At 35.9% G+C, this 144,179-nt stretch overlaps 8 protein-coding genes, 1 long non-coding RNA gene and 3 pseudogenes across 12 annotated transcripts; 4 read left to right on the top strand and 8 right to left on the bottom strand.

The window, feature by feature from the left end:
• Positions 1 to 9,866: 9,866 nt before the first annotated feature.
• On the bottom strand, positions 9,867 to 11,752 carry LOC132294176 (probable xyloglucan endotransglucosylase/hydrolase protein 10). Its single transcript, XM_059791937.1, has 4 exons — positions 11,517 to 11,752; positions 11,303 to 11,403; positions 11,026 to 11,219; positions 9,867 to 10,528 (listed from the first exon to the last, which is right to left on the bottom strand). Exons 1-4 carry the CDS (start codon positions 11,701 to 11,703, stop codon positions 10,126 to 10,128), a joined length of 885 nt encoding a protein of 294 aa, XP_059647920.1. The 5' UTR covers positions 11,704 to 11,752; the 3' UTR covers positions 9,867 to 10,125.
• A 6,342-nt stretch (positions 11,753 to 18,094) lies between these two features.
• Positions 18,095 to 22,038, top strand: LOC132294175 (uncharacterized). Of its 4 annotated transcripts, none has more exons than XM_059791936.1 (3): positions 18,095 to 18,199; positions 18,898 to 18,921; positions 20,242 to 22,038. In XM_059791936.1, the coding sequence occupies exon 3, from the start codon at positions 20,286 to 20,288 to the stop codon at positions 21,780 to 21,782; it is 1,497 nt and encodes a 498-aa protein (XP_059647919.1). In that variant the 5' UTR covers positions 18,095 to 18,199; positions 18,898 to 18,921; positions 20,242 to 20,285; the 3' UTR covers positions 21,783 to 22,038. The 4 variants fall into 4 exon arrangements, with proteins under 4 accessions (XP_059647919.1, XP_059647918.1, XP_059647917.1 ...); XM_059791935.1 differs by having other exon boundaries at positions 20,238 to 22,038; XM_059791934.1 differs by having other exon boundaries at positions 18,095 to 18,344.
• A 1,202-nt stretch (positions 22,039 to 23,240) lies between these two features.
• LOC132294174 (ergosterol biosynthetic protein 28) lies at positions 23,241 to 27,978 on the bottom strand. Its single transcript, XM_059791932.1, has 3 exons — positions 27,603 to 27,978; positions 25,097 to 25,303; positions 23,241 to 23,498 (listed from the first exon to the last, which is right to left on the bottom strand). Exons 1-3 carry the CDS (start codon positions 27,715 to 27,717, stop codon positions 23,428 to 23,430), a joined length of 393 nt encoding a protein of 130 aa, XP_059647915.1. The 5' UTR covers positions 27,718 to 27,978; the 3' UTR covers positions 23,241 to 23,427.
• Positions 27,979 to 28,573: 595 nt separating this feature from the next.
• On the bottom strand, positions 28,574 to 29,239 carry LOC132295799 (agamous-like MADS-box protein AGL62). The gene has a single exon (XM_059794079.1). The coding sequence runs from the start codon at positions 29,237 to 29,239 to the stop codon at positions 28,574 to 28,576; it is 666 nt and encodes a 221-aa protein (XP_059650062.1).
• A 17,253-nt stretch (positions 29,240 to 46,492) lies between these two features.
• LOC132295798 (agamous-like MADS-box protein AGL62) lies at positions 46,493 to 47,194 on the bottom strand. Its single transcript, XM_059794078.1, has one exon. The coding sequence runs from the start codon at positions 47,192 to 47,194 to the stop codon at positions 46,493 to 46,495; it is 702 nt and encodes a 233-aa protein (XP_059650061.1).
• Positions 47,195 to 62,947: 15,753 nt separating this feature from the next.
• On the bottom strand, positions 62,948 to 63,595 carry LOC132295797 (agamous-like MADS-box protein AGL62). Its single transcript, XM_059794077.1, has one exon. It carries the CDS (start codon positions 63,593 to 63,595, stop codon positions 62,948 to 62,950), a length of 648 nt encoding a protein of 215 aa, XP_059650060.1.
• A 2,748-nt stretch (positions 63,596 to 66,343) lies between these two features.
• LOC132294173 (uncharacterized) lies at positions 66,344 to 69,637 on the top strand. Its single transcript, XM_059791931.1, has 3 exons — positions 66,344 to 66,763; positions 66,902 to 69,114; positions 69,227 to 69,637. The coding sequence occupies exons 1-3, from the start codon at positions 66,586 to 66,588 to the stop codon at positions 69,299 to 69,301; spliced, it is 2,466 nt and encodes an 821-aa protein (XP_059647914.1). The 5' UTR covers positions 66,344 to 66,585; the 3' UTR covers positions 69,302 to 69,637.
• Positions 69,638 to 72,740: 3,103 nt separating this feature from the next.
• On the top strand, positions 72,741 to 82,437 carry LOC132294172 (uncharacterized). The gene is made up of 4 exons (XM_059791929.1): positions 72,741 to 73,109; positions 74,327 to 74,553; positions 79,928 to 80,035; positions 82,102 to 82,437. Exons 1-4 carry the CDS (start codon positions 72,890 to 72,892, stop codon positions 82,222 to 82,224), a joined length of 678 nt encoding a protein of 225 aa, XP_059647912.1. The 5' UTR covers positions 72,741 to 72,889; the 3' UTR covers positions 82,225 to 82,437.
• A 1,110-nt stretch (positions 82,438 to 83,547) lies between these two features.
• Positions 83,548 to 87,007, bottom strand: LOC132294171 (tubulin alpha-3 chain-like; annotated as a pseudogene).
• Positions 87,008 to 94,671: 7,664 nt separating this feature from the next.
• On the top strand, positions 94,672 to 97,756 carry LOC132295796 (nuclear pore complex protein NUP98B-like; annotated as a pseudogene).
• A 16-nt stretch (positions 97,757 to 97,772) lies between these two features.
• LOC132294170 (uncharacterized) lies at positions 97,773 to 103,486 on the bottom strand. The gene is made up of 5 exons (XR_009477992.1): positions 103,089 to 103,486; positions 101,915 to 101,980; positions 101,699 to 101,758; positions 98,751 to 98,861; positions 97,773 to 98,513 (listed from the first exon to the last, which is right to left on the bottom strand). It is a non-coding gene; the product is annotated as an uncharacterized LOC132294170 (long non-coding RNA).
• Positions 103,487 to 112,667: 9,181 nt separating this feature from the next.
• LOC132295795 (tubulin alpha chain-like) lies at positions 112,668 to 140,811 on the bottom strand (annotated as a pseudogene).
• Between the last annotated feature and the right edge of the window lie 3,368 nt (positions 140,812 to 144,179).

Genomic DNA, 144,179 nt, shown 5'->3' with positions numbered 1-144,179 from the left:
ATCAGGACGAGAACAATCAGTCAGCTCACCACCGTGATGAAATGATGATGGACAATTTGCCGCCAAATGTTCGTCGAGTTGAAGATCACGAAGGATCGACTCACGTTGATCCGCAGCGGGAAAGGTTTGACCGAGAGGAAGTGATGGAGGTTGATCGCCGTCGAGTAGCGTCGCCTTGGCAAAGAGAGTTCATAGAGGAACGGTCGTTCGATCCGTCTTACCGGCCCTCCATGGTTACTGTCACTCATCACGGTTCGGAGGGCAGAACCGTAACTCACAGAGCTACCGCTGGACTCCAGAGAGAGAATGAAGCTCTCCGATCCGCGGCTCGGACGGTGGATTCACCATTCACCGACGAGATCTTGAATGCGCCGCATCCAAGGAAGTTTGCTATGCCAGTCTTTATTCTGTTTGACGGAACGACCGATCCGATCGATCATGTGTATCATATCCAGTTGAAAATGGCCCTGAATACGGAAAACGACTCTTTAATGTGCAAATGTTTCCCTACAAGCCTGGCCGGACCGGCGCTCAGCTGGTTCAAAAACTTGCCTAGGAGCTCCATTGGCAGTTTCAGAGACCTGTGCGATCGGTTCATAAGTCAGTACTATGGGAACAAACGCCCGCCGAAGGATATCTCGAGCCTCTTCACGATGCGGCAGCACAAGGATGAACGTCTCCAGGCCTTTCTTACCAGGTTTAATCTCACTAAGAGTATGGTGATCGAATGCCACCCTTTTACGGCAGTTCAAGCCTTCAAGTTAGCCATGACACGCGGAACTCCCTTTCACACCAGTCTGGTAGTGAACACGCCGGCTACCATGGATGAACTCAATGAGAGAGCCGATGGCTTTGTGCGCCTCGAAGAAGAGGAGGCAGCTAATGCTCGGACAATGTCGCTTGTGTCGACCGAGGAGAAGTCCAAGGCAAAGATCAGGCAGAAGCAGGCTCAGCCACAACGTCAGACCACTTGGAAGGCCGAAAAAAGGTCCAGGGAGGAAGAGTTGATTACTCCGCTGAAGGTCACTCTGGCAAGGCTGTATCAGGAGAACAAGGACAAGTTTCATCCACCACTGCCAATTAGACAACCCCTCGAGCAGAGGGATCAAACTAAACATTGTGCTTTTCATTCTGATTTCGGACATCAGACTAACGAATGCAGGAACCTGAGGAGGCAAGTGGAGATGTTGATAGCTAGAGGGGAGTTTGCGAGTTATGTTCAAGGCTCGGCGATGGAGCAGAATCGACCAGTGGAACAAATAAAAAGGAGTCATAAACAAAGCTCCCACAATTCGCAACCAGTTCGTATAATCAATGTTATCCATGGTCGACCCGAGCCTAGTGAAGAGTCAGATGAGCTGCTACGGGTGCGCCTGCGGCAGGCGCAGATGAAGAAAAGGGTCGGCAATGTGTCCACTCTACACCAGCAGAGCCCGTCAATGCAGATAAAGTTCGACTGGACAGACCTGCAGCGTGTTCAACTGCCTCATGACGACCCGTTGGTAGTCAGTTTGACAGTGGCAGATTGCTTGGTGCGCAGAGTTCTGATCGATCCTGGGAGCAGTGCGAATGTTATGCCGAGGGACACATTTGACAGGCTCGACATTAAACCAGAGAGGCTCAAGCCCACCGAAAATCCCTTATTAGGGTTCGATGGGAAGAGGGTGGAACCCGTCGGGATGGTGGAAGTAGAAGTTCAAGCTGCAGAACGAGCTCTTATGGAAACTTTTGTGGTTGTGGAAATTCACCCCTCGTATAATCTCCTGATGGGAAGAGGATGGATTCACAGAGTCCGGGGTGTACCCTCAACTCTGCATCAGGTCATGAGGTGCCTCGGGCCCGATGGGGATAGAGTAATAGACATTCGGGGGGATCAGGTCGCAGCCAAAGAGTGTTATTCCGTCACACTAAAGCATGCTGGGAAAGGAAAGGCGCCCGTCCGTTCGACAAGCCCCAGATAGCAATTACAGAAACCTCCGCCCGAGCAGAATAGGGTGGAGGAGTCAGTCGACTTGACCGAGGAGCCCCTTCTGGATGTGCAGATCGATCAGTCCAGGCCAGAACGAACTACCAGAGTAGGTATAAGACTGACCAGAGAAGAGCAGCAAGAGCTAGTGGATTTTTTGTCCCACAATGTCGACGTATTCGCATGGAGTCACCTAGACATGCCTGGAATTAGTCCTTCCGTATCCTGTCATTCCCTGAATGTCAATCCCAGTTTCAAACCAGTGAAACAGAAGCAGCGAAGATTTGCTCCAGAACGTAATCAGATCATAGCGGAAGAAGTCGACAGGCTGCTTGATGCGGGATTTATCAGAGAGGTGCACTACCCTGAGTGGTTGTCCAACGTCGTTGTAGTGCAGAAGAAAAATGGGAAATGGCGAGTATGCATTGATTTCACCAATTTGAACAAAGCCTGCCCGAAGGACAGCTTCCCGCTGCCTAAGATTGATCAAATGGTGGATGCCACCACTGGGTATGAGCGTTTGACCTTTCTGGACGCATATTCAGGTTATAATCAGATTCCTATGGACCCCGCAGATGAAGAAAAAACTTCTTTTGTCACCGAGCGAGGTACATACTGCTACAAAGTTATGCCTTTCGGGCTAAAGAATGCGGGAGCAACTTATCAACGACTTGTTAGCAAAGTTTTTAAGAATCAAATGGGTAAGATTGTCGAAGCCTATATTGATGATATGGTGGTAAAGAGTAGGAAAAAGGATGATCATCTGAAGCATCTGCAAGATGTATTCGATGTACTAAGGCGATATGGAATGAGGCTCAATCCGACCAAGTGCTCGTTCGGTGTGAGTTCCGGGCAGTTTCTGGGACACGTGGTCAACCGCAGGGGCATCGAAGTTAGCCCCGCTCAAGCAGAGGCTTTGATTAAGAATGCCGAGCCAAAGACGATCAGAGAGGTGCAAGCCCTAACAGGACGAATAGCTGCGTTAAGTCGATTTATTTCAAAGTTGTCAGACCACTGCAAACCATTCTTTGACACGATTCGGAGCCATGGAAGGCAGGTCTGGGGGGATGAGCAACGACAGGCATTGACTCATTTGAAGCAATATATGCAGAATCCTCCAGTCCTGTCAGCCCCAGAACCGGAAGAAAAGTTATTTCTATATCTTGGAGTATCTGGTGTCGCGACGAGTGCCGTTCTGATTCGTTGCAAGGAAGGGGTGCAATACCCGGTATTTTATGTAAGCAAAACACTGATGGAGGCAGAAAAAAGATACTCAAAGGCCGAACGGGTGGTACTTGCACTTGTAAATGCAAAAAGAAAGTTAAGGCATTATTTTGAATCCCACCCCATAGCTGTTCTAACAACTTTCCCAATCAGAACGCTCATGCACAAGCCAGAGCTCTCGGGCAGAATGACAAAGTGGGCCATAGAGTTGAGTTCATTTGACATAACGTACGAGCCGAGAACAGCTATTAAAGGGCAAGCGGTGGCCGATTTCCTACTAGAATGTGATGCCGAAGATACGGAAGAGGACCTTAGAAGCGGCTCTTGGAAACTTTTTGTGGATGGCTCCTCTAACCAGATGGGGGCTGGGATTGGGATCAAACTGCAAACCCCAGAGGGTACTTCCTTGAGCCAAGCACTCAGACTTGAGTTCCGAGCCACCAATAATGAAGCGGAATACGAGGCGTTGCTAAATGGATTAAAGTTGGCCAGAGAGCTACAGATCAAAAGTTTGACAGTGTATAGTGACTCGCAGCTGATTGTTCGGCAGGTAAATGGTGAGTACGCAACCAAGGATGACATGATGGGGGCATATCGTTCTGCCGTTCTGCGTAGAGCCAAGGACTTTGCAAAGATTGAATTCATACAGTTGCCGAGGGAACAGAATGCAGATGCAGACCGTTTAGCATGCAGTGCTTCGAGTTGCGGTGAAACATTGGCGAGGGTGATTCCAGTGGGAATAGTGACCCAGCCGTCCATTTTCGAAGAACCGATGGACTCGGACCCTTGGCAAGTCAACGTCATACCGTATGAACCGAGTTGGATTGACCCAATCATTACCTATATTCGAGATGGCGTTTTGCCTATGCAAAGAGATGAAGCTAGGAAACTCAAAAAGAATGCTGCCAAGTACGCCATCGTGTGGAACCAGCTGTACAGAAGGTCCTATTCTGGCCCGTACTTGAAATGTGTCACCCCCGCGGAGTCGCAGCAGGTATTGCGAGCTATTCATGAGGGTGTGTGTGGCAATCATTCTGGGGGAAGATCGTTAGCGCATAAAGCAATGACACAAGGGTATTTCTGGCCAAACATGTCAAGAGATGCGGAGGAGTTCTCTCGAAGGTGCGATAAGTGCCAACGATATGGACCAATGATCCACCAACCACCTGAGGAATTGCACGTAATGGCCTCGCCGTGGCCTTTCGCGCAATGGGGGATGGATGTGGTCGGTCCTCTGCCAACTGCAAGAGCTCAGAACAAGTATGTGTTACTGGCCACGGATTATTTCACTAAATGGGTGGAGGCAGAACCGTATCCTAGCGTGACTCAGACTCAGGTGAGACGATTTATCTGGAACAACATTATCTGCCGCTTCGGTGTTCCCAGAACAATAGTCATGGACAATGGCACAAACCTCGACAGCAGGCAAGTAAGAAAGCTGCTGGAGGAGTATGGAATCAACCAGAAGTTGGCTGCAGTAAGTCATCCTCAGGCTAACGGACAAGCAGAAATCACAAACAGAACCATTTTCGCCTGCATTAAGAAGAAGCTGGAAGACCATAAGGGGAAGTGGTTGGATGAACTCCCGAACGTTCTATGGGCTTACAGAACCACCCCAAGGCGGCCGACTGGGGAGAGCCCGTTCGCAATGGCGTATGGTACCGAAGCAGTTATACCGGTTGAGCATTTAGTCCCCACTATCAGAAGCTTAGCATGGAGTCGAGATCAGAACGACAAGATGTTAAGACTGAACCTCGATATGATAGACGAAAGGAGGGACGCAGCGGCTATAAGGCTAGCATCGTATCAGCAAGTGCTGGCGAATAGTCACAATAAGAGAGTAAAACACAGGGATTTTGCCCCGGGCGATCTGGTTCTGAAAAGAAAGGTGGGGATGGTCAAAAAAATGATGCCACCCTGGGAAGGCCCATACAGAATTGCAGAAGTCATTGGCAAAGGGGCATATACGTTGGAAACCATGGCGGGAAAGTTGGTCAGCAAGCCCTGGAACGCCACGTCTCTGAAGAGGTACTACCAATAGAAGCTAAGTTCTGGCTTTAATTGGATGTTATTTGTTGTCAATCAAATACGTATGAATGAGCAAGTTACTGGAATTTACAAAAAAAGAATTTTATTTTCCAATGGTCTACTATAAAAATTCAAAGCTAAGTGGCAAGTGGCATTCTAGCCGAGCGCCAGGCACTTAAGCAAGACAAGTGGCAGCTGGCACTATAAGCCGAACGCCAGACACTTGCTAAAAATTTAAAGCCAAGTGGCAAGTGGCATTCTAGCCGAGCGCCAGGCACTTAAGCAAGATAAGTGGCAGCTGGCACTATAAGCCGAACGCCAGACACTTGCTAAAAATTTAAAGCCAAGTGGCAAGTGGCATTCTAGCCGAGCGCCAGGCACTTAAGCAAGATAAGTGGCAGCTGGCACAATAAGCCGAATGCCAGACACTTGCTAAAAATTTAAAGCCAAGTGGCAAGTGGCATTCTAGCCGAGCGCCAGGCACTTAAGCAAGATAAGTGGCAGCTGGCACTATAAGCCGAACGCCAGACACTTGCTAAAAATTTAAAGCCAAGTGGCAAGTGGCATTCTAGCCGAGCGCCAGGCACTTAAGCAAGACAAGTGGCAGCTGGCACTATAAGCCGAATGCCAGACACTTGCTAAAAATTTAAAGCCAAGTGGCAAGTGGCATTCTAGCCGAGCGCCAGGCACTTAAGCAAGATAAGTGGCAGCTGGCACTATAAGCCGAACGCCAGACACTTGCTAAAAATTTAAAGCCAAGTGGCAAGTGGCATTCTAGCCGAGCGCCAGGCACTTAAGCAAGACAAGTGGCAGCTGGCACTATAAGCCGAATGCCAGACACTTGCTAAAAATTTAAAGCCAAGTGGCAAGTGGCATTCTAGCCGAGCGCCAGGCACTTAAGCAAGATAAGTGGCAGCTGGCACTATAAGCCGAACGCCAGACACTTGCTAAAAATTTAAAGCCAAGTGGCAAGTGGCATTCTAGCCGAGCGCCAGGCACTTGCCGTACAAACACACGGCGAAGCTAATATAAAAAGAAAAAGAGAGAAAAGATATGTATGTACTGAAGATAAGTTGAATAAAGCACAACACATAGGGAAAAAGGGTTCTGTCATTTCATTAATATTGAACATTGAGTTTACAAAAGAGAGATGTCCATCATTACAAGAAGATATGAACTAGAAGAATTCGAAGGAGCCCTAGCTAGACGCCTCAGTACCAACAGCATCCTGGTCTTGCCGACTCGCCTCCTCGGCCCCATCAGCCGCCTCACCCTCGTGAGGTGGGGAATCCAGGTGAATGACTGAATCGTTCGGCTGGGGTTCAGCGTCAGCAGAGGCTATAGAAGGAGCCACGGTTGACGATTGGGGAGCAGTCAGTGGCAGAGCAGTAGGAGGAGCGGTGATGATCCTTGAGGATGCGATGTCCTGGCACTCATCAAATATACGTTCAGCTTCGGTGGGTTCTGGGTCGACATAGACCCCCAGAGGCTCGATCCCCAGATCCTTGTCTACCTCATCCGGAGTGGAGCTGGTCTGTCCCTCATCCGGAACCCGGTCGGCGAAACCTTCCCGGAATCCTTGAGCATACCGAAGAGCACCGACCCTGGAGAACCGAGCGTGAAGGGCCAGCATCCCACCACCCACTCTGCTGATCGCGTCGATCAGAGCGGTACGCTCGTCGAGAGCTCTTTTTTCAAAGGCCATCCGAGCAGACTGTTCATCAGCTAGAAGGCGCTGGAGTTCTGCCTTCTCTTCTCTGATTGATTCCCGCTCAGTCTGCCAGACGCTCTTCTCAAGCTGGAGGGCGTCCTTCTCATCCTGAAGGGAATCATTCTCCTTCTTCAGGACATCTCTCTCTTGCTCGGCTTTGTCAAGCCGAACCAGCGCCTCGGTATTCTTCATGGCAAGGAGGTCGTTTTCTTTGTTAGCCACCTCCAGGCTGTCAGAATACTTTCGGGCCCTGGCATTCCCCATCTCCACCTGCTTCTGCATGGCCATCATTCCGAACAATGTCTGCATAGGTGCACAATAAAAACGGTTAAACCAATAGTCAGAACGGGCGAAGGCAAGACCAAGTAATATAAGAGAATCCATGAGTTAGAAAATAAAAGTCACCTCCATAGCAGATTGGGGAAAGCGACTGAACACGTCCTTCTGGGAAAGACCCTTTGCCGCTTCAAGGTCCTTCGGAGTCCACATGCTCCTGTAGTAGGCCACAGCGGTCTGGCCATCCTTCAGCATGGTCTCGTTCGGTTTCACGAACGTCCCATCCGTTCGGGTGTATCGAGGGGCCCATGGCGGTAGGCTGGGGATAGAAGGTGGGCCCGAAGCAGAAGCAGAGCCACCAGCTGCGGGAGGCCCAGAGGGAGAAGGAGCTCTGATCGCTCGGTGCAAGAGAGTACCCGGCCCAGAGACCCGGGTCCTTCTAATGAGAGGCTCCTCCTCCGGATCGATTTCACTGTCAGGATGAGGCCTTTTGCCTCGCTCTTTGTCCCGACCGCCCCCCGCAGCAGCAGGAGCTATGGTAGCTGGGGAGGGCGCGTTCTGGTTGGCAGCAGGGGCGCTGGCAACAGGGTTAGTAGCCACTGCGCTCGGGACAGTGTCAGATATGGTGGCTGAAGAAGAAGCCGACGCTGGAGAGGAGGTCGCCCCAGCAGCAGGAGTGGCTGGGGGAGTATTTTTCCTCCTGCCAAAAGAGGGAATCTGCAGTCTGCTCATATTGTAGCCAAGTGATGAGAGCGCAAAGAGGTTGTCTGAAGTGAGGAGATCTGAGCAGGAAGGAATATCGTTCAGAACGTATCTCTTCAAGTAGTTACTCCTATCCCTGCAAACACTATAGCTCAAGTCATCACAAGGTATTCCCAAGGAGCGGCATAAGTAAGTGCAAAAACGAGGAACGCATGTTTCACAGGGGCAGTCATGTTTATGGGATTTGAATTTTTTATAGGAGGAGACAGAGCAGACACCAAAGGCGCTCGGGATTGGGTAATCCTCTGCAGCCGGCGAAGACCAAGCCCCACTAATGCCCACTATGCTATCCCTCCAACCCTTTTCAGATTTTATTGTGTCAGTGCATATGGACATCTTCTCGAACGGGTAGAGGTGGTAGAAGGGCTCGTTAGTACGGATCTTACTGACCTTATAGCACAGAAGGAGGTCTATGAGGTCAAGGTCCAAATTTCTGTCACGCATCAATAAGAGCATAACAGATATGATCCTAAAGAAGTTGGGGTTGACCTGCAGAGGGGATATCCCCAATCTATTGAAGACATAACTAAAGAAAGGGTGCAGAGGGAACCTAACAACATTCAATTGAAGGTTCGTGAATAAGACTTCGCCGGGCAGGAGGCCGGCGCCGGTCGTAATATTAACGTCTTGGGGGCAAACCCTAACTTCGATGTTGTCAGGAAGTCTAAGTCTCATACGAAGAACACCCAGATCTACAACCATGGTGGAAGTGCTAGAAGAATCTAAAAGAGGGAAAATGGAAGCCTGCCGAAAGTAAAAAGAACGAAACTAACCTCGGAGGACTGCAAGATCGCTGGGAGAATGACTCTCGAAGGATTTCACCGGAAAAGGCTTAGCACAGTTCTAGAAAGAGGGAGACTTGGCTGATGATGGAGACGGTAAAGGGAAATGAAGTGGAATTCTAGAGCATTATAAAGGCAAGGGGGCCCGAGGGCCGAAGCGTCGGGAAGGCAAGAAATCCCTCGAGCCCCGGAACATTGATTCTGGATCTGACCGTTCGCTCCCCCACGTGGTTATCTCGAGCCGTCAGCGTCATGATGAGACGCCATCAATAATTACCCCTTATTAAATAAGGGGCAATTATGGGGGCAGTTGAGGAGGCCCCGGATGACATGGGCCAGGTCCGACTCGCAAAACACAACCTTCAGTCCGAACAGCTGGGTCAGCCCATAGAAAGACACTGCCATATGGGCCGAGCAGGAGTAAGCCCATCAAGGGTGACCAGGGCTTACAGAGGAATAGGCCCAGGTCCAGCAATTAGTAAATATCTTGTAAATATCTTGTAAGTATCTATAAATAGGAGTTGGAATGAAGAGGAGAGGGATCTTTCCGGGTTGAGGTGTAAGAATTCTAGAGAGAGAAAGAATAGAAGGAGATTCTTGCATCTTCACAACCCGAATACGATTCAAACTCATAAAATTCAATTGAATTTATGAATACAATTGTATTCAATTGTATAAACCCGAATAGAAGGAGACAATTCAATTTGACTGATTTTTTTAAAATTTTAATCTTCTGTTATTTGTATTATTAGACTGGAGAGAGATTGATAATATGGGTAGATTTAATGTAATTGTAATTGCACCACCATCACAATGTAAAATTTCAATAATTAATTTATTTTGTTTGGCTTTATTTGTTGTATTTATTTAGGGTCAATTGGTATCTATTTTCATTTTTTGTTGGTGGGGTGTGTTTAATATTGATCGGAAGTATGTGGGGTAAAATAAAATTTGTTGCTTGAAAACAAAATAAGGAAAATATGTTTTTGTTTGTTTGTTATTTTTGTTTTTATTTATTTTTAATAGAAGACATGTTTGTTAAAAAACTGTGTTGAGAAACAAACTGAATCCTTTGAAAAGGTCACCTAGTGTTCTATTTTTTTTGCCCTCCCTGCAACTGTGTTAAAACATTAGAAAACACCATTATTATTAATTCCCTGTAGAAAAAGAAAAAAAAAATTAACGGTTTTCTTCTTAAAAAAAAAAATGAAAAAAGAAAAGAAAAGAACTAAAATTACTTTGCTTCTAAGAATGGAGATACTTTGATCAAATGCCAATTTAAAACTTTTTAAAATTATTATTAATTTAGCCACCATCAGAACAACAAATGAAAGTAATTACTAAAGAAAAGAATTGAAAATTTTCCTTTCTGATCATCAATACTTTGGCAGAGAGCACTCCTTTGGAAGGTTGTTGTGGAATCTATTGTTATCTTGGCAATAGTCATATATGAGGTGGTACTTCCTAACCCATTTGAACAATCTTCTCTGTGTCCTTGTAAGAGAGCTGTACCTTTCCTTGTTCCACCAATTGGTAGGGCTATCTGCCCTACAGAACCTTGCATTCCCTTTCCACACACAAGCATCAATCTTGTAGTTCCTGAATGAGGCTATGAAGGGACCCTTTGACCAGTCAATCTTGTCTTTTCCCCCTCGTGTCGCCCAGCTGTCACCGTTCCATAGGCTGATTTTGAGGCTCATTGGCTGCCACCTAGGATATGCCACTCCCTTGTCTGCATGGTTTCTGTACGTTCTGATTGGAACCCAATCCACCATGAATCTACAAGAAGAAGAAACAACTACATATTAACAAAATAAAGGAACATATTCTTTATCTTACAATGGTTATGTTTTACTATGAAGTGGTGGGTCTCACACACTCTCCTATCTCACAATCGTTGTGACGGTGTCGGGAATTGTAGCATTGCTTCTAAAATAATTGTCAAACAACTTTTGCAACTTTTTCCTCTGACTAAATTGATCATACTTTTGTTAAAAGTAATCGCTTGCAAGTAAAAATTAAGATGTAAAATTGAAAAATGAGGGATATTGGCTACTCTGCAGTCTTTATTTTAGTGATTATGTATACATATATACCATATTCGCATAATTATGTTTAGGTGTATTTATATAAATTCTGTTCTGTTGGTTATTTCTAAGGCTGTCCTCTTAACTCTTACCTAAAAATGTTGGGTACATGTTTTGACGGGATAGCTCAAATGAATAGAATTTTCAAAAGTAATATATCAAATTAGTTTGAAGATAGAGATGGCTTACACTATTTGGTGAAGGTTCCATAGTATAGAATAGGTATGGAAGTCCTTTGTTGGATCAAACCACAGATTAATTCTCTGTTCTCTGTTACCAAATCCATCCGCGAAAACATTTGTTTGAAGAATATATGGCTTCCCAGCCACATTGCCAAGGAATTCAAAATCTATCTCATCTCGATTTGGTTGATCAGATGTGAGCTGCATTCACAAAACAGATCAGTGGTGGTGAGCAATTATGTGAAAGAATAACATACTAAAGAATGAGAAGTGTTTTTGCTTACATAAAAGGCCACAACTGTGCCTGCAGAGTGACCTGGTACCAATTTTATTTGCATGTCTATCTCACCGAACAAGAACATGTCATTTGAAGCAAAACCAGAACCTAGAGAAAGTTCAATGAGCAAAAAATGCATAAGAGAATGAAAATTCAGAGTGACAACTACTTGTTTTTCGCATTTTTGTGAAAAAAAAAAAAAAAAAAAAAAAAAAAAAAACCTGATTCTTGGTCGAGTTTCAAGCTTCTTGCTCGGCCATCAGCAGAAGTGTTCACATGGCTAGGAGACCACGTTACAAAGAAATCCTTGTTGAAATCCCCTGTAGAAACTAGAGAGGCTAACGAAGTATCGATCACATTCATAGCAAAAATCCCAGTAAAGACAATGAGTCTGAAAAACTTGTTCATCGTTTCTTTGAATGGTTTGTTACGGTGGAGTATAGGAGGATGGAGGACAGACTATATATATATATATAGGTATTGTACCTTAGGGTGGTGAAGATGTGAAAAGAACCAATGCAGGTTTTGTTTTAAGCAAGAATATCTTTAGAAGGAAGCAAAGGAATGTTTGGCTGTTGGTATCTTATAATATGATTAAAGTTTTTAAGAGTGAATTAGTGTCTCATTTGCATATGATTACAAATGTAAATATTGATATATATAACAAAAATTGCAGTTTAGCTAATTTATTTACAGCTTCTAAGTCTCTGGTGTTGATTTGACTCAACCAATTGCATAAAGTTTGTGTGTACTATTCAATTTTATCATGTGAAGGAGCAATTTATTCCAAGCTTTACCCTTTGGCTTTTATCGGCAAGGGGCTTTAGCAGAAAGTTTATGAAAGTCCTTTCACTTGTGCTTTTCTTTTCAAGATAACTTCAAGCTTTCAAGCTTCTATTATTATTCTTTGAAAAACTTCAGTTCATTCCTTTCCTCTAATTTGCTCCTTGTACAATAGTGGCTCAATTATTTGAATCTAAAGTAGTTTTGGATAAAGCAGTTTGTTGTAGTGACTTAGTACTAATCATTGTGACACTTGAATAACTTCATAAGCAAGCAGATTTCATAGTTAAGCATAATTTAATGTGGAAAACTTGAGTTTGATCTAATCTTTGTCAAAGATAGCTTTTGGCATCATTAGTCTCGGAAGATTTATTTCCTTGAAAGAAAAGAACAAAGCAGAGGGACGACCATTCTTACCCACTTAAGCCAACCCGTTGACACGAATCTTTACAACAGAGAGGTTAAAAGAGTACTTCAACTTCTATTAAAAATAAAAAATTCTTATACAAGTCTAATGTGGAACTTTTGGCAGTTGCATACTAGCAATTGATGGCACCCTGAACCTGAATGCAAGCAGGTATATACGAAACTTTGATCCTGCAAGTCAATAATGGTTAGAAAATGCATCCTAAATAGTAAATACTAGTGCGAAGTTCTACAAGTTGATATTAACAAGTCTTAATGACTTGTGTTGAATAATGACACCGAAAGCACAATCATTTATGGAACTCAATAAACAACAAATTTTAGGGGAAACAGTTGAAATGAAGCCTCAAACAGGCAAATGGAGGTAGCATCGTACTCAAGCAATGTAGATTACAAGTACTCTGACTAAAAAGATAAAAAGATTTATTTAAGGTAGTAACTTGCCCGAACTGAATGCATGAAAGTATCAAACAGGCAGAAATAAATGATGTAGCATAAAACTGATGAACCTAACGATTAAATCATTCAAATGAAGCACAGGCAACACCATTTATTATTATTTTTCTAACAATACAAAGTACAAAACTTCATATGCCCAAATTTTAGAAACCTCTCTCTTAGGCTACCTTTGTATTTCAAAATGATTAGAGACAGAAAGAGCCAGAAATTAAGTTCAGGGGCATAATGTAATAAAATTTATAGAATTAAACATACAAAAATGAATTTTTAAAAGTTAATGGGGGCAGAAATTAATTCCTTTTAAAAATATACATACAAAAATAAAATTTTGTAAAGTTGAGTGGGGGTGGAAATTAAATTTTTAAAGAAATGTACATGCAAAAATGAAAATTTTAAAGTTGAGGGGGACAAATTTTAAATTTTTAAAAATTATACATATAAAAATGCAATTTTTAAAAAGTTGAGGGGAGCCCATGCCCCCAACCCAAGCTTGAACTGGCTCCATCCATGATTAGAGAAAGGAAAGGAATGAAAAGTTCAAAGATAAATTATACAAATTTTTCTTATAATTTATTATAGTTACAGAGATCTTCTTTGTGGTTTGAAAAATTATTCGGACTTTCTTTAAAAATAAAACTATCTTACACAACCGTCAAAATGACTAATAAACTTATTTAATCTATTGAAATACCCTCAAATTATTATAATAAATAACTAACTATCCATAAAATTTTATATATATACTAGTATATATATAATGAATCACTTTGTCTGTCTCTCTTTCCACCTACCCCCAAATCTGCAAAATGGCCATCCCACCATGGCGTTTAACCAATTCATGAACAAACACCACCACCGACCACCCATAACCAACTACAATCGTCTTTGTTTTTTTGCCTCCCTTTCTCCTCTGTAATGAACAATGTCACCAACGACCACCCACCACCGAGAAGTTTTTTTTTTTTTTTTTGGCTTTCTATCTCCTCTCTCTATGAACAGCCACTAACCACCACCATCCTCACCCGGTCACCTCCAAACCACCGGCACAATCTCCACCCTGACAACCACCACTAACAGGACCCATTACCCACAATCAAAATCCAAAAAATAATAATAATAAAAATTCCGCCATTGAATGTGATAGAAGGGGACTGTAGGATAGTTTCATTTTTAAGAGAGGTTCAAATAATTTCAAAAATGAAAGGTTCATGTTAAACATGTGGCTCAATTTGAGGCTTGCATCACCCATGATATTATCAAGATTCTTGGCCTCTAAGAATGTGTGCCCAGCAAGTCTTTTGAGTGGTCACCAAGTAGCCTCATTTTAGTGTCCCATTTTGGCTATAAATAGCCTTGCCCTCCATGGTGTTGAAGTATCCAAGATCATCAATGAGTATTTTGTAATATCAGTTAGAGTGAGAGATTTTGGGTATAATTGGATTTTGGGTGTGAGCCACTTAACCTTGTATCTCTTTATTTCTATAGTGAAATATTATTCTGTCTTCTTCCCGTGGACGTATGTATAACCGAACCACATAAATCCTTGTCTCGTTTGTATGTGTGCCATTTTATTTTCTTCTCATTTATTTTTCTTTTGTTCTCATAAACTCCTATTCGATCCTTTTTTCATAACAAACTGGTATCAGAGCTCGGGTTCGTGTATATTGTGTACAAATACTGTTCACACGTACAATATTGTTCACATATACTATTCGGGTACTATTCACAAATTCGGTATTTTTCACCGAGTAATTTTTTGGGGAGTTTTTTGAGATGTCGATTGGATATGAGATTGAGAAATTTGATGGCAAGATTAGCTTCAGTCTTTGGCGCATTAAGATGCAGGCCCTACTGACTCAGCAAGGTCTAAAGAAGGTGTTGTTCGGAAAGGACAAGTTGCCAACAGTTGTGTCTAATGAAGACAAGGATGAGGTCGATGAAAAGGCGCGCAGTGCGATTATTTTGAATCTAGTTGATGAGTTGCTGCGTGAAGTTATTGATGAAGACACGACGGCAAAGTTGTGGCTGAAATTGGAGAATCTGCATATGACGAAATCCCTCACTAACAGACTTTACCTAAAACAAAGACTCTACACCCTTCGTATAAAGGAAGGTATGCCTCTTAAGGAGCATATTGATAATTTCAATTCTATTAATATGGATTTGAAAAATACTGATATTAAAATTGATAACGAGAATCAAGCCCTTATTTTGTTGTATTCTTTGCCTTCTTCATATGAGTATTTTGTTACCGCACTGCTCTATGGAAAAGACACCATTAGTATGGAGGATATTAAATCCTCATTGAACTCTCAGAAGTTGAGGAAAAAGGTGTTTGAGAATATTGGAGATGAACAGGCTGAAGGTCTATTTGTAAGAGGCAAATGTGGGACAAAGGGTTTTGCTAGTAAGGGCAAATCTATATCTCATAAAAATGTGGAATGTTACTACTGTCACGAGATAGGGCACATCATCAAGCACTGTCCCAAACTAAAGGCAAAGAATGAGAATGGCAAAGAAAAGGTTCAAAAAGCAGCTTCTTTGGCAACTGCTACAACGAGTGATTCGGAAAATGACGATTATGTTCTCATGACAACCTTGTGTTCAGGCATGTCATTTAATGACAGTTGGATTCTTGATTCTGGTTGCTCCGTTCATATGTGTCCCAGTAGGGATTCTTTCTCTTCTTATAAAGTAGTGAAAGGTGATTCGATTTTGACGGCGAACATGAAAGCTTTCAAAATATTGGGAATTGGAACAGTTAAGATCAAGACGCATAATGGGTTGGTGAGAACATTGTCAGATGTGCGACATGTACTGGATCTGAAGATGAATCTTATTTCAGTAGGTATGCTAGACTCCGTTACAAGGTTGTAACAGAAGGTAGAGCAATAATGGTCGTGATGGATTCTCTTGTGGTGCTACAGGGCATCAAAGTGAAAAATTCGTATTTTCTTCAAGGGAATACAGTAACAGGTGGAGCTTCTATAGGGTCTTCTACAGTTAGCAGAAATCTGCGTTCAGGTGTTGGCAAAAGAAAAACTAGAGAGATAAGTGACGATCCTAGTTCTCAAAAGGGTTGTGAGGGGACTACACAATATGGAGGGAGAATGAAATCTGTTTTCAGATGGCAACCGAAATTGCAGCAGTCCTTACAGGGAGGCAGACCTATGAGAACAGGTGTGATATTGGCTTGTAATAATCTTAGTGGCAATGAGATAGTCCATTTGAGTGCCATTAAGATGTGTAGAAGGCAAGTAATTAGTCACAATAAAGATGCGAGGAAAAGTCAAGGACGTCCTATTCTCCACAAGGGTGAAAAGATGACTTTTCATTACCAACCGGTGGTTAGTGGGCGGTTGCTGAAGGTTGCTGAAGGAGATGTCAAACTTGGAATTTCTGAGGTTGCTTTTGGTAAGCATTTAAAGTTTGACACAAATACTGGAAGTATACTTGTGACTGCGCAAGACATGTATGGGTTGAAGAATGAGAGTCCGAGGGTTAAGTTTGAGGATGACTCAAACTTAACTCAAATTCTTAATTAATTTGTTTTGTGGAGAAGACAGTTTGTTTAGCAGAGATACAGTGGCTTATTTGAATTTTCGCCAAGGTGAAAATTTGTTAAACATGTGGCTCAAATTGAGGCTTGCATCACCCATGATGTCATCAAGATTCTTGGCCTCCAAGAATGTGTGCCCAGCAAGTCTTTTGAGTGGTCACCAAGTAGCCTCATTTTGGTATCCCATTTTGGCTATAAATAGCCTTGCCCTCCATGGTGTCAAAGTATCCAAGATCATCAATGAACATTTTGTAATATCAGTTAGAGTGAGAGATTTTGGGTGTAATTGGGTTTTGGGTGTGAACCACTTAGCCTTGTATTTCTTTATTTCTCTAGTGAAATATTATTCTGTCTTCTCCCCGTAGACGTAGGTATAGTCGAACCACGTAAATCCTTGTCTCGTTTGTGTGTGTACCATTTTATTTTCTTGTCATTTATTTTTCTTTTGTTCTTATAAACTCCTATTCGATCTTTTTTTCATAACAGTTCAAATAATTTTCAAATTATAAGAAAATCCTTGTAATTATAAAAAATTATAAAAGAGATCCGTATAATTTATCTAAAGTTTAAATAACTACCAAAAATAGGCCAATCCGAGTTTTTCCTTTCCCCAACCTAAAATAGTTGTTAAATTAATAAAAATGACGAGAGATCTATTTTGTCAAACAATTGTATCATTTCGTTTATTAAGAAATCAAGTGAGTTTGAAAATATTTTTTTTAGAGTAATAAAATATTCCAACCCAATTTATACCAATGTATAAACTCTCAATTTCAAAAGTTACATGAGACCGTGTCCAACTAGCTTACTTGTATGTATAGTTGATAAAGTAAAATAATTGCACCACAGACTATCCATTATCAACTTTCTTTAATGGTTGATAAGGTTGTTTATGGGTGACATTAATGATCATGACTCGTGAGTCCCCAGCCCAATTAAACTTCAAAAAAGGGCCGTTAGCAAAATCGTGATACTCCTGCACCTTTTGATTAAGTCACAATTGCTGCAAGTAGCCCAAAGTTGTTGAAATTTTAATAGGTGGGGGAATGGGTTAGGGGAGAGAAGTGACCCGTTTGAGTTGGGTCGAATAAAGAACATGTTATGAGCTATTGTGATAAAGAGGGTTTCAGGCTTACAAGAGCGTGTAGACATCACTATCCAACAATTCAAATTTTTAATTCGAATGGCAAGGATCCGACCTATCACAAATTGTACGAGAGCTAACTCATTCTTTAACTTCTGTGTCACACCAAACATCCAAATAGAAGACTGGGTGAGTCATTATTGGATCTTCTTGCTGAGAGTGATTTATAAAGACGAGTAGACAACACTATCTAATAACTTATCCTATTAAATTGAATACCAAACGTCTCATAAGCACTTTGAAATTTTAAATGGATCAAGTGTGGAGAAAGGCAGCCCTCCTCCATACCCAATCCATTACCATCCTTATAACAGGGTGGGTCACAAGACACGATCATTAAACATGAACAAATCCGAAAACCCGACCCATCTGTAGATGCCCAACTCCCAAGTCTATGTATGTACCGTATGTGGAGTATTTTATTGCAAGTAGCCTTGTTTTTGGATCCAAGCATCCAATAGGTAAAGACAGAGAATCGTAGAGGAGCTGTCCAGTCCCAGTACAAATCCAAACCATAACGCAAATCTTTTTCGGTAAGAATTCATTAGCACAAATAGTACTGAAAGAGAAGAGAGACCTCTTTGACTACATACATACATACATACAAGTTAAACCATAACCGGGTCTTTTTTGTCGCTTCTATACAAATTTCTCTTTCTTGCTTCTTAGCTCCTCCAGGTATCATCAATTCTTTCTTCTTCAATTCATGGGATACATATATGTGTGTGCGCGTTTGTGTGTTAATTTTAGATAATATTAGAAATACAGTGATTATTTATTGGATTATTTTTTAAATTGATTTTGTTGATGCTAACCAATTGTAGTGAAATGAGGTTTTGGGTTGTTATGTGGAAGAAATTTTGTTTTGATTCAAGTTTTTGGTTTTTGAAGTTGGCATTATTGCTCAAGGGGTTTTAGGGTTTGTTTATTTGTGGGTTTTTGATGTTTCTCGTTGGGGTTTTGCATAGATTTATAACTTTACCTTGTGTTGTTTGTGCAAGTCTGCTATAATGGTTTTTATTTATTTTTGGGGAAAGATGGAATAGTCTCTTTTGGGAAGAAATTGGAGTTTGTAACTTAGTAATTTGTGTGTGATTATAATAGAGCTGAAATTTGGTAGAACTAAGATTACTTTGAAAGTGTACCCCCTCTCTCTCTATCACACACACAAACAACAAATTCACTCTTCAATGAACACTTTGTTGAAATGATTTTTCTTCCTTTTTTGCAGGTTAAAGGATCTTTCTCGTTTCAGGTATTCTCGGTTTTTTTTATTTTTTTTATGACCTTAAAGAAGCACAAAATACTAATTTCTTTTTTCGTCTTTCTTTTCTCACTATTGTATTTCCTTTCTGTGTGTGTGCAAAATTTGATTTATAAAATTGTGGAACTTAAACTCCTTAAAATTTTAGGTGGGGTGAACTGGAGTATCTTCTAAGAGTTCAACTTTGTTGAGCAGGTTATCTAATAAAGTGTGCCCTGATTTGAACTTTGAGTTGGATTTAACACCTTTGCTCTTGTTTTACCTGAAAATTTGAGGTTCAACTTCGATTCCTACTTATGAAATTCAAAATAGAAAAAGAAAACTTTGGTTGTTACAGAAGTAGAATCATTTTATAAATTCAAAACCATGAATAGGCTTGTTGCGACAATCTTCGTCTTCTAGAGTGAATTATTCTAAATGTATTGGGATAAAAACTCACATACACATTATGGTTTCCTCTAATGCGTTTCATTCACATCTTAAATCTAGGCATCTGCCACAAAAGAGCTGAATGAAACCAAACTTTTGTGTTCGGTTTTTTTTTTTTTTTTTGATAAGTAAGATATCATTAAAGACGCTCAAGAAGGGGAGCAAACCCAAAAGAAAACAAAGGCCGCCTAAGGCGACACTAAAGATTCAAACTATCCACAAACTCCAAAAGATTCCCCATAGATATACAATTATGCCCGAAAACCCAAAAGAATAAAGAAGAGTGTATGTTGTATTTGATAGACCAAATTGTAGATTCTTCTCCATCAAAATATCTTATATTCCTCTCGCGCCACAATCCCCACCATAAACAAAGGGGAGTGGCCCTCCAAGCATCTCTGACTTGGTTCTCCACTATACACCCTCTCCAAGTCTCAAGCATCTCCACTGTGGATTCGGAAAAAACCCACGTCCTGCCAAATGCAACCATTAATAACTGCTACCTGCAACAATTGATTTATATAAGAATGTTACACTTTGCATATTGATTAGAGTAATATGTAAATTAAGTAAAAGTAATGCATCATTAAACTCAATATACAATTTCCAAAATTCTTTCAAAAATATTCCTTTTTTTTCTTTCTTTCACACACAGAGTAAAACTACGGAAAATTAAAGCAGACTGAAGCATCCATTGTCTAATGGATAGGACACAGATCATGTGATTGTTCTGCCCCTTTCTTAAGCTTAAGCAGTGGAATTATCTCGTTCAACACTTTAGAAACTTAAACCATGAATGACATGTTTCAGATTGGTGGTTTATTGTTTTCTGCCTCTGATAAACTCTTGTTGAGATTTGATACATATTGGGTTTCTAGGCAGGTTCCTCGCTTTTTTTAAATAGTGAGAATATTGGGGATTCCATCATGTTCAAGCCTTCTAGTAGAAACCAGAGGTCCAAAGGCGTCAAGATCAAGCGTGTCCTGCAAGTCTGTTTGCTGCTGGCTGTTTGCTCTTGGTTAATTTACCAAGTAAAGCATTCCCATGATAAGAAGAAAGAATTTGATGAAAACAACTTGAAGATTGCTCTTAAAACACTAAGTGGTGATGAAATTTTAAAATTGGGAAGGAAAGATCTCCATCCTCGAGTGGAAGAAACCACTGCAGAAAATGAGAAGCATGATGAAGAAGAAGCAGTAGAAGAAGAAACTGGAGGAGAAGAACAGAACAAGCATGAAGAAGAAGTAGAAGAGCAAGAAGATGATATCAAGATTGAAGAGAAAGAAGATGAGAGAGGGGGTGGAGATGATGAGATAGATGTACATGACATAACGAAAGCTTTTGATGATGATCATGAAGACGAACTCGCTGATGAAGAGGAGAGAGAAGAGGGCGACAAGAAGGAAAGTGAGGAGAAAGATGCTGAAGATAAAGATGGTCAAATTGAGAATGAAAGTTCTTTGGACCAGGATCATGATGGTGGAAGCAATGCTCACGAGGCACGAGAGGAACATTATAAGGCAGATGATGCTTCAAGTGCAGTGACCCATGATACCCAAACTATAAGCATTGAAACTGAGAAAGGAAGCTCAGAGAACTCAGATGAGAATACTGAAATGACTAATCTAGAACAGGAAAATGAAGTTAATAACACTGAGGAAATTGATGATGGACAGAATAGGACAGGATTAATGCTGGGAGATGGTGAAATGGCTGAAAATGGCACTCGTCTAAATGAAACAGCCAATGAAGAAAAGGGTTTTGAGATTGTTTTGCCAAAATCCGAGGATAGCGCACTTTCAAATTCTACAATACAAGTAGAGTCCAACAATCTACTAGAAGTTAGCATCAACTCTACAGAAGTGAGTACGGAAAATCGTGATTTATCCTTGCCGAATGGAACAGAGACCACATCAGACTCAACCCCAGCCCAAAATGCCACAGTAGAATTCTCAACATCCGGCGACGTCTCCAACTTGCAAACCATTTCTCTAGAGCAGGCCAATAACCATATCGTTGCTTTTGATAACAATCAATCTGATTTTAATTCAACACTTTCCACGAAGTCTGAAACTACAGAACCTGTAACCACAGGTGAATTCTCAAATTCCTCTGCTAATTCAGAGTCTGCTATATTGGGAGAGGTCATAAGGTCCAATGCGTCTACTGAAACAGAGAACAGCTCTGGGTCTTCGACAGCAGAGAACATTGATGCAACTCAGAATGAGAAGTCTGACACCAGTGATGAAATGAATGAAACAAATGAAAGCTCCAAAACTGAGAATGAAGTTGAAGTTCAAACCGATGACATTGTTTCGTCCGATTCTTCAATCCTTTTAGAGGAGAAAGAGATTCGGACGGATCCGGATACTTTGCCAGATATTAGAACTGAAGGAAGTAACAGTGAATATGCTGAAGAATGAGAATTCTTGCGCGTGCTCTGTCTATGAATATGCTGCTGAAGAATGATAATTCTTGCACGTTCTGTGTCTATTGTCAAAGGTTTTATTTCTTCTTTGTTATGCTTAACAGACATGTCAGGTCATAAGGGTATTTCTGCTTGATTGTGTGAAAATTGTATCAATATCTAGAGCAGACAGTTTCAACTTCGCAGGCAAAAGGAAGTAGATATTCTTTAAACTTTTAGTGTCTTTTATCTAAATCCCGATCCTTGCAACATGATTTGTTCATTTGTGACGAAATTATCAGCATAGACTGTGATATTGTAAGGTGCTGAAGTAATGTTTTTGAAAGATATCTAGAATGCTTTTGAAGGATATCCCACAATGCTCTTGAGAGACACGAACCCCCTCCCTTTCACTTTGAAAGAAGAGGAGATACCACTATGGCAACATGCCTTGGTGGTGGCTAAATTTCATATTACAGTGGGAACTTTTTAGAAATTCTATTTTCTCCCTCTGGGTGGTCAAACTTGGAAATTTATTACTACTTTTTAGCATGAATGCTCCTATTAGTCATCCAACAACCTGAGATAAGAGGGCAACAACACTTCCTGCATACTGTTTTTTTTTTTTTTTTTTTTGGGAAAGTTAAAGCAATTATGCACACACCCTACCTCCACCGAGGTTTGAACCCCCGATCTCCCCTTTGGGGGAGAAGGGTTGATACCGCTGAGCCATTTGGTCCTTTGGTTACTTTGCGTACTTGTTTAGAAACAAAACTGTTGACTTGAAGCGTTGAAGGTTTTTGAGGAAAATGGTATAGGGCTTAAAATGAGTTCAGATAAATTCTATTGGACTCTTTTCTCAAGGAAAATGATGTTTTTCAAGAATTCTGTTGGTGATTTATGCCAAGTACTTTCATCCAATTGCAAATTTGCAATAGCTTATGATTACAAATCATTACTCAAGGCAGATGATTGTCAATATATTCTTGTCATGGTTGCACTGTTCCATATCAAAAGCCGATTACAATTGTCCATTTATCACCTGATGGGCTAGGTAGGCAAACAATTACCAAACAAGAAAGCTTGAAGAGAGATTCAAGCATTAATAAATCATTCTTCTGAAGACAGTGTTGTAAATATATCAACATCTTGAAGTATTAGTACCAAAATGTTTAAATATCAATCACCTGTTAAGATAGTTGCTAGGATGTGTATGAGATTAGTCATTGTGAGAAAAATAGTGACCGAAGTTAAGCTTGCATTCAATCTTCTCTACTGAGCACTTGCGTTGGCAGAACCAACGTCAAGATTATCGTTTATCGAGATGGAATCTGCAACAAAAATCTCAAACGGGTCTAAGGTGATGCTAAACAAAATTACAAGCTTTGGAAGGCAAATTAGTTCTCTATATGGGAGCAATAAGGGTATACTAGATCATTGTGGTCTCCCTTTTGCTATATACCATGCAGACATGGAACAAGAACGGCTAGTTATGGGATTAAATTGAGTTGGAAGTGTAAAATGTTACATAATCGAATAGTGAATCTCTGGACAAAGCAAGACACAAAAACATACAACTGCAAATGAGATAATGAAGCAGGGTACAGAGACCAAATTCCTCCCTTCATCAGCAAAAATATTGAGCAATTCTGTCTAAAATTTTATTCCCCTTTCACTGAAGGTTGAGGTTGATGGGCATTCCACTGCAACAACATCCATATGATCGATGTGCCTAATCAGAATCATGAGAATTTATTAGTGCTAAGAGAAGGAATTTATAAATTGTGACTGCTTACTGAGGTGTATCCTCGTATGTGTATATACACATACACACTGTGTGTGAGACTGTGTGTGCCCGCGCGCGCAAGAGAGAGAGAGAGAGAGGGTAAAACTATAATAATTCAATAGCAGAAAAGTTAATTCGAAAAACGTCAGAGCAACACATATTTGTATTACCAGTTACTGGATTTTGAAAGATTGTCATATTAGCACTTAAGGAAATAAAATAAAAATAAAAATAAAAGAGGAACAGCATATTAGCTTCATGGTAGACTATTGGTAGTAAAGAATCTGTGTTTCGTTCTTTATCATTTTTGTCAAGCAACAAAACAGGCTCATGAACCATAGAAGAAATAAACTTGTTCAGCAGTACGAGTTAATGAAGAATTTGGCCATATAAAGTGCTCAATGGCAAAGAATTGAAGCCAACCCAAGTATGTACAATTAAAGGTTTTCAAACTAAGCATGTGTGTACCTCAACATTTTTCATTAGAACTATCATTAGCTAAGTGATGGTTCAAAATTGTTTGAATTTAACTTTGCTTTCATGAATTTTCTTCCTATAATAGTGTCCAAAGAATTTGAATCACAACCATATATACACCGGGTCTGTTGGGTGCCAGAGCTCTCCTTTTTCAGGAGAACAATTTTCCAAGTAGGTTGACAATAAACAACTGAACAAGCAATAAAGACAAATATAAAAACAAAAACTAACATAATTAAACAAATCCAATAAACTTAGAAATTATCCAGTTTCGGCAACCCTCTACTCTTTACAAGGCTTCATCTTATAATTTTAGTATCAAGTAATAAATAAAAAAATAATCAGCCTTTCCAGGAAACAATGCCAGATTTCATCTTAATGTGGAAAATCACTATCAGTCAGTGGATGGATGCAACAATGATATAATTAATTTCCATGGAAGCTTATTTTTGTAATAGCGAGTGAAGAAGATAATCAACAGAATCTCCTGTATTGCTTTACTCAGATGATATTAAGCCAAGGATATAATTAATGTCGATGGAAGCTTATTTTTGTAATAGCAAGTGAAGAAGATAATCAACAGAATCTCTTGTATTGCTTTACTCAGCCAAAGTTCCCAAAACGTACTGATTTTTTTTTCCATATAAGTTTACCATTAAAATACACATCAGGAAAAGTTTAAACAGATATGAAATTTAATAATGTAAAGAGATGAAAAATAAATATTGCATTTTGAGAGTTAAAATTCCCACTCTATTATGATAACAGTACTTGCACAACTGTCACCAATCTCAATTTTGTGAAATCAGACAAACAAAATAAGGCTCTACTTTAAAGACAATGAAAGTGGTGCACATTTGGTCATAGCAATGAGTGACTCTAAAATGTAACCACTGGGCTATTAGCCCAACTAGTATAACCTCTCCTCCCTCAAATGAGAAGTGAGGAGTTCAAGCCCCATAGTGGGCATTTGTGGGAGTGTGTGAGTATTTACCTAACCAAAAAAACATGAGAGACTAAATATAATAATGAAAAAATGATGAAAGTAACATTAGGAAAATCAATACCTGCAAAGAAGCTAACAGTCGAGAGATTTCCAATGGCCATTGTCTGGTATATTAGGTATTCACTCAAGAAATGACCAAATGCGTAGATGAATGACAGAAAGGTTGCTATATAGAGTTGCTTGTTTTCAAGATTAAATGCACAGAGAAAGCAGAGAGTGCAAGTAAGTAGAGTCCAGACCCCAAATGTCCTTCCATGAACTTCAGTCACTATAGAGAAAAAAAAAAAAAAAAATGTGAGAGAGAGAAAGAGAGATAAAAGATTGCTCACTGGAAAATCAACCTCATAAAGCATACTGTAATAGTCGCACAAGGAAACAAAAGATATAAACTTTTACAGGCAAAAGGTCATCCAAAGCAGTATATGAACCACAATGAAAATGACATCACTTATAGAATAACTGGTTTTTACAGTTTAGTTTGGCCATGGTGTTTTTAGCAACCAATACAACATATATGGGCAATATGAGTTGATATATACTAGGCGAAAAAAATTTAGATAATCATCTAAAGACAATAAAATTACCAGAAACACAAACTAGAATAATATCGAGTAAAGTGTACATTTTTTTATGGTTGACATGGTCCAAAGATCAGCAAAACTGATTAATTATACTTCAAACGTGCTATTGATATTTAATAGTCATTACTCTCCTTAAAAGTTCCTAATTGGTATAGTCTTCTCCTTATCCTTAGCACCATAAGTTTCTTTTGCAAACTATTTATACTACTCGCTAATATAGATTTCCAATAGAAGACAAGGAGATTTCAGATCCCACATTAATCAAGTTTTTACTTATATTTTTTTCTACTAATAGAATGTCAGTGTTGTATAGGTACCACCTGATTTTTTTTTATGGCAATACATGTTAATAATGCATCAACAACATATACCTAATATCGTCCACAATATATCTTGTTCAAAATTTGCTTTTTGTGTAATGTGAAATGTAAATAAGATTACAGAACCAAATGTAACCCCACAACTACCTATATGTATAACGTATCATACAACAGATCTTGTTAAGCATAAATTCAGGAAGTCCATCCAATATATTAATGAAGAAACAATGTCCACAAGTGTGCATGCATAATTGCACATTAACTTGTCTGCTTTTGGGGGGTGTGTGTTTTTGCACCACGTTATCACCAGAATAGACTATAGAGCAAGGGGGATTATATAGTCAAGGAAATGAAGAAGCGTGTTGAAGACCACAGCATGGAAAAAAGTTTACATTTAACTGGTAGCAGGTATTAAAAATTTATGCTGCATCTTTCCACGGGCAATAATTACTTTAGTGATGAAAAGTTTCTGAACTTGTGTCATGAAGGATTCAAAACTGACACTGCAAGTGTTGTACAGAGACAACACATTGGGACACAGTTATATCAATTACTTCATTATGTTGGCAAATAAGTGAATATGTTCAGCAAGTTGGAGAACATTTAGCATTCTTAACCAATAAGTAACAGAAATTAAAAGACAGCAACGTGTGAGACTGTGAGTATCTTCTCTGAGCATCACACTCTCATCTCTACAAGTGGAGTTTCTGCTAAAATGGTCCATTTATATAATGGATGGATTCAAAATCAAAGGGAATTGAGTTCGCATAAAATGTTGGTGATTTAAGTTGGATTTCAAAGTTCAAGATGACATTAGATTAGATGTATAGGAGAAATATTTCATTATAATAATTGTGCAACTTGAATCCTTGTCGGCATGGATTTAAATTACTCCTTGTCCCTTGTTATTTGAAATTCACATATATAAATCTTTCAAATATATTCATTTGAAATCCATTTAAATCTATCAATTTATATTTATTACATAAGTGAACTTAAATCTACTCATTTGAAATCATTCATTCCAATTGGACCCTTAGAGTCTTATATAGCTAAAAGTTACTACCTACCTTCTCGAAGGGTTTCGAATGTGCATAAACACCATTCAGCCATTCTTTTAGCTTAACTTAAGAGCATAAATAGTGATCAACTAACCAAAACTGGCACCCAAAATTCAAAATTAAATCATCCTCTATCTAATAAGATGTAATTAAAATAACTCATAAGAGAATTGACTAGTTTTGAGTGGAACACATGGTAGCATGTTTTAGGCTCAATTTCAGTAACTCTCGGTGCTTCATCTAAGAATGGGGAGGATTCAATATTCGGGTGTAAACCAACATTACCCCTCTGGCTACAAAGAGAACAGATGAAAAGGAAAGCAGATCTTTCAAAGTCTTAGGTCTGTTTGGTTCAAATTTCTGTGAACAGTTCAAAAAACTGAAAATCAAAGAACTGTTTTTTTTTTTTTTTTAAATGTAAGAATTGATTTCAACAGTAAGAGTCAGTAAACTTTCCTACATATTGTCAACAACCAAACAGAACTCGGATCCAAAGAATCAAGATAAATCCCATTTCATTTCATATATCAACAATCAATTCAAAAGATTGTGCCTGTGTGCACATATGTGTGTGTAGAGAGAGAAGGAAAAGAAGAAAGACTGACTGGGAGATTTTGAGAAGACGGCGAGACGTAGAGCCCAAATGTCGAAGAAACCGAACCAAACGGAAGCGAGTCTGAGTGAACCCACCAACATCAACCACCATCCTAACGCTTTCATTTTCTTCCTTCTCTGTCTTCTGATTGTCGTCAAGAAATATGGATCTTTGTAATCGTTTTAATAACTTTCATCAGATTAAATTAAACGCCCTTCAATTGGAATATTCGGAACACTTGTTTGTCTCCATATTATATAATATTATACATACATAGATATATACACATGTATGTATATATATATATATATCAGCCGCTTTGCCTCGCTACTCTGCCACTCTCCCGCTAGTGAGACTGAAAAGTGAAAACTATCCAAATCTTCATTTAGGTCTCAAATTACAGAGAGAATAATAATAATAATAAATAAATAAATAACAATAATAAAATACGGAGTAATATCATGGCATAAAATTTCTCAAAATCAGCAAGCCCGCAGAGCAATCAAAGCCCAATAGACTCGGGCCTAGGTTTCCAAATTTGCAGGCCGAATTGGCCCGTTATGGCCCTTATATATGAAAATGGAACATTTGAATCTTTCATATTTTAAACGAGTGTGTTCACGAATAAACAAATCTTAAAGATTTGCATCCCTTGAAACACACACATATCACAGATTCTAAATGTTGGTGTTGAATGATCATTACATTTAAAATCCAAAACATGAATCATCATACCCTTCAGTTATAAACAAATTTTGGGACTTAAATCATCAGAATTTATTGGGTCATAAATCAATATCAGAGGGTGATTGGTTGTGCATCACAAAACAAAACAATAAAGATCATTTCATTATTGCATCAATGAACCTTAGATAGGTGAAAATCCTTCACCATTCATGTACAACCATAACTGCAAAATAGAAATTAAAGTCTAGTGAGGTACTAGCCTGACACAGCCACCAATTATGAACAATACACCTTTCAGAAAAACCCATGACCACCATATCCAAAACTCTGGATTGTTTGATTAGTACTACTACTTGAACCGGCATATCTCAGATCATTAGGTTTTCTCTCGAAAGGAAGAACAATTCCAGTACCATTTGTTGCAAAAAATGGCGAACCATTTGTGGTCTCGACTAACAATTTGTTAGTTTGATTTGCTACATTCTTCTTAAGCTCCTCCATGGAGTCCTTAAGTTGTTCAAGCTCCTGCAATCCGAGCTTGTCAATAGGGGCCTCCCACCAGCACCGGCATTGGCTAGCTTTCCTCATCCGATCAAGGGCTTCGCCTGTTTTTCTCCCGGCTTCCAACTCGTTGAGGAGTTGAGTGAGGTGTGAGTTGAGTGCACGAATGCTGGCATCGCGATGAGCCTCAACGAGATGGAGGGCATTGGAGTTTGGTGCAGTGTTCCGAGTGATGAAACGATCCACCATGGCCTCAACATTGGGGTGTCCGAAAGAGAACACCTTCCCTGCAGGGGAGAATACTACAATTGCAGCCTCTACACCACACAGAGTGCAGAGCTCACTTGCCTTCTTGAAAAGGCCTGATCGACGTTTCGAGAATGTGACTTGCAAGTGATTTTTGATCTCTATTTTCGCCATTTTGATCTTTTGTCGACCCATGCTTGGCTTCTTTGCCATGCCTTAAACTGTAAGAAAAATAGAGAGGACAAGATTTTGCTGAATTTTCAAGGTTTGATATATGCAATTTAAAGAGGATTGGAATTGAATATCAGATGGTGTTTGGGAGTTTCAGTTTCAATTCCCATTCTCTTATTGTGTGTGATTAATCCATTGATTTGGGAGTTGAAAATCTTATCCTCTAAATGCATATATATTGTGAAATCAATTTTCTCTTAGTTGGCATAATACAGAAACTACTTGACTTTGGATTTCAATGTCAACTTTCTTTGTTGGTGATATTATTTGTGAGAATCTTATCCTCTTAAATTACACAAATCATGAAATCAATTTTCTCTTTAGTTGGCATTAATATATGAAAAATTACTAGACTTGCATGTCTAAGTCATTGTAGTGAGAACTAATTTGGAAATTTTTGGCATATATTAATTAGTGGGTGCAAGTTCAAGAACAGAAATTCAAGAGTTAATTGGAAAGGTAATGAGTGTCTCGGAAATTATTGGGAAAAATATCAAATATGAATTTCTTGGAGCAAAAGCAGTGCATGTTGGGGAAGAAGGGGAAAGAAAAAATACATTAATGTTTATTCAATAATAAATATTTACAGAGCATAATTCCAGAAATGCACATATACACAAGGTAAAATATGGGGTAATTTTTTTTTTTTTTAAATATTATCTGGAAAATTAATACTAATACATTGTTGAGGGAAGTTATGCATAAAATTAGCAAGTAATTACTACTTAAACTTTATTATCATTATAACTATTAGTTAAAGGATATATATATAGGTGTAAAGGGCATGGTGTTGCCAGCCACACAAGACCTTAAAGGCTCATTTAGCAGCAACGTACGTACATAGGCTTTAGAGAAGAATGTCAAAGCTTAATACCACAAAAACACACGCACACAAAACAAAAGCTATGAATAATTCATGCATTAGAAATACCATATCCAAACCATCAAATACTACTTTCCCACAACTTTCTCCGAACAGTTTCATGCTAATCAAATGAACACTAAAAATGTTAGAATTTAAAATCAGGGGAGAATTGTTGAAATTAAGTGCCAAATAGATGTTTGTCCCTAATGAATTTAAAATATCACAGCGACATTAACAACCAAGTATGAATTTTATGTTTTCATTCCCTGTCTTGTCCAAAATGCACATTTGGGCCTATTGGTAATGTTTTCTGTTTACCGACTCTTTTCGCGTCTTTTGGGCCCAAAGAGCCCAGGTCTATTTTGTAATTTCCAACACTCCACATACTCATTCTGTATATCTGTCATACATTATAACATCCAAGAAAATGCTCAAATGTTGAACACCTCAGCTCCAGACTACGAAATATAAATTAAATATATAATTATTTATTTGGATAAAATCTTGATCATAGTTTAGAATCAATATTAACCGAACAAAAACAGGTGATCATTTTTTAAATATTCAACATTATCCCCTAGATATGATTTCTTATTAATAGACATATTATAAATATATGTAATTTACAGCTCACTTGAAAAATCACAAAATATGCACGACCCATGATTATATAAATATGTATATCGTTTTTCTTAATATTAGTGATGATGCGACCATAAATACTTGTTTCTAAACGTGCAAACGTTTTGCAAAGATATGCTGCTACATCATAATTTTTGGGGCTTCCTATATGGTCCCTTAAATCAAAGAGTTGAGCCCTAGCTTATTGATAATGCAAGATGGAGTGATGATGCAACAATATCTTGCCTAGTTAGACATGATCAATGGAGAATTCATCAATTTTTTCGACCTTTGGTTCCAACCATTGATGGTATTGACCTACTTCCACACATTCATGGTGATTGTGATGACAGAGTCATTTGAACTTTACCTCACTCGGGTGTGATTAATCTTAAGCATACATACAATGCATGCCTTGATCCAGCTCCTCTTTCCCCCTGGATTACAAACGTTTGGTTCCCTAATTTTGTTCCAAGACATGCTTTCATCACTTGGTTTGTTAAGATCAAACCACCACATAATATTCCTCCATTATTGATTTCCTAATATATATTATACCAAGGGAATTCACTGTTAATCCCTCGGATCAAGGGATATGATGTTGTATATATATGTTCATTGCACATAATAGAATATACAGAATTCTTCTCACATTATATTTTTCTCATGGTATCAGAGCGACAACACTCTTGGTAATCTACATCGTTTGCTCATTTCAGCAAACCCCTACTGATTCCGTTGCTCTTTTGTCTATTCCGACAAAAGAATCAACAAGTCATAACAGAATCATCCAGGCAATGAAGGAGAATACATCGATTGGATCTAAGCATGAAGATCCAAATAATCTTTTGTATCTCCATCACTCTGACCATCCAGGAGTAGTCTTAGTAACTTAACCCTTAACCGAAGGCAATTATAGTACATGGAGGCGTGCTATGGTTATGGCTTGGAGTGCACCAACGCATAAAGATGTGCAAAAGATAGTGAATGTGCAATGTAGCCAAGTTTTACATTTATAAATGCCACTACTACCATTAACTAAAAATATAGCAAGGATGACTAGGGATTGTCCCAAGTGATTGAAGGGCTACTAGTAATGGAATAATGCTTAGGGTTAGTGGGTCGAGTGATCAAAGGTAGGTTGTTTGGTTGATTAAACTACAATTAAGATTAAACAAAATCAATATAAAACAAGTAATTAAAGGATAGAGAAAACAAAAGAGAGAGATCTTGGGACTTAGAGATCACCATTAAGCATCACCTTTCTATACACTCAATTCACAATTAATGAGGGGGAAAACATATGTTGCAACAATAATAAGTGTGTGTGGTTGTTTTTACAAGCATTGATGACCAATTAAGTATATATTGTCTAAACAATACAATGAATAACACAATACATAAAACTTGTCATTAATCATTCTTTAAGCTCACAATCCAAACACATCACATAATTAGAGAAATATACTACTTGCATTCATAAGTATGAAACATCAAACAACAAGTATGGATTGTCCTCCCATTTAACAACTAAGATAGCTACACTACATCTAAGCTAATGCCATGGAAATTAAACTAATCAGATTAAGAGAGAGGCACAATCTATCAAGAAATGAGTATGAACCATCAAATAAATCATAAGAGCATTCTATTAAGCACTATGTCTTAACAATCTCTAGATCTATAGCATCAACACACGTAGACATGCATCAACAACACAAGAGATAGAGATAAATACATGAACATCTATCCTAGCATACATAAACATATGGATAGAATGAAATGATCAATTGGAAGAATTAAACCACACATATCATTGAATAAACAAGATCTATGTATATAAATATGTCAAAACATGTATTACAATACAAATCCCCTCAAAAATACATAAATTAAGGAAAAGAAAGCATGCTTAGGTTTAACTCTAGGCATAAGAAGATGTCTAGCCACTTATGAATGGTGTCCTCCAACCCTCAAGGGCTATCTCCATGGTAGAAGTGCTCTTCTTCTTGAGGAAGATGGACAACCTCTCAAGAATGTCTTTAGCCTCCTCTTCTCTTTTCTTCCTCTCTAAGAATTGTATCTAAGACTATCAAAAACTATATGTAAAAGTGGCTCATATTCCTTATATAGGTAGCTCAAATGTCACACCCAATGGATTAGGCTCGTACACAAGGGCTCCTCCAACGATTGCACAATGAGACAACTTTTAATGAGCTGGAGATATATTTTTTTCGGATTTGAGAGGGTTCGATCGATCGAACCTGTGCTGTGATCGATCAAACATGGCTGAGATCTATCAAACTTTGGCTGGATCAATCCTCCCATGGCGGCGCCTTTTTGGATAAGGACAAATCTGAGATATTTTGGGGAATGAGACAAAAGTGGTAGGTAGGGTGGTACAACAGGATAAGATGGAATCTTTTCGATCGATTTGAGAATTGTTGGATCAATCGAACTTTATAGGATCTTTGGATAAGGACAAAAGAGCTTGGATCTATCTTGGAGAGTCTAAATCGATGAACTTTCGATCGATCGGAGTGTTCTTGAGATCGATCGAACCTGCTGAATTTCCACACTTTGCTTCAATCTGCTTCCACTTTGCTCCTTTCTTCCATCCAACTTGAGTTAGCTTCTTTTAAGCTCTTATTTGGTAGAATTGGCTTATTTTGGGGATAAGCACCTAAAAAGGGTGATAACACGAAATTAGTCTAAAACGGGAAAGTAAGATAGATAAAGGTCCTAGAATACCTAAGCTTAAGGGGTTTAAATGCGCACTTTTCAGCGCTCATCACACCCCCAAACTTAAATATTGCTAGTCCCCTAATAATGAACTACAAAGTAAAGAAATGAAATGAACAACTATACAAATATGAATCTAGAAAGTAATAAATGGATAACGCCACTTTCGTAGGGAACACGATTGCATTTAGCGTATGCAACAAGCCTTTTAGACCCCTAGGTTACCCCTAGTGGACAAGTGAAGTCTCGTGAGGGTTTTCAGAAATGATACCCATAAACATTAAGCTCGTTCTCACAAAAGAGGTACCAATATTACAAACAAGTATTGGGAGAAAACTACCTCAAGTATACAAATTTTCAACCATTTTCAAGCAATCTCCCAAAATTTCAATATCAAATAAGGAAATATGGTCCTCCACACATCAAGAAAATGATCATGCAAATCAAAACAACACTAGAATCCTTTTTGAGTGGACCGACATCAAATACATTGCTATCTTAGCCAACTAGAAAAATGACCACATCCTTACCCTCAAACTAGTACACAAATCTAGTACCGATCATCAAGACAAAGAGTAGACATTTTATTAAAGCTTCATTGTTCTAGGTACGCTTATTCTTTCACTCGATTTTTTTTTTTTTTTTAATTCTAAGGATCAAAGATGGAAGCATAGTGCAATATGTTGATCTATTAAGCTTTCTAACGATCCATGAGGTCGAGCGTTAGGTCAATGATTCCCAAACCAGACAGCTTTAGGGCACTAGGTGTTCAAACACCTCTAAGGACTTACAAGCTCAAATCAACTAGGCTTTAAATAAAAAATAAAAACCTCCATCTAATCATTTCCTACTTCTCACCTTTTGGGAGAAGTCCTCACTTTTTTATTTACTTTTGCAACTTTCTTTTTTTCTTTTTTTTTTCATTTTTTTTTTTTTTTTTTTTTTTTTCAAGTTCAATTATTAACCTAGAGTTTGGGCCCTCCACCTTTCGGCGCGAGAAATTCAGTGTTTGATGGGGCTAGAATCCCAGCTACTCAATAAAAAGAGTTTGTTATCCACTTTTATCAAAATGAAAGCTTTCAATGCACTACTAGCCCAATTAGGATATAACTAATTCAATAATCAACAAAGCATGTACCCTACAAATGAATACTAGTGTGCACATGTGCTAGTGTAGAATCCTAGAGTGAATCTCAAAACAATCACAAAATCAGGATGATGTGGACCACAAGTGTAAGCAAGATATAAATCTTTCGAAAAATTTACTCCTAAATGGCATCCAAAAGGCATACAAGGAGTATTGAACTCTCAAGTCAAGCAATTTTTAAATTTTAAGTAATATAGTTCTCAAAAGATCAAAATCATTACTAAAATGGATCTCCAATCTCAATTATGCATTTAAAGTTTAACTTAAGTAGAATGCAACAAAGACACCTTACCCCCAAACTTAAACCGCACATTATCCTCAATGTGCAATGAAAACAATGGAAAAGATGGAAAGAGTATACCGTGGTGGCAAAAATATGAAGCCCGGTAATGATCCAATTCGAAAGACGTATCCCACAAACTTGGAATCAATAACCTAAACTCACATCAAATATCATATGGGATAAGAATAATCAAATCATGCATTTTAAGGCAATACAACACAAGATGAAAGAGAGAGATGAGATCAAGCCCAATAGAAAATATGAAAGTAATATGACTACACATAAGGGCACAATGGTGAAATATTATATAATTTTTTTTTTTTTTAAAACAAGATTAAATAATATGTAAGAAAATATGAACAATGATTGCTAAGTTTAACGTCTCTAGCTAGATAGAATGCTACTTTAAAAGATTTGAAAAATATATATATATTGGAAAGCTCAGATCGATCGAACTTAGATCAATCTAATTTTCGATCGATCGAAATGATGAAATCCTACAGAAAAGTTCACACGATGCACAGAGAGGTGAAATATGCATGGATTTAAAAAATTTCTAAGTATGGAACTGAGATTGATCGAAGAGAATGTTCGATCGATCTTGAATCACTCAGATCGATCTAGGATGAAATTCGATTGATACACACAGAGAGCTGATTTATGCAGGAAATTTCAAATCGATGGAACAGAGCAATGATTGGATGCAGGGATGGATGTTCGATCGATCGAACCTCATTTGAGATCGATCAAACATGCAAGAATATACAGAAAATTGAGCTGTCTCCTGAGACCAATGAATGTATCACTATATCTCTTCATAGACCGGATCTACCAAAAGGGTAGCTTCCATATGTCTTTGAAAAACTTATCCTTCAATATAGGGTTTCAACCTTTGCCCATCGAGTATTAATTATTTATTTATTAGTTTTACATTTTCTTATCGTAAGATTGGATATGCTTCCAAATATGGTAATTATGCATCATTTATGGGATTTAACGAGAAAACGTCAAACATCATCCATTTGATAAGGTGCCACCATTATGGGAACCACCACATTGAGTAAATAAGATCTAATAGTCAGAACGACTTCAATAGCAATTAGATACTTAAAATTTTAAATTAAAACTATGTTTTTTTTTTTTTATTAGTTTGTGATATTCATCCGACTTGAAATTTGAATTTTGTCCTATTCAGAGGGATCCTGTCCTGTATGGCTCCGATGAAATTAGATACTTAATATTTAAATTAGTATTGTGTATTTTTTTCAGCTTATGATAGTGGCCCGATTCATCGGACATTGAAATTTTATTCTATCATATTTGGAGGGATATATCATGTCCCGATCACCAAATAACGGGTATTAATTAATCATTTATTAGTTTTACACTTTTTCTTGATCATAAGATTAAATTTGCTTCCAAATATGGTAATTATGCATCATTTATAGGATTTGATGAAAATATGTTGAATATCATCCATTTGATAAGGTGTCACTATTATAGGACCCACCTCATTGAGTAAATAAGATCGGATAGACAGAACTATCCGTAGTACGACTCAAATGACAATTAGATACTTAATGATTTACGTTACTTCTATGTATTTTATTAGCTCATGATGTGGTCATCGTACATGGTAATTGGATTATGTCCTGTTTGGAGGGATCCTATCATGCACGGCTCAGATGACAATTAGATACCTAATGTTTTAAGTTAGTACTGTGTATTTTATCAGCTCATAATAATGGATTCATAATACATGGAAATTGGATTCTAAACTATTTGGAGGGATCCTGTCCTGCACACCATATGACATCATTTTAGTAAATAGGCACAGAGCCTAACGCAGGAGGCTTCATGATGTACACCAAAACCACGTATTGGTGCACAATACCATGCATAGGTGTTAAAGTTATTGTACTTGAGTAACAAGTTTTTCTTAATATGACTGATTGAGTGTTACCATATTTTTCTTTTGACTTTCTTTGAAGTATTTCCTTTATAATCATATTCTTGTAAAGTAAGAATACTTGTAAAGCAAGTATTTACTATTCTTTGTTTACGACTCTTTTCTAACTTACCTACAAATAGAGGTGTGTATTTATAAAAACGATTAAGACAATTCATAATAAAAAGTGATGTAGCCCTTTGAGCTTTGTATGTCATGGATATAAGCCCTAGTGGTTAAACAACATTATATTCACGTGTTATTTTATCTTATTCCTCTCTTCAACTTTTTATATATTTTAACATGGTATCAGAGCAGGTTTGTTGTACCCTACTCTAGATCATTTTTCCGTACAATTCATCTTGATTGATTTTCTCTCCATTATCAAATTGTTAGGCAAAAAAATTATTGATTTTTTGCCATCATTTTGCACATTGCATCATTCATGCATTTTTTCTTCATGTCAACTGAATAATGACATCTTCAAAGGAGTCTCTCCCTGACGATATCATCAGGGGAAGCCTCTACACCAAATATCATTATATATTTTCATCTTATTATCACTGCAGAGTTATTTTTGTATGCTTAAATGTATATTGTTGGCTATATGCCGAATTTATGATGAAGTGCTCAGAATCATGTTTTTTACTCTTGCAGACCCTATGTTCACTTGTGTATATCTTCACCAAATCGTTGGAAAAATATCTGTTTTATGATTTGATATGCAAGTTGGACATTATTTTTATACACGTTCCACATTGAGGGGGAGTTTTAAAGTTACTATACTTGAATAACAAGTTTTTTCTAATAGGATTGATTGATTGTTACCATATTTGTATTTTGACTTTCTTTGAAGTCTTTCATTTATAATCATATTCTTGTAAAGTAAGAATACTTGTAAAGCAAGTCTTTACTATTCTTTGTTTACGACTCTTGTCTAAGTAACCTATAAATAGAGGTGTGTATTTGTAAACACGATTAAGAAAGTTCATAATAAAAAGTGATGCAATCCTTTGGGCTTTGTGTGTCGTGGATGTAAGCCCTAGTGTTTGAACCACATTATATTCACTTGTTGTTCTATCGTATTCCTCTTTTTAACTTTTTATATATTTTAACAATAGGATCCCTTTGAACTAATAGGAGGAATACTAGTATTTTTTTTTTTTTTTTTTTCATCCTTAGGCCTAGCTGGTTGTAGAAATAAAAAGTATATGCAAGATATATAAATCTTATTATTATTATTGTTAAAATACAATATTAATTCTTTGTGATAGTCGACAACCATGAGACAATGTTTGTGCTTCATAGTCGGGTTGAATTTTTTCGCAATTGCATAATATTACTCTTAGAAAAATGACAAGTAGTTGAATTTTTTCGCATTGAATAACATTACTCTTAGAAAAATGATAAGTAGTGTGAGAGTCAGACACATCCGTCATTTAATGTGAGTGGGGGATAATGATGTCCCACTCACATAAATGTTATTAATATTGTTAGGGGAGAAATGTTATTAATATTGTTAAGGGAGAAGTCGAGCCTATATATTTGTTTTTTTTTTTTTTTTTTTAATCAAAAAATTTATATAAAATATCATAAACTATCCATAGTTGTTAGCATACACTTGCGCACAAGTATATACTTATATAAAATATTATAAGCTATCCATAGTTGTTAGCATACACTTGCGCGCAAACATATTCTTGCATCCTATATTAATCGTCCACTTTTGCTACTAAAACTTTTTAAGAGGATAAATAATTAATGCATTGTCTCATTTTAAAATTACAAGTTTTGAAATTTTTAAAAATTTATAGAAAAATAGTATTATGGGATAATTCCAAAACAATTGTGTTTTGGTGGTCAAATGCCAAAAAGGTGGAGTCAAAACTCAAGTTTTTCAAATTAATGGAGTTTTATCAAATGCTGACTTGGACATGAAAATTTATTGTAGATTTTCTTTGGATTCCCAAATTGCCCATCCTATTATTGTTGTGAAATTATACAACTACCCCTTACCAACTTTACTAATTAAATTCACAATTATATATCTATATCTGGCCATTACATATCACCCTTTCTCTTTGATTTTTATTACTTTTGTTTATATTTTTTTTCCCTGAATGTGTGATTTTTATTCAACAAATAAAACAAATAAACTACATGAAAAAAAACCTTAGAAATAGGACCAAATGAACATAAATAGGAAGAATTAAAAAAATGTAATAAAATTAGTAATATAAACTATAATGAAATCATCAAATAATCAGAACATAGACACACAATAGTAATGAATTTTCATCATAAAAAAGGACAGCTGACAATTAAAATTAATAGGACAATTTTTTTTTTTTTTTTTTTATTACAACTAATAGGGCAGTTTGAAACAAGCAATTAGGCATTCCCAAAAATCTAATTGGACAAATAGCTCGCCAATGTTGAATCAGCTCATGAATGGCGTGCCTGATGAATAGTTGTTCCCCTACCAAATTCGTACTTCTAGTCAATTTTTCACTTATAATATATATATATATATATACACTCCCATCAATTTCTCATTGAAATTTCAATTCCTTTTTAGTATATAGTTGCAGTTACATATATATATATATATATTTAGTCTTATAATATTGTCATACTTTTACCTATTATTTTGATATATTTGTGATATGTAGAACTTTTTTCCAAAGAATCCTCTAGGGAATCAAGAACAATTTGTATATGATTTGCCAATCTAAGAGAGATGAAGAGAGAGAGAGAGAGGGTAATCAATTGAATGGGTGGTTGGGTTATTTTGCAATCCGCAGTTTAGGAATTAAAAGAAGATTTACAGGAAATTTTCATGTCCATGTTAGCATTTCATAATTCTCCATTAATTTGAAAAACTTGAATTTGACTTCATTTTTTTAATATTAGACTACTAAAATACCATTTTTTTTAAATTATATTTTGACTTTTTAAATAGGACAATTAATATGAAACATCCCTAAATAGAAAAACTGACTACTAAAAAAAAATATTTTTTTTTTTGAGTCAAACCAATATCTCTCATCATGCTTTAAATATGTTCTGTACTTGGACTTATTGGATAATATGGGTTATTTTTGTCATATAGGAGTAGAGCGAGTAATTACAATTCTGGCCCGAGCGGGAATAGAATCCTCTATTAAGAATTGAGCATTATTGTAATTAATTAAATAAATCATTATACCATATGTTTAACCAGATATTTTAATATGTTCTGTACTTGGACTTGTTGGATAATTGGGGTTATTTTTGTCATATAGAAGTAAAGCGAGTAATTACAATTCTGGCCCGAGCGGGAATAGAATCCTCTATTAAGAATTGAGCATTATTGTAATTAATTAAATAAATCATTATACCGTATGTTTAACCAGATATTTACGTCTAACGACTATGTGTAAGTAACAAGTGTGAGTACGTCTGCAAGTTTGACAGCAATTAATTTCCGTAGAAAAGAAAAAGAAAATAAAATTGAGAGCAATTAGTACCAAAATTTAAAATTTTGATTTGAAACCCTGTGCAGTAGTAGTAGTAGGTTAGGTGAGTAGTACAGTTCTAGGTGAGTGCCAGTACAAGAAATGATAAAGTATAATATATGTATAATATAAATAATATATATATGTATTAACAATGAAAAATATCTTGCGTGTGTTTGCAAGTTCTTGTTGTGGAACTTATGGTCCATCAGTTTAATTTTGTGGGAAATAATTCTTAGAAAAAAAAAATCAGTGATAAGGATGCTAAATCCTTGATCTGTGAGGATAGACTATTAAAAGTGTGCACAATAAGATTTTGAAAACCAAACTAAAAAAATTTAAAGCACTTATGATGAAAATGCTTGTTTTAACCTTCATACTTTATAGGATAATGATCCGGAACTTTCATTAATTTATGTGAATGAATTATTAAGTCATTAATATTCTTGATATAATGATGACATTAGTCCTTAGTTACATACTTAAAAATTATTCCGACATAATTAATATTAATAGTTTTATTTTGCTTGGAAAGTCACGATTAAGGTAACAACTTTTTTGTTTTTTTTTTGTTTGAAATATATTCAGTCATACATTTATGATTGGAATAGAGATTATATATCATATTGGTGAGTAGAAAATATTCTTTTTTCTATAAAAATATATAAAAGAAAATATATTTTGTTATTGAGACTGATGTAGGGCAAAAAAAAACATATGTATTTTCATCTCTAGTCATGCATATTGATTTGCTTAATTAATTGGCTTTCCGTACTCAATAGTTGCTTAGTTGCATTAGTTTCCAATTTCCTCAATGTAGTTTTTCTTCCTTTCAAAAAAATTGTAGTTTATGAAAAAAAAATTAATAATATCAAAAGCATATTATAAATATATATATAATAGTGTATATCTATCTGTGGATTGACTTGTGGTTTCAACTTATGTCCCTTGGATTCTTATTGGTGGTATACCATCACAGGATTCAGGGCAAGAATACTAGAAGAAATTTTACTTTCAACCGTGGTGGAGAAATCATTTTGAGACGGCAATCAGTTGTGTTGAGCTGTATCCGTCATAAAAAATATACAATACCTTTTACGAAGGGCTATGTCTCTGGTAGAAAGTGAACTTTGTATAATGAGAATGCAGCTAACCTTTAATATATTAACTCAAATTGGTGAATTTCTCAACCCAAAAAATGGTGAATTAATTTTTTTTCTCTAAATTAATTAATTTTTTTTCTCTAAATTAATTTTTTTTCTCTGAATTAATGGTGAAAATGAAGAAAGATATATACCATAAAATTGACAAGACCAATACAAAATTAATGCAACACTGTAAGAAAATAGACAAGACAAAATTTTGCTTAATTTTCAAGGTTTAGCATGGAGAATCATACAGGAGAAACATGGGCAATTGAAAGGGGCTTGGAAAAATTTTGAGAAAACACCTTCCGGGATTTTTTTTTTTTTTTTTTGAGAAAATATAACTTTTATCATAATAGAATTGATATTCTGATTCGTCATAATAGAAATAATATATACAGAGTCCTGCTCTGTTTTGTAATAAAAATACAGCAACCTCACGTATGCTTCCAAAATGTACAACAATAACTTCTTTGTCTGAACTTGTTGGATGGCATTAACGAAAACAGTGACGAGTCTAGTGACGCTGGAATTTTTATGTTATTTTTATTTTATATTAAAAAAATAATAATTATAAAATTACCCCAGTTTAACTCCTAAAAAATTCACAAAAGACTTAAAGAAATACTTTCAAATTTCAGAAAGGTCCCATAATTACAAAATTAGAGAGAACAATATTAGGGGTTGATGGAGATTAGGGGTTTGTGTGATTAGTTTAGAAAGAAGCACTAAGGTTTGTTGCGAAGCTATATTTTTCGAATTCATGCATGTCAACTTTTTGGGAACGTCTCATTGATCAAAATTTAGAATCGAGTATTAATTAATCATTGATTAGTGTTACACTTTTTCTGATCTTAATTTCCGATATACTTCTAAATATAGTAATTATGTGTTATTTATGGAATTTGACGAAAAAATGTCGAACATTATCCATTTAATAAGCCGCCACCGTTATGGGACCCACCTCATTAAGTAAATAAGATCTAATAGTCAAAATTGTCCGTACTACGGCTCCGATGACAATGAAATATTTAATAATTTAAGTCAGTACTGTGTATCTTCAGCTCATCGTAGTGGCCGGATTCATGGTACATGAAAAGTGAATTCAGTCTTGTTTGGAGGGGTCCTTTCCTACATACCAACTAACGTCGTTTTGATGCACGTACAGACACAAAGCCTAAAGTGAGTTCAGTGTTAGGGCTCCATGCATATTGTGCACCAAAACCACGTTCTTTTGATGGACAACACCATATATAGGATCCCTCCAAATAGGAGAGAACATGTTTGGTTTGTAACTATGGAAATATTTTTCTATTGAGAACAGAAAATTGTACAAAAAACCCTGCTTGTGAAAACTGTTTTCTAAAAACTTAGTTATAAAAATGTATGTTTTCAGATAACTATAAATAATTGTTCTCTGATAACAGTTTTTAATTTTTTGAATTTTTAAATAATTATTTTCAGAATTACAAACCAATTAAGTTGACCCTGGTCTTTTTGTTTTTAATTTCTACTTTTTTTTTATTTTTTTATTTTTTATTTTTATCATTATTTAAGCCTAAGGTGTTATATAAATAAAGCATATATGCAAGACAAATCCACCATGTGCCAGAGGTCGATTCCACACCCATTGTGTTATAAGGGGGTTTTATTTTTTCTCAATGAATAACATTTCTCTTATTATTGTTATGGGATAAGTCAAGTCTTACACACATGCATATTATTATTATTGCATATAGAATTATCATAAACTATAGGGTTAAATGCAAAAAAAACCCCTGAACTATTGCCATTTAAGCAACAAACCCCCCTGAATTATAAAAAAAATGCAACTAACCCCCTAAACTATGCAATTTTGTTGCAGATGACCCCATTCGGCAAATCTCCGACAAGTCTTGACCGTAACAGTGAATAAGTTGAAAATAAATGACCATAGTGCCCTTATACATGAAATGACAAAAAAAAAAAAAAAAACCCTTAATTGTTAAGGTTACAACCAAATAAGTAATTAATAGGTTATAATGACAGCCAAACACCCCTCAACGGTACGACTTCCGGTCTCGGCACTTTTTTCTATTCAGGTCCCTCTCTCTGAAGATTGCCTATCGTCCCAATAATTTGCTCAATCCCTTTGGTCTCGTATTCAAAATCGAAACCGGTCACTTCAAGTCACCGATTTCGAGCTTCATGACTATGAGTGCTGAGTTCAATCTGATTGGCAACCAAAACCCTAGCTTCTTCATTCACTTCAAGCCTCAGTTCGGCGACTTCTCGATTAAGAAGTCATAATCGTCAGATTTTGTGAAGAACATTAAAGCAAAACCAAACGGCGGAGGTAATCGATATGCCGCTTGTGAAAAGTGGGTACTTGACGGAGAACGGACTGTTCTCCGGCAATAAAATTACGATTTCGCCCTTGAAATCTCAGATGGCGAGTATGACTGGAGTAGGGATGACAACGGGGCGGGTTTGGAGCGGGTTTCCCTAAATCCCACCCCGCCCTTTTTAATTTTTGTCAAGTCCATGCCCGCCCCAAGACCCTCGATGGGTTGAATTTTCATGTCCAGCCCCGCCCCGTTGGGAAATATTGTGCCCCCGTGCTCGCCCCGCTAACAAATTTTTTTCTCCCACTTTTTGAAACTTAAGCTCCTGCTATTTGAATGTGGAAAGCCTGGAAATGGCACAACATAAATGAAATTATGTATCCTAACAAAAAAAAAATAATAACATACACATAACATAATTCAGATAACATAATAAATAAAAATAAAAGTTTAATACAACTAAATCACAAGAAGTTCTAAGCTCCAACTTCCACCATAATCAAAACAAAAGCAAATTTAATACCAAGTTTACGTTTTTATATATATATATATATATATATATATATATATATATAATATTGTTATATGCTTAGCGGGGCGGGGTGGGGCCCCTAGGATATGTATATTGAACCCTTACCTGCCCCGTGATCTGCGACGGGTACAAAATTTGTATTCATGCCCGCCCCAACGGTATAAAAAGTGTTCTCATATCTGTTATTAACGGGGCGGGACGGGGCGGGGCCCCAGCGGGGCAGTAAAATTGACATCCCTAGACTGGAGCTTTATTAAACGGTATGGAGGTGAGTGCGAGGACCGTCTTACCGGTGAGAAAAAGCGTCGTAGCCGTCACCGTAACTGTAGCACCATCACCTTCATACACGTCGCCGTCGCCGCCGCCACAACAGCACCATCACCTCTATACACGAATTCCCCCCAATAGATTTCAGATATATACCTTGTATATATATATGTGTGTGTATGTGATTATATATATATATATATATATATATATATATATATATATATATCTTAGCCGCCGCAAGTCAGCCCATCTCTCCACCACCGTAACCACCGTTTCCTCGCGAACTCTTCTCTCTGCCGTCACTCCATAACGGCCACCATCATCCAAACTAGCCAAGCTCACCGCCGTTCCTCTGTTGCTGTAGATGATGGCAAACACTTCCTCGTTGAAGAAAAACGAATCAACAGTTATTAGGATATCTATTTTCCGTTACCCTTATTTGATCAAACCCTAAACCATGTTCGGCGACCTTCTCCCGTGTACGGCAAAATCTTAATTCCTTAAATTCAATTAACTTTTGGCAAAATCATATTTCCATGGCTGATAATCCTTCTTCCACATTGAGATCTCAATTTTGTGATCACAAAAAAAAAACTGATTCCGGACGGTGACATCGGTTTTGATTCTTCGTCTCTGTCCAGTGATGTCGACGTAACTTCAAGTTCTTCAATCTTTATACCGCAATCAGGTGGATTTGGCCGTCGAACATGGTGGGCAAGGAGAATGTCGCCGCAGATGTAATGCAAATGGGTTTTACAACCTATTAAATTTTTTATCATTTTTGTTATTTATTTTTAATTTTGGCTGACTTTGTTTCTCTTTTTTGTTGGTTTTTAAATTACTAGTTGCCATGTCACCAAAGCTTCAGTTGGTAATCCTCAAAGCTACGTACTTTTAATTGAGGGTAAATGTGTCTTTTCATTTTTCCAACCAAGTTACTTGCCAAAAAGGATTGAAATGCAACAAATTAATAGGTCAGGGGAATTTTTTGTAATTCAAGGAGGTTTGTTGCAATATGACAATAATTCAGAAAATTTTTTTGCATTTAACCCTAAACTATATATATATACATATATATTAAACTGCGGTCCGCACTTTTTTAATACACGCGCGCGCGCAAAGACAAATTTAAAAAATTACTTTTCTTATTAATTTGAAAGAAGCCAGAACAAGACCAGTTTTTAGAGTCAAACGAAAACCCCGTATCATGCTTTAAATATGTTTTGTACTTAAACTCATTAAATTTTTGACTTTAATGTCGAAGAGAGAAGTCACTCGGTGCATTTCTCTCTCTCTCTCTCTCTCTCTCTCTCTCTCTCTCTCCTTCCATTCCTCCCCCAATAGATTTCAACAATCTATGTAAAATAATAATAAAAAAATTAACAATCTTGATGCAAACCTTACAAAGTTTAATTAATGTATAAAGAATATATATATATAGAAGTATAATATTAGTTTTATCATAGTTTATATCTTGTAAAATTGTTTGCATCATTATATATATATATATATATATATATATATATATATATAATTATTCTCTGATTTATTCTCAAAAATAATAGAACTTGTCAGATAAAAAAGTCTACAATTTATAAATCCATTAAAAATGATACTGCAACATGATTAACATTAAAGAAACAGCTATGATATAGCTAATACTGCCATTACAACCAAAGCATATACATGCATGAGAACAACATCAACAACAAGAGATGTGACCAACTTAAATGACTGCAAACAACAACAAAAAGAGAAGAAAAAAAAAATGTGACTAAAAATTACTACAAACAACAACAAAAGAAAAGATATGTCTAGGTTTAACAACACTTTATTCCATCAAATGAAGAAGCTAGCTCGATCAATAGAACCCTGAACCAGAGCCATAGTTGAATCCATAGGGCACCATAGCACCGCCGGACCCCGACGCCTCGCCATCAAACGGTGCAACACTTCCGCCAAAAGAACCTGGCATGGCTGCAAATGGCGATGCAGGCACCGGATGTATGGCTGCAAGTGGCGTTGCAGGCACCGGAGGGTTCAGCGCCCTATTCATTTGCTGTTCAGCCATCCAATTTACAGTCCCCCGAGCGTTCTGCATTGACCCCTCCAAGATCTCAAGCTGTTGCAAGTTAAGATGAATGGGTGGATCAGTCCCCAACCACTGGCTGTGAACATCTTGTTTCACAAGCTGGTTGACAGCCTCACCATGCTGCTTCTCGGATTCGAGTCTATTTTCAGCATTGGTAAGGTTCGTGTTGAGCTCACGGGCGTTGACACCGCGCTGAGCCTCAACAATTTGATTCATGACGTCGCCTGTTGGTGGAGGGTGCCGAGAAAGGTACCTGTCCACCACAGATTCGACGCTAGGGTTTCCGAAAGAGTAGACCTTCTCCCCTGGGGAGAAGACTATTGTGGCCACTTCAGCGCCACAGAGAGTAGAAAGCTCACTGGCCTTCTTGAAGAGACCGGACCGGCGTTTGGAGAAGGTCACTTGGAGCTTACTCTCATTCTCTATCTTCGCCATTTCGATTTTTTGGCGACCCTTACTCCTCCTATCCATGGCTAAGCTAGACTAGAAATGTCTAACCAGACAGAAGAAGAAACCCTAGATTTCTCTATAGTTTTGCTCTAACGCATACCAGGCTTTTATAGAGGATTCTTCGCGTCTTTTGGATGTCAAATTTCCATTATACCCTTTTATTTATCATTACGCGGAGAACTCGTGAGCATTCATTCGTTCTATAGGGGTAAGTGGATATTCCATTAAAATTGTCTCTGAAGATAAGTCTTATGGATCGACATCTCATTTAAGTGCCTACCAAAGATAAAATAATAATAATAATAATTAATTATTATTTATCAATATTAATGGAGATTTTGTTATTCAGAATTTAATTATGAAAAATAATATGTCTTCGGACCTAATTGTCGATTTCTCCTCCTCCGAATACAACGCGATTGGATCCCGTTGGAATTCTTAAAAAAAATTCCGTAAACATCTCTTCGACTCATTCCCAACCACATTGTATTTGGAGGAAGAATCGTTAATTTAAGTTGAAAGACCTATCATTTTTCTTTAATTATTACAAGGGAGTTTTATTCACGCTCCATAATTATACTGCATTCCATTTTATATGTTTATAAATAAAATGACAAAGTTAACCTTGAATTATTTTATGCAATTTTTATAAAAATTTTAAAAATTCACCCTAATTAAACTAACAAGAAGTAAAAAATATTACAAATCAACCTCTCAACTATACAAATGATTACAAATAAACCCCTCAACTATACAAAAAGTTCAAATGGATCTATCTACCTACATATTTTTTTCTCTCATCTCTCTCCCTTCGACTCTTTTCATCTTTTCTTTTCTTTTTTCTTTTTATTTATTTATTTTTTATTTTTTATAATCTAACGTACTAAAAGCTACAATGACAAATCTCTTTTATTTTCTTTTTTTTCCTTCACTCCGGTCTTCCTCTATTCTCTTCTACTCCTTTCTTCCTCTATTCTCTTCTTCTTTTCGTGCGGCTCTCTCTCTCCTCCTACCATCTTCCCTCTTTCACTAGCATCTATATCATCCTGAAATATCAAATGCAAATTACTGAAAACCTATATGAACTTAAAATAAAGAAAAGAGATTAAACCCTTTATACATATTTTCATTGTAAAATGTTTTCTTTCTTTTTATAAAATTTGACAGGAATGACTAAGATGCGGTTTGATTACTCAATTCTACTCTTAATTCTTAACAAATTAATCGTTTATTTAATTAAATGTATTCAAGAATATAATTTGAATATCATTGAAAACGCTAAGCGCTACAACTTAAAAACTTCTTCGCTTAAAATTTAGCAATTAAAATTTTAGTACTTAATTTTCAATTTTATCAAGCAGCACCTCGATAGACTTTTTATACAATATTAGTTAAGAATAGTAATTAATTATACACCAGTAATTAAAAAAAAAAAAAATGGGAGAGACAGAGTTTGCTGGAATTATTTATATCTTCTTCTGACCCTTTATACATATTCTCATTCTTCTCTCTCTTTTTTTTTTTTTTGGAAATTCATATTCTCATTCATTATTGTACACAAAAAAAACAATTAATATTGGTAAATAGGTATTTCATATTTGTAAATGGTACAGTAAAATGAGTAGGAATGAGTTAGTGACAAAGAAGATAGGGAAGAGGGAGTGAGTTGAGAGAGAGAGCCGTCCATCAAATAGGAGAGAAATGCAAGAGAGATGGGGGGGGGGGGGGGGGGGGATTTGCGATGGTTTAAGATTTTTTTAATCATTTTATTTATAAAAATATAGAAGGGAAGGGCGTGAATGCAATTCGGTGAGTGCCAATAGTATTCCTCATTAAAAATTGAGTATTGTAATTAATGAAATATATCATTATCTGGATTGTGATAATTTAATATTAAAATTATTAAAAAAATTAAGAATTGAACTTTTTTTTTTTTTTTTTTTTTTATTGGCACCAGGAACTCACCTAGGCAGGCCCCTTCGCGATCCACCCTAGACTACAAACCTAGGAATGCTATGACGAAGAATTAAACATTGTAATTAGTAAGAGGGGTGCTAATCACAGTCGCCCCCGACTGTGGAATCTCATTCGCTAGTTTAGCGGTTGACACGTGTATTTCTTTTCCCATAATTTAATTAATTACTATTTTTTTTGCTAACTTCCGTTTGGGTCTCTCATTATATATAATTACTATACTAGCCTCATAACTGATAAACCATGAGCATAAATTCTCTCTTCAGAAACTTTCACGGTTCCTTCTCACTTTAAAATTTTATTTGTTACAAAATTCCATATCTAAATGTTTAAAGTTCCAACACTAAAATTTTTTTTTTACAAAAGTCCATATCTAAATGTTTGAAGTTCAAATCTGAATTTTTTCAGATCTGTATTCTTTGTATTCGAAGTATTGCTCTAATTTTTCAGATTAAAAAAGTAAAAAAAATTTATCATAAAATAAAAAGAAAAAAGTAGTATAAAATTTTTTTAGATTATACTTTTTTTTCATCTCATTTTATTTAAAAAATAACAGAATACTTCGAAACAACGAATAATTTTGGGTTCTCTCTCTAAAATTATATGATTTTTTCAGATCCATATTCTCTGTTTCGAAGTATTCTGTTGTTTTTCAAATAAAAAAAATAAAATCAGATGAAAAAAAAAAGTATAATCTAAAAAAATTTTATAGTACTTTTTTCTTTTTATTTTATGATATATTTTTTTTACTTTTTTAATCTGAAAAATTAGAGCAATACTTCAAATACAAAGAATACATCTGAAAAAATTTAAATTTGAACTTCAAACATTTAGATATGGACTTTTGTAAAAAAGAAAATTTTATCAGTTAGGAGGCTAGTATAGTAATTATATATAATGAGAGACCCAAAGGGAAGTTAGTAAAAAAATAGTAATTAATTATGAGGAAAGAAAATACATGCGTCAATAGCTAAACTAGCGATTAAGATTCCACAGTCGCGAGGCACTGTGATTAGCACCCCTCTTATAATTAATGAAATACATCGTTATCTTGGTTTTGCTCATTTAATAATTAATGAATTGTCTTTTTTCACTTTTATTTAAAATTATTTTTTATCATTTCATTTTTCCTTAGCAATGTTCCTTGAATAAATTTTTGGACAACATAATGTTTCTTTTGTAAAATGCCAACACTGTACATACTCAATAGGTCATTCTGTGGCCAATTTGTCATACATCAACACAATGTTCCAATTACTATACTCCCAACACAGTGGAAAAATGAGAGGCAGTGGGTTTGATTGGAAAATGAGATATAAATTATATAATTAATTATTTCTTTGGATAAAGTTTTGGTCCTAGTTATAATCAATATCAACCAAAGATGTATATTGATTTTTTAAATATTATTGATGAATCACTATAAAAACTTGTTTCTAACCGTTGGACATTTGGGGGGAAAAAAAAAAAAAAGCCGTTGCACATTTTGCAAATATATGCTGCTTCATCATAATAGAGCTGTCATATGTCTCAAAAAATTAAAATTTCACTGGCATAAAAAATATTTCATCCAATCATCCATGCAAAAAAATATATTTGTAAATTACGCAGATGTCCTTGATTTTTAAAAAAACATATTGCAACTTCCCATATGCTTAGGATAGTGATTTCTCTGTCAAAACCCTTTTTTTTTTCTTTTTTGTTGAAAGTTTAATTTTTAATTTATAAATATATATGAACAAAAATACAAGCCCAATAAGGCAGCAGCCCAAAGGCATCAAATACATGACCAAGTGGAACAAGCCCAATACTCATTGACACCCAGCCCATGAACAACCTTTAAAATGCTCAGCCGTTATGGTCCTCCATTCAATCCGGTGAACGTGGGAATCATTCCCCTGCTGCAAGCCTCAAGCTTCGGTTCCTTTGATCAGGTGGTTTCGCCGGCAGTCTTACGGCGCTATCAGGAAGCTCCCATTCTACTGTAACTTTACTAACATTGTGAGTATCAGTAATTGTTGAGTTTAGAAGCTTGAAACGAATGGATTCCAGTGTGAGATGAATTGCAAGAATCAGTGATTCTCTGTCAAAACTTGTCGATGGATGGCACTAACGGAAATAGTTGCAAAGTCACATTGAATTGAGTGAGGGCATGGTTCACAGTCGCAATAACGGTTGCAGTATTGTCCGCGGATGTGGTGTAGCGAACTCGGACGAATATTAATGTAAATCGGTCATACTGGCCGATTCATGGAAATATATAACGATATATAAGACCCTTAAAAAATGATGAATGGATGGATTAGGCCCCAACCATTGGCTGTGAACATCTTGATTCACAAGCTGTTTGACAGCCTCACCATTCTGCTTCAAGAAAGTAAAAAATACTGTAAATCAATCCCTCAACTATATAAAAGGTTACAGATAAACCCCTCAACTATACAAAAAGTTCATATGGATCTATATACCTACATTTTTTTCTCTCATCTCCTCTTCCTTCTCTTCTTTGACTCTTTTCATTATCTTTTATTTATTTATTTTAATCTAACGTACGTAAAAGCTACAACGACAAATCTCCTTTATTTTCTTATTTTCCTTCTCTCCTTTCTTCCTCTATTCTCTTCTTCATCTCGTGCGGCTCTCTCTCTCCTCCTTACCATCTTCCCTCTTCCACTAGCATCTATATCATCCTGAAATATCAAATGCAAACTACTGAAAACCTATATGAACTTAAAATAAAGAAAAGAAATTAAACCCTTTATACATATTTTCATTGTAAAATGTTTTCTTTCTTTTTATAAAATTTGACTGGAATGACTAAGATGCAGTTTGACAATAATTTTGCTCTTACTTCTTAACAGATTAATCTTATATTCAATTAAATATGTTCAAGAATGCAATTTGAATATCATTAAAAATGCTAAGTGCCACCTAAAATAGGATAAAATTTTAAGCCAATGATAAGGGCATCACTTATCTATTTTTTAGTTATCACTTAAAAACTTCTGTTTAAAATTTAGCAATTAAAATTTTCAATACTTAATTTTCAATTTTATCAAGCAACACCTCAATGGACGGACTTTTTATACAATATTAGTTAAGAATAGTAATTAATTATACACCAATAATTAACAAAGTGGGAGTGACAGAGTTTGCTGGAATTATTTATATCTTCATATTCTCATTCTTTTTTTTTTTAGGTATTTCATATTTGTAAATGGTACAGTAAAATGAGTAGGGATGAGTTAGTGACAAAGAAGGTAGGGAAGTGAGAGTGAGTTGAGAGAGAGCCGTCCATCAAATAGGGGAGAGATGAAAAAGAGAGAGAGAGAGAGAGAATGTGCCATAGTTCAAGATTATTTTTATCATTTTATTTATAAAAAAAAAAGAAGGGAAGGGCGTGAGTGCAATTCTGATGAGTACAAATAGCATTTCCCATTAAGAATTGAGTATTTTTAATAATAATGATGTAATTAATACATCATTATTATTTACCCAAAAAAAAAATTCATCATTATCTGGATTGTGATAATTTAATATTAAAATCATTAAAAAATTAAGAATTGAGCATTGTAATTAATGAAATACATCGTTATCTTGGTTGTGCTCATTTAATAATTAATAAATTATCTTTTTTCACTTTTATTTAAAATTATTTTTTATCATTTCATTTTTCCTAAGCAATGTTCCTTGAATAAATTTTTGGACGACATAATGTTTCTTTTGTAAAATGCCAACACTGTACATACTCATACGGTCATTCTGTGGCCAATTTGTCATGCATCGTGTTCCAATTACTTTACAATATCAACCAAAGATGTATATTGATTTTTTAAATATTATTGATGAATCACTATAAAAACTTGTTTCTAACCGTTGGACAATTGGAGAAAAATAAAAAAAAAAAGCCGTTGCACATTTTGCAAATATATGCTGCTCCATCATAATAGAGCTGTCATATGTCTCAAAAAATTAAAACTTCACTGGCATAAAAAATATTCCATCCAATCATCCATGCTAAAAAATATATTGGTAAATTACGCCGATGTCCTTGATTTAAAAAAAAAAACATATAGCAACTTCCCATATGCTTAGGATAGTGATTTCTCTGTCAATTTTTTTTTTTTTTTTTTTTTTTTTGAAAGTTTAATTTTCAATTTACAGATATATATAAACAAGCCAAGGCAGCAGCCCAAAGGCATCAAATACATGAGCAAGTGCAGAAGGCCAAATACCCCATGAACAACATTTAAATGCTCAGCAGAAGTCCTAATGGTCCTCCATTCAATCCGGTGAACGTGGGAATCATTCCCCTGCTGCAAGCCTCAAGCTTCGGTTCCTCTGATGAGGTGGTTTCGTCGGCGGTCTTACGACTCTATCAAGAAGCTCCCATTGCAACTCTACTAACATTGTGAGTATCAGTGATTGTTGAGTTTAGAAGCTTGGAATGAATGGATTCCAATGTGAGATGAAGGACTGAATTGTATCAGTGATTCTCTGTCAAAACTTGTCGATGGATGGCACTAACTGAAATAGTTACGAAGTCACATTGAGCCGAGTGAGGGCATGGTTCGTAGTCGTGATAACGATTGCAGTATTGTTCACGAACGTGATTTGGTGGACTCGAGCGAATATCGATATAAATCGGTCAAAACGGTCGGTTCATGGAGGTATATAACAGTATAAAATTCTTAAAAAGGAGTTATGAAATGGATGATACTTCGCATATACGACAAACCATGATTGAAGACAATTGCCACCACCAGAATTTTTTATTATTTTTACTTTATATATGGAAATTTTAATAATTATAAAATTGCCCCTTGCAAACCTCCTAAAAAATTCACAAAAAACTTCGAAGAAAACATCCAAAATTCAACCCCTATAATTACAAAACTACCCCTATGAACCACAAAAAATTCACAAAAGGCCTTTAAAAAACTTTCAGATTTCAAAAAGACCCTCAGTTTCTAACTCATTGGTCCAACATAATTTTCAAAATTCACAAAAGACTCACATATTTTCTCCTCCATTGTAGAATTTTTAAAAATTAAAATTCATAAAAGACTCATAATTTACTGTTTTTTATTTTGTTTCAATATTTCTTATAATATTATTGATAATGGTTGTCACCTTTTAAGCAAATTTCTGACTCTTCCACCGAATGCAATAACTGTTAGCCCTCAATTCAAATATGATTTTATATGTTGCCTGATCTCTTTTGCTCTGTTGTTGTCTTCTATGGAGTTTTCTTTAGGAGTTGAAAAAACATTATTAGAGAGAATAGAATAAAGTTCGCTAGAGATTAGGATTTATGTGATTAGTTTAGATATAATCACTATGATTGTAAGATCGAATATGCTTCTAAATATAGTATTTATGCGTTAGTTATGGGATTTGATGTAAAAATGTCGAACATTAAGGTGCCATCGTTATGGGACCCACCTCATTGAGTAAATAAGATATGATAGTCAAAAGTATACTGACTCTTACAACAATTAGATACTTAATGATTTAAGTTAGTATTGTATTTTTTATTAACTCATAATAGGGGATTCACCGTACATGAAAATTAGATTTTGTTCTATTTGGAGGGATCATGTTATGGGCACCAAATGACGTTGTTTTGATGCATAGGCATAAAATCCAATGCGAGTTTAGAGTTAGGGATCCCTAATGTATACAAAAACCAAGTTATTTTGATGCACAACACAACATATTTAAGAACCCTCAAATTAATAGGAGGAAATCATGGTTTTCTTCTCTTCCCTTTGGATTTTTTTTTTTTCATCCTTAAGTTAGTCTAGCTAGTCATAGAAATAAAAAGTATCTGTAAGACAAATCTTTGCTTATTATTATTATTGTTAGAAAAATAATATTATTTGTGATAGCCGACATTCGAATGTAAGACAGACTCACAGTCAAGTTGGATTTTTTGCAATGAATAACATTACAAAATTCAAAAAGGCCCCCATAATTACAAAACTACCCCTTTGAACCTCTAAAATGTTCACAAAAGACCTTAAAAAAAAACTTTCAAATTTCAAAATGATCCCTCATTTTCTAACTCATTGGCTCAACATAATTTTCAAAATTCAAAAAAGACCTATGTCGTTTCTCCTCCATTGAATTTGACAAAAAAAATTTTCTTAATTTGGTACTCACACATCCATGGCTTCACTGAGACTTGAACCCCAGCCCTAACCTCCATTTGAGAAGTAGGGATTTGGTACCGCTAAGCTATTGACTCATTGCTAGTCTAACAAAATTTTTAAGAATTAAAATTCATAAAAGACTCATCCTTTATTATTTTGTTTCAATATTTCTTATAATGTTATTGATAATGCTTCAATCCCTATTAAACAAATTTCCCGCTCCACCACTAAACCAAATAACTATTAGCCCTCAATTCAAATTTGACTTTTTAATGTTGTCTGTTCTTTTTTACGTAATTGTTAACATCGAGGAATATTCTGTAGTGTTTTCTTGTGGAGTTGGAAAGACATTATTAGAGAGAAAACAATAGCGTTTGATGGAGATTAGGGGTTGTGTGATTAGTTTATAGAGAAACACTACGGTTTGATACGGAGCTATATTTTTTGAGCCCACGCACATATACTTTTTTGGTAATGTCTCGTCCATAATTTTTAATCAAAATTTAGAATCAAGTATTAATTAATCATTTATTAGTTTTCTAATGGTAAAATAAAAAATGCTTCCAAGTATGGTAATTATGCATCATTTATTGGATTTATTTGACGGAAAAATAGCGAACATCATCCATTAAATATGGTGCCGCCGTTATGGGACCCACCTCACTGAGTAAATAAGATCTGATAATTAAAAATATCCGTAGTACGGCTTTGATGACGATTAGATACTTAATGATTTAAGTCCGTACTGTTTATTTTATCAACTCATAACAGTGGATTCACCGTACATGGAAATTGGATTTTGTCCTATTTGGTGGGATCCTGTCCCGGGAACCAAATGACGTTGTTTTGATGCATAGACACAAAACCCAACACGAGTTCAAAGTTAGGGTTTCATAACCAAAACCATGTTAATTATTTTGATGCACAACACCATGCATAGGATCCTCCAAATTAATAGGAGGAAATCCTGGTCCTTTTTTTTTTTTTTTGAATCCTTAATTACGCGGCTAATTAGTTGTAGAAGAAAAAAATTATGGATGTGCAAGACAAATCTTAACTCATTACTCCGTATTATTATTGTTAGAAAAATAATATTCTTTGTGATAGTTGATTTTCGAATGTGAGAGAGTGGTTGTGGCCCCACCATGTATGTAGTAATGGTGGGTTCCGCAACCATTCTTTGCCCGTCAAGTTGGATTTTTCATAGTGAATATCATTGCTTTTAGGGTCAGTTTGGTTAGAAAGAAATGGGAGCAAAATAAAAGAAAGGAAATGGAGGGATATGGAGTTTTGTATTTGGTATAAACTTTTGAAAGGAAAAGAGATAAAATGGAAAGGATTTGGAGGGATATGTTTAAAGCTTGAATAGTTATTTTGTTATCCCTTAAAAAATGGGAGGAAATGGAAAGAAATAGGGGGAAACTGTAGCAATTTTAATGAAATTTTTATAATGCCAAATTTGCCCTTATTTTCATAAAAAACAAAAATCATGGAAAAGGTTATAGTGGTAAATTCATTAAAATAGTTTTGTTTCATTTCTTTTTTCAAATATGATTATTATCATTTCCTTTCTTTTCTTTCGTTAGTTAACCAAACACGATAAGTAGTTCACACTATCTTCTCATTTCCTTTCCTTTATTTTCTCTCGTAACTTTCTTTTCTTTTCCACTGTACCAAACATAACTTTAGAAAATCGATAAATAGTTTGAGAGTCGGATACATTGGACTTTTTCAAAAAATGACATCATCAATAATGTAATGATGATGTCATTCCTAACTCGGTTATATAAATGTAATAGGATGTGTATGACTTTCACTCTCTATCACAACTCTTGGGGAGAAGTCAATTTATATATGTATATATGCTCTTAATTTCTTCAAAATTTGCAAATAGAATTATCATAAACTCATTAATTTTTTAACACGCGCGCCCAAACACATTAGAAAATTATAATTTTCTTATTCAAAGGAAACGGAACAAGGCCAATTTTTAGAGTGAAACGAAAACTTTAAATATGTTTTGTACTTAAACTCCTAATATTTTGTCTTTAATGTCGAAGGGAGAAGTCATTCTGTGCACTTAGTCCATTTCTTTTCTTTTTCTTTTTCTTTTTTCCATTTCTTCCTCCGTAAATAGATTTTAACTATCTACTTAAAATAAAAAACAACAATCTTAACGCAAACCTTAATTAAATTTTTTTAATATTAATTTATAGAATAATATATATATATATATATATATTTCAAAGTTATATATATAAATATATATTAGTTTTTTTTTTAATCATAGTTGCTATCTTGTAAAATTGTTTGCATCATTGAAAATAAATTTCTCCTCGAATTTATTCATTAAAAATAATAGAACATAACAGATAAATAAATTCTACTATTTATAAATCCATTACCAATGATACTGCAACATAATTAACATTAATAAAGAAACAGCAATGATATAGCTAACACTTCGCCATTACAACCAAAGCATACATGAGACCAACAACAACAACAAGAGCTGTGACTAAAATTAAATGACTACAAACAATTAAAAAGAAAAAGAAAAGATGTGTCTAAAAATGACTACAAACAACAACAACAACAACAAAAGAAAAGATGTGTCTAGCAGCAACAACACTTTATTCCATCAAACGAAGAAGCTCAATAGAACCCTGGACGAGGGCCATAGTTGAATCCATAGGGTACCATAGAACCACCGGACCCCGAAAAATTGCCATCAAAGGGTACTGCACCACCTCCTCCAAAAGAACTTGGCATGGCAGCAAATGGCGCTGCAGGGACTGGAGGTATGGCCGAAAATGGCACTGCAGGCACCGGTGGCATGGCTGCAAATGGCGCTGCAGGGACCGGAGGGTTCAACGCCTCAATCATCTGCTCATCAGCCATCTTGGTTACTCTCTCCCTAGTCCTCTTCATTCTCCCCAGCAAGATCTCAAACTGCTGCAAGTTAAGCTGATTAGATGGATCATTCCACAACCACTGCCTGTGAGCAGCTTGGTTCACCATCTGGTTGATGGTGTCACCGTGTTTCCTCGCGGATTCTAGCATGTCTTCAGCAGAAGTGAGGTTCGTGTTCAGCCCACGGGCGTTGACATTGCGCTGAGCCTCAACAAGTTGATCCATGATGTTGCCTGACAGAGGGTTCCGAGAAAGGTACCTGTCCACCACAGATTCCACACTAGGGTTTCCGAAAGAGTAGACCTTCTCCCCTGGGGAGAAGACTATTGTGGCCACTTCAGCGCCACAGAGAGTAGAAAGCTCACTGGCCTTCTTGAATAGACCGGACCGGCGTTTGGAGAAGGTCACTTGGAGGTTACTCTCATTCTCTATCTTCGCCATGTCTATCTTTTGGCGACCCTTACTCCTCCTATCCATGGCTAAGACTAGAAATGTCTAAGCAACACTGAAGAAAGAAGCCCTAGATTTCTGTATAGTTTGTTGTAAAACATACTGGAGTTTTATAGTGGATTCTTCAATGTCTTTTGGATGTCAAATTTCCATTATACCCTTTTATATATCATTACGTGGATAACTCATGTTCATTCATTCGTTCTGTAGGGGTAAGTGGATACTCCATTAAAATTGTCACTGAAGATAACTCTTATAAATTAACATCTCATTTAATTACATACCAAAGATAAATAAATAAATAATAAATAATAATATAATTACTTGTCAATCTTAATGGAGATTTTGGATGTTATCTTAGAATTAATTATAGAAAGGGAACTCTATTCACGCTCCATAATTATACTTGCGCTCCACTTTTATATATTAATAAATAAAATAACTCCGAATTATCCAATACTGTCTTCTTTTTTTCTCTCTCCCTTTATGATTGGGGACTCTCGACTCTTCCATCTCTTCTTCGGTTCCAAACAACAAATCTCTCCTTTTTTCTTTTTTCTTCTCTCTCTCTCTCTCTCTCTCTCTCCTCTTTATACAATAGTAATTAATTATGTTACAGTAATTAACAAAACGGGAGAGAGAGTGTGTTGGAATTATATTCACTATTGTACACAAAGCAAATAAAATTGGTAATTAATTAAATACATCATTATCTTGGTACGTTGTACTCATTTAATATTAAAATCATTAAACATGTACAACGAATTTATATTTTTCGATTTAGGAGATATGTTGAGACAGATAATTGACATCAAACTCACTAGTTCCAATTTCAAACGAGATTTGAATAAATGCATGGCCTGTGAGCGTGTGAGAATGAGAGAATCACATGCATATAGAGTTTCCCATAATATGAATGTTGAAAATGAGAATTAATGTATATTAAATGGATGTCATACAACACTAAAAAGAGGCCTATATACATGAACGAAACTTTGTCGGGTTAGGGGAGTAGTACAGGGTCAAACATTAATGGTATGTGAGAGTAGTACAAATATAAGAAATACTTACTGTATTATAATGTGAATAATATATATTAACAATAAAAATATATATTTTATGTCTAGTTTGCAATTTTTTATTATTATTATTATTTTTTATTTGTGACAATGATAATTATTAAAAAAATAATTCTTGATAGGGTCGAATCTGTTTAATTTTGTGGGATATAATTATTAAAAAAATAATTCAGTGACAAGGATGCTAATTAATCCTTATCATGATCTGTAAGTATAGTACTGTTAAAAGTGTGCACTGTAGGATTGGGATTTGAAAATCAACGAAGCTTGTGATGGAAATGCTTATTTTAATTGGCCTCCATTTAATATCAGTACTCTATACCTTTAAATAATAATAATAAATAAATAAGATCAGCACTCTTGTGTTTTGGGTTTTTTTTTTTTTTGGTAGATAAATGTGTATTTCTATAAAAATAAAGGAATGCTGTTTTGTTATTGATATTGAATTATTTATGTGGGCCAAAACATAATTATTTTCATCACTACTCTCTCTTTCGTTTTTTTTGCTTTTTTTTTTTTTTTTTTGAAAAGTAAATTTCAAATAATATTAATATGGACAAAATTACACTGGGCCAACACATTCAGTTAGCAAAAGGCTAAACACACATGAGGCCCAAAGAAAGGCCCAGCAGGACCAAACAAGAGACAACACATCCCCACAGAAACATTGAAACAATGAAGCTTGGCCGTTACGGACCACGATTGATGCATTCCGGTTGTCATGGAGCCTATTTCTCCAACCTTCATTATCGTGATTGTATCCGGCGGTTCTGGAGGAGGACGAAGTATTGCTTCAAGCAGGTCCTATTCAGCTGCAATTCTTCGAGAGTTCAAAGTGGGAGGGATTGTTGAAGTGAGGAGTTTTCATCACTACTCTCTTGCATATTGATTTGCTTAATTAAATTCCTTCCGAACCCATTAGTTGCATTAGTGTCTAATTCCCTCGTTATAGTTTTTCTTACTTTCAAAAAAGTATAGATTACCAAAAAATAATATCAAAAGCACTGTATCACCTAATTTTTCAGAGGATTAAATGCAAAAAAAACCCTAATAATCTATAAAATTTAAAAAAAGGTGCAAATAAGTCTCTCTGATCACATTTTGACAAAAAAAATAAATATAAAAATCCGATTTTACCCTTTCTGTTCCCACTTTGCCCCTAAGTTCCTAACACACAATGTGCATAAACCCCTGCCCCTAACCCATTTCCCAAACATGCCTTCTAATTAATATTTAAAAGCCTGTTGCCATTGTTATTCTTTGCCGAATGATTCACTGAAAACCCAGTAATTTTTTTTTGGTTCACTCAAAAACCCTAGCCACCATAGTTTTGAAGCTTAATTACCAACAAGAGCGAATACATTACACGCCTTTGTTGTTGTTGATGTCGAACCATACAACCCTCATCATCACCGTTGAACCAAATATCAGAGTTAGATCTGGATCTGGTCTCCCTCCTTTGATCTATGTAGTACAAATGAATGGATTCTGAGTAGTAGTAACTTTCCCTCTTTCCAAGTTTCATTTTTTTTTTTTTTTTATGTAATTTTTTTTTTTTTTTTTTTGTACATTTTATGCTATGTTTGGATTAAGTGGATAAGTAAGAATGAAAAAGAAAGAGGGCACTAGTGAGGAGAGGAAAAACAAACAAACAACGTAAGAAAGTGCAAGGGGAAATGCTCTGTTGGTTTTCTAAGAAAACGATGGAAATGCAAAGAAATCGGATAATGCAAGGCGGTCATTTAACTTACACCTTTTTAAAAAAATAAAAATAAAAAAAAATTATTGAAGATAAATGAAAGAAAATCAATGAAATAAGATTCAAAACTTTTGTATTCATCACTTTTTCTCATCAACCCCATTATTACTTTTCATTTTTATGAGAATTTTGTAATTAGGAACTAGAAATCTGGTTTATTAAGATAGGAGGGAGTGTTTGGTTCGGGTTTTATTAAATCTGGTTTTGGATTTGTTTGGTTTATCTTATCCCAATTTTGGACAAATTGAGGTTTATTTTATTCTTATCCCAAACAAACATAATCCTACACAAATTGGACAAAATAGTCATTTTATATGGCATGTATTTATACTTATTAATTTAATCTACTAAAATGAGGGTATTATTGTCATTTTAACTCTCCAAGGGGGGCTATTTGCACCAAATCAATAGTATAGGAGTGTTTTACGCTACATAGGGATCATTTTGCACTATATCGATCTTAGATGGGGTTTTCTACACTTGACCCTTTTCCAGATCGAAAATTATCACGACCGGTGTATAAATTTATATATACTAGTGTATTTGATCAACTGTATATCCTTAATTTGGTTTTTCATTAATCATACCATCACAGGAATCTATTAAGTGGGCCAAAATTTCAACTCAAATTGGTGAATTCTCTATCCAAAAAAATGATGAATGGAATGAGCGAGTAACAGAAAATATAGCCAGAAAAATTATTTCAATAGCGTACGTCATCCAAAAATGCTTATACGAACTCAATTCATTTTAATGATTTTTCGAGCACACTATCATAAAATCCATGCATCTTATGGAGTACAATTATTTCACTTCTGTTTTGAACCCAAAGATTTAATATTTTAAAATAATAGTAACAATTCAAAGCATAACTTAACTCAATTCTTCTTTTTCTCTTTTTTTTTTTTTTTTTTTTTTTTTTTCCTTTCTCTGGATAAATTACAGACACTCATTTGTTTCACTGAAAATTGGAACTCTCAATTTTCTATTTGGAAGAAGGATGAGATCATCCCACTTGGTTTAAGCTTTGGTGATGACCAATTAATTTAATTCTATCTTGGAAGGCTTTGAAGTAGAACCTTAGTGCACATGTTCATACAAGATGCAATTTTCTTCTCAAATTCACTGAAAATGAAATATATATATATACGGACAATACTGCACACGAATAATAAATAGATACCTTATTTTTATAATTATAATGTAGTACGAATTACTTTAAGTGTTTGTTTTTTTTTTTTTTTAAATTAAAAAGGATGTATCCTTCTATTATTGATCCATATCGATTATTCGAATAAAGTAATACCCAAGTATTGTCCAGAGATTTATAGCATAAAATTGACAAAACAATTACAACATAACAGCAACACAAGGGCATCAACACACAAAAACAGCTATGAGATACCACATGCACTTCCCTTGTACATCATCCAATTTGTGACACTCAAAAAAACCCACGATTATTGACATGATTAAATCCATAAGACATCATGGTACCACTCAAACCAGAAACCCTAGCATCAGATGATGGAACACCAACTCGTCCGAAAGAACTCGTGGACGCGGCGGTATAAGGCAAAGGATTCCGAGCCTCAAGCACAAGCTTGTCCACATTCTTCTTGAGATCTTCCATGGCAGCCTTCAACTGCTCAAGCTGTTTCAAGTTAAGATCATCAATAGGACCTTCCCACCAATTACACTGGCTCTGACTAGCCTTCCTTGTCATGTTAAAGCTTTCGCCAAGCTTCTTCTCGGTTTCTACCATGTTTTGCACCTGTGTGAGTTGCATGTTGAGCTCGCGGACACTTGCATTCCGGTGAGCCTCGATGAGAGGGTAAGTGCCAGTGTTTGGTGGAGGGTTTCGGGTGAGGAACCTTTCGACGATGGACTCAACACAAGGATGGCCGAAAGAGAAGACCTTCTTGCCTGGAGAGAAGACAACGATGGCGATTTCGACACCACAGAGAGTGCTGAGTTCACTGGCCTTCTTGAAGAGGCCGGAGCGGCGCTTGGAGAAGGTGACTTGTAGGTTACTCTCATTCTCCATCTTGGACATGCTTATCTTTTGGCGACCCTTGCTTCTTCTTGCCATGGTTAGCTAGGCAAGCTAGAGAGATCGATATGAAGGAGTCTACGTTTTGTCCTAAAACATAAGGGTATTTAAAGGTTTTTCAACATGCTTGTTAGGCATGTGTAGTTCTTGTTTTAGGTGGAAATGAAACCACGTCATCTATATTATAGTGATCACAAGTTAAGTTACTAATAAATCAAGAAAACTCATTTGTGATAAATTTTTGTATTTAGTTACTAATTTTGGAGATTTTGCATAACATATATGATTGAAATTAAGAATGGTTATAATTGCCAGTGATATGTCATTGGGGTAACCAGCTCTGGAAGTTTACCTTTACCTAATGTGAAATCCAAAGAAGGGTTTTGAATGTTACAGCAAAACTAGCCAATTAGAGAGAGAAAACCCCAATTATGACATTCATTCTCTCAAGAAGTTATACAATGTGCCTGGTGCACGGTGCATCGGGTCATCATGATCACCCAACTCTGTGTGTGTTGTATAAGCGTCCGCACATGTACTAGTTGTACGTGATGTGTCTCTGGTGCACCGGGCACACCGAATACCTACTCCTTTCTCTCCCACCATCTCCGAGTGCACCGTTCTTATAGAAAAAGATAATGATTTGTAATCGAGTGAACAGTTCGAAGTAGTCCGAAGACTCTCTAATAGAAAGTCCAGTGGTCGGGCCATGCCCCCACTCACAATGAACCATTCGGCATAGTCCGACCCGAAGACTCTCTTGATACTGTAGAAGGATAAAAGCGCTTTATCATTATCCTAAATTGAAATGGTATTGTCACTTCTACTTGTATTTAATTAACTTCCGTTTCCAGTCCTCTGGAGTGCTTCTAGATTTGTTTGAAATAATTGGGATTAGGAACAATCTGATAAACAGGGACAAGTTTTGAGGCAATTGTCATGTATATGAATATTTGAGTAAGTGTGTGTAATAATTAAACTATGATAATATAAAATCTTGAGATTTCATTAGTGTATGATTTGCTTGGTTGTAGTTACAGAGCCACTCCTAACATATTCTTGGCTTAGATGCCAATACATGGTTAATATGGTATTCCATTATTTGAGTATATAATATAAAATTGTCGAAGACTTATTTGGATAAATAACAAGTAACTGCAATTAAAGTAATTAATTATTATGTGAACTTGTGAATATCATAAGTTTGCAAATAGGAATGGTGAGGAGTTGTTGGGTTCTATTACTATTGCTAATGGAGGTTTTGCATGACATTCATCAGAATCTTTTGCCCATGAAGGTGGGCAATGGCAGAGTTTTGTTTTACTTCTCTTTACTCTTTTAACTAGAAAAATGATCAAATTATGTAACATACAACTTTTGTTCTTTCAACCAAAATAAATAAATAAATAAATAAAATCATAGTAATTGTGTCAAAACATCTTCGTCCCCAAGTTATCCACTGTTAAATTCACTAATTGCACTCTCTCGAGGTCTGTTGCTGCTGACTGGAGCCCCCATAGCTCGGTCATCAGTCGTAACCCCCAACCTGTGTGATTTTTGGTGGCTTCCCTCTCTTCCTCTTCCTCTTCCTCCGTAGTCGCTTCTTTCTGTTTGTGGAGCTTCCTCGGCCTGGGGGTAGGGATTTTTTTGGTTCTAGGTGTGGCCCTTTTGGCGAGTACTTGCGAGGATTCCCGGTCATCAAAAACAAAAACAAAAAAAAAAAAAAAAAAATGTATAGGCCTGGCCGACTCTACTCCAATAACTGTTGGACAGGTCTTTTAAAAAGAAACCCAAAGAAAAGATTAGATATAAGGCTCAACAAAAAGGTTGGGACCAAACCGAAAGATCTTAAAAAAGAAAGAATGTATAGGCCCAGCCCACTAACTACTCCAATAACTGTTGAACAGTTTGACTTGATCGACCAATAAAATTCAAATCGGACAATGAGAACCTTGTAGATGTTTGTTAAATCTTTTCCATTTGAGTAACGATGAATTAGAACATTATAGCTATGACTAGTTATAAAAATAGATAGCACAAATTGTAGTTTACTGCATGTGGTAAGAAGAAATTTACAACTCATAATTTAAATTATACTACTAAAATATTTAGTTTAAAGTTCGAATTAACATGATTTTCAATTCTAAATATGCAGGATCTCATGCTACCAAATGCATCATTTTACAAGTACACACACTTTTGAGAATTGAATGTTTCTTAACCGGTATATTATGTCTATCTCTTTGTGATTAATTTTAAACAATTCAATATTTATTCATCACCCAGTACTACTCTCTAACCATTGTTCATAATAATGATGAACCAAAAAAATGAAGATCAAAAATAATAATAATAATAATTATTTGTAGCGTGACAAACTACTGAAGATGATAAAAGACTTATCATACAAAATATAGCAAAGTATTTCATAACGACTTCTATCGGTACATCGACTTGATGTGACAATAAATAATTGTTATATACATTTAAGAAAATATTTTTACCAGACTCTAGTCACTCTATCTATTTGAATCACTACAAAAATTAGTTTTTAAAGCAATACTCTTTAAGAATTATATTTTCATCCCAAAATAGGGATTTTGTGCTAATGTGCTGTTGTTAAATGTAATAGATTTGGATAAATTTAAGAGGATGCATAAATGCATTGATTTCGATAATCAACACCTCTAAAAGAGAGATCCATAACGGCTAACACTAAAGTGTGTGTGTAACTGTGTGTGTGTGGTGATCTAACGGCTCCGCCCTTTTACACCATGGGTTATTCTAATTTCTCTCAACGGTCAAAAATAAACACCCATTTAAATTCCAAATCTCCGTACTGGCTTTGGAAACTAGCCGTTACCATAGCGAAATAGAAGAAACTATTCGAATACCCTAATTCATTCATTCATCACAAAATTTCAAAAATCTCCATCTGGTCATTCTCAATTCACCAAACCTTCCAACACACACATCCTCTCTCTACCAACACGCACACTCTCTCTCCATATCGGCGAAAAGGTTCATCAATGGCAGCAACTTCCAACAGATCCCCTTCCCCAATTTCATACAGACCAAACCCTAATACAAGATCCTCAGAAACCAATTCCAAAATCAGAAAAAGTTATAGTGGAAACCCATTCAGGCCTTCAATACTTGCAACCCCTAAAAATTTCAATCCTGTCACCCCTGCTAATAGCCCTTCAGGTTCATAAATCTTTCATCTCTCTCTGCATATATACATATAAATATACATATATTGATATAACTTCTAAAATCAGATTTGCTTGAAATTGGGTTTTAGGCACTGATTGTCCTTTTCTCCTTTGTGTCTATGTATTGCAGATTTTGGGCGAAGACACACCACTGAGAAAGAAGGATTTGTGGCAACACCTGGCTTCTTCGAAGAGAAAGAGAACGATAAAGATCCAAATTCGAAGCCGGTGAAGGTCCGATCACCGGCAGTGGTGAAGGGTTCCAAGAATTTCATGACTCCGACCATCTCTGCGGCTTCAAAGTTCACTCCATCGCCAAGAAAAAAAGTCTTGACAGAGAGGAATGACCCTGTTCGCGTCTCTTTTGATGGAAAACCTCCATTTGTGGATGGTTCAGGAGATACTGAATCAAAGCCAGAGATGGGTTTGAAATACAAGAAGGTTGAGATTCCATTTGATTCAACTTTCCCGTATTTGGATCACAAGGAGGAGGTAGTTCTTGGACCTCAATCGACCTCCAAAGCTCCTGAAAAAGGCATCTGTTTCAGTACTCAGGTACCTTCAAGTTATCTTAAGGCCTCGGATTCATTATCTGAGACTATAACTGTTGAATCTGATTGTGTGAGTGTTGATACAACTTCCAATATCAAGCCTTGTTTCTCATCAGTGTCACCCATTATAGCTCCGCTTGATGCCGACCCATCTCTTCCTCCTTATGATCCCAAAACCAATTACCTTTCACCAAGGCCTCAGTTCCTTCACTACAAACCCAACCCAAGAACTGAACTTTATCTGAACAAGGAAAAGGGGCTAACTTTTGGGGATGGTGGTAAGAGGCTTGAAGACAGTTTTGTGTCTGAAAACTTTTCAGACACTGAATTTACAGAAGAATCTCAGTCTGAAGATTCATTGAAAGAATCAGAGGATGATTCTTCAGCTGAGATCATAACTGAAGAAGAAGAAGAAGAAGAGCCTCATGTTTCTGAACCAAAGCCCATTAGTACCTCAAGTAGCACCCATTTGTCTGAGGAGACTGTTAAAGCAAAGAAATTGCAGAGTCCTCAGTTCTTTACCAGATCAAAGTTTGTTTTTTTTGTTCTGGTCCTCTTGATTGCTTGTTTATCGATCTCAGTTACTGATTCTCCGGTCATTGGTCCATCTGTCTTCAATGATTTTAGCTTCTCTGTGCCCTATGATCCATCTGAAATTCTGGTCTTTGCAAAAGAAAATTTTAATGGGTTTGTGAGAAACTTCAAGCATTGGTCAGCCAATTGTATATCCTCTCTCTCCAGGCTAATTCACATCCCAGATAGAGTAGATAAATTGGGTCCATTGCAATTCAGTAACTTGACTGCTTTGCAAGAGGATGTATTAGTTGATGGGTACACTAAGATTGACCTCATTGAGGACAAGTCAGAAGAGAGGTATGAAGAAGATGATTTGGAACTTGCACCAGAGGGGGAGGTTGAAATGGAACTATTGGAAGAGAAGGGTCAGCCAGAGTTTGAATCAGATGATGAAATCAGTGAAGAAGCTTCACAACAAAGACATATTGAGCCAGAAATTGAAGATAATACGCATTTGATAATACAAGCTGAAGTAATGGAAGCTGATAGTTCACAAGAGATTCAGAACCAAGAACAAAGTGATTCTGATTTCCACATCAACTCAGAACCACAGATAAATGAAGTATTTGATGATCATTTGAGTGAAATTGAGGCTTCTGAGGTCAAACATGATGTTGATCTGGGTGCTAATGATGTTGATTTGGGTGCTACAGTTGATTCTGCTGCAGCTGAGGCCAATCCTGAAATGTCCTCAGATAGTGATCCTTCTTTGGGGGATGCACAAAGTGTGGAAACAATGAGTGCTTCTCTTCATGGATCAGAAGACAAATTGTCCCTCCATGAAAGGACTTCTTTGCTTGTTCTGTCACTGGCTCTGGCTCTAGTGTCAGCTACAGCTTTCATTTATTTCAAGCAATCGAAAACCACCAGTCCAAATGTTGCGGTTCATGTCGATCCATTGTTGCCTAAGAAGCTTGTTTTCAGCTCAATTTCACCCACCAATGAGCACACATACCAGGACAAAGCAGCTTCACATAATTGGCCGACGGAGGTTGATGTTGCTGGAGAATCATGTCCTTCAGAGATGAGCAGTTTCCAGAAGAGCTCATCTTATGGCAAGAAAGTGCTGAGTGGAACAAATGAAGCTCAAAGCCAAGAAAGGAGGCTGAGGAAGAACACTAGAAGAGAATCATTGGCTTCTTCATCAGATTACTCGATGGAACCTTCGCCTTCATATGGAAGCTTCACCACATATGAGAAAATTTCAAGCAAGCATGTAAGTGTCTCAACTTCAATTTTATAAGCATGCTTTATATATAAATTGAAACAACCCATATATCTATTTCTTGTTTCTTACATTATAGACTGTTTATTTTGTGGTTTTGAAGGGATATGTAGATGAAGAAACAGTGACTCCAGTTAGGCGTTCAAGCAGGATCAGAAGCCAAGTCACTTCGCCGTGATGATTTAAAAGAAGAAGCCATTGTCTTCTGCAACTACTCATTGTTGTGCAGTTCTTCTGTCCATCTCTAATATGAAGATTGGCTTTTTAGTTTCTGACTTAGGGAGGAGTGATTGATTGTAATTTGGGCACATTGTCATGCAATGGACATCTCTACTTAGGGAGTGTTTGATTGTAATTTGGGCACATTGTTCACACGCAATGAACATCTCTAGCAAGTGTTGATTGTAATTTAGGCACATTGTTTACGCAATGAACATCTCTAGTAATAGTGTTTGATTGTAATTTGGGCGCATTATTCATGCAATGAACATCTCTAGTAATAGTGTTTGATTAATGTCATTTGGGCACATTGTCATTGTTCATTAGTGTTTGATTAAAGTAATTTGGGCACATTGTCCATGCAATGAACATCTCTAGTAATAGTGTTTAATTAATGTCATTTGGGCACAGTTCATGCAATGCAATGAACATCATCTCTAGTGTCAGTTTTCTACTGTCATGTGCAATAGTGTTTGATTGTAATTTGAGCACATTGTTCATGCAATGAACATCCTCTAGTAATAAGTGTTTGATTGTAATAACTTCTAGTCTAGTGACAGATTTCTATTGTAGATCAAATTTTCTAGACCTCCATTTCTGCTAACTGGGACACATTTCTTTCCTGTTTCATCCAATTTATCTTTTAGCCTTGATTTTATTTGGAGGTGTCAAGCTCCAAAATCATTGTCCTCAATGATTTTGAAAGGTTTTCATATAAATGTCTCTGATGATAGTAGGTGTCTTATTCCCTGTGTCAAAGATCAGCTGCTGAGTGCCAATCATGCCTTGCTTGATTAGTCATTGTCTTGGACCAGCTAAATAGCTAACTCATGCTATTGCATGGCTTTTTATAGTTGACACTAACAGGTCATTGTTTGGTGATATAATAAAAGTTTGATGTTGTTGAGTAATGAGAAGACTAATTCAAATAGCAGGGGGTGATTATTTTGAGTAAATAGTGTTTAAGGTCAGAATCTGCTTAAGCTAAATCACACTGTTTAAGAACACTTCATGATCTAATTAGACCATATTATTAAATTTAGTATCAGTTTGACCCAAGTATAACTAATACTAAATTTTCCTTTTATTTCTTGGTTTATACTAAATATTTTAAAACCAGGAGTCTAGTCTTGTTCACCTAAGAGGCTTCGGTGGTTGTGGTAGTTTCTACCTTCAAGGCTTCATTGTGACGATGATTTATTTATTTATTTATTTTTATTTTTTTTCACATTGTCGGGACTCTTAAAGTATCTTATAATTGATTATCAGGCACACATAGTCCTCCATCATACATGCACGAAGCAATTACCGGAAAATTTTTGTCCTTGTAATTAGTAGAGTTACTGATGGAAGATGGCCTATTTTGACTGTTAGAAGGCCAAATGGGCAGATTGACAATTTTTCGGATGTTTCAATGAGTTTGTTTCGACACGAGAAGATCGCCTTGCTGCACTAAAATTATATACATTGTTATCATTATTTTGCATTTTCATGAATTCTCACCCCTAGAATGATAATAATGACGATAATGAACAAATATCATTACAATGAAATGACCACAAAATGTTCTATACAGTGAAGCATACAAAAGTATATATTTCAAGAAGCAAAAGCAAAAAAGAAAAAAAAAAAAAGATTTAGAAAAAGTATCAGCCAAAGAAATTTAATCAAGTAAACAGTTTCTGCCTTTTTATCTAAGTTAAGATTTACATGCATACAAAATCATTTAAAGGTTTCTCAAAATTCGAAGATGCTAATAATATGTAGTTAATAATGTATTTAAGTATATATCTACTTATTTGTAATCTCTGTTTGTTTAACAATTACTGACAAATCATGATTACTTTGTTTTAATAAATTGTTTGATTATAATTAAAGTTATTATAGTGAAAACCTTTGAAATTCAAAATATATATATTTAATTATAATTTATTTTTATTATAAATTAAGTTTTTTTTACACGTGCATTTTTATTAATAAGAGTAAAATATATTTAATTATCAATAATATATAACAATCTTGTATAATTTTTTTTCATAATTCTGGAAATTGAAAATTGTTCAATTTTCATTACTCAACAAACTTCCGTCCTTTTCACGTAAAATCATTGGAGTTCTTCATCTCAGCATTTTCCTTGCCATCACAAACTAAAGTGTCATAAATCACGTGGCGTATACCCCACCCACATCCTTGTTTGTGTGTAGTAGTATTAGTGGCGTAAGCAAACCTCTCACGTAAGCCACGTCATCCAAATTTGTATCTCTTCTTTTTTTTTTTTTTTTCTTTTTTCTTTTTTTTCTTGAAAAAAAATGAGCTACCAATTCAAAAATGATGTTCCCAACTCACATTTGTACTCTTAGATTTGCTTTATTAAAAAATTAAAAAAGGAAAAATTCTTATATACCATATGAAAATTGTTTAATCTTTATGCATAGATACAATGAAGTACAATTCACATAAATAAAGAGATGTGCTTCTATACTCAAACGTTAAATTTTACATTTTCGTAATTTGATAGGCATCGCATTTTATTGCATAAATTTGTGGTAAAAGGTCTTGTTTTTCCATTCCAATAAACTTTAATTTTAATGATCGTGATTTCATAAAAGTAAAATATATGTATAATCTATATTTTCAGAGAGAATTGACTAAAGTGACGCTTTTGAATATTAGAAACTAAACTTAATTCTTCTTACAACTATAAATCATTTGAGAATCGAGACAGTTATTTTTAATTTATTGTCTATACTTTTAACTTTAGTTTATTGTTTATATTTTTAACTTTAACCTGGTTTGAATTGCTTACCATTAAATTCAAATAAGTTTGAGAATTTGTCAAACAAATATTTTAGTTTTTAGTATAATATATTTTATATTTTATAATTGATATTTAGGAGTTCAAATTCGAAAAATAAAAAAAAATAAAAAAAAAAAGAAGAGAGACTACTTATATCAACATGTTCTCACGGAGTCCCACTTTCATAGGCCGGTATGAGCCACTAGAGCTTGCACAAGTCAATAATAGAGATTCAAATACTTTCTCGTGGCACTGATAATTCGCATTATGTTTGGATGGATTACATTTTTTCTATTATTTTATTTATTTATTATTGTCATCATTATTATTTTTAAATAAAAAAAAAATTGGATTGAATACATGTCACTTTAAAGGATTGTCTCTTTATACGTGGCAAAATCTTAGTAGTGTTGTAGATATTTTAGGTATTTTATAACTACAGTCGATCATTTCTCTTGCTGTTGCTGCAACCGTGCAACTACTGCTTCTAGTTTTAGCCACAAAAGCAACCCGCAAAATCTCCCGCGCATGATAGAAAGAAGAAACCCGACAATTCTAGAGTACGCCATATTGCGTGACAACAGCACAAATATACTTCAATTTCGGCCGCTTCGTCGCCACTCGCTTCTTGTCTCTTCTCTTTCTTTCTCTCTCTACGGAGCTACAAACTCTTCTCACGCACTCCATTCGCTTCCAAATGGAATCTCATTTCATTTGATTTGATTGAGGTTTCGTCAACACAGAAAAACAATGGCTTCTCTTCAGATACTGAAATCAAGCTTGTCTCCATCACTGGTTTCTCAGTTAAACTCTCGCCGGAAATCGAGATGCTTTTGCTCGGAATTCAATTCTCTGGCCTCCGGCAAGAAGGTTCATAAGCTTCGAAGCAATCGGAGCTCAAACTTTTCAATTAACAAAAGAAGATTTAGGGTTTCTTGTAAAGTTGAAGAAGGTGACGACCAGAGCAATGGTAAACTTCTGTTGAATTGCATTTTTTTTTGTTCATTTCTCTTATAATGAAGCTTTGTATTTGATTTGTTTTTGTTATATCTTCTCTTGTGTCAATCAGTTTGGTTTGTGTCAATGTTAGTATGTTGTTACTTTCTTTAATTTCGAGATTTTATTAGGTCGATTTGAATTTTGAAGTGTGAAATTTATGAGATTAGTTTTGGAAATGAAATACAACACTTTCCATTTATATTATTTGTAGGGTTTTCTAAGAGACTGAGAGGTGAATTGGTTTCAGTGTCAAGAAATTTTGAAATAAAAAATAAATGAGGTTAAGAAAGGTGAAAGTTCTTATTGTTGTAGTGATAATGAGAAAAAGCATATGTAATAATAGTATTTTGCTTCATAGGACAACTCTATCATTGTTTTGCTGCTAGTTGTAAGAAAGAATTGTGCTATGCAAGCCGAATAAATTTCTACAACTTCTCTCCGACTCAAATGGCCATTCAATGATATTTCATTCTTTTCAATCCAAAACAAGTTCTATACTTGAACAAATGTAAATTTTCCACGGTCAGTCAGCCTTCCTAAGTATAAGAAAGAAAAACCCTAACAATAAAAGGAAATATTAGCACTTCATGCATCTCTGTTTTGCACAATACTAAAACTTGCAATATCATTGTTGGTTAACTTGGTTTAGTTAGTCTCAACATTCCAAAGATCCATGTCAATAAATGTCTCTGCAGAGCTGTATCCCAATAGTTGTTTATTGCAACTTAGCTGGTGAAGACCACTGGATTTTATTTAGGAATTGCTCAAAATCTTTTAATCGTGCTTGAATATATTTCCATAAGATACTATATTATATATATATATATTGATTTCCATAAGTTACTTTTGCATTCAATAAAGTTGTATGAAAGAATACAAGTCCATTTTCAATCATGAATTTCAAAATGCCATTATGAATTTGATTTTTGTATTTGTATTCATTGATATTGAACATTTTGAGCATTGAAAGGAGCAACAAAATTCGGAGTTTTTGATTTATAATTAATTGGTAGCGTGTATTGTGCCTTGCAATTGAAATAATGGTCACAGAACCAAGATGTTAGCTTTTTGATGTATTTAACTTGTTTGTTTGTTGCTCAGACCCTAATACCCTCATTTAAAGTTCCTACAGTAGGGAACTCAACTGGATGTATCCAAATCTTATGCCTCATATTTTAAAAATTTTAGGCGAAGAGCCTCCAGAGTCATTGTTTATGAAAGAATTAAGGAGACGGGGGATGACTCCCACTTCATTGCTGGAGGAGAGCAACAGGAGCATCTACAGAGATGAGGAAATAAAACTGAAGGAAGAAGATGGAGGTTTCTCAAAAAGAAATGCAGTGTCAACAGATACTGGAAAAAATTTAACCAACCAAAGAGAGCTGTCCATGGCATTGAACAGTGAAGGACTTGAGGTTGACACATTCTCCTTTATTTATTACTTGCAGTAGTTTGTGATTTGTTTGTCCAATTGATTGTGGCCTCAGTTATATTCAGTTTGGGATTCTGTTTTCTCATGATGCATAGTAATATGAAATTATTTTCCAGGTTTCTTATCAATGTTTTATATGTCAGCATTTTGTGCTTTTTGTGGTGATCCATGCTAAAAAGTTTACTTGAAATTTAGTTATTTATTTAGAATTTGAAAGTTATTTTTAAGTTCGCATTATTTGAACTTCAACATCTTATCTGGTGTTATACAAGGACAAATATGCAGGTAACATACACGTGCACAAGCGATGCTTGATCATATTCTATTAACAGATTGATAGTATACTTATTGCAAGGACCAGGTGCATTTTCATGCCAAAAAGACCGTAGAAAAATAATATAATCCAGTTAACCATATGAATCTAATATAAACTCAAGGGAGAAGACATAGGGAATCGAGAATCTTACCAATATAAATATGGGAATTAGAATCATCAATCAGTATATAGATTACTTTGATCCAACCATAATATCACCTTGTACGGTCAATTCTGCTCATACAAGTGAGGCATTCATAGTACACAAGAGGCAATTTGGGCTGCTACTTTATACATGCCGGTTAACACATAGGACTGAAAGATTTGACAGCATATAGGAGTTGGAGAATGGGTGTTTATGTCAGCAATATGCACAATGGATGAGGCATATGTTAATGCGTAACTGTGAAAACGAATATGTTCATAACCATACTAGTTGAATGTCCAGGAATACCATAGGAGTGTCCTGATTTTCTAGAGAGATTTATCCTTCAGCTTGAGGAATGATCCTCATCAGCAAGCAGTTATAATATTAAACTTGAGTAAACGGATTTGCACCATAGCTCAATGTACAGTTCAATTTGGTGTAAATTTATTATGGATTCAAAAACAACAATGTTTCACTTACTCTGTCCGACCTCAAAAGATTATTGCTTCATATTTATTGAAAAAAAATGGCATATATACTAAAGCAAATAAATAATCTTAAATTGAAAGAAGATAAAAAAAGGATGATAAACTTACCCATTTTCAAATTCCTTTTTTTAGAAAAAAAAAAAAATAATAATAATAAATAAAGAAAAAGAAAAGTATTTTACCCAGTTTCAAATATTATTCTTTGCAAACACAATCTTTAGAGTGAAAAGAAATGGATGAAGAATTGAAGAGGATATCTTAAATGAACACTTTGAGTATTTTTATGCAAGTCTAAAGAATGTTGGAAGAGGTCCTGGCTATCATCAAGAAGCAAAAAGTGGAAAAGGCGAAAGTAGGGATTTACTGCACAGAGGAAGAGAATGAATTTCATATATCCTTTTCCACTCAATCCAGAAACAAGATCGGACAATAACAGTTAGATATTCATGACTACTTTAGAGTCGTTACGTAAAATATAATTCTTAATGCTATGTTTGGTCGGAGGGATAGATTGAAGAAGGATGGATGAGCCTTCTCATTTTTGGTCGGAAGGAAGGGAAGCAAGGGAAAATTGGGCAGAAGAGAGGAGGGAAAGAGAGAATAACTACCTAAATATATATAATACCAAATTTTTTCCTTTCCCAAAAAAACGCTTGTTTTATTATTATTTTATAAAATGAGGGTAAAAAAATATAAAATCTCTCCTTCCTTTCCTTCCAACCAAACCAAAAAAAGGTGTCAATCCATCCATCATTTCCACTATCCCTTCAATTCAAAGAAATGAAAAGTGAGGGAGACCCCTCCTGTTTTCTGAGGATGCATCATCCATCCCTCCCCCTCTCCTTTCCATCCATTTTTCCATCCCTCCAACCAAACGGAGCATACGAGTTCTTTTCTGGTCAATATCTAATATATGATGGTTGAATTTTTGTTATAAACCTGCAGTTGAACTACTGAAGGTCAGAATGTATCACCTAATTAAATAGACATGGTAGAGGCCTAGAAGGAACTCTTTAGAAATTTGAAATCCTCGAGACATAGATTATGCAAAGAACCATATTTTGGGGAGAATTGAATTATTCCCCATTCCCTCCCTCCGATCTAGAGAGAGAGAGAGAGAGAGAGAGTGGAGATTGGCATAAAAAACTATTTATATAATCATCCTTACATATTCAACTTGGCATTTGACTGAGTGGTCACACCTTCCATAATTGAAAGGATCCAAGACAAAACAAAAACTTTTTTCTTCTAATATGAATATTATAAAGGTTCGGTTACTAGAGCACTAAATAAAGTATAATAAATGGAGATTTCAAGCACATTGTGAGGGACCGGGCATAGAGAGTTACTAGGGACGTTTGTCTCTGTGACAGACCCTTGCTTTTATGAGCGTTTATATCTGCATTCACTCTACCCTTTAATGCTACCATGGTGCCTATATTTATAGTCCTAGGTTTCTTGGGTAAATACCTGGTGGTTCGTGACCCTGTCGGTCTTTACCTGGTACCTAGGATCGTAGGTCATGATTTCTCTAGATGTGCCTGTTTCACCTAAGGGGTCAAGTCTTTCTTTCTGCAATGCTTTGGTGTAGCAGCGGTGCATTAAATATCTAATGCAAGCGTTAAATTCATTTAGCGATGCCACAACAGCGGTAGTTGAAGCATTAATGACTATAGCCAGAACATTAATTGTGATTGTAAGGGTCTCTGTCATAGCATGTGTTCATCATCCCCTTGGCCAAGCCCAACAGATGGTTTGGGCAGTTTCTGACTTCTCATCCACCAATCCAAAGCCCCTCTAAGGATTCCCTCTAATGACTATAAGCATGCGAGAAGGCCCTGCCTTTATTTCACTTTATACTTGATTCATGGTTGTGAAGTGTCTCGTGGTGACTTGTCATGACATCAGGCTTTTTTGACTTGCGGATGTTGTTCTCCATTTTTTCTCATAATGACCCGACATGGTGGCGGGGTATCTGGAATTGAAGGGGAGGTTTCAAGGTTTGGTGACTTGACATGTTGTCAAGGTTTCTTGGACTTGAGGGAAATGTTCTTTAGGTTTAGTGATGTCAGGGTTTGTTGGATTTGAGGACAATGTTCTCGAGGTTTGGTTACCCGACGTGTCGTCAAGGTTTTTTAGACTCGAGGGTAATGTTCTCAAGGTTTGGTGACCTGATGTATCGGTAGGGTTTTTGGACTTGAGGGTGATGTTCTCCATGTTTGGTAACCTAATGTGTTGTTAGGGTTTCTTGGACTCAAGAGTGATGTTGTTGAGGTTTACGTGTAGGGTTTTGGTCACGTGAGGCTATACTTGTTTTGACTTTTCAAATGTCCATGTGGATGGCTCAATTTGACACCTACAAATACTAATGCAGTAATTTTCAATAATGAAAGTGAACAACCTATTGAATAGTTAGCTATGATATTTCTGCAAATGCATTTATCTGTTTATTTGCTAAAATAACTTCTTCTTTTTAAAAAAAAAAATAATGATACTTGGACCATATAAACAAACCGAATTAAGTCTGAATACTGATGTGTCAATGAGGTGGTCCCACTCACATGGCACATTAAAAGAGTAAAATCTTGACTAATCAAAAAAAAAATTTGAAGACAAAAGTAACCTCCATTATCTTATCCTTAGGCCGTCCCTTCTCTCTCTCATGTGCCTAACCGGAAAACCTATTTCAACCATTTTCTTCACCTCTCTCTCTTATCATCTCTCACTATTCCTATGGAAAAAGAATACATGAGGGTTAATGTCCAATGATCTCTTCCTCTTATTATTTTATTTTATTCTTAAACCTTTCCAGCTTTATGTGTCTTCTTCCTCTTATTGGGTTTTGCTATGTCTTCTTAGCAGCTTTATCTGTCACCTTTACTGGTACATTTATCTCACTTTGATTCCATTTGGAACAAAGATGTTAGTAACTGAGCATGTTGATTGTGAATGTATGGGTGAGTTTATTTATCGAAAATAAATAAGTATGGATGGTTTTACCCATGAATGGGTTTTTTGCTCTATTCTCTTTGGCAATATATGCTTAATGGTCGCTGTAATAAAATCATCTTCAAGGTATGTTTTGATGGAGCTAGGTTTTGATGGAGATAATTTTATAAATGTGGGTTTAAATTGATTTTATCGAAAGGCTGAAGAAAGTAAGATTAAAAGGATAAGAAGGACACAAGTGGAGTGTGTGTGTGAACGGTGCGTTCGTGGTGAGGTTTCAAGTGAAATGGAGATAAAGAAAAAATGATAGGTGTAAAAGGTAACCTGCCCCTTTAGAGAAAGTGTGTGGATGGAAATGGATTCTAAAATGAGGGCAGTTTGGTCTTTAAATTTTTTGTTTCAATTTTGCTAGAATAGTAGGATTGCTATGTTGTTGCCATATCAGCAATCAGCTTAAATTTCAGACTTCCTATTCTGTCCACTTGGCACTACTCTTTTATATATAATAGAGAGAGTAATTATCTCTTGCTCACCGTGAGCAAGAAAGTTTTCCACACCAAGCATAATAACCGTTAGAATTGATTGAAGTGTAAAAAAGGTAATTATCAAAAAAATGTAACAATCATATCCAACGGTCACCATGCTTGGAGTGGATAAATTTCGTGCTCACCGGTCAGCAAGAGATCATTTCTATATATAACATCAGTCTATGCAAAGTTATGAATATCATGTGCATTCTTCTCTTTGTATTTTCGTCGCAAATTCCTTGGATGAAATAGTCACTTGCACATGCATGCTATAATCAACATGAACCCAGAATGTATTACTGGAAATTCATGTATTCTAGATTAGTTTTTCTGAAGCATTTGGAAGGCATTTTTTTGCTGGATCAGGGAACAAGAACCTGCTTATGATGATTTTCATAGTTGTTTCACTGATTATAATGATACGACTTTAGAAAAGTACTTTAGTTCCCTCTCCTGCAATGATAGTGATTATATGGAAAGATTTTTTTATTGTTCATTCTATGCATATTTTTTATTGATAAATAATGCAACGAATTAAAGGGTGCCAAACCAGTGCACCATCATGTGACATGTCGGTGAGTTTTACAAAAAGTACTTACCTTATTGAACATGTTTTCCTTTATACTATTTTCCTATGCTATGTTGAGTTTCCTTATATCACGGTAATCTATATAGTAGAAACAAGGTATAAAGTTTGTAAACTTAAAATTCACTGAATAACAGTGCTTTATTTTATTTATTTTTATGAGATGGCCAAATGCAATAACCATCCTTGGCCAAGGATGGTTATTGCATTTGAATTACTTAAAGTTTGTATTTTTTTTGTAGAAATAGTATGGATTCAATTTTTTTTCCCTTTATTTATGTGTTTGCATGTACACGGAAACAGACTTGCTTCTTCACCTGGTTCTTTACTTCTCTTTTGTCAGGGTTTGGTTCCACGGGCTAAACTTTTGGTTACTCTTGGCGGAACCTTCTTCTTGGCATTTGGGCCTTTGATCCTCGTAACTGTTGCGTTCTTCTCTGCCCTCTATCTTGTAAGCTTCTTTTCTTGTTATCTGGTCTATTTCTTGAATGCATTACTTCCATCAGGACATTCTTGTAGATGGAACAATGGCGCTGTGTTTTCAGTTTTCTGATTGGCTTCATTAGTTGTTGCTGATACATAATGCTGATAATCTAAACATGCCATTTGTTGGTAGTAAGGCAGGTCATTAATTGGAGCTCGTTAAATTTTAATCGTAAAAGTTATTTAAGTAGTGGCTGTTGTCAGGAATGTGTTCCTATTGGAGTTTGAATTTGTTGGTTTCAAATGTAGGGTTTGATTATGTTTCAATTCATTATCATTATAAATAGGAACACAAAGACATGAGAATATACTCTGTTAATGGCCACCAGAAAAGATATACGAGTAATTCCTCTGCAAATTGATATGGGTCTAGATCACCTAGACTCTAGAATAGGAGTAAACCAATTAACCCTTTTAGGAAATCAGAAAGTAAAGAAAGTAGAGTCCAGAAAGGGCGAAACATAAAAAAGAAATGTATGATGACAGAAGCGATCTCAGTCAGCTCCCACTGTTTTCTGGTGAACTGATAATGACGGAACTTTGTCATACAGAAGATCAGCAGATCATGTGCTTTATCTAGTTTTTAATGGCAGCAATGCAGTCAAAGGTCAGCAAGTACAGACCTTGAGTTATTTTTTAGATTTTGTATGGGGAGTTAATTAGTCAACTTCAGGGTTTTTCTTCAACTTGATTAATTTAGTTATCATGTCTCGATATAAGAATCACTCATTAGGGAAAAAGTGCCTTTTGGAATATCAATTACCAATATTTAACTAGTGGTTCTTAATGCTGAATGCATGGTTTCTTGAAACACACGGGATCATTTGACTTGATTAATTTTAGTTTATTATTTGTCGATATAAGAACCACTCTTTAGGAAAAATGTGCTTATTAGTATATTGGTTAAAAATTACAAATTGATAACTTGTGCAAGTCATGTTTTCTTCTCTTCATACCGGATGTGTGGTTAATTGAAGCTTGTGATTTTTGGGCACCACTTCCTTCACCTGCTTTACCAAGCCTTGAACCCTTGACAATGGGGATGTTACTTAACATGTAATGTGAAATAACCCAACAGGAGCCAAGGAGGCCTGGTCTTTTAGGCATCTCTGTTGTATATCGACTGACACTGATGTCAAATATGGCTACCTCTCAAATCTAGGCATGGAGAAATTATTGGATTCGTTTTCGTGATGTGTTCTGAGTACATGTCTTGAAGAACCACAGAAAAAATCTGAATAGAAGAAAAATTTTCCAATTGCTTTGCAACAAGGCATAAAATCTCCTTTCCTTCGTATCCTTCTTCTAAAGGACCGAAAAATTGCTCCTTTTTCTGAATAATATCCAATCTTAGGCAGCAAACACAATATCTTGTTGACTAGTGTTCAAAATGAGACATCCTTCATATCTTGGAATGAAATGATCTTATCTTAACTTATTGGCAGTAGTTTTTATTAGGACAACAGAAAAACTTTGTGGTGAAAAATATGAATCGGGATCTTGTTGAGTTCTGTTTTCATTTTGTTTATTTTTGTTTACTATTATTGTTCCAATTAGGTCCTATGGGGTCTGCCCCCCTAAATCCTTAGTGGATTGGAAGTTTTGAGTTCTAGTTGGAGCAAGAAAGTTGTTAGGAGAAATTTATGTCGATATCCGTAATCTTGTGAAAATTGGCATGAACCTTGTAAATATTTTAATAGGCAATCTCATCATTCATGAGCTGTTAACTGTATTTTTCTTTTTCTATGTTCCCTATGTGAGTACTTTGCTAAATTATTTGCTGCTGTGCGAGTGACATGAACAATAGCTTGTGAATAGTGTTTTCTGTAGCGGATCTTCTTCTTTCATTTATGACTTGCTGGCCTTGTTCTCTTGCTGACTTGTTTGATTTTGCTTTTACTAAACTATACGGTCTGTGTTTATGGTGTGATGTGAGAGAGAGAGCTTATATGTTTTAATATATGCATATAGATCTAGGCCTGCAATGTCATGAAAATGGTTATTTTAATTATTTCCATTTCTCTCGTTTTACAGTATTTTGGACCGACTTTTGTCCATGATGCAAGCAGAACTCCCATAGCGCCACCCCAATATATTGATCCATATGCACTTCTGGAAGATGAAAGGATATCACAAATATCCCCTCATGTAAATTGAAGGACAGAGCATCTATAGACTAGTTTCTTCAAACTTCAGTTACAGGTTTCTGTTGCCTATTTTCCATTGCCTTCGTGTAATTCTTCCATGTATAAATATCAAAATTAGGAAGAATTGTTTTTATCTTTGTTGTATCCTGTTGCATACTGCTGTTCTGAATGTTCTTGATTACGGAGAATGCCCGTTATAATCAAATTTATTATATTTTGCATTCATCTTTGTCTGCAGCGTTATCTTTCACACACATACACACACAAAATAAATAAATAACTAAATAATCTGAAAATTATTTAAAGTAGGCTTGAATGATATGCAAATCGGAGTTCTTATATGATATTTTTCACGTTGAAAGCAATTCAGTATCATACATGGAAATGAATATGCTCATACTTTGATTAAAACAGATCCAATCCATGTTGTTTTGATTAGAATATGTATAATGCTAGGAAAGCTGCTAGTATAAATAAGTTCTTGTACATAAATTGGTGTGATTCCTATGATATGGTTGGGATATGTTTATCAGATCATTTGAATACAGATTGTCACAATTTTTATGTTAGCAGGCTTGCTTTCATGTTTATTTGGAGGGAAAATTAAGGAATACCATGTATTTTGATTAAATAGGCTGATTTTGATCTTCTCCTTCTACACCCTTCATTAAGATCTTTGCTTTAGTACATGTACAGAGCTTCAAAACACACTGCCCGACGGCCCAGACCACCTTGCAATGAGCCAATGTTGCCTAAGCAAAGCTATGACTTTGTTTGATAAACCATGTCTGATAAGATTTGAAGGGCATTGAAGGCCTCGAGAAACATGATGAGACCTTGAATAGATCTCAAGCATACCCATCTCAGTAGTTGCATCCAAAACCAGGTGAGAGTAAATCTGTGAATCTTTGCCTGTGAAAATATACATCTCTATTGGATAGTAAACGGTCAGTGGCCAGAATGAATCAACACCAAGAAAACCCAAAAAATCGTTGAAGAATGGGAGCGGTCACGGTTGCTGATGGACCTCAATTAAGTTGGCTCAAGCTTGTATAAACTCTCAGTTATTTTCGAACTTGAATATTTCCTTTGGAAAGACCATGATAGTTTTTGCTTCTCTCATGAAATTATGGGCAAGAAATTGCTTTTTTACTTCTTTCTCTTTAATCAGACATTTCGTCACCTATATTTCCCCAAAAAAAAAAAAAAAAATTATCCCTCTGTATCCACTGTTTCCCTCCTCCTTACCGTGTAGCATGGTATTGCAACATTTACCACCGAGGTGTAACTAGCACAAAGCACAATACTGAACAAGAAAGTTAACCGCATCAAATACAATAAGAAAAAGATAAGAGACCCACAGTAGCATTAATATTGATAGGAAATCCAATGGACAAACCAGTTCTCAACATTTTAGTTTGAGAACAAAAAAGGTTACCAAGTGAAGCAACAGAAAGATAACACAAGCAAACTAAAACAAAATACAGTATCATAGTATTAAGACCACTGCAAGGCCTTTCTGCCAGATAAACACTTCAGTACTCATCCCCTTCGTCACCATCTTCTCCCTCAGCTAACTCTGCACCAACCTCTTCGTAGTCCTTCTCCAGGGCAGCAAGATCTTCCCGAGCTTCAGAGAATTCTCCTTCCTCCATTCCTTCACCGACATACCAATGTACAAATGCACGCTTAGCATACATGAGGTCAAACTTGTGGTCAATGCGGGAGAACACCTCTGCCACACTAGTGGAGTTTGATATCATGCAGACAGCCCTCTGCACCTTGGCAAGGTCACCTCCAGGAACAACAGTGGGCGGCTGGTAGTTGATGCCACACTTGAATCCTGTGGGGCACCAGTCAACAAACTGGATGGTGCGCTTGGTCTTAATGGTGGCCACAGCTGCATTCACATCTTTGGGCACCACATCACCTCGGTACATAAGGCAGCATGCCATGTACTTGCCATGGCGGGGATCACACTTGGCCATCATCGAGGAAGGCTCAAAAGCACTGTTGGTAATTTCAGCCACCGAGAGCTGCTCATGATATGCTTTCTCAGCTGAGATGACAGGTGCATAAGAAGAGAGCATAAAGTGAATTCTGGGATAGGGGACCAAATTGGTCTGGAATTCAGTCACGTCCACATTCAAGGCACCATCAAACCTCAGAGAGGCAGTCAAAAGAAGAAATCACCTGAAACCCACACAGAAACGTTATTCTTGAAAATTTCACGGCAATTATACTTGTCACAAAGTCATTCAAATTTCAGATAAACCTTTAAATCACAATGAACGGCTTTGATGAACATGCATCCCAATTTTATCACAAGCTAATTCAATCGTTTACAAAAATAATTACAAGCATAAAAGGCAATGTCATGAATTGCCTCGTTGTGGAAAATAATATGAAAAATTCCCTATGGCAATAAAGTAATAATGATCCGATAATAAGTATAAAATTATTCTGGTTATAACTTATAACCGGTCAAATTTGCTTACAAGCAATGATTTCTATTATATCAATTATTTCCCACACCATCTTCCCAAAAAAAAATTATTTCACACATTCTTAAGCCAAGAATAATCTCCAAATATGAACTTCGTCACAATCAAAATGCTGAACCAAGGCAAGAATTCCAGAACTAGTTAGGAAAACACATTTTACCTGAGAGACAAGGCGGTTCAAATTGGTATAGGTGGGCCGCTCAATGTCGAGAGAACGCCTACAAATGTCATAAATGGCCTCATTGTCAAGAAGAATAGAAACATCAGTGTGTTCCAGGAGGGAATGGGTTGAAAGGACACTGTTGTAGGGCTCAACAACAGATGTAGAGACCTGGGGAGAGGGATAGACAGTGAAACCAAGCTTTGATTTCTTTCCATAATCAACTGAGAGGCGCTCCAAAAGAAGGGAGCCAAGACCAGAGCCAGTGCCCCCTCCAACAGCATTGAAAACAAGAAACCCTTGTAGGCCAGTGCAATTATCAGCAAGCTTTCGGATGCGATCCAAACACAGGTCAACAATCTCCTTCCCAACTGCAATAAAAGGAAAAAAAAAAAATCAGTACCAAATTACTACGTAGAAATGAAAGAAACAAAAACAATGACTCTTTGTTACTTGTGTAGTGGCCACGGGCAAAGTTGTTGGCAGCATCTTCCTTCCCACTGATCAGTTGCTCTGGGTGGAAGAGCTGACGGTAAGTCCCTGTCCTCACTTCATCAATAACAGTAGGTTCGAGATCAACAAAGACTGCACGAGGTACGTGCTTTCCTGCACCAGTTTCACTGAAAAAAGTGTTGAAGGCATCATCACCTCCACCAACGGTCTTGTCACTTGGCATCTGACCATCAGGCTGGAAAATAGGAAGACAAAAATTTTAATCAGACCACACAAATATCAAGAAGTACAAAAGTACTAGTATCATTATGGAAATTCGAAACACTTCATTCTTAAACTGTCCTCATTGCTAGAAAAAGGAGAAAAATAGAATTAAGTAAGACGGGTGTGATATCCAACAAAATGGTATTTGAGGTATCAAACTGGATTCTAGCAAATCAATCTAATATGTCGTATTTTATCAAAAATGCACAAAGCCTATTTGTGTGCCTCTTATGGAGGTAATTATACTATGCATTTTGAACAAGGATGAAGAAATCTAACAGTACTAATATTAAGTAGCCCTAAAGTCCAAAAAAATTGGCTGTATAACCCAAAAAGAGATCAACAGTAGGGTGGTTACAAATGTGATTATAGATACATGACAGAATCACAAGATCAATGTTAATCTGATAATTCGAAGATTGGCCACAAAGAACCATAATGTTGCATCTTGATAACAAAAGGCAACGTTCTTTGACATTACTCTCTGTTTCCATAAGAAAGAACATTGTACATATTAAAACAAATACAAGTTAAGAATCAAAAGAAAACAATGTTCAAACTTCAAACTACATTTCATCATGCAATAACCCAAGATCTGACAATGTTCACAGTAAAAGAGCAACGATTACCAAGATGATACCAGCAATTTTTGCAGATGAACGAAAGCATCAATGCATAAAAAAAAAAAATAATAATAATAATAATAAAAAGTCTCACTACTATTCTTCCAAAAAAACCTAAGATCACTAAGATTCAACAGAGTGAACAAGATAATTACAATTTTTCTAACTTAAACCAAAATAAATGTTCGCATGACGTGAACCAATGTTCAGTACAAATCTTACATTTACTAATTCCAAAAAACCCTAGATCTGACACGGTTTGAAAGTCCCTATTTTCATTTGTGCTTGCATCAAATGCGTAAAAAATTACCAAATCTCAAAAAACATGCAAGAAATCCTAAATCAAATGAAAAGAATAGAGCAACGAAAATAATCGTTCCTGTTGACCACAGATCAATATAAGAAACTCAAACTCTGGCAGAAACCTATGTTCATAAGAGATCTATAAATTTTCCGATTACAAACATTTTGAGCGGTATATACTGTGTGTGGATATATATATATATATATATATATAGAGAGAGAGAGAGAGAGAGAGAGAGGAGGACCTGAATGCCATGCTCAAGGCAATAAAGTTCCCAGCATGCATTGCCGACCTGAATACCGGCCTGACCAATGTGGATCGAGATGCACTCTCTCATTTTCGCTGATTGGATCGAAAGAAAATGCAAGAAACGAAGAAAAAGGGCGAAGAAGAATCAAAGAACACACACAGACGTTTATCAAGACGCCTTCTGATGCTCACATCTCAAGACTTTACAGTGTCCATTTATTTATAGACGAGAGAGGGAGAGAGAAGAACATTAGCCAGGGTTAGGCAATCAAAGGGAACGGACGGCAACCGTAAACCATGGTTAGATTATTTTTTTTAAACAATCATTTGCTGCTTTGAATCTAAAAATACGAATTGTTTTCTAATTAATTACAGGAATATATATATATATATATATATATATATATATATATATATATAATTTACAAAATAACTTCTAAACAAAATTTAAATTACGTGGATCTTATATTAGTTTAGATTACACAAAAAAAAAATATATATATATATATATATATATATATATATATATCAAAAGGGTGTAATGGTCATATAGTATTTAACAAAATAAATAGAGTTACCTTTAAAAAAATTAAGGTAATGTAATGGTAAGGAATCTTTTTATAAATTCTTAGATTATTTTAAGGTGTTAGTTACAAAATAGTAAAAATTAAAAATTAAAATTTAACTACAAACGAAGACTTATTAATTACATTTTTTTTCCATGCTAATCCCATTTAGTGCCAGTTTGGGATTGTTGCTAAAATCATGAAAGTGTTTTTAGCAGCAGAGATGTTATAAAATTGATATCAATAAAAAACATGTTAGGTTTGGTGATGTATTTTATAAAGCGCTTTTTAAATTTTTTTAGTAACAATATTGCTCAAAGCACATTTATTACCGAATTTACTAATAGTATCCCTACCCTCCATATATTTTGTTTTGGTTCTATATAATATGAATTTTTGCTTACCGAAAAAAAAAAAAAAATAGAACATCGGCACTCATATTTATGAAATTCAAATTGTATAAGATTCAAGATCAAAGTTTAGTTTTACTAATTATAGCTTGATTTTTTTTTCATTAATATATTAATTATAGCTTTATGTGAGTTTAGTTTTAAATAAAGTTAACCTAATAGTGAAATCCAAAATTTTTTCAATGCAATTTTAATCAGAAGTAATAATTACTGGATTTAAGAAGTTGATCTAAAAAAAATGCTGATATATGGACAAGAAATAATATAAATATAGATTTTGTGAAACTGATAAATAAAAAAAATTAGATGATTATGAAACTGAACTCCTACTAAGTTAAACTTTTAATATATAGGTTTCTTAAAAAGAAGAATATTGAATTTCTAATATATAAGTTTCTTAAAAGGAAAGATAGGATAGTAACAATATTAGCAAGTTCCAGTTTTCAAACAACACAAATTGGTTTACATAACACTAGAAACAAAATTATATTTATAAAAAGAAAAAAGGGATTAAACTATCTAAAACAATATAATTATCATAAAAAATCTACACCTACTTAAAACACAATTTTAAAACTTTTTTTTGATTAAATATCATTTAGATTGCAAAGTTCAGTCAATGATTGATTTTAGGGAATTATGACTCAATTCCACTTTCCAGTTGCTTGAAAAAAAAGAAAATCAAACTGAAATCATATACCACTAAAACTATAACAATCAAAAACCTTGATTTGAGTAGGATGTATCCTTCACTTCCTCAAAAGAAATACTCAGACACACAAGAGTTCATTCTATAAAATAAAAATGATCGAAAATTCCATATACATCTAATATCTATAATATATATTTATATTTATATTTTTTATATTGCTATTAAAAATGTAAGTCATTTTTAATTTTTATACCATTTTTTAATAATAAAATTAAATCTTATACACACACACACACACACACACATACGGAATATTTATGCTTTGAGAATTCTATATCTTCCTCGTAAAAATTAAATTTATTCTTTAGGACTCCACATCTTCCTCATAAAAATTGAATTACTAAAAATTTCTCTCTAAGTTTTTTTTTTTTTTTTTTTCTCTCTGTCTGTCTCTCTCTCTCTCTCTTTAAATCCAAATAATGTAGCATACACATATATATCGAAAATCTAGAAGTTGACGTATGGATAAATTTAAACTTCTTTGGACAAAAAAAAAAACAAAAAAAAGCTTTTTTTTATCGAAACTGAAATACGTAGTACCTTTTTTTGATTGGATTGACCTTGTACCAAACAAGACATAAAATAGTAAAATTTATATTAATGTTGGCAAAAACATTCAACCACAATCATACATACTTAAAATGAAAACTGTATTTATAAAAGGGAACTAAGAAGAAATATGTGTGTGTGTATATATATATATATATATATTCTTATAATATTTGTTTTTGGCCATTTGTAATTTTTAAGTGACGGTATGCTCACGGGCGTCCACGCGATTTTTTACTAGTACACTAAAATAAGGAAAAAAAATGCCGGTGTTTCTGCCCCCTATGCTCATTCCAGCTTTTACTACGAATTCAAAAAGAATTCAAATTTTGATGCCATATTTGGTTTGTTTCACATGTTTCTTGGTGCTATTTCTCTCTCCTAGGACAATACTTGGTTTGTTTTAACAACTTATTCAAATAATTCTATGGTGGACTGCAAATCTCCGAAGAACCTTTCTCCGATGTGGATTTGGTGTATTGATTTTATTATTTATTTATTTATATTTACGTTGGCAAAAAATCTCACACATCTATTTTTGTCCCTATTTAAACTTATCTAGGTGTGAGCTATTTATTAGCCTAAGTTGAACAATATCAATACAATGTTCAGTTTTATTCAAGTAAGCATCCATTTTTTTCTTATAAATTAAAAGTGATAACATTCAGAAAAATGAAAAGTATTGATTTTTTTTTTTTTTTTCTTTCTTATCACTTCTCTTAGCTCGCACAAGTGACCTAGTGGTAAGACATCTTGAATTCATCTCTCATATAGTGTTAAAATATCTAATTTAATTTAAATAATATATGTTATTTGTTTGTGAATAAGAAAGTACCATTAGATTATTGCCTTGATCCAAGCAGTGTAAATATAAACATGATTTATACGCAGTCCATATAATTTTAATAGGATTAAAAAAGATTAAATATTAGTTGACCTATTTAAATATTACTCAATTTCATATTGGGTCCCAAATTCTTGATGAATCTGTGAACGATTATCCATATTTGGCCCATTTTTAAATTTAGATTAAAAAAAATTCAAATCCAAATTAATTAAAATAAACTTTAGATTAAATCAGGTCTCGAATCAAATCCGCTCCATTTCGAATCCTAATCCTCTCAATAATGATGGTTAATGTTATATTAGTTTAAAAGTGGAGTCAAAGTTTTAAAAAAAAAAAATACAAATAAATTTGTTTAACATACAGTAATAAGTATCATGCCACAAAATGAGTTTGAATTAATAAGGGAGAACTATTTAATTAAACTACACATTAGTGGTGGTGAATGTAATTTATCCAATAAATTCAGAACAATACGGAGATCAAATGAAAAACACAAAAGTTAGAAGGGGTATCTGGTAATAAGTATAAAAAAACTCTCCCAACCAATAAAACGAACATGTGTAAGCTTTGTCTGAAACCGTACCCTTTTCAAATACTCGTAATGATTTTCTTGGATAGCACGGTCTCTCTCTCACTACAACTCTTCTATTAGCCTCAATAGTAGGGCGACTCGTCTGAAACCGTACCCTTCTCTCTCTCTCTCTCTCTCTCTCTATATATATATATATATATATATCTCTAACACACGCACTGTGGTATATACTTGAATTGCTGACTTTATGCGATTCTTGTGATCTTGTCGACTCTGTTCGCGATTCAAGATGTTCAAATCCGCTAATGGTGTGTGTTAATATTTCTTTATTTGATTATTATTATTATTATTATTATTTTCTTGAGGAAGTTTAGTTTAACTTTGAACTTTTATGTACTCTCGGCTTAGATATGCCAAATATTGTTAATGTCTAATTAATTTTCTTTAATCAAATCTCTTATGAATATATATACGCTTGGTTTAATTGTATTATTTGTTCGGGATATAATGCAATTTTTCTCGTAATTATGATTCTGTAATGCTCTGTATCATTCGGTTTATTCAGATTTTGATTATACTCTGGAACATTATGTTGTAAGATATTTTCTTGAAAATTGCAATAAATTGTTTTCATATTTGATTATGTGTGTGTGGTTATGATGACTGGGTCTTTGGGTTAGTCCGACTGGTTTAATCTTTTATCACATTCAACCGAAAGTATTAATGTTCTTTGATATATATATATATATTTCCGTCAAATTGCACATTGAAGAAACCAAACTAGGGAATCGAATGGGTATTTGCGTAAGCTAAGACCACTATATTTAATATATATTTTTTAAAACTCAGTATCATTTGGATTATTCCGAGTTTAATTATACTCTGATTAATTATGTTCTTTTGATATTTTCTTGAAATTTGTAATAATATGTTTTCATACTGAGTGTGTGTGTGGTGGCTATGATAGATTGATCTTAATTTGGGTTCAGACCAACTGTTTTAAGCTTGTCACATTCAATTGAAAGTTCTCATGTTCTTTGATTTATCTTTTAGTCAAATTGTACATTGAAGAAACCAACTAATGAATCGAATGGGTATTTGTTGATGCTAAGGCCACTATATTTTCAACAAAATTAAGTTTCTATGTTTTAAACTTACTATATTTACTTCATTTATTGTGTCTTTTTTTTTTTTTTTTTTTTTTTTTTTTTTTTTTTTTTTTTTTTTTTGGTGAAAAATCACAACTTAAAAGTTGTCATGATAATTGTACTGTTTTGATGCAATCATTGGCGATTTTCCTTATCAATCATATCATGATAGACCTTTTTTTTTTGGTCCTTTTGCTCATATACCATCATATATATGAGGGTCATTCTAATAATTTTATTTAATTATTTCGTTCTTGTATAACAGCTTTTGGACAGCCAGCTAGTGGGGGGCCATCAGTGTTCGGGCAAACCGGAAATCCTAACTTTGGCAATGCAACACCTTTTCATTCACAAACAGGGGATCAATATTTGGTGGAACCTCAACTGGCTTGTTTGGTGCAACTTCTTTCAGGCAAACCGGAAATCCTAACTTTGGCAATACAACTCCTTTTCATTCACAAACAGGAGGATCAATATTTGGTGGAACCTAAACTGGCTTGTTTGGTGCAACTTCTTGTTTAGCTTCTGCATCATCATTCAATGCCACATCGTCTCCTGCATTTGCTTTTGGAAGTTCAACGCCTGCTTAATTTTAGTGCTTCTTCAAACCCTGCTTTTGGCAGCTCTTCATTGCCCCTTTTCTGGTTAGCACATTAATATATTTTTAGGATGCATATTTATTTTGATTTGTTTTGTATGTTAGTTTCTTTTCTCAATCATTTGTTGATTTCCATTTTTTTTAGCCTTTTCTCACCAATCCAGATGGTGTCTTGCTTGTACGTGGGCCTCCTTTATGATGTGATTTCATAACCATGTATTTTATAAAGTATGGTTACATTTGATCAACACATGTGATATGACTCTATTTTGTTTTACATTTTCCTTTTTGAATAGAGAAGGTGAAGTTTTACTTGTTCGGAGCTCCAATAACATAAAAATGTGATAATGGCACTCCACTTATGCACTATTACACTCCAAATGGTTCTTTTGATTAAGGAAATTACACGATTACCCTTCAAAGTGAAGTGTAAGAGTAAAAGGGGGGGCTGAAGGGCAAGAATACAAAAGTGGAATGCCAATACCATTTTCCTAACTTAAATTGGAACAATAATTCTTTTATATTTATATCTGACAACACTAGATTCTTTTCGAATATATATGTGTGTGTGTGTGTGTATTTGACTTCTTTATGGACCTAGTGAAATGTCTTTTGTCCTTGAAAAGGCTCAGGAATGAAGTTTTGGAGCATATATGTAGTCTCGGACCACAGGTTTTATCAAGTCACCCTTCTTGAATCTTATTAGTGTAGAGAGGGGAAAGAAATTCAAAATTTATTTAATGGTTACAAGTTCCATTTGCACTTGGGAAGTACATATGAGCTTAGAAGAGCTCACATAACTATTTATTATTTGGGAAGTGTTTCAGACAATTTTTTATCAGTGTGATATTTTTCAAAAGTTTCCTGTGTAGGGAGGAACATAGGGAAACATATCTACAGTATAAGTTTGATCTTATTTTCACTTGTAGGAGAATTATCTTAAAAACCTTTTCTATACTACAGATTCCATCAAACTTGAACGTGTGGGAGATTGATTTAAATGTGTTTATTCTCATATATTTCAAATTGCAAGCTATAGTTATTTACATTACAAAATGATCAAGGAACATTCACCATCCATAACTCATATATTCTTGATGGATTAAAGTTTAGAAAAAGTTAGATATTCTTTTCCCTTTCAGATCTCCTTTTATATGGATACTAACATACTTTGGCACTTAATTTGCCTCTTTCACACTGCTGTTCTATATGTTCCTTGGCAATTGAGATAACGGTGTTGAGCTTTTCTGATCATCTTGTAGCATATTAATAGCAATTTTAGGTTATATATATATATATTTCTTCTGCCCATCTTTTCTTGATTGTCTTATAGCTGGAAACTCTCTCTTGTGCCACTTCACAGGATTTTCTATGTCTAGGCCTACATTTGGAGGATTTGGTTCATATCCTAATCAACCTATTGTATTTGGGAGTGCATCCCAACTATATTGGATTTGGTTCAATCAAATTTTGGAAGCACTGTATTTGGTATATGTACTCTCTTTGGTGCATCAAGTCAACCTGCAATTGCTGCTGCTGGCCCGGCCCTTACTGGAACAAGTAATGCAGCCTTTGGTGTTACAAGCACCCGGGCTACCATTCCAAACTTTAGCCAACCATCTCCTTTTGTGACTCAGACTTCCCCTTTTGGTAAGTAGTTTCCACATTTATTTTTTCTACTTGCATAAATATGCGATGTTAAATATCTTTTGACAGGCATGAGGGCATTGTATCAAGTCATCCGAATTGGTGTCTATTTTGCAGGAGTCCAAACAACCCTGCAAGCATCTGAAAGAACTGGCATTAGTCAGTCAGCTTTTGGTGGTCAATTTGGAGGAAGTAGGGTAGCAAAGTATACTCCAACTGCTGAGGTAGATGATTGGAGTGACAGACGATCTGCTGGAAAACTGCAGTCGATTTCCGCCATGTCAGTTCACAAAGACAAAAGCCATGAAGGGTTCATATCCTCAATCAACTCCAATCCATTTTCCCCCAAAGCAACAACTCTTAGCTCTTTTATGTCATGGCCCTCCATCTTCAATTCTACTTCTTCCTCAACCACTTCCAATCCATTTCTCCCCCAAGCAACAACTGGCTCTTTTATATCGTCGCCCTCCATCTTCAGTTCTACTTCTTCCTCAATCACTTCCGATCCATTTTTCCCCAATGCAACAACTCCTAGCTCTTTTGTGTCATCGCCCACCATCTTCAATTCTACTTCTTCCTCAACCACTTCCAATCCATTTCTCCCCCAAGCAACAACTTCTGGCTCTTTTATATCGTCGCCCTCCATCTTCAGTTCTACTTCTTCCTCAACCACTTCCAATTCATTTCTCCCCATTGCAACAACTTCTAGCTCTTTTGTGTCATCGCCTTCCATTTTCAATTCTACGTCTTCCTCAACCACTTCCAATCCATTTCTCCCCAAAGCAACAACTTCTAACTTTTTTGTGTCATCGCCCTCCGCCTTCAGTTCTACTTCTTCCTCGACCACTTCCAATCCATTTCTCCCCCCAAGTAACAACTTCTGGCTCTTTTATGTTGTCGCCCTCCATCTACAGTTCTACTTTAGCTCCAGGAACAGCTTCAAGACCTAGCTCTGGCTTAAGTCCCTTTAGCAGTCAGTCATCCCAAGTATTTCATGCTGCTTCCTCACTTGAGCAGACAAATTCTTCATGTGGGCAGGGCTCTTCTTCATTTGGACCTGGCAATGCCCCTTCCTTAAGTCAACCTAACATGGTCAGTGCACTATCAACTGGATCAGGATTATGGGGTACAACATCCCCACTTTGCGTAACCAATCCTGTAAGTTCTCCTTTTCCCTTTTTGATTAGTACAAAGATTCTGGTCAATCAACTGTAAGTAACCCCATGACATTCAAGGTTTAAAAATTATCTTCTACATTGGCATCTTCACTATGTTTGTTGAATGTGGTTGACCTCCTTTTATGGGATATTTGTTTTTTTAATAATAACATGTCAATTCTTATCAAAAGGAAAAAAGTAATACCTATCTTCTTTCAAAACTTACTTCTTCTTTTTTTCTTTATGATTTTTTCATTTAACATTCCTTCCAGTTTGATTTTGGATTGTTACATCGTAGTCATGTCTAGGAACTGGATATTTTTTTGATTATATTTTCTATGTGCAGCCTTCCTCCACTCTGCAGCCATCGCAAACTACTCAGATGGTAGATCCTTTTCAACGGTATGTTTTATTACTGATTTGCACTTTGTATTGTGGACCATGTTTTATTTATTTTATTAACCTAAAAAAGGCCTTGGGCTAGGTTGCTATAGTTCTAAAGAGGTGCATTTTACCCCAGGAGGACCTGTTTTGCATGCATGATTCGTTGTTTGATTCATATAGGCACCATAATGTCTTTATTCATTTAATACCTTAGTTCTACAGGTTTTGCTGTGTAAACATATTCTCAACTGGGTAACCTGTCGATGAAAATTGAATTATTCTGTATTGTTTTACGTAATAATTGAATGATCAAGTTGGATGTCTATATTGAACATCATTATAACTGAAGAAAAAACTGAAATCTAAGGTGATATATTGAAGTTCTAAAATATCATTGTAAAATTTGGTGAATAAAGTAAATAGAATTAATGTTCCATAAAAAAATAAGGATTGGCTCACATTTAATTCTGTGTAAAGTTAATGAAATCGATCCATTGCTCTAGAGATACAAACTACCCATTTAGGGCCTTTCAGTTGATTAATATCCAGATATTGAACCAAGAAAAGCAAAGGTTTCTTGCTTTTGTCATTCCAGCTAATTGGTATTCTCAGTCATAATTTGAAACATAAAGAACAACTTGGAACTCCTCTCTTGGCTGAATTCTCTTCTTTCATTTCATTTATTCATGGTTTATTCATTTGGTTTCAGGTGTCATTACATGTTTTTCAGGTCTCCCGCTCAAGGCCCTGTAATTGGGCAGCTACCTATTACTAGTCCTTTTGGAAATTGACATGCAGTGCTTCTGATGTCAACTATCCCTGGATCCACACCCTCAATTCAATATGGAATTTCTAGCATGCCTGTAAGTCTTACATGTCTGAAGTTGTCTGTTTCTGGATGCAATGCGATGCTTCTGTAAGAATGTGCTGTTGATTTGTTACGTATGAGTTGAGGACACAAGCATGAGTGCGACATTTACAGAGGACAATTGGCTGTTGCTATGGCTGATTTTGAGAATTGACATATACACGCGTCTTTTATGGAATTCATAGGCTCATGCGCGCGCGCACATATTGACAAGGATATGAGGTATTGTGTATGTTATGGAACAAAATGGCTGTGTGAAGAATATCATATCCGCTTAAATGTTATAACACTTAGTGTTTTATAATGAACTTCAATTACATGTTACGGATAAAACATGAAAATTGGGTCTGCTTCTGAAAATTTTACAAGTGAAGAAAGGTAAACATATTTGTATGCATCCAAACAAAGACTATACGTGTCTCTTGTCTAGCAGCTTGTGCTAAACATTTAGAAGTGTCATACTGGTTTTCTAGTAATTATTTATTAGCAGTGTGTCAAAAAGAAGTACTTGGTGTTTAGTGTATCCATGAGCATGACATTTATTTGCAATCAGGTGAAGGACAGTCTGCTCCCACTAGGATTTCATCTCTTCGACAGATTAAGGTGGTTCAGAAATATCATCCTAAAAGTGATGGACCGAAGGTGAGAATAATTTGGTTTCTATGTGGTTTCCCTGAAGAGTGTAAGACTAGTTGAGGTTTGAGTGGTGGTTGCTGTGTCTTATTGAATGTGTGCCTATGCTTATGTTTTGTTGCCTTACTCATTTTCTGTATTATGTAATAGAAGAAGCAAAGAGAACAGGGTGATGGTTATTGATAGTCTGTCAAATCTAAGCAATGTTCTCATAATTCAATTTATTACGTTCCATTCATTAGTGGTCATGCTTATAGTCTTATTCTTTATGGCAATTTTGCAGAAAAATCAGGTGAAAATAGCACGGAAAAGGAGAGTGTTGGTTCTGTCAAACCTAACGTTTCACATGACTGGGTACATGATATTGATTCCATCTCACATACTAGAGTCACTGGGCACAGGGCTGGTGAGGCTGCAATGACTCACGAACATGGGGTCGATGTCAAGGCACTGATGCCAAATCTCCAAAGTCATGAATACTATATAGAACTTCAAATCCAGGAGTTGGCACTGAAGGAAAGGGCCGAGCCAGGGTTCTGCTCTCGTGTGAATGACTTTGTGGTTGAACGGCATGGCTATGGCAGCGTCAAGTTTCTTGGGGAGACAGATGTGCGGCAGCTTGATCTCAATTCCCTTTTCCTGTTAAATAACCGTGAGGTGATAGTCTATATGGATGAGAGCAAGAAACCCCCTGTTGGACAAGGTCTTAACAAGCCTGCAGTGGTAACTCTTCTGAACATCATATGCACTGACAAAAAAACTGGGAAACAGTAATAAATAGAGAGAGATGCTGATCAAAGACCAAGATGCTGAGTTCGTTTCTTACAATCCAGCAGAAGGGGAGTGGAAATTTAAGGTCCAGCACTTGAAGGGTAGTGGAAATTTAAGGCCCAAGAATTACCATATTTCACACAATTTATTTTCAATGCTATAATTCATACATTTCATAATGCATTCTTTAAATTTTCCTCTTTATTCTCATTGTCTGTAGAAGTCTACAGCAATTTCATCACCAACAAGATAGAAGTAATGTTCTATTCTATTTTCAATGAAACAGAAATGCACAAACTGAAGAATCCACTCCAAAGACCAAAGTACATCAGCCTAGAAAATAAAATCCATCACCTCGCATGTGTCAATGGGGAGTGTGTAGTCCGGTGACCCAAAGCACAGTCACAATGGAGATGCTGAAGGGAACAAATGCAATCCACTCCAACAACAAACAGAAATGCACAAACTGAAGAATCCACTCCAAAGACCAAAGTATATACCATCCCCTCCAAAGACCAAAGTACATCAGCCTAGAAAATAAAATCCATCACCTTGTCAATGGGGAGTGTGTAGTCCAGTGACCCAAAGCACAGTCTGAAGCACAATGGAGATGCTGAAGGGAACAAATGCAATCCATGAAAGCGCATCAAGCATATCAGCACGACGATCCGGTAAGCCATGATACCAGCATACGTGTTCAGTTGTCTGCAGATGGCACGAAACTCCGCTTGTTGCACCAATAGAGCAGATTACATCACAAAGGCAAGAAGCAAAGACAGTAAGCAAACTGTGGTCAATAAATCAGTGCTCAACATCTCCAAAGCAATGAATTGGAGAATAGATTCACAATCTATTACTCCACCATCTTCATCATGTCTCAGATAGTTAACAATGCGGGCAATGGGAACATGATGGAACATCTGGCATCCCAAGCAAAACATAAAACTATGATGTAAAAACTGACTAAGTGGAATATATAGAAAAACTCATTTGATTGAACTACTCTGAATTAAGAGTTACATTCAGTCAAACAACGCTTCATTTAATTGAAGAACTCTGAATTACAGTCTAACAAGGCTTCATTTGATTGAAGAACTCTGAATTACGAGTTAGAGTGATCCAATCGTAAAACAATAAATATATAAACACACACTTACATAGTGAGATCGAACAGAAAACTTTTCAATACGATCCACGAGCTGGACTTCACAAACAACTACATGCAGAAAACTTTTCAATACGATCCACGAGCTGGACTTCACGAACAACTACATGAAAAACATCGTAAATCAGGATGAAATTAATACATGAGAAACATTGTAAATCAGGGTGAAATTAATTTCAAATGTTCCTCAATTAATAAGTTCGAATTTGTTAGACATAACTAAAATCAATAGTTTCATTTGATTGAAGTACTCTGAATTAAGAGTTACAGTATAATTACAACACATATAAAACCTAAAATTCTAAAATCAACAAGATATTCACTCTAACAAGGCTTCATTTGATTGAAGAACTTTGAATTACAGTCTAACAAGGCTTCGTTTGATTGAAGAACTCTGAATTACGAGTTAAGAGTGATCTAATCGGAAAACGATATATATATATATACACACACTTACATAGTGAGATTAGACAGAAAACTTTTCAAGAACGAACCCTACTACATGAGAAACATCGTAAATCAGGATGAAATTAATGCATGAGAAACATCGTAAATCAGGATGAAATTAATTTCAAATGTTCCTCATGTGTATGTGTATGTGTAGAGAGAGAGTTGCTTAAAGTGTGAGAAAAAGTAAGACTATATATATACACACACAATAGCAAAAATGCAAACGGAGAAAATGATCGAGAAACTAGTAGGAAGCTCTACAGGCAAAAGCTTTTAGTTTAGCTCCCGGCACTCACCGGTACCGGGTTTTAGAGGAAGCAGTTAATGGAATGGATCTCGAAAGGACCGGACCAGTTACCATGGCAAGTCTTTGTGAAATAACTCCGATGAAAAGAAAAAAGAAGGCGTTAAGAGACCCTCCTGGCCCAACCCTAACACTCTAAGATCCTTTTTCAAACCTGCTCCCGTTTCGAGTCGGAAAACAGGATTGAAGTATAATTTTAGTAAATTTCAACCACGAACATCTACCATTTCAACCACGAACCCGAGACCTTCGGCATGAAAGACAGGAACTCCTACCAGGCCGCCACAAATACTCCTTGTGTCTTCAAAGTACAACATTGATATATATATATATATATATTCTAAATAGATTATCACAAACAATTTTAAATGCAATAAAATACTAATATTTAATAAATTAATATAATAAAATAAGTGTTATAAATTTTATATTATATATTTATATTAACATGAAAAAAATCATAAACTCATTCAAGACAAAAAAGACTATAGTCATGTTTTCATAACTTAACTTTATGTTGTTAAGCTCGAACCCAAGATCTTCATAGACAAGAACTCCTACCAGGCCACCACTAATCCACTTTCTGTTTTCAAAGTACAACATTGATATATATATATAATAAATAAATTATTGGGTAATTGCTAATTTAAGTTCCAGCCTCTTAATATGAAGTGAATTTCGGATTAATTTACATTATGTGTATTAATATGAAGTTCTGCTAGCTGTTGACAATTCCTAAAACTTCGTACATCTTTTTTTTTTTCCCATCAAATAAATGGAACTTTTGATTATTACAGTTAATTTTAAGATTTTGTAGAATGGAAACTCGAATCATTTTGACTCTATTATGTTCACTGGTATTTATCTCAGAAGTATTTGTCAATGCTTAGTCGATTTTATATATTGTACTATATCAGTATAAGTGCGTGTGTTTAATGAACCTAAATCATGAATTTTATGTCCTTAAGGGCAATATGAAGGCATATCTTTAATCCAATAAAGGGTTATTGTTTGTCTTTGATATAAACAAAAAAGACCACTAAATTTCATCCTGTTCAAGATCTCTCTCATCTTGAGGAATTGAATAACTGGATGCTTGGGTTAAAGCTAGATGGTATGTATTGCCTTTATAGCATTAGTGGCCTTCACTTGGTAAATTTGTTAAAGCATGTGCTGCTTTATATGAGAAGTTGATTTGATTTCTAAAGAAAGCCACTTCATGTAACGATGCAAGGTTCTGGCTTTGAATAAGAAATTGAGGTGCTGGTCTCAAATGGAATTGAATTAAAAAGTGTATGATTCATTCCTTATTTGCATCCTCTGCTTTGATTTGACATATCAATAACTATCAATGGAAGTCTCTCAACAATCAACAAGGCGGTGAAAGGCATTCACGCCGGATCAAGATGTAACAATTTGCAATGTACTTTTTTTTTTGTTATGCTTATGTATTTATTTTGGATTACCGTTATGGATTTTATTGAATTGTAGTATTGAAATGCCAAGCATGAATTTTATGAAAATAGTAGTTGAAAATGGTAGTTGGGAATGGTAATTGAAAAAGAATGGTTGTTGTGTCAAAAAATAGCACTTTGGATGAAATGCACCATTGGAGCAAAATTACTAAAATACAGCATTTTGACACTTAGCTCCTCTCAAAATATAGATTTTGCATGCGAAAATAACTTTTAGCATTGGAGATACTCTTACGCAGAGCATTTTACAGAGCTGCAACCAACGGTATCAGCATGTGCACGACGGTAGCACGTGGAGGAGAAGGAAGGGGTTTGGGCTTGTAGGCATTGGGCCTATAAAATTAAAAGAAAATAGAAATAGAAATAGAAAGGCCCAAACAAAATTCCAATTTTTTCTTTAATTTATTCAAACATGTTTAATATTAATATTTGGTTTGCAATTTTATTTTATTTTATTTTTTAAAACATTTTAGAACAAATTAAAATTGGCTATAAATGTTTAATTAAAATAGATTTATCAACATCATCAGTCGCCATCTCATAACGCATCCTCATCTAGAATCGTCATCTAGAATCACGTAATCCTCTTGCATAGATATACATTTGATTAAGATAAACTGAAAAGAATAATTGGACATTTTAAAACCAACATCACTACTACAACGGTAAAGGAATTTATATAATTCAATTAGCTAGGCAAAAAAAACGTACCTTTTTTTTTTTCCCCTACTCCACCTATTCCCATCAACTCTCTTCTTTCAGAAAAGAGGCCTATATTATTAGGACAAAAGAGGAAAAGTTATATATGTATGTAGAAACAAAAACAAAAACAAAAACAAAAAATTAGTATGTAAAACATGAATAAATAAATGTAACGAATAGCTAAAAATGCCAATTAAAACTTTACAAAATGCAAGAGTTTATTACCTGATGACTGAGGAGGCATGTTTCTTGAACCTTGTTCTTACTAAATGTTAAGGCCCAATGCTAACCCTAAAAACAAGAAAACACTCTAAGTTGTGAAGAAGAGGTTTCACAATCTCACTCATAACAATTAAACCACCACCATCTAAGTACTATCTGTATCATGTATCAACCCAACCCAACTATGCTTTCAGTCAAAATGTTGGACACCTATCCGTAGAAAGAGGTGTGATTAGCACATATTATTCTCAGCTCTTATGTTAAATTAATCTAATAACAAAGTACAATGCATCAGTTTAGGAATAATCTTCAAAATTAACAAATCAATATCATGATATTCTGCTTTCTAATAACAAAAGAAAATCAAAAACCAAAATTTAAAAATAAAAATATGGCAGAAAGATTGAATATATCCTTTGTGCATTACATAGATTGTATTTCTATGTGAAACAAAACATGCAGGATTTCTCAATGGAGTGAACTAAATCAAAATATATCAACCAAAATGTTAACTAACAATGTTTCTTTAGACAATTGACTGATTAAGGCATAGAAAATCCTATTTGGGTAATTAATAAAAAAAAAAATACCAATTTATTTCTGAACAATTCACCACTCAGTACCCTATCGCTTCTTTTGACCAATTTACCAATCCTATTTGAGAATCTACTGGTGAAAGCAGAGTGTGAGGTAGGCAAGCCCCTTCCAACACTATGGAATTCACTCAAAAGCATGCTTTTTGTAAGTATTTTAATTTTCAAGAAGTAACTTTAGAGCTTTACCCTGTATTAAGTACTTTTGCTTGTCAAAGTTCTTATGATTTTTTTTTTGTTCTGAAAAGATTTCTATCTTCAAAAAGCTTGGCATGTTGATAAAAATTGTTTCAGATTCAATCTCTGCAGATTTCTAATCCAATTTAGATTATTTTTTTTTCTTTTTTCTTTCATGCCCAGATTCAAATTTTCTTGTAGACATAATTGACAAAAACAAAAATAGAAGTTATAGAAATTAAAAAATATATATTTGTTGTGCTAAAATAAAATGTAGATTACGTAAAAAAATAATAATTATATAAAAGAAAATCATAAAAAAATTCACCAAATAGGATTTAGTTTGCAAAACAAGAATAACAGAGCTTGATTAGTTGATTTAAAAAAAAAAAAAAACTCATACATACAAGTTAGCAGTTGCAGAGAGAAGGGGGCAAGCTTGAGAGTTGCGAGACAGCGGCTGAAGCTTGCGAACGGCGAACCCGAACTGGAACAGCGGGCGATGGAAACTGAAAGATATGGGTTTTGATTTTTTGAACAATCTGAAATGATATGCCGATATGGGTTTTCAACTGGTGATTCTTGCAGACAGATAGATAAACTGAAATATATGGGTTTTGAACTTCTGATTCTTGTAGATTTTCCAGTTTGCAGTTGCAGAGAGAGAGAGAGAGGGGGGGGGCAAGTTCTGTGAGAAAGAGAGATGAGGCGATTGGGGAGGCTGAAATGATTTGCCCTAAAAATGTAGGGTTGAACAATTTAAGTATAAAGAGAGCATTTATGAATTTTCACCAACAACAATAAAGACAGAAATTTGTGAATTTTCACCAACAACAATAAAGACAGAAAATTGCCAACAACAATAAAGGGAACGTGACCAGAAATTTATGAATTGTCACCGAGCAATAAATAAATAAAAATAAAATTAGTTATACATTTATCTATTTGTTATTTTGAATTTTCTTACCGAATATTACATAAATGATTCATTAAAAAAAATACAAGTGATAATTCACTGCAATAAATCAATATAAGAATAATTTTTTAATAAATAACAATAAAAATATAGCATGTTATTAGATTTAACATAAAATTATAATACAAATCACATTTGAATCAAGTTCTTGCAAACCATGAACCATACTCAATGCAACTAAATTTTAAATATTATCTGTAATTAGTGCACCTGTCATTTAAAAAAACACATAAGTATCTACTTTGTTTAAAGTTTACAAAATTGTTGGATACAAGCACTACTTTGACCAATTTTATAGCATTTCACCAAGGGTATCGAATCCATTTTTTTTTTTTTTCCCCCATAGCGGCACCAATTCAACTAAATTTTAAATATTATCTGTAATTCAGTGTACCTGTCATTTAAAAAACACATAAGTATTTACTTTGTTTAAAGTTTACAAAATTGTTAGATACAAGCACTACTTTGACCAATTTTATAGCATTTCACCAAGGGTATCGAATCCATTTTTTTTTTTTTTTTTCCCATAGCGGCACCAATTCAACTAAATTTTAAATATTATCTGTAATTCAGTGCACCTGTCATTTAAAAAACACATAAGTACCTACTTTGTTTAAAGTTTACAAAATTGTTGGATACAAGCACTACTTTGACCAATTTTATAGCATTTCACCAAGGGTATCGAATCCATTTTTTTTTTTTTTTTTTTTTTTCCCATAGCGGCACCAACTAATTAATTACACTCGAACCAAATTTGAAACAACAACCTAGAGTTATGCTTTCTCAACCCAATCTTATCAATCAGAATGCACAAACTTTTCCCATACGAGTGTTGCTTTAAACACACATAAATCATACATAAAGGCCCTTATACATGTAGGATGGGAACCTAAAAATCGAACTCGTCTCGGTGGTGTTCGCACAAGCTCATTATGGAAGTTGAAAATTATCCAAAAAGTGCACCCTTGGTTCAATTCCTTCAATTACTATTACGGGACTTTTAATATGTATTAAATTTATAAGACAAAAGTGGACTGTTAATTATTTGTTCTCTCCTAAGTTTTTTTTCTTTTTTTTTTCCTCCTGTTCTCTCCTAAGTTGATTTGTACCCATATATAAACACGTGCATGTGTGTATCTTTTTTTTTAATTATATACGGAGTGTGTATATATATAAATTTAGAACTTTTGGGAACACCACAAACTGGATTTGCTTTTCAAGGTTATTATATACGAAAATTAGTCCTATTTTAACATTCCAGATAAAAAAAAGTCTTAAAAACAGTTTTTTTAGAACAATGAAGTCCTACATTTTATAAAATTTCCAATAATGTTATATAACTAATATAATTCTTCTTTTACCCTTTTCATATCCAATGTATGTTGCTTAATTAATTTTTTCCAAATAATTTTGCTAAAAATTTCATTGAAAACAAATAATTTAAGAGAAAAATATTTTTTTAATAAAGAAAGATGAAGTAAAAAATGCAAAAATAATTAAATTAATTCATAAATGTAACACATGATAAGTAGTTCATTGTATTTTAACTTGTGAATATTTGCAGAAAATTAATTTGAAAAAACAAAAATCACTTGGCTCTAACGCCCCCTAAAAAATGGTTTAGGTTTCGACTTAAAAAAAAAAAAAAAACGTGGTCTGAAAGCATCCAATGGGGCAATGTCTATGATGATGAATGTTATGTCAGATTTCAGTCAAAACAGAAATGGAGAGCATTTATATGATACAGAGAGCATTTATATTTTTTTGCGTGTGGTTCGAGCTAAAATTTTTAGCCAGAGGTAAGTAATGAATAGGATACGGATGAATAATGTCAGATGTTACGTTTACATCACATTGTTCAAGGTAAGAAATTGTATCAATATCATCTTAACTGTTGACGTGGATTAATAAAAATATTTTATTAATTATTAATTTAAAAATAATACAGTATATACTCATTTATCAAATATAAAATAATAAATTAATTATCATATTTAATTTAACAATTAAAATAAAACGTCTTCATTTATTGGTTCGTGATCAGAATTGTCTAAATCATTTTTTAAGAAATGTTAAAAGTTAGATTAGTAGATACAAAGAGTCAAAACATGATAAAATTTACCACCGACACTAACAAACTGGGCTAACAAGGCATCTGATAAATTGTTCAAATCCTCAATGAGAACTAAATATTGTCAAAAAAAAATATTGAGAGAGCAACTAACCTAAAAAATAGAGAAGAGTGACTTTGATGGAAAAATACGGCATCGTATTTATCATTTGTGATATAATCTTTAATTTTTTTTTCGTGAAATTTAGCAATGTTCTTTTTTATTGGAAAATGATAGACATCACGAAATTAGTCATTGATAATTATTTGATGCATTGGAGAGGATGATTGCTTTCTATTTGTTATTGGTCTACGATTAGGATTGTCCAAATTCTCGGTGAGAACTAAATATTGTTAAAGAAAATATTAAGAGAGTAACTAGCTTAAAAAAGAGAAAAGATTAACTTTGTATTTATCATTTGTGATACAATCTTAAATTATTTTTTTTTTTCCTTAAAATTTAGCACTGTTCTTTTTTATGGGAGAATGATAGACATCACGAAATTAGTCAACTATAATTATTTGATGCATTGTAGAAAATGACTACTTTGATGTGATTCAATGTTATGAAAATTTAATGATAAATTACATCATCGATTTATCATTTGTGATACAATCCCCTTTTTTTTTTTTTTTTTTTTTTTTTTTTTTTTTTTTTTTTGTAAAATTCTCTGACAAAAGATTCTCACATCTATGTTGGCTTTTTGAATAAATATATATATGGAAAAAAAAAAAAAAAACCCACACACACACACGCTATTAATTTTCTCACATTTTTTACGCGCTTGCACCAATTTGTGTTACTTGCCCGTTGTAGCCCAGAACCTATTAAGAATTTACTTTTCTCTAACTTCCGTTTCATTTTTCAAGTAATAAAGAGAGAGTTCCATCTCTTTCTTTCTAAAATTAGTTTTCTTTTCTTTTTAGTTTTATTTCTGAAAACTCATATGTAATAATAATAAAGAGAATATCAGAGATTATTTGGTACTCCTATATCTTTTGTAATAAAATTAGATATTAAGATTGTTTGAAGAGAAATGTATTAGTGCATTTTTCATTTTGAAATTATTAAATCGTCTTTCTAAGTTTGAATATGCATGTTACTTGGTTTTGAGATTTTTAAAAATTTTAAAGATAACTATAAAAATATAGTCTCACTTGTTTTGCTTTGATTTTTCAAATGGAACAATTAATATTGAATACAAAATAATTAACTTCAAAAATATATATATATATACAAGCGTTTTCAAGCGTCCCATTATTTAATTTTTATTTTTGCAAAGTAAAAAAGCCCTTTTTCACACGCACAGCACCCTTACACCAATTTGTGTGTGTTATTTGCCAGTTGTAGCGCAGCCCCCTGTTAAACATACAACTAAGCCCTTGCACCAATTTGGAGCCTTTTCACTCCTGCGTTGTCTGTCTCACTGTGCACTGTTTATATATTTCAATCCTTCTCTGACGCAATTCAAAGTTCTGTAAAAATGATTTGGTCAACACCGTTGCAAGACCAATAAAATTCATTGTCTTTATTACGAGGAAGGAATCCGATGTTATATATATATCCTCTATTTGTATCACCCGCGACCCCTTCTCAATATAAAAGTACAAAACTCCCTTCTCTACCCTTGCAACACATATCCTTGTACAAAATCAGTACTACTTTCAATTTTTTATAATAAAATTTTGTTTCTAAAAACTCTAATATTATTATAAAATAATCACATTGGCCCTGTCAATGAAAGTTAAACTTTATTAAATTACTAAATTACCCTTATGATATTTTACTTTATTTAAAAAAACAAAAATCGATATTTTGCAAATTACAAAATTACCCTAAGCCACAAACCTAAATATTACATTATGTATAAAATCATAATTTAGTTCATTTAATTTAAATAAAAAAATCTCGGGCAAATTACACAAACCACCCTCGAGGTTCCATCTCTTGCATTCAGATAAAAGTTGGCGCAATAAATTGGTAAATTACACAAACCGAAAGATATGGGTTTTGAACTTTTGATTCTTGCATATAGATACATAAACTGAAATATATGGGTTTTGATCTTCTGATTCTTGTAAATTTTGTAGTTTGAAGTTGCATATAGAGAGAGAGAGAGAGAGAAGGGGGGGGGGGGGCGGGGGAGTTTAGAGTCGAGAATAGAGGCTGAAATGATTTGCCTAAAAATATTTTATTTTTTGGTGACCCATCATCCATGGGCCTATAAATTTTGAGGCCCCATAAACTTTTAGGTCCTAGGCGACCGCCTTTGTCGCCTTGGGTCAAGACTGCCCTGGACTTATTTGGCTTGGGCCTTATTTTAGTATGGTGGCTGAGTTGACTTGGGTTTGATTGGTTGTGTTAATTCTATTAATAATTTTTTTTTTGCTGGATTAAAATTAGTATAGTAAAAAAAAAAAAAATTGGAGTGGGCTCAAGCCCACCCCTACATCTACCTGACCCAAAATAAATCAATCATAAAGAGAATATGGCTCTTTTGTATATTATTATATTTTAATAAAGAATTAATTATTTTGACAAAAGAACGGTCATTTACCGGGATTGCTCGGCTTTGGTAATTGTGAATGAGTGTGGAGTAGGGGATAATATGAGGAGATCGGAGTGTCCCTATTGCAATAGGCTGTTTTGCTTCCAGTGCAAGCAATCGTGGCATGCAGGCAATGAATGTGAAGATAGTGGTGGTGATTTGGAGCTTAGTGTCACGCCCCGCCTATGGAGGTTGTGCCACGCAGGTGACACGCAGACGCTGAGGAGGACGCTGCATGGCAACTACATGGCAAGTGGAGTTTCTAGAGTCTTCCGGAGTAGTCTAGAGTTGTGTGGAAGAGTCTAGATATGTGTAGAAATATGTAAAAGTGTGTGGAAGGTTCTAGAGTTCTTCAGAGTTGTGTGGAGTAGTATGGAGAGTTCTAGAATGTTGTAGATATTTATGGATAAGTATGGAAGTGTGAAGAAGGTGGGAGAAGATTCTAGAGAATCGATCTCCACCATCGGTTAAAATGTATCCTAGCCGTCCATTGGGGATGGGGATGCCTATAAATAGAGGTAGGACTTTAATTTGTGGACAACAAGTCAAGAGTAAGTCTTGAGAGCCTTGTAGAGAGCTTGAGTGCTAGCCTTGTACAAAGTATTCTTTGAAGTAATAGAAGTGTTTTTTCCTTGCCAACTTAAGTGCCTTAGTGTGTGTGAGTGTGCAAGCCAAGTGAGGAGAGGGCGAGGGCAACTACAACACTAGTAAGCGCACGAGGGGAGTGTGTTGGCTAAGGTGTGCAAGGGAGTTAGGCTGACCAAGTACTTGCGAGAGTGAAAGCAACGTCTTGGTGCCGCACGGGAACAGCTAGAGTGGTACTGAAACTCTAAGCCCGTGACAGTTGGTGTCAGAGCAGGTTCGTCAAGGGAGCTTTGTTGGAGTAGACATGGCTAGCGGAGGAGACCACCAAGTCCACATCTTAGAGCAGAGCTTGGAGGAGAAGCTTGCCACACACTTGGTCTACACGGAGACTAAGTTTAATAGGCTCGAGAGAAGGATGGCGGAGCTCTACGAGCTGATTGATGGCATCGCCAACAAGGCGCAAGAGAAGGAAAGGGACTTGCATGATCTGGTAGACGACTTGCGCGTGGAGATTGCCAAGTGCAAGAAGGAGTTCTCCCAGGCGCGCGAGGTCGTGGTGAAGCCAAGGAAGAAGAAGGCGCCGGAGCCCAAGGAGTACGATGGGGCGAGGAATGCACGCCAGATTGACAACTTCTTCTGGCACATGGAGCGGTACTTCGAGTGCATGGAGATCGAGGATGATGAGGAGAAGGTGCAGACAGGTACTATGTACCTCACAGACACCGCCGCTCTATGGTGGAGGCAGCGCTTCACCGGTTGGGGCGCAAGAGCAGTTGATACATGGGAGGAGTTCAAAAGGCAGCTCAAGAGGCTGTTCTACCCTGAGTGCGTTGAGGACCTCGCCATGATCAACCTAAGGCGCCTGAAGCAGAAGGGCAGCATAAGGGAGTATGTGAAGGAGTACTCCAACTTGATGCTGGAGATCCCAGAGATGCCGGAGCGGCAACGCGTGTGCTTGTTCATTGATGGGTTGCAGTCTTGGGTAGCCACAGAGCTGAGAAGGAGGGAGCTTAGAGACTTGGCATCCGCAATGGCTATAGCGGAGCGCCTTGAAGACTTTAGGCACGATGACAAGAGGGCCACGTCTCCCAGGAGGGACCACGGTAAAGGTAGGGGAGACCGTCGCTTCAAGAAAAGGGGCTCGCCCAAGTCAAGTGATGATGAGCACAGCGATGAGGAGAGACGCCCACGCCATGATAAAGGCAAGGACCATGGAGAGAGGTCTAAGGCTAGTGGCAAAGGGGAGCGCCGCGATAAGGGCAAGTGGGAGCCGAAGTGCTACTTGTGCGAAGGGCCGCACATATTGCGACACTGTCCCAACAAGAAGACCATGAGCGCCCTTGTGAAGGATAAGGGCAAGGGCAGGGTGGACGATGCGGGCAGCGATGAAGATAGGTGCATGGGGGCTATGCAGATGCTGAGTAGCATGGCGCATGACACCAAGAAGAAGGGCGAGGCAAAGAAGGTAGCTGGGGTGCGCTATGTGGATGTGCAGGTTGGTGGCAAAGCCGTGCAAGCGTTGGTAGACACGGGCGCTACACACAACTTCATTACCCCGGAGGAGGCGCAACGACTTGGCTTGGAGATGCGCAAGACGGAGGGCTGGATCAAGGCCGTTAACTCCGAGGAGGCACGCGTGAGTAGAGTGTGCAAGGAGGTGGAGCTATGCATGCAAGGATGGAAGGGCAAGGCTGACTTCCAGGTTGCGGAGATGGACGACCACGACATGGTGTTGGGGCTGGAGTTCATGGATAGGAACAACGTCGCGCCACTACCATGCCTTGGTGCGTTGATGATACTTGGAGGCGAGGAAGACAAGGCTGCATGCATGGTGCCGCTCGTGGGTAGGAAGGAGAGTCCAGAGGTGGCAATCAACACGATGGAGCTCGTGAGGACCTCACATCTCCTGAAGGGCGCTCGTACGTTTGGGCCAAGGACATATGCGCAAGTGCTGATGACCTGCGAGAGGCTGGGTCAGCTGAAGAAACCGTGACGAGGGCGTCACGGAAATGGGTGGGGGAGAATGTCACGCCCCGCCTATGGAGGTTGTGCCACGCAGGTGACACGCAGACGCTGAGGAGGACGCTGCATGGCAACTACATGGCAAGTGGAGTTTCTAGAGTCTTCCGGAGTAGTCTAGAGTTGTGTGGAAGATTCTAGATATGTGTAGAAATATGTTGAAGTGTGTGGAAGGTTCTATAGTTCTTCAGAGTTGTGTGGAGTAGTATGGAGAGTTCTAGAATGTTGTAGATATTTATGGATAAGTATGGAAGTGTGAAGAAGGTGGGAGAAGATTCTAGAGAATCGATCTCCACCATCGGTTAAAATGTATCCTAGCCGTCCATTGGGGATGGGGATGCCTATAAATAGAGGTAGACTTTAATTTGTGGACAACAAGTCCTAGAGTAAGTCTTGAGAGCCTTGTAGAGAGCTTGAGTGCTAGCCTTGTACAAAGCATTCTTTGAAGTAATAGAAGTGTTCTTTCCTTGCCAACTTAAGTGCCTTAGTGTGTGTGAGTGTGCAAGCCAAGTGAGGAGAGGGCGAGGGCAACTACAACACTAGTAAGCGCACGAGGGGAGTGTGTTGGCTAAGGTGTGCACGGGAGTTAGGCTGACCAAGTACTTGCGAGAGTGAAAGTAACGTCTTGGTGCCGCACGGGAACAGCTAGAGTGGTACTGAAACTCTAAGCCCGTGACATTAAGGTGGTTAAAAAGAGGAAGAAGTGGATGAGATGTCCCGTGTGCAAACATTGTGTTGAATGTGCTAAAAGTTGTTCAATTATTTATTGCAGGTTAGCCCACTCTATGTCTCGATATGCATATACATTATTAGTACACCTCTCAATACATCTGGCTTTAATCTGAAATATTTGATTCAAATTGATAACTTGGATCTGAATTCAATAATCAAAATTTGATAACTTAGATCTGAATCGAATAGTCTATTAATCAAACAAAACTAGATATGAAAGATCAATACTTGATTATTCAATATGATATAATCTAATATATAATATGCTATATATATTATTTAACATCATAATATGTATTTATTGGAATATAAATGTCATAATTTATAATATTCGCATATTATTAATGGTGTTTTTTAATCACATTTTTTAAACTTTTTTCCCTCTTTCTCCATCTCTATTTTCTCTCTTTCCCATTCAAATACCAATTTTCTACTCTATATTGCTAATTTATTTTGGTATTAATTTTTTAAAATCATAAATTACACTCTTAACCAATCATATTATTGAATCACGATTAATAACAAATCAAATTGGAATTTATTATTGAGAATAACTCTTATATGATTTAATAGATTCCGATTTTTATATATCTGTATATATTTATTTATTTATATAAGTGGTTAGGATTAATGTGCTACAAGTGTGGAAGAAAGAAGGATCATAGGCATACGGTGCATATTCAGTTTTTGCTATGAATGTGAACATAATAGTAGTGATTTGGAGTTTGGGGTAGTCAAGACGAGGAAAGTGTGGATGACATGTCCTGTGTGCAAACATTGTGTTGAACGTGGCTAAAGGTTGTTCGGTTATTTATTGCAGGTTAGCCCGCTCTTTCTCAGTATGCATATGCATTATTATTACATCTCTCAATACATCAAGTTTTGATCTTAATCCTATTCGAATTTATAACTTGGATATGAATCCTTAATCATTATTCAATAAGATATAATCTAATATATAATATGCTATATATATTATTTAACATCATAATATCAGCCCAAGAAATAAAAACCATCACCTCGCACGTGTTGATGGAGAGAGTGTAGTTCGGTGACCTGAAGCACAATGGAGATAACGAATGGAACAAATGAAATCCATGCAAACATCAAGCATATTAGCAGACTTCACACCACGAAACCTCCTGTAAGCCATGATACCAACAAGATTGTTGACTTGTCTGCAGGTTGCAATAACTTCCTCTTGTTGCAACAATAGTGCAGATAGCATCATAAAGCCATGATACCAACAAGATTGTTGACTTGTCTGCAAATTGCAATAACTTCCTCTTGTTGCAACAATAGTAAGCCAATAGTTGATGTTATCCCTGCTTGTTGTCTTCACGATGATATCTGCACTATTAACCAAGAGGAAGTTATTGCAATCTGCAGACAAGTCAACAATCTTGTTGGTATCATGGCTTACAGGAGGTTTCGTGGTGTGAAGTCTGCTAATATGCTTGATGTGAAGTCTACTAATATGCTTGCATGGATTTCATTTGTTCCATTCTTCATCTCCATTGTACTTCAGGTTGTGCTTCAGGTCACTGAACTACACTCTCTCCCTCTCCATCGACACGTGCAAGGCGATGGTCATTATTTCTTAGGATTGTATACTTTGGTAGTAGACTTCACACTTGGCCATCGTCGAGGAAGGCTCAAAAGCACTGTTAGTGATTTCAGCCACCGAGAGCTGCTCATGATATGCTTTCTTGGCTGAGATGACAGGTGCATAAGAGGAGAGCACGAAGTGAATTCTGGGATAGGGGACCAAATTGGTCTGGAATTCAGTCACATCCACGTTCAAGGCACCGTCAAACCTCAGAGAGGCAGTTAAGGAAGAAATCACCTGAAACCCGCACAGAAACTGTTATTCTTGAAAAGTTCCATGGCAATTATACTTGACACAAAGTCATCAAAATTTGAGGTAAAGCTTTAAATCACAATGAAAGGCTTTGATGAACACGTATCCCAATTATATCACATGCTAATTCAATCATTTACACAAATAATTACAAGCATAAAAGACAATGTCATGAATGGCCTCGCTGTAGAAAATATATGAAAAATCCCTATGGCAATAAAATAATAATGATCCGATAATAAGTATAAAACTATTCTGGTTATAACCGATCAAATTTGCTTACAAGCAATAATTTCTATTATATCAATTGTTTCCCACACCATCTTCCCAAAAAAAATTATTTCACACATTCTTGAGCCTGGAATAATCTCCAAACACGAACTTTGTCACAATCAAAATGCTGAACTAAGGTAGAATTCCAGAACTAGTTACAAAAACACACTTTACCTGAGAGACAAGACGGTTCAAATTGGTATAGGTGGGCCACTCAATGTCGAGAGAACGCCGACAAATGTCATAAATGGCCTCATTCTCAAGAAGAATAGAAACATCAGTGCGTTCCAGGACGGAATGGGTTGAAAGGACACTGTTGTAGGGCTCAACAACAGATGTAGAAACCTGGGGAGAGGGATAGACAGTGAAACCAAGCTTTGATTTCTTTCCATAATCAACTGAGAGGCGCTCCAAAAGAAGGGAGCCAAGACCAGAGCCAGTGCAGTGCCCCCTCCAACAGCATTGAAAATAAGAAACCCTTGTAGGCCAGTGCAATTATCAGCAAGCTTTCGGATGCGATCCAAACATAGGTCAACAATCTCCTTCCCAACTGCAATAAAAGAAAAAAAATCAGTAACAAATTATTCTATAGAAATGGAAGAAGTAAAACAAGGACTCTTTGTTGCTTGTGTAGTGGCCACGGGCAAAGTTGTTGGGAGCATCTTCTTTCCGCTGATCAGTTGCTCTGGGTGAAAAAGCTGACTGTAAGTCCCTGTCGTCACTTCATCAATAACAGTAGGTTCGAGATTAATAAAGACTGCACGAGGTACGTGCTTTCCTGCACCAGTTTCACTGAAAAAAGTGTTGAAGGCATCACCACCTCCACCAACGATCTTGTCACTTGGTATCTGACCATCAGGCTGGAAAATAAGATGGCAAAAATCTTAATCAGACCACAAAAATATCAAGAAGTACAAAAGGACTAGTATAATGTTAAATCACAATCCAATATTACTAGGTACAAAGATACACACACTACAAGAATTGAGGGCAATAGGGACAAAAAAATCTGTCCCTATAGGTGCTCAAACCGTCCCTAATGTCTTTTTGGGACGGTTGATGCAAGCGTCCCTATATGTAGCGTCCTAAAAGGTCTATAGGGACGGACTAATTGAGACGGAATAAAACTCTATAAAATTCCGTCCCAAATACTCAATTGGGATGGAATAATTATCTTCCGTCCCAAATACTCAATTGAGACGGACTTTTATTCCGTCCCAATTGAGCATTTTGGACGGAATGAAACTCTGTCCCGAATACTCAATTGGGACGGATTTTTATTCTGTCCCAAATGAGTATTTGGAACTGAATGAAATTATGTCCCGAATACTCAATTGGGACGGAGTTTTATTCTATCCCAATTGAGTATTTGGGATAGAGATTTATTCTGTCCCAAATACTTATTAAGAACGGACAGGTTTTTTTTATTTTTATTTTTTTTATTAGTAATATTATTTGCATATGCGATTCATATATAGCCTGCTTCATATATCATTTATGGACATCCATTCATTATATATATCCATTCATAATCTACCTGTTATATATATCCATTCATAATCTACTTCTACGTAAACTAAATTTAATGTCAACACTAATAATAACCATTAATTAAAATAAATATAGGTAGTTCAAATCACACTTCTAGCATTTCTCAAAACAGTACCAAAAATTATCATATATAATCATCAAAAACTTAGTTTCTAATCAAAAACTTTCTTGGCCTTGAAAGTTTTTGTTTAGAAACATGGCAGAGAGGTGCAGCAGCTGCCACCTATTTGTGTGCCAAGCTATTAGGAAATGCTACCAAAAACTTTGTTTCTAAACATCAATGTCTGAAATCAGTAATCATTGATCATCAGGCTCGGATTGAAATGGTTGGTACGGATGACCAAATGCCCCAAACATAGGTGGCTGAGGACTATTTAATAGACAACCAAATGGTCCATAAGTTGACGATTGTTGCTGCTGTTGTAGGCTACCAAACGGAGGTCGATGCATGCCAAATTATGTGAACATAAGCTGAGAAGACATTCTGTTTTGATTCTCCGCAAGACTAGCCATAGTTGCCTTCAAATCATTTATGGACTCCATCATTCCACCACATTTTTCTTCAGCTCTATTAGCCCTCCTTCTCTCAGCTTCTAATTCTGCCACCAATTCTGCAATATTGGCATCCTTCTTGCGTCCTCATGGAGGAGCCTTCTTTCCATGACCAAACCCGTGAAAATAAGTGCCCTTTCCTTTTCCAAGACAATTCTCTAGTATCTGTTCATCCACTGAAATTGAACTACTAGGATCCACATTAATAGATTCCTTTGATTGGGCCACCATATTATCCTGCATTTTGAAATGTCAATGAAGTAATTTAATAGATTCCTTATTTTTTACATAGTATTCATTATTTCAAAAAATTGCATATACAACTTGAATGAGCATAATAGTAATCACAAGTACTCTACACAATATATAGCAAGAAGAATTCTATAAATTGCTCAAACAAAAGAAAGATGAAAAGATATATACTATTTTCATGGTTATGGTATGAACTCTATTCATAAAATTTGAAAACGAACATGAGATTCAAGAACAAACCATGACATTAACATAGGATCATAACTATAATTTACATTGCTCCACTTCACATCCACTCCATATTGTGTGCTAGTTCAAGAGTGTGATTGAAAACCAGTACTCCAAAAAAAAAAAAAAATTACAATTATAGAGATTGTCTAAAACAGAGAAACAAAGCAACAAAACAACTAAAAGAAGCAGCTAGGTAAGGCACCAAAATGCTGGCCAATTTTGGTGCAACTCCTAGAGGCCCAAAGCACAGAAGAATGTTTTAAAATTGACCAGGAAATGCCATAAATTGATATACATTTTCTAAAACAGAGAAACAATGTAGTTTGCCTTCATAGCTTCTACATTTGATATGTAGTTTTCTACATTAATGGACGCAGCCAAGACAGAGAGCCCTGTCATCAATTGGCATCAAAAGAGTTGCAAGAATAGCATAATTTGGTCCTAAACCAATTGGCATTTAAATGGCAAAATTGAATTGGATATTGGTGTTCGTAAATATATGAATGTGCCTAAAAATGTAACAACAATCTCACTACACATATGATCATGCCTAAATTGTTATATTTTGTATTTATGAATTCGAACTGCCTACATTGATGAGGATGCATGCTTGATTAATTAATAGGTTAATTATAGGTTATGATCATGATAATCCACCGACTATTGAACACTATAATATGATTGAGTAGGGCATAATATGAATTTTTTGTATTATGGGTATCTGGTACTAGAAATCTTATTCATTAATTGAAATTGTAGACCTTACACAATCAATCAGTATAATTTGTGAGTCCAAGTTCTGGCAATTGCACAAACCCATATTGATGTTTATTACTTTCCACAACATTTAACACTTTAATCCTAAATATGGCTAAGGAGTTGGAGGTTTGGCAGTCTGACTTTGACAGAAACCTTCTGCCCCTTAAAAACGATTACCAAAAAATATGGTGATAGTCTATTTTTGTATAATTGTGAATTTAAAGACAACATTGAAGACGTAAAGGAAACCCCATAATGTTGTTAAAAATGCATTTAGGGTAATAATTTCTTGAAAAAGGAAATTCATATTTTTTGAAATCATATACAACTAGAAGTCTAGAATTACATTAGCGTGGTTGTTTGTATAAGGTAAGACCTATAGCTACACTACCTATCTTCTATACAACATTAAAGATCTACATATCAGTAAACAATAGTAGTGCACATGTTATGCTCTATTAGGACTCAAGACGCCATAGAAATCAAGGTTCTCTGTTTTGACTAACACACCACTATTTTGTGTTCTTCGATTTCTCTCCCTTTCCTTTGTATGGAACCTAACCCCGTTTACAATGCAACTAGAATATCGATGTATCCAAGATTCAGGTCCACATGCTAATGAATAAAGGTCATCATTAATTGTTGACTTGTTATGATAACGTTCTTCCTTTATTTATGAAAAATTTGTAGAGTGTTAAACTAATGCACAAGGACACAACATCTAAAAGAAATGGTAGGTATGTCAAGTACATTATAGACTTACCAGTGTTTCCAACCATCTAGGAAATTCTTTTGCGTGTCTGCCCTTCTTTATGTCTTTTAGCCAACTTTATGAAGTTTCTCATGCCTTTGTTATACTCCTCACTACCCCTAGCATGACGATGAATCCAAAACTTATCCATGTAACTGGTATGGATACACTAGATTGATGCATGTTGAATATATATATATGTATGTATAACAATTTTAATTTCCTCATCCATGGTCCTATCCCATTAAGGTTCTTTTTTTGTTCCTTTTGTGTGTGTTATTTAAAAGTCGGCAACATGATATTTTTTAAGTTATGAACAAGTTAAAACAAAATTATTAAATGAAAACTACTCCATCAAGTAATAAAGAATGACACATTGGTGCACTCTTAACTAGAAATTAGGCATGGTTGCATTTTGTATTAAGGAGAAGAAATAAGGTGGCTAGCATTTTTATCACTTAAAAGATAAAAGACAAATAATCTTTTACTCATTTTCAAAACACCACTATCACTTGCAAATTTTAGAATTATTAATCATTTTTAAAAAGTAAACTTTTGTCATTACTTTTACATTTTCTTGTAGTGAATAACAAAATTATAGTAATAGATCAGCTAATTCTAACCCAACATAAAAAAAATAAAAATAAAAATAAATAAATAAAAAATAAAATCCCATCCCTGATCCCATAATCTTGTGTTCCAACACAAATAACTTCTAAGGGCACAATCAATCAATACATTTCAAACAATTAAGAATCCAGAATTAATAGTTAATATAGAATTACTTGGGAAGAAAAAAAAAAAAAATTAAACTTATAGAAGTACCATTATTACATATAGATTTTATGCAATCATGATTAACTAGAATGGATCTCAAACTAGAATGAACACGAGATCATTCACTCAATGAAAATAATCAAAATTCAGACCCATCCAACTCAGTATCAGAACACAAATTTTTTTTCTTGTGGTTATATATTTAATTCTTACACGCACAAAATAGAAGAAGAAAAAATCACAAACAGAGTCATACAAATATAAAACACACACAAATCCTTCAAAGGTTTTACACAAAAAATACAAGAAAAAAACACAGAGGCATACAAATAAAAATACATCCCACAAATCCTTCAATTGATTGGAAAAATTACCTTCAAAGAACAAGCGGATTACCTTCAATTTAAACGCTGGCGTTAAGGAAAGAAACTGAGGCGTTTTGCACTTTCTCTAAATGAAGCTTTTCTCTGTAATTTGAGTGTCGATCTATAGAATACAAAAAAATAAAAAATTAATTTAGTGAAAGAGCCTAGAGTCAAAAAAAAAAAAATTCAGCCTCAGTTCGCCCCCAAAAGTTCAGAAACATTACACTCACAGAGAGGTCGACGGCGGCGAGAAACGGCCGGATACTGCTATAGGAAGGAAGGATGGGATTAAACATAATTAAGGAAAAGATAGTAGGACACGAGTAGAGCCCACCTTCTGGTTCAGTTTACAACCAACACAGATTTGTGTGAATATGTTAAGTTAGAAAACAAATATAGTAAGGAACAAGTTATACAGAAATCTGAATCTCTTACCTGCCAAGACAAATCGAAATATGTTGTCAATATTCAGGAACGTGTGATAGATCGATAGGCTTTTGCTGCTCTTCACAAATTAGGGCACAAATTAATTGAGAGAGAAATTGGGAATAATCAAAGAAGAGATCGAAGAATAGAAGAAAATTGGTATGGTTACCGAGAGAAGGGTTGCTGAGAGAGTCGTGCCTATGGATTACAGAGGGAAAAAGGCGATCTGGCCATGGGGTTAGAGAGAGAGTTATTCGCGTTGAGGAGTTGAAGAGAGTACTGAAGAGTTGAAGAGGGTGGGTTTTGTAAAAAATCCAAACGACGTAGTTTTTTTTTTTTTAATTGTTATTTATTTATTTATTTTTTTTGGATAATTAGAAAGGAATAGAGACTTGTATCACTGACACGTGTAAATGATGATTAGGCACAAAAAAAACCCTCTGTCCCTAAACATATATTATCCGTCCCAAAATCTAATTCCGTCAAATTTATTTCCCTCCAATCTGTTTAGCGCCTTTTTTTTCGGTTTACTTAGAATAGCGCCATCTCTGTTTTTGGGTGATTTGGGACAGTAATTCTCTTTTGTCCCAAAAACCCTACCTTTTTGGAATGGAATTTAATCCGTCCCAAAAACCCTACCTTTTTGGGATGGAATATAATCCGTCCCAAATAATCCGTCCCAAGTATCAGGATTTCTTGTAGTGACACAAATCCCAACAGAGGTAGGAGATAATTGGTTGAGAAAAACTACTCTAAAAACGAATTCCTTAAATTTTGGGATTCTTATTTCTCAATTAATAATTAATCCACGTCATTGTCATGTAGATTGACAAGTCAATTAGTAACTAATCCACATCTGGATTCAAGAGGTTTATCTGGCAATAAATTCGTGTAGCAGTGCTCATAAATAGAGAAGCTAGTTTTTTTTTATATATATAAATACACCCAATTAAAAACAGTCACCGCCTCTCCCCTTCCCGTCTCATCTTCTACAGAACCTGCACAGTGACAACCCAAACAAACGCTCTCTCTTGTGCTTGTCTGTGTGTGTGTATATATATATATATATATATATATATGACTTAAGTTGGTATCTTATTGCATAGACGGTTGTGGGCTTTTTGGCCTTTCTTATCATCATATGTTACAAGAGCCAACCAGTTTCTGAAAGAAGTAGTCAGCCGCCGCAAGCACGAGTTCCGGAAGCTGCAGAAAGAAACAGAGATCCCACAGATGTAGTTGTGGAAATTGAAAGATTAACAAGAACTGCAACTGAAATTCAACTGCTGCAGTTTGATATGATTTACAAAAAAACTGATTCAACTGATCCCAACTTCAATACTTAATGTCCATGCAGAACTTTCCGTGCGCAGAACTTGCCTTCTTTGTTGATTCATTTGTCTAGTATGACTGGTCTACCTTTAATTAGGATTGGACTGAATGTGGGTTGATCCAGACGATTCGGCTAATGGGCTTCGAGTCCACCCTTAGTACCCCGGGCTGTTGACGTCTGGGCTTAGTAAGTGGGCCGGGTGGCCTGGGTCAGCGGTCTACATGGAAGCCAAGACTTTGGTCTAAGCTCATTCTGGACTGGGTTCTCCTAATTTGGGCATGACACCGATTGGAACCTTGTTGTACCTAAGATAATTTTGTAGTGTGATGACGTGGATGATTCTTACTGGAGAGGGGATTTTTTCCCTCCACACTTTGCCCCCAATTCCCTCTTTAATTGGATTACGACTCTTAATTAAAAGGGAATTGAAGTTACACGGTTGCCAACTCTTCAAAAGGCGGTTCAAGGTGTGTCTATTTCCATTCTGACCAAAAGGCCTCTTCATAGTTCGTTCCTGACTCTGTGACATTCACTGTGCTTTTTGCTTCAGTGCGATCTCAGGTTAGTTTCTCATTTATTGTCTAATTTTCTTTCATATCATGAACTCCTCACCCACTCACGACCGTATAGACCTTGTAGATTCAGATTCCACACCTTCTTCTTCTCCCAATCTCATTAAGATCCCTCCCCCTAGGGTTTCTAACCTCGTTAAACTCACAAACGATTCAGTTGTTCAAATGGATGCCTCTCTTTCTCAAGTTGAGGTATCCACTTCTGGGTCAGAATGCGTGTTTACTAAGGAGGAGAAAGAGTTGATTTTGTCTGTTCGGCGTATCAAGTTCCCTATCGAGTCTATAATAAAGGATTTTGAGATTCTTGATGGGGTTGACATTGTCAAGTACCCAGATGGGGCTAATTTCAGCTCCGGCGAAGGTGTAGGGGACAACGAATTGCTTCTATCAGTCGGGCATCGTAATGCTCTTCGGTTTCCTCTTCACCCTTTCTATCATCTAGTCTTCAATAAGTTAGGACTTGCCCCTCTCCAAGTAAATCCTAACTTTTTTTAAGTGATCTCGGCGCTTCTAATTCGCCGAAGGCTAGAGAGTCTTGACTTAACTCTTGCTGATTTACTCATTACTTACACCATCACCAGGCATGGGACTGAGCCTAGCCGTTTCTACTTCACTTTCCCTTTTCAGTAGAGGATATGTACAGACCTCCTTAACTCCGAGAAGAAGTGGAAAGAGAGGATGATAATTGTGAAGGAGAATTGGTCTGTGGATAAATCGAATACCCTCCCCATTCCTCGCAAATTTGGGAAGCTAAGTATTGCATATCTTCCCTCATTTCATGACAAATGTTTTGGTTGTTTCCCATGCCAAGTTTTATTATTTCGTCATATTTATGAATTTTTTGGTCTTCTTTTAGCAACATTCCCCTCTTTTGCAGCTAAGAAGAGACTTGTTTTTCTTAAAACACAAGTTTGGAGTGAGCCCCCTTCGTTTAAAGAGCTACTCACTTCATTCAACCTTCAAGAAATTGCTTCCAGTGCTGCAGCTGCAGACCTTATGGACTTGGCACTTCCATCCTTTGACAGCTTCCCCCTGACTAAGGAGGAAAAACAGAGAGCTGAAGCTTTAAAGAGGAAGGCTGCTGAGGAGCAACCCTTGTTGGTCATTAGATCGACTGAGTATGAGAAGGAGGTGGATAAACCTCCCCTTAAGAAGATAAAGTCAAACCCTCCCTCCAGCAGCAAGGGCAAGAACATCCCCAAAAGCAAAGGGAAGAAGGCTGGGGAGATTGACCCAGAGGAGGAAGTCCGGGCTTACGTTCAAGCTGAGTCTGGAGAACCTTGGAGACCCGTCTTCTCAAGGGCTGACAAGTCGATCCTTCATTCCGGGGATTCAATAGTCTCTGACCCCTCTGTTGCCTTGGCAGTTGCTCGAGGGATCTGGCTACCCAAGGATGAAGAGATCATTGGGAATCTGGGGTTGGACCAGCTGATACCATCTGCCCCAATTGATGCTGTGAAGGTTTACTCTTTTCCCTCCACTTACTGAATTCTTCAGATTTCTTTTCACCGTATATTTACTGATATTGTCATTGTTGATCATGTAGAGTCTGTACCAGGCTATGGCACTGTGTGCCACTGCTGAAGCTTAGTCTCTTTCCATTAAAAAACTGGAAAGGGACCTAGGCAGTGCTGAGAAGAAGGCTTCATACTGGGCTATGAGTGCGAAGATTACTTCTGATGTAAGGGATGTTTACAAAAATCGCCTGGCAGCTTTTGAGGCGAAGGTGGAAACTCTGGAAGCTGAAGTCCAGCGCTTGATAATGCCAGTGGTACCTGCATTACTGCTGGGAGGCAAATGCAAGGACACTACTCCACCATTGTATGTTTATCCAGTGTAAAGGCTTTCAAGTTCGGCTTTAGCCAGAGCTCTAGTAACAAAGCAAAGGTTCCAGACACTTTTGATGCTGACATGGAAGTGTCCTTCCCTTATGCTGAGGGTCCAAAGGCCCAAGAAGCTGAGGTGCTCTTTGCTGAGATGGTGAAAGCTCATCCAGAAGATCATCCAACTTCAAGCTTGCCAGCTCCTTCATCTTCTGAACTGCCAACTCCTCTATCCACCAGTCCGAATGTAGTGGATGTCTTTGACTCTACTCCCTTTGATCCAAAAAGGAAGTAGAGTTATGTAACTTTTTTTTTTTTTTTTTTTTTCTTGTTTTAAAAGAATGAATGTAGAAATTATATATTTTTGCTCTTGAAATGCAATGACTACATTTATTTTGAAGACTTTTCATGCTTGTGAATGCCTCTGGTTTTTACACGACTATATTGTAATAATGTGCTCCTATCCTCAAGGAGGAAGGCTTATTGCCTGAGAACTTTGGACCTTTTGTGGTCTAAAGCAAAAATAAGACAGATAGTAAGAAGGGAATCCCTTTGACCATTTAATTAATATTTGAGGATGGTTTCTTCGTCTAGTATTCTAACCGTCAAGGGAACCCTTCTTACTACTGATTTGTATGGCATAGATATATCAATACTTGTTTTCCTTATATTATTTCGATGTAGGACGAAACTTTCCACGAGTCATATACCATTAGCCCATTAAACAAGGATCTGTGGGCGTGTTACAATAGAAAACTTTTGCCCCCAGTTGGTTTTATACCTTACTGGCGCAACTTCGGACTTAAACCGTCCAAGGTGGTATACTCTTTGGCTCAGCCTCGAACTTGAATCGTCTGATGTGGTATACTCTTTGGCTATGAGCCTGAGAGGAATTGTATTGCACTGGATTCCTGTCGTCCGAAGTAATATGCTCCTCAGTCACGAGCTTGGGAGGAGCTGTGCTATGTCGGACTCTTGAGGTCCGAAGTGATGTATTCCTCGGTTGACCCTAGGAGGAACTGTCGTAGGTCAGACTCTTGAGGTCCGAGCGTTGTGTTCCTTGGTAATCAACCTGAGAAGAACTGTATTGTGTCGGACTCTTGAGGTCCGAGGTGTTGTGTTCCTCGGCTATAAGCCTGAGAGGAACTGTATTGAGCTGGACTCTTGGGGTTCGAAGCGAGGTGTTCCTCGGCTATGAGCCAGAGAGGAACTGTATTGAGCTGGACTCTTGGGGTCCGAAGCAATTTGTTCATCGGCTGTGAGCCCTAGAGGAACTATATTGAGCTGGACTCTTGGGGTCCGAAGCAAGGTGTTCCTCGACTATGAGCCGGAGATGAATTGTATTGAGCTGGACTCTTGGGGTCCGAAGCAATGTGTTCCTCGGTTGTGAGCCCGAGAGGAATTATATTAAGCTAGACTCATAGGGTCCGAAGCGATATGTTCCTCGACCGTGAGCCTGATCTGGAAAACTCACCAAGTATGCAAGCTGACCGAAGATTCAAAAATGACATGAGGCCAAGAAAAAGAGTAACTGTGACTGAGAAGTCCCCCATACATTTGTTTGGGAGACTTTCTTTCACAGATACTCTCTTCGTGGCAACCAAATATAGCGTGCTAACTCTATATTTACTATACACCTCTTGTACTCCTATTCGATGTGGGATAAGGGATATATGGGCCAAAAATCTGGTTTGTTTGGAAAGAACAAAAAATTATTGCAAAGAATGCCCGTTGGTACTAGGGCTTTGAACACAACTTGGGCTGGGCCGTTACTGTTACCAACGGGCCCTCTTTGTAATGCACCCAAATACTTCAATATTTTCCTATATAAAGGTACGTATAGAAATAGTTTTTTTCCCCGATGTGGGACCATAGTAGATAAGTGCTCTAAGCTACACATATTTATGGTTTGTGTCCAAAAACGAAAGAAAAACTGTAAAATGCCTTTGGGTTCATGATTTAAGTAGAGCCTGAATGTTCAATGGGCATTCGTTGTAATGCATATGCATTTTTAAGTACTTTTTTTATGAAAAAGGACTTGTAAGTACCACAAAAAAGCCAAAAAATTATATAGCTTTGTTTTGTTTGCTTTGTGGTAATATCTTTCTTTTGTCCTAATATCAATAGTAGGGTACATGCTTTTGTCGCAATATCAATAGTATGGTACATGTATTGCCCCTTATGACGACAAAAGAAAATAACAAGAAGTAATACCCCATATTACTAAAGGAGTAAAGATGTGTAGAGATGTGTATAACTCAAGAAACTTTTATTATATGGGCCTAGAAATAGCCATACTTGGATAGAAAACAGACACATGCTGTCTGTAAATGAAAAGTAAACAAATTATATCATCTAATGATAGTACATTTTCAAGTGTATTGCATTCCATGGACGTGCAATTGGACGCCCATCAGCTTTCGCCAATCGATAAGCTCCTTTCCCCACTACTTCTGTGACTCTGTAAGGTCCGATCCAATTGGGTTGCAACTTTTTTACATGGGTTGTTTCCTGCTTCAGCACCCAATCTCCTTCCACAAAATGTTTGAACCTGACTCGCTTGTTGTAACTGTTACGCAACTGTTGCTGGTACGAAGCGAGCCTAATTGTTGCGGCATCCCTTTTTTATTCCAAAAGATTAAGGCTGTGTTCGAGCTGTTGATCATTGTTACCTTCGAGCACCAAGTGGGTCCGAAGAGTCAGAACTACTGATTCCGTGGGGATGACAGCCTCTGACCCATAGGCCATGGCAAAAGGGCTTTCTCCCGTTGGCCTTCGTGGGGTGGTTTGATATGCCCAAAGCACCTGAGGTAGATTCTCGTACCATTTTGATTTAAGATTTTCTAACTTTTTCTTCAAGCAGCTGAAAATGGTCCGATTAGTTATTTCAGCCTACCCATTTCCCTGAGGATGGTTAATTGCGGCCAACTTCTGCCTAATCCAATGCTCAGCAAATAACTTTCTCGTGTTTCGTTTATCTAAATTCGGGCCATTGTCCATCATGATAACATTTGGCACCCCAAATCGGCAGATTATGTTATTCCATAGAAAATTCTTCACTTGTTCATGGGTCACGCTTGAGTAAGCTTCGGCTTCAACCCATTTAGTGAAGTAATCTGTGGCTAGCAACACGTATTCCTTTTTCTCCATAGTTTTGGGCAAAGGACCGACCATATCAATCCCCCATTGAGTGAATGGCCATGGATTCGCCATTGCGTGCAAATCTTCGGTGGGTTGATGTTTCATTAGACCATGTCACTGGCATTTATTACATCTTCTGGCATACTTTTCAGCATTTCAAGCCAAGTAAGGCCAGAAATAACCTTGAGTTAAGACCTTATGTGCCAAGGATCTACCTCCAGAGTGATTGCCACAATCCCCGTCATGAATTTTGTTTCAGAATCGTGAGGGCCTTAATGAGACTTAAACATTTCAGGTAAGGACCTAAGAATGACTTCCGATATAATTGATTATTGATGATAGCATATTTAGCTGCGGTGAGCCTGAGTTTCTGTGCCTCGGCCTTCTGGTTCGGAAGAGTCCCCTCCTTAAGGTAAGCTTCCAATGGATCCATCTAGCATGGTTCGCGTGGAACATCTGGGATCACCATTATCTCCTGCCGAGGGCTTATACTTGGTTCATCCAGGATGTCAATTAGTATGATCCGGACCAAATTTTCATCCAAAGATGATGTTGCTGCGGCCAACTGATCTGCTTTGGAATTCTCCTCGCGAGGTATCTGATGGAATTCGATCTGATCGAACCCTCGCGAGGCACTTTCCACAGCCTCCCTGTAAGCTTTCATTCTATCCTCCTTGGGCTGATACTGGCCTGTTACCTGATTCACAACAAGTTGAGAATCACTAAAAACTTTTAGACACCTTACCTGAAGCTGGCTTGCTAGCCGGAGTCCAACGAGCAAGGCCTCATATTCTGCCTCATTGTTAGTGGCAGGAAAAGTCAAATGGATTGATTGCTGCAGCTTGGTGCCTTCGGGGGTTATGATAACAACTCTGGCCCCGGCACTAATCAGGTTCGAGGAGCCATCCACCCGAAGCTTTTATTGTGGCTCGGAAGGGCCTGGCTCTTCGGGCTTATCCTCATACTCCAAGAGGAAATCAGCTAGTGTTTGTCCTTTGTGTAACACCTTCGGTTTATAGGATATATCAAAGGAACTAAGTTCGATTGCCCATTTAGTTATTCTTCTGGATAAATTTGGCTTGGAAAGAATGACTCGCATGGGGTAATTAGTAAGAACTTTGACACTACGCGACTCAAAGTAGTGTCAAAGTTTTTCTCTTTGCATACACCAATGCTAGTATGATCTTCTCTGCTTTGTTATATCGCATTTCTGCATCTGTCATTGTCTTGCTGGTTTAGAAGATTGGATACTGATTCTTACCGTCTTCTCTAATCAATACTGCACTCGTGGCTATGCTGGAGATGGCTAAGTACATGATAAGAGTTTCACCAGGCTTCGGAGCTTACAGAATCGGGGGTTCAGCCATGTAGCACTTCAGTTAATTGAGAGCAGCCAGTTGATGAGGTCCCCATATGTCTTTGTTTTTGGACCTTATAGCATCAAAGAATGGTTTGCACTTATCAGATAATCGAGAGATAAATCGACTGAGAACTGCGATTCGACCGGTCAAAACCTATACTTCCCTGCGGGTTTTTGGTTCTTGATTTTGTATAAGGGCTTGAGCCTGAGCCTGACTCACCTCAATTCCCCTTTTGTTTACAATATGGCCGAGGAATTGTCCCGAAGTAACCGCAAAGGAGCACTTCGAAGGATTTAGCTTCATGCCATCCTTTCTCAAAGTGTCAAAGACCTCTTGAAGGTGCTTAGGATGTTCTTCCTTCTTTATACTTTTGACCACCATATCATCGATATAGGCCTCGACCGTCTTTCCCAACATCTCGTCAAAGATCTTATTAATAAGGCGCTGGTAAGTTGCCCCAGCATTCTTGAGCCTGAGTGGCATGACTCTGTAACAGTAGGTGCCCTTCTCTGTTATGAAAGCAGTCTTCTCTTCATCCTTTGGATTCATAGGGATTTGGTTATAGCCGGAGTATGCATCAAGAAACGTAAACCTCTCAAAACCAGTAGTGGCATCAACCATCTGATCGATTTTGGGTAATGGAAAGCTGTTTTTAGGGTAGGCTTTGTTGAGATTGGAAAAATCTATGCACACCCTCCATTTTTCATTCTTCTTCTAAACTACCACCACGTTGGAGAGCCATTGTGGGTAGTGCACCTCTCGGATGAAGCCTGCCCGGAGCAATTTGCTTACCTCTTCAGCTATAATTCAGTTGCGCTCTGGAGCGAACCTTCTGTGCTTCTACTTAACTAGTTTGAACGCCGAATCCACCTTCAGGCTATGGCATGAGACCGAATGATTGATTCCCACCATGTCTGAATGCTCCCAAGTAAATGCATCTGCGTTCTGTCGAACGACATCAATTAATGCTTTCTTTTCTTCGGCTGTGGGGGAAGAACCTATGTAGGTGACTTTCTGAGGATCGCTGAGGATTACTTCGATAGCCTTCAAAGACTCCTTGGTAGGCTTTTCAGCTTCGGCCTCATCCTCTGCTTTCAAATACCTGGGCAGAGGGTTCTATAATTACTATTTGGACATGCTCCCAAGAGGTGTGATCGGTTGGGACTATTTTGTTACCTTCTTTGCCTCATTTTGTGTCAACATGTAGCATTTTTTGGCAGTAACTTGATCTCCCCTGAGGTCAATAACCTTTTTACCGTTCGGAGACCAGCATCGCATCACTTGATGAAGGGTAGATGGAACCCCGTTCATTCAATGGATCCAGCCTCTTCCCATAATGAGATTATAGGAAGGGTGGATCTCTATTAAAACAAAGTTCTCCTTCAGTGTCCTCTTTACCGTGGTTACGGATAGGTCAATTACCCCAAGGGAGTCCACCTTTGTGCCATCAAACCCCATCAAGGTGCTGGAGATGGGACGAATTGATGATGACAGAATCTCTAACTACTCACAGACCGCATTTGTGATGATGTTGACACAGCTACCCGGGTCTATTAAAACCTTCTTTATCATGTCCTTCGCCACCAAGAGACTGATGACGAACGGATCCTCGCAGGGGAGTTGAACTCTGGATAGATCTCTATTGCCGAACCCAATGTTGACGTTTCCAGAAGCAATAACGTTCACCGAGGATAACCTCCTTAGCTTATAGGTTGTTCTCAATCGGGACCTATATACTTCCTCTGACTCTTGATCATCCTCCGATCTTTCATGTATTGCATGGATGACCTTCACTTGATTACTTTCGACTTTCCGAGGATTGACCTCCCGAGGCTTCACGTACTCTTTTAGTGTGAGGTAGTCTTCCAATTCACTTCTCAATATTATGTTTTCCACATGCCGCCTAAGGGATCTGCAATCATTAGTTGTATGCCCGTAATCTCTATGGTAGGCGCAGTGTTTGGTCTTGTCTCTCTGTTCCAATGGTTACCTTATTGGTTGAGGAGCTACAAACTTCATTTTATTCTCCTAGAATAGTCCAGCCAAGGTTATGCAAAGAGGTGTGAACCTTTCCTCTGTCCTTTACCTTTTCTCGGGTATTTGAATGGCTGGTGCTGAAGTGTACTGGCTTTTTCAGCTTTTTGAGTTTGAAACCTTTTCCTGATGCTTGTTCTCCACTGTGACGAGGGTGGCATGTTGAGCTCGGTAGGCCACATTCTCCTCAAGCCGGATGCAGATCTGTGCTTTAGCATTGAAAGTCTACATATCTAGAGGGGAATACTTAACAAGGGATGTATAGAACTTGGTTCCCTGAATCATTGCAAGTTTGAACGTTTATATTGCGGTAGCAGGATGGCAATCTGCTATTTTCGAAGCCTCTATGTTAAATCTGGACAAGAAATCTTGTAATGTTTTGCCTTTCTTTTGCCTTATCGTGAAAAGGCTAGCAATACTCTTATTTTGCTTCTATTACCGCAATACTGTGTTAGGAACATAGTGCATAGAGTTTCGTAGTCTGGAATAGATTTGTGTGGCCTATTCCTGAACCACTCCAGCGTAGCCCCTGTTAGACTTCTAGGGAAAACTTTGCACATCCATGGGTCATTGTGATCGTCCAGAGCCATCTTTTGTGTGTAGTGATCTAGGTGCTGAGAAGGATCTCTCGTACCATCAAACTGGGTAAAAGAAGGCATAGTGAATTTCTTAGATCTGTCAATAAGGTACACATCGTCAGTGAATGGAGTCTTCACGTGAGAATTCTTATATTCCCTGGCCATCTCTGCAGGCGTTTGAACTTTCAGAAGTCTCTTCTCGTCAAAGGCCTCTTTTACTCCTGCGCCATCTGGAACACCATTAGACCATACCGTAAGCTTACGACTGGACTCAACCTATTCATTCTGTGTGCGACGAAAAAGTTTGTCCGAAGTTACCGCCTCGGACCTTGTCCTCTGCTCTTGCTGAACTTCGTTGGGCCAAACTTCATTAAGTCAAACCCCATTAACCTGAGGCTCGTTTTGGTTGGGAAGAGGCGCAGCCCCATCAACTGGTGGTGGCTGAGGTGTCAACTGAGCCATAGCCGTTTGAAGGGTGTCATTTTGCTGTTGAAGCAATGCAATCTGGGCTACGCTGGCTTCATTTGCCTAACGAAACGCTTCGAATTGGTGCAAGAACTATTCTCGTATCTTTCGCATCAACTCCATCTGTTGATCAGCCGCCTTTGATTCTTCGTTCGACATTCCAGATCGTAGAAACAAAAACAATTTAAAACAAAAGTGGGAGAATCTTTCTATACGTTTCCCACAGACGGCGCCAAAATGTAAGTGCAAAATTTTTCTCTATTAAAACAAATAAAAAGAAAAATACAACTCACTCAGAACAAGCAAATATAATACTCAGAATAAGTGTATAATGCTCAATGATTTTATTGGAGGTCTAGGCCTCTATTTATAAGAAACAAGGTGGTGGAATTATGGTAGGACTCGCATGGCTTGTCCTCCAATCCATTCCATATATGACATTCTTTACAATTATAATCCTTTCTTTTTTACAATTCTTTCCATACAGAACTTTCCTTGCACAGAACTTGCCTTCTTTGTTGATTCCTTTTGTCTAGCAGGACTGGTCTACCTTTAATTAGGATTGGACTGAATGTGGGCTGATCCAGACGATTCGGCTAATGGGCTTCGAGTCCACCCTTGGTGCCCCGGGTTGTTGACGTCTAGGCTTAGTAAGTGGGCCGGGTGGCTTGGGTCAGTGGTCTACATGGAAGCCAAGACTTTGGTCTGAGCTCATTCTGGACTGGGTTCTCCCAATTTGGGTTTGACACCGATTGGGCCCTTGCTATACCTAAGATAATTTTGTAGTGTGATGACGTGGATGATTCTTACTGGAGGAGGGATTTTTTCCCTCCACAACCTCTATGACTGGAACTGTCGAACATCTGAAAAATAATAGTGGGTCAGACCCACGAATAAGTTCTAATCTATTACATCCCAAACAGAGACCCGATACACATATACATCTCAGTCAATCCAACAATAACTATATAGTCCGTATAAATATATATACACTAAAGGAACCTTACTAGACTATAGGGTTGTCTCAATCTGAATAGAAGGCAACATGCAAAACGCATATATAGTGGGCATGAGTACCTAGACCCACCAGGGTACACAACTACACTATATCTAGCTACACATCCCTGGCAATATACGTGCCCTAACCACTAATTTTGAGACTCAAGCTCATATCATGACACATAATTATATATATATAATCCATCATATCCAACTATAATTAATCATCTATAAGTAATACTTTATAAGTCATTCAACTTGTTCAGTTAACCTGACTTGAATATAAGTAAGACTTAACATTTTAGTTAATCCATTCCCTTATACAAAATATGTAAGACTTAACTGATAAGTTAATCCATCCCTAAAATGCCACCATCTCATACTGGTGCATTTCATGATTAAATCCAGAGATGAGCATAATATAAATCAGTCATGTATATGATCATAATATGCTATAACTACATAATTAAATCATATATACACCACATTAAATTGCTAAATTAAATTTAAGCAATTATACTCTCCATTAACAACATGTAACACCATTTAAAATTTCTGATTGTTCAATACCTTAGCATATTAATTATAATCATGCATTCCATAACCTCCATGAATTTATTTTTCAATTTAAAATAATTAAAACAAATCTAAACAACTATTAACATGAACAGTAAGAATCCCCAAATCCTACGACATATTGGTCGACCGAATCCTTCCTTCGGTTGGTCGAAACGGCACTGCTTATCATCTTCTTCTGCAGGTTCTTCTTCAAACCTTCATTGTTGGAGATTCAAAGTTCTTATTCCTCTTCCCAGATTGTCCCAATACCTAATATTTATCATATGAACATATTTTAAACAATCCAAAACACAAATCATGCATGAATTTATCAAATCATAAATAAAAAAAATACAAACCCATTACATACATATTTACATCGTAACTTCAGACTTTTAACATGTAAAAAGTTTGTTTTAATCCAATTAATTCTCTTGAAATTAATCTAAGTCTGTATAGAACACAAGTCAAAGAGGAAGAGAAGAAATAGAACTTGCCTTTGGATTTTTAGATTTAAAATCCTAAATCTCCTCATTCCTTTCTTCTTTAAATCCGGCGACCCCTTTAGTTGCCTCGGCAACCTTCTGCTGCTTCTAGCATAGCCTAAGAATAGTACCTTAGATCCCTCTTTGGTTCAACCCTTCTTTCTTATCAAACCTTCTCTTTTTTCCCTCTCAAACCCTCTGTTTTCCTACCTCCCTTAGTGTCTGCGTGAATAGGATTTTCAACCCTTTAACAGACATACAAGTTATATATATATATACATACTAATATCTTATAATCCTTTTTTCCCTTCCTAATTCTAATTACTTTAAATTAATTAAATAAAAAAGGAAAATAAATATACTATATATACATATATACCTAAATCTAATAATACGTAATTTAGTTTAAACAATATTATATATATATATACATATATATATATATATATATATACATATATGAATCCACCGACTAATAGTATTTAATTAAATTAAATACTCCTAATAAACATACAATTAAAACAACCATTAAACACTTAATTAATGTGACAACCCGGATTTTTAAGAGTTGAAATTTAATTTATTTCATGACTTTTAAATTGTAATAGTTGATAATTTAATTTTTTTATTTGGAGACTTACTCAATTTAAATATTTATTGGTTTTGATTTTTGGACCAAATTGGTGAAAGGAGATTTAATGAGTTGATTTAATATTTTGTTGCATATTATATATGGAAGGGAGGATGCACCTAGCTGCCAAATTGAGAGAAAGAGAATTGAAATTGTGATTATTTTTGTGAGGCCCGTTAAGATGATATTTAATGGAGTTGTTTAGATTTTATTATGTTAAATTAGTGTGTGTGTGTATATATATATATATATATATATATATATATATAACTAATCAAACCCATTTTTCTTTCACTTTACAAACAATCGGTTTGATTAGTTATATATATATATATATATATATATATATATATATATAAATGGGACAAACCAAATTCAAACCCAAATAACATTCAAGTGGGACCCGCACAAGGACTTACTTCCATTTCATTTTTTTCCTCTAAATTCGGCAGGCAGGAAGCTTCTTCCACCATATATATATATATATATATATATATATATTTGTTTTACATGTTGGTATGATGAGAATGAAGTGGCAGCAAGTGTCCGCCAATTTTGGTGGGATAAAGAGATAAAGAAAGTTGGTGTGACAGTGGCGGGACCCACGAGGAAGATAAATAGGATTTGTTTGCCAAATTCACTTTTTGGTTTTGATTTTTCTGCACATGACTTTGTGTACGTGGGTTGATAAGATGATGATAAAAGTTTTTGATATTTTATGCATGATGGCATTTGTTTGGTGAGCAGAAGGTAGGCTAGTGTCGGTTCAAATTGCCTATTTATAATTGTATCAGTTTAGTGACTTTGGAGAGGAATTGCAGAAGAGAAAAATTAGAGAAAAAAATACAGAGAGTTGAGGAAACAATCACAGCGAGCAAGGTGGCATAAAGGGCCGAGATTTGATGGTCTAGTGATTATTTCTATTACAGGTAGGGATCATCATACCTTGAATGGCTTGGATGATTTTATTTCAAATATTTTGTTAATTATTATTTTGTTAAAATTGCATATATGTATTTTGTTTAAAAGCATATATATATTTTTGTGAAGCAAATTTATCATGAAACTCTTTGAAATCCTTGTTATAGTTTTTCCTACTATCTCACCCACTACAGTTTCAGGTACCGAGGATGAACTTGGATTGATAGTAGCGGGCTAGGAGGAAGAGTAGGAGTTGAGGAATTAAATTATTTTATTTAGAGATTTTTATGTATTTATTTGAGGAAATTGATTTAGTATCAATTTAATTAATTTGAGATGTTGTATCTTAATATTGAGGAAATTGATTTCGTATCAATAAAGGGTATTTTATTTATTTGAGATCCTGAGTGTATATTGAAGAATTTTGATTTAATAAATCGAGGATTTTATTTAGAAAAATTCGGGGCATGACAATTAATAAAGCATTCAAACATACAATTAAAACAACCATTAAACACTTAATTAATATACCTTTTAAACATATAACTTATAACCATTAAACACTTAATTAATATAACATTTAAACATACAACTTATATACTATAAAATTAATACAACAGTTAATTCAAATAAAAATAATACAACAATTAAATATTTAATTAATTCAACATTTAAAACATATCATTAATACAACAATTAAACATCTAATTAATATAACAATTAATTCAAATAAAAACACATTTACAAATGGCACGAAATCAAATAATCAAGTAATTTAATTAAAATGCGATAAAATAATTAAATAAATACATCTGATTAATACAACATTTAAAACATACCATTAATACAACAATTAAACATCTAATTAATATAACAATTAATTCAAATAAAAACGCATTTACAAATGGCCACGAAATCAAATAATCAAGCAATTTAATTAAAATGCGATAAAATAATTAAATAAATACCGAAACTATCCTTTTAAAATTAGGGGTATTACAATAACCCAACTCAAGATCTGACAATCTTCACAGTAAAAGAGCAAGAATAACCCAGATGATACTAGCAATTTTTGCAGATGAACGAACGCATCAATGCATCAAAAAAATAAGTATCACTACTATTCTTCCAAAAAAAACCCTAAGATCACTAAGATTTAACATAGTGAACAAGATAATTACAATTTATCTAACTTAAACCAAAATAAATGTTCGCATGACTTAAACCAATGTTCAAGACAAATCTTACATTTACTAATTCCAAAAAACCCTAGATATGACACGGTTTGAAAGTCCTTATTTTCATCTGTGCTTGCATCAAATGCGTAAAAAATTACCAAATCCTCAAACAAAATGAAAGAAATCCTAAATCAAATGAAAATAATCAAGCAACGACAATAATCATTCCTGTAAACCACAGATCAATATAAGAAACACAAACTCTGATAGAAACCTATGGCCATAAGAGATCTATAAATTTTTCGATTAAATATCACATCTCTGACAAACATTTTGAGCAGTATATACATATGTGTGGATATAGAGAGAGAGAAAGGAGGACCTGAATGCCATGCTTAAGGCAATAAAGTTCCCAGCATGCATTACCGTCCTGAATACCGGCCTTACCAATGTGGATCGTGTTAGAAATTAAACGTGATTATATTTTTAAATGTCTTTGAAGATTATGGATGTTTTTTATTTGATATTTAATTTTATGTTTATGTGAGTTTTTATTGGAGTTAATGGGGGGCATGAGAGTTACAACTAGTAATTGTCATGTTAGTGGGTTAATGGGAGTTTTGCCTACTAAATGTTATGTTAGTGAGGTGTTAATTTTTCATTTATATTTATGTTTTGAAGCATATATAAACCTATGTATTGTACCCATTTTCAATCAAGTGAAATAAAAGTGTTTTCCTCCATTTTTATTCTCTTCCAAATAATATAGTGTTGTATGTGTAACTAGGCCACTATTTCTAACAAAGTTGTATCAGACCTAGTTTGTGAGAGAGAGAAGAAATGGTAAACAATTCGATTCCATTTCAAATGCCTCAATTCACCAAAGATAACTATGAAAATTGGTGTATCCGTATGAAGACAATTTTGGGAGCACAAGATATGTGGGAAGTTGTTTCCAAAGGTTATGATGAGCCAGAAGATGAGGCAACTTTGTCTCAAGCCGAAAAAGATGTTTTACAAGCCATGAGAAAGAAGGACCAAAAGGCGGTGATGACCATCCATCAATATTTGGATGATGGAATGCTACAAAGAGTTGCTAGTGCAAAAAATGCAAAGTAACTATGGGAGATTCTTCAAAATTCCTTCCAAGGAGTTGATAAAGTGAAGAAGGTTCGCCTCTAAACGTTGCGGGGTGAATTTGAAACATTGCATATGAAGGAATCTGAATCAATTTCAGATTATTTTTTGAGGGTCTTGGCTTTTGTAAATCAAGGAGATATGGCGAAACCACCATGACTGATACAAGGGTCGTTGAAAAGATCCTTCGATCATTGGATTCCAAATTCAACTACATTGTTGTAGCCATTGAAGAGTCAAAGGATTTGGATTCCATGACTGTTGATCAACTCATGGGTTCGTTATAAGCTCATGAAGAAAAGGTGGTAAAGAAACAAGAAGTTTTGGAGCAAGTGCTACAAACAAAGTTTTCGTTGAACGAAAGAAATGAAAAACATGGAGGAAATCAAAGGGGCCGATGACGTGGAAATGGACGTGGCCGAGGAAGAGGAAGAGGCAATGGAAGAGGAGAAAAAACCGGTCAACACATAACCAACAATGAAGAAAAAGTCCATGACTCAGAACAAATAAGAGGTCATGGTAGAGGAAATTACTTAAGGTCATATGGAAGGAGGTATGATAAGTCTCAAATTCAATGTTACAATTGTCAAAATATGGTCATTATGCTTCGAAATGTAGAAATGTTGCTAACGATGTTGAAAAAAAAGGCTAATTATGTTGATGAAGAAGTGGAGCCTACTTTGTTGTTGGCATACAAAGGTGAAAGGAGTGAAGAAGATGTGTGGTATCTTGACACCGGTGCGAGCAACCATATGTGTGGTAGTAAAGAGAAGTTCGTTGATATTGATGAATCAATAAATGGCAAGGTGACATTTGGAGACTTATCATAAATTCTGGCAAAAAGGAAATGTAAAATATTGATTCGTTTGAGGAATAGGCATCATCAATTTATCTCTTATGTTTATTATGTGCCTAACATGAAGAACAACATTTTGAGTTTGGGACAACTCTTAGAAAAATGCTACAATATTTCCTTGAAGGAGTGTAGTCTTTCGATAAGAGACCCATTGGGTAATTTGATTGCCAAGGTTCCAATGACAAAGAACCGGATATTTTTGCTAAATATTCAACCTGACGAGGCTAAATGTTTGAAGGTTTGTTTTAATGATTTACCTTAGTTTTGGCACTTGAGACTTGGGCACTTGAATTTTGGAGGATTAGAGATGTTGGCCAAAAAGAAGATGGTGAAGGGATTGCCTTTCATTAACAATCCAAATCAATTATGTGAAGGATGTCTCGTTAGAAAGCAATCAAGGAAAGTTTTTCTAAAGAAACAACCACAAGAGCTACGGCGCCACTACAACTTATCCATTTGGATGCTTGTGGTCCAATTTCTCCGTCATCATTTGGTAAGAATAATTATTTTTTATTATTCATTGATGATTTTAGTCGAAAAACATGGGTGTATTTTTTAAAACAAAAATCGGAGGTGTATGAAATTTTTAAGAAATTTAAAGCACTTGTTGAAAAACAAAGTGGCTATGATGTAAGGGCTCTTCGATCCGATGGAGGTGGTGAATTCACATCAAATAATTTCAAAAAAATTTGTGAAGAAAATGGAATTCACAATCCTTTAACGGTTCTGAGATCGCCCCAACAAAATGGAGTTGCAGAAAGGAAGAACAGAACCGTTCTCAATATAGCTCGAAGCATGTTGAAAAGCAAGGAAATGTTTTAAAGAATTTTGGGCTGAAGCAGTCGATTATGCGGTGAACTTGTCCAACCGGTGTCCTACTAGAAGTGTGCAAAACAAAACACCACAAGAAACATGGAGCGGAAAAAAGCCTAGTGTTTCTAATTTGCGGGTTTTTAGGAGCATTGCCCATGTGCACATGGCGGCTGAAAAAAGGACCAAGTTAGACAACAAAAGTGAAAAAATGGTGTTCATTGGCTATGATGCAAGTTCCAAAGGTTACAAGTTGTACAATACAAGCAATGGGAAGATTGTCATTAGTAGAGATGTTGAATTCGAAGAGGGAGTCACATGGGATTGGAACACTCCAAATGAAGACTATAGTATTTTTCCAATTTCGGAAGAGGAGCAAGATAATGAAGGCATGGAGCAGCCCATTTTTCCACCAACATCACCTCCACCACCATCAATTCAAGATCAATCAACTCCATCATCATCAAGTTTAAGTGATACACCATCACTTCGCATGAGGAGTCTTCGTAACATATATGATCAAATGAATGAGGTAATGGAAATATTAGGTGATCTAACATTTTTTTGTCTCTTTGCGGAATGTGAACCCGTAGGATTTGAAGAAGCGGCATAAGACAAAAAATGGAGAAATGCTATGCATGAAGAAATTAAATCCATAGAGAAGAATGACACATGGGAGCTTACTACACTTCAAAAAGAGTAAAATGCAATTGGTGTCAAATGGGTGTATAAAGCAAAGAAGAATGCAAATGGTGAAGTTGAAAAATATAAAGCAAGATTGGTTGCCAAGAGGTACAACCAAAAGCCTGGAATTGACTATGATGAGGTATTTGCACCCGTAGCTCATTTGAAAACAATTAAATTGTTAATTTCTTTGGCAGCCCAAAACAATTGGAGAATTCACCAAATGGATGTGAAATTGGCTTTCTTGAATGGGTTTCTTGAAGAAGAGGTGTATGCTCAACAACCCATGGGCTATGTTGTAAAGGGGCAAGAAAATAAAGTCTTGAAATTGAAGAAGGCTTTATATGGCTTGAAACAAGTACCAAGGGCGTCGAATAAGCGAATTGACAAATATTTTCAAGACAATAATTTTTCAAAGTGCCCATATGAACATGCTCTTTACTCTAAAGTAAGTGAGAATAGAGATATATTTTTTGTTTGCTTCTATGTGGACGATTTAATCTTCACAGGTAGTAATCCAAAAATGTTTGAAGATTTCAAGAAGGTTATGGCTCGAATGGACATTGGCATTATGGCTTATTATCTTGGCATTAAGGTCAAGCAAATGAAGGACGGAATTTTTATTCACCAAGAAGGCTATGCTAAGGAAATTCTTAAGAAATTCAAAATGGAAAATTGTAAATTGGTGAACACACCCATGGAAGTTGGAATTAAATTGTCAAGAGATGAAGATGGAGAGACGGTGGATCCAACATTTTTCAAAAGTCTTGTTAGAAGCTTGAGATACTTAACATGCACCAGGCCGGACATATTATTTGCGGTTGGGCTTGTTAATAGGTTTATGGAAAAACCCACCATAACTCATTTCAAGGCGGCTAAGAGGATTCTTCGTTACATTAAAGGTACCCTTGATTTTGGGTTATTCTATTAATTTTCTAATGATTTCAAGCTTGTAGGTTATTGTGATAGCGATTGGGCCGGAGATTTGGATGATATAAAAAGTACTTCGGGGTATTGTTTTTTCATGGGAAATATTGCTTTTACAAGGTGTTCAAAGAAGTAACCTATTGTCACCCTCTCAACTTGTGAAGCGGAATATGTTGCAACCACTTTATGTGTTTGTCAAGCAATTTGGTTGAGGAATTTGTTAAAGAAATTATACATACTACAAAAGAAGTCAACGGAGATTTTTGTGGACAACGAATCAGCAATTGTTTTGGCCAAGAATCCGGTGTTTCATGAACGAAGTAAGCATATTGATACAAGATTTCATTTCATTAGAGAATACATAACTAAGAAGGAGGTGGAGCTCAAGCTCATCAAGTCACAAGATCAAATTGTGGATATTTTCACTAAGCCTCTCAAGTTTATAGAATTTCACAAGTTAAGGAGTTTGCATAGAGTTGAAAAAAATCAAGTTTAAGGGGGGGGTGTTAGAAATTAAACTTGATTATATTTTTAAATGTCTTTGAAGGTTATGGATGTTTTTTATTTGATGTTTAATTTTATGTTTATGTGAGTTTTTATTGAAGTTAGTGCCCGCATGAGAGTTACAACTAGTAATGGTCATGTTAGTGGGTTAGTGGGAGTTTTGCCTACTAAATGTTATGTTAGTGGAGCGTTAATTTTTCATTTACATTTATGTTTTGAAGCCTATATAAACCCATGTATTGTACCCATTTTCAATCAAGTGAAATAAAAGTGTTTTCCTCCATTTTTATTCTCTTCCAAATAGTATAGTGTTGTATGTGTAACTAGGCCACTATTTCCAATAGATCGAGATGCACTCTCTCATTTTCGCTGGTTGGATCGAGTAAAAATGCAAGAAACCAAGAAGAAACGCGAAGAAGAATCAAAGAACACACAGACGTTTATCAAGACGCCTTCTGATGCTCATATCTCAAAACTTACAGTGTCCATTTATTTATAGACGAGAGAGAGAGAGAGAAGAACATCAACCAGTGTTTGGCAATCATAGGGAACGGATAGCAACTGTAAACCATGGTTAGATTAGTTTTAAAAAATAATCATTTGCCGCTTTGAATTTAGGGTAAAGTACACTAACACCCCTGAAGTTTGATGAAAGTTGTCCTACTTTTGGACAATCACACCCCCTTCAAGTTTGATAAAATGGACAAAGACACCCTGACAATGGTGAATTTGACTTTATTACCATTTGATAAGAAAAAATTGACAAATATAATTGACTTAAATACCCTTGAACAAACAAGTTTAAATGGACTTAAATGCCCTCTTCAGCTCTATCACCAACCCAAACACACCCCTCTGCAACACATTTCTCAGAAATCTATTAAAGTTTGGTGAATTCGAGAAAACCCTTTTGGTATACCAAGAAATGTTCTTGAAATCAATGTACCCAGATGAATATACATACCCTTTTGTGTTGAGGTCATGTTCTTAGCTCTCATATGTCAAAATTGGGAAAATAATTCATGGGCATGTTATGAAATTGGGATTTGATTCATATGATATATTGGGTAATGCATTGGCAGAGATGTATATATGGAAAGCTGATTAATTGAAGAAAATTCTTTGATTTTTGAGGCATGTCGAAATGGTGATTCAGATGAGGGATTTCAGATTTTTAAGAGAATAAGAATGGAGAGAGTTGAACCAGACTCGGTGTGTGTTATAAATTTGTTGATAGCAAGTGTTGATTTGAACTTTTTGAAATTGGGAAGATCTGTTCACAGTTTAATTATTGTGTGTAACTTGTTTGATGATTTGGCTGTGAATACTGCACTCCATGTATACTAACACTTTGTTTGGAATGCTGGATTTGATGGGATTTGGATTTGAAAACAGGATTTTCCTTGTTTGGAACCACGAAATTACTAAAGGGATTTGATAATTATAGGATTTCAAATACCGTTTTAATTGCGTTTGAAATACAGTCTAAAAAGCCAAGATTTGACGGGATTTGACGAGATATATATTCTTTAATTAAACATTTCCTTAATTAACCATCCAACTTCTTCTCGTTATTAGACCCTTCTTCATATTAAACCCTATCCTAAATATCCACAACCATATCTCAATCTTTAACGTTTTCCTTCCTATTCTCTTATTTAACTAAATCCTTCATTTCTCTTAACTAAATCCATGCTACTTCGTTCTCTATATAATAATACCGTTATTTTTAATCTATAGATAAATATTTTTTCCTCTGAGTGTTGAGCATATATTTTTTTCTCTGAGTGTTGAGCATATCCAGGTTAGTAATAAACTACATATTCAAGTCTTTTGTGTATTTTGATTTTAATTTTTTTTTATATTCGTTTTCATCTGGAATTTTATTTAGGTACGTATTCTATCAGTTTTTAACGGGCTTACCCAAGTTTGCCAGGCGAGTAAACCATGAATCTTTAATTATTCGTCTTCATCTGGAATTGATTTTTATTTCTGCTTATGACTTTCTTATTTCAGATCCCCTTGCAGCTGAAGGATTTTTTGGGTGCCCGGATGAGATACGTAAAACTTAGTTGTCTTGGAAAATGGCTGCACACTTTCTGTAGGCTTAATTTACTTTTTAATATTCTTTTTTAAGTATGCTGGTGATGGTAGTTGACTAAGTTAGTTTTTATTTAATATAAAAATAATAAATAATTGTTTTTTTTTTTTTAATAATAAATTTCATGTTTTAGAGTTCCATCACGTAATCATTCCCGTTGTTTGTCGTCTTGATGTAACTTTGGAGTATATTTTACAATAAAATAAATATTTCATTTATTTTTTAAATAAGGGCAAAAATGGTATTATATTATTTTTATTCAAAATCCCATTTTAAATCCCATTTGTTCCAAACATGTAAATAGAATTTCATTTTAATTCCAATTCCTATTCCAATTCAGATTCCTTTTCCAAATCCTAAAATAATTGATTCCAAACAAAGTGTAAGTTGGATTGTTTGGAAGACAGAACTGCCGAAAATGAACCGGCGAAGAGAGACCAGTTCGGTGAGTGTAGGTGCAAAATTTCGCCCAACCAATTACGATAGAGAGAAAATAATACAACACACTCAACAAACAATCGAAATAAACAAGAACAGTGTCTATTAAAGAATTGAATTGCTTGCCCCTTTATTGGAGGTCTCAACCTCTATTTATACACAAAAGTTGGTAGAATTATGGTCGCGTTGCTTGTCCTCCAATTCTTTTCATATATGATTTTCTTTACAAATAGAGTTCTTTCCATTGTATAATATTTCCTATGTAGAATTTGCTTTGTATAAAAACTTTCCATCCGAGTTGACTCCTTTGTTAAATAGGACTGAGCCATATTTAGTTATACTTGGGCCGGATGCGATTTGGTGTAAGTGACTTGACTGATGGATCAAAACTCCAACAGCGGTGATGTTGGGTTGATCGGTACTTTTGTCTGGCTTCGAAGGCACAACATAAATGATAATGGGTTAAAGCATAACGTGACTTGGGCTTGATCTAGATGGGCTTCTGAGATCTTAAAAATGCAGATTTGTATAATGGTGACGTGTCTCATTCTTATTGGAGGGAAATTTTTCCCTCCACACTTTGCCCCCAATTCCACTTTAATTGGGTTGCGGCTCCTAATTAAAGGGGAATTGAAGTCGTGTAGTTGCCATTCTTGCACGAGGCGTTTCCATTCGCGTCTATTGTTATTCTGACTCAAAGGCTTCTTCAAGACTGCTTTTGTTCTCAGTGTGCTCTCGTTTTGTCTACTGCGTTCTTCATACTCTTCATATCTCCAGGTTAGTTCTTTTTTCCCTTCTTCTAATCTTACATTATGAGTACTTCGACTACTCCTGAGCGTATAGAGATCGTAGATTCTGAGTCCACACCCTCGTTTTCCCCTAATCTCATTAAGGTTCCCCCTCCTAGGGTTTCGAACTTCCCTAAACCTGCAAATGACTCGGTTAATCAGCCAGATACTTCCCCGATCCAGGCTGAAACATCAACCTCTAGGTCAGACAATATCTTCACTAAGGAAGAAAGGAATGCAATTTTATCTATTCGTCATATCCCGTTTTCCATTAAATCTGTAATGGAAGAATTCGAGATTCCCGAGGGGCTAGAAATTGCAGAATACCCCAAAGGCACTGATTTTTGCGCCGGCGAGGGCGTCGGAGAAGACGAGTTGCTCCTCTCTGTTTGGCATCTTAACGCT

This window comes from Cornus florida, unplaced genomic scaffold (genome assembly GCF_030987335.1).
Source record: "Cornus florida cultivar Cherokee Brave unplaced genomic scaffold, ASM3098733v1 CherokeeBrave_3.0.0_Hap2_Chr02, whole genome shotgun sequence".
Lineage (NCBI taxonomy): Eukaryota > Viridiplantae > Streptophyta > Magnoliopsida > Cornales > Cornaceae > Cornus > Cornus florida.
This window is presented reverse-complemented; position numbering and strand designations above follow the sequence as displayed.

Excerpts from the sequence above, each read along its gene's own strand:
- LOC132294176 (XM_059791937.1), bottom strand. The coding sequence starts at position 11,703 with ATGAACAAGTTTTTCAGACTCATTGTCTTTACTGGGATTTTTGCTATG. Across the intron at positions 11,220-11,302 it reads GCACAGTTGTGGCCTTTTAT|CTCACATCTGATCAACCAAA; the intron begins GTAAGCAAAAAC and ends TTGTGAATGCAG. Across the intron at positions 10,529-11,025 it reads TGGAACCTTCACCAAATAGT|ATTCATGGTGGATTGGGTTC; the intron begins GTAAGCCATCTC and ends TTCTTCTTGTAG.
- LOC132294175 (XM_059791936.1), top strand. The coding sequence starts at position 20,286 with ATGTTCAAGCCTTCTAGTAGAAACCAGAGGTCCAAAGGCGTCAAGATC.
- LOC132294174 (XM_059791932.1), bottom strand. The coding sequence starts at position 27,717 with ATGAAAGCGTTAGGATGGTGGTTGATGTTGGTGGGTTCACTCAGACTC. Across the intron at positions 25,304-27,602 it reads CGTCTTCTCAAAATCTCCCA|TGACTGAAGTTCATGGAAGG; the intron begins GTCAGTCTTTCT and ends TTTTCTCTATAG. Across the intron at positions 23,499-25,096 it reads GACTGTTAGCTTCTTTGCAG|GCACATCGATCATATGGATG; the intron begins GTATTGATTTTC and ends GATTCTGATTAG.
- LOC132295799 (XM_059794079.1), bottom strand. The coding sequence starts at position 29,239 with ATGGCAAAGAAGCCAAGCATGGGTCGACAAAAGATCAAAATGGCGAAA.
- LOC132295798 (XM_059794078.1), bottom strand. The coding sequence starts at position 47,194 with ATGGATAGGAGGAGTAAGGGTCGCCAAAAAATCGAAATGGCGAAGATA.
- LOC132295797 (XM_059794077.1), bottom strand. The coding sequence starts at position 63,595 with ATGGCAAGAAGAAGCAAGGGTCGCCAAAAGATAAGCATGTCCAAGATG.
- LOC132294173 (XM_059791931.1), top strand. The coding sequence starts at position 66,586 with ATGGCAGCAACTTCCAACAGATCCCCTTCCCCAATTTCATACAGACCA. Across the intron at positions 66,764-66,901 it reads CCCTGCTAATAGCCCTTCAG|ATTTTGGGCGAAGACACACC; the intron begins GTTCATAAATCT and ends TATGTATTGCAG. Across the intron at positions 69,115-69,226 it reads AGAAAATTTCAAGCAAGCAT|GGATATGTAGATGAAGAAAC; the intron begins GTAAGTGTCTCA and ends GTGGTTTTGAAG.
- LOC132294172 (XM_059791929.1), top strand. The coding sequence starts at position 72,890 with ATGGCTTCTCTTCAGATACTGAAATCAAGCTTGTCTCCATCACTGGTT. Across the intron at positions 74,554-79,927 it reads TGAACAGTGAAGGACTTGAG|GGTTTGGTTCCACGGGCTAA; the intron begins GTTGACACATTC and ends CTCTTTTGTCAG. Across the intron at positions 80,036-82,101 it reads TCTTCTCTGCCCTCTATCTT|TATTTTGGACCGACTTTTGT; the intron begins GTAAGCTTCTTT and ends CTCGTTTTACAG.